We start from the raw sequence: 141,141 nt of genomic DNA, 5'->3' as shown, positions 1-141,141 counted from the left end.
AAGGACGCGCATTTTGACATTTGGGAGCATGGATGTGGGCTTGCTGTGGCTGCAGATGCTCTTACCATGCATGTGAGATGGAGCCATGTAATAAAGAGAATGGAGCAATAACAATAATAATAAAAATGTCTGCTTTTCAAGGCCCGTGTGACCTGTCTTATTGCACACGTAAATTAAATATTTGACCTACTGATCTGGGTGCACTGTAAGCAATAGTAATAGTACGTACTTATATACCGCTTTATAGTGCTTTTTCAGCCCTCCCTAAGCGGTGTATAGAGTCAGCCTCTTGCCCCCAACAATCTGGGTCCTCCTTAACCCCACCTCGGAAGGACAGAAGGCTGAGTCAACCTTGAGCCGGTCAGGATCGAACACCTGCCTATGGGGCAGAGTCGGCCTACAATGGCAATAGCACTTAGCATTATACACCGCTTCACATAGCTTCACAGCCCTCTCTAAGCGGTTTACAGAGTCAGCCTCTTGCCCCCAATAATCTGGGTCCTTATTGTACCCACCTCGGAAGGACGGAAGGCTGAGTCAACCTTGAGCCAGTCAGGATCAAACTCCTGGCAGTGAGCAGAGTTAGCCTGCAATACTGCAATCTAACCACTAGGTAGGTAGGTAGGTAGGAAGGAAGGAAGGAAGGAAGGAAGGAAGGGGAACGAAGGAAGGAAGGAAGGAATAGCAGTTAGACATATACTACTTTGAAGCTCTTTCTAAGCAGTTTACAGAGCCAGCCTCTTGCCCCCAACAATCTGGGTCCTCATTTTACCCATCTCAGAAGGACGGAAGGCTGAGTCAACCTTGAGCCTGGTGAGATTCGAACTGCCCAAATTTCAATCAGCTGGCAGTCGGCAGAAGTAACCACCAAGATCCCAGAAATTGTGGTTGCTCCGTCACTTGAAGGTTTTCAAGAAAAGTTGGACCGGGATGTTATAATAAAGGAGAAGGCGGTTGGACTAGAAGACCTCTAAAGTCCCTTCTGGCCTTACGAGATAATATCTCTCTACTTGGCACCGTTATTTGGTGATTCTCGGGATGGCAATCCTCTGATTGGGAAGCTGTCGCCGTGCGCAAGAGATTAAGAAACGTCAAGAACACGAGATGCATCTGTGGGATGCGTGCTGATTTGTGGCAATGATCCTTGTTCCTGATTATGGTTGTGTCAAAGTGCTCGGTCAGCAGGCGAGCCAAAGTCTCAAGAACACGTGTTTGCATGCTGAACTTTGGCTGGCCTCGTCCGGTTTCCAAGGATCTCCGAGTAAATAACATCGTTAAATGTCTCCTCTTGGAAGGAAGCAATCGATTTCCCCATCTCTGCTTTTATCTTCCTTGCTGTGGGAGTAATCTGCATTTTTATTTCTAAATGGTCTTTATAAACCTCCACTATTTATAGTAACAAAATTCCCAGCATCCTTTCAGATTCTTTCACCTTAGAGGGAAAAATAATTTTCACCCATTTTAAAAGACAAAGCTTTTCTTTAAAAACATTTCTAAAATCAAAACTTTCCAATACATCTTTAAAAAAAACACGAACTTCCTCTTAACGTGTATATAGGGAGTCCTTTACGTACAGCCACAATGGAGAACAAAATTTAATAGAATAGAACAGATCAGAATAGAATAGAATAGAATAGAATACTTTATTGGCCAAGTGATTGGACACACAAGGAATTTCTCTTCGGTGCAAATGCTCTCATTGTACATAAGGAGAATAAAATACATTCATCAAGAATCCTAAGGTACAACACTTAATGATAGTCACAGGGTACAAATAAGCAATCAGGAAACGATATCAACATAAATAGAATAGAATATGCAAAAAGAATAGAATAAGGAATTAAATGAATAGAATAGAATATAGAAAATGAATAGAATAGAATAAAATAGAATAAGGAATTAAATGAATAAAATAGAATATAGAAAATAAATAAATAGAATAGAATAAGGAATTAAATGAATAGAATAGAATATAGAGAATGAATAGAATAGAATAAGGAAATGAATAGAATAGAATATAGAAAATAAATAGAATAGAATAGAATAAGGAATTAAATGAATAGAATAGACTAGAAAATGAATAGAATAAAATAGAATAGAATAAGGAATTAAATGAATAGAATAGACTATAGAAAATGAATAGAATAAAATAGAATAGAATAAGGAATTAAATGAATAGAATAGAATATAGAAAATAAACAGAATAGAATAGAATAAGGAATTAAATGAATAGAATAGACTATAGAAAATGAATAGAATAGAATAAGGAATTAAATGAATAGAATAGAATATAGAAAATAAATAGAATAGAGTATAGAAAATGAATACAATAGAATAGAATAAGAAATTAAATGAATAGAATATAGAAAATGAATAGAATAGAATAGAATAAGGAATTAAATGAATAGAATAGAATATAGAAAATAAACAGAATAGAATAGAATAAGGAATTAAATGAATAGAATAGACTATAGAAAATGAATAGAATAGAATAAGGAATTAAATGAATAGAATAGAATATAGAAAATGAATAGAATAGAATAAAATAGAATAAGGAATTAAATGAATAAAATAGAATATAGAAAATAAATAAATAGAATAGAATAAGGAATTAAATGAATAGAATAGAATATAGAGAATGAATAGAATAGAATAAGGAAATGAATAGAATAGAATATAGAAAATAAATAGAATAGAATAGAATAAGGAATTAAATGAATAGAATAGACTAGAAAATGAATAGAATAAAATAGAATAGAATAAGGAATTAAATGAATAGAATAGACTATAGAAAATGAATAGAATAAAATAGAATAGAATAAGGAATTAAATGAATAGAATAGAATATAGAAAATAAACAGAATAGAATAGAATAAGGAATTAAATGAATAGAATAGACTATAGAAAATGAATAGAATAGAATAAGGAATTAAATGAATAGAATAGAATATAGAAAATAAATAGAATAGAGTATAGAAAATGAATACAATAGAATAGAATAAGAAATTAAATGAATAGAATATAGAAAATGAATAGAATAGAATAGAATAAGGAATTAAATGAATAGAATAGAATATAGAAAATAAACAGAATAGAATAGAATAAGGAATTAAATGAATAGAATAGACTATAGAAAATGAATAGAATAGAATAAGGAATTAAATGAATAGAATAGAATATAGAAAATAAATAGAATAGAGTATAGAAAATGAATACAATAGAATAGAATAAGAAATTAAATGAATAGAATATAGAAAATGAATAGAATAGAATAGAATAAGGAATTAAATGAATAGAATAGAATATAGAAAATAAACAGAATAGAATAGAATAAGGAATTAAATGAATAGAATAGACTATAGAAAATGAATAGAATAGATTAAGGAATTAAATGAATAGAATAGAATATAGAAAATAAATAGAATAGAGTATAGAAAATGAATACAATAGAATAGAATAAGAAATTAAATGAATAGAATATAGAAAATGAATAGAATAGAATAGAATAAGGAATTAAATGAACAGAATAGAATAGAATATAGAAAATGAATAGAATAGAATAGATATAGAAAATGAATAGAATAGAATAAGGAATTAAATGAATAGAATAGAACATAGAAAATGAATAGGCTAGGACAGTGATGGCGAACCTATGACACGCGTGTCAGTGCTGACACGCGTAGCCATTTGGGGTGACACGCACAGGATTTCATGCGATTCATCCTCGGCTCCTGCACGGCCACCGAGGATGAAAGAATCTGTGCTGGAGGAACGGGGGGGGGGACGTGTGATCTCCCCCGCCCACACTCACTTACTGTATCGCCGCCGCCCCTTTCTGAGCGCAGGGGCTGCTGGTAAGGCGTGCGTGCCGTGCGCACACACGTCATCAGCGCGGCGAGGGAGGACCCGCAGGAGAGGAGCGCGGGAACAGTGCGCGCCTCTCTCCAGTCAGGCCGGCACAGAGAGTCTACTCCTGGGACTGTCGGTTACGACCGCACCACACTTATCTCAGTTCACGGCAGGGCTGTGGAGTCTGCTGCTTCCAGCTCCACGTCCTCATCAACATGCCGCTCCGGCCCGCCCCCGCTATGAATATTCATATTCTTTGCCCTCGCGTCACTAGGAATATTCATAGCTGGAGCGGCATGTTGATGAGGACGTGGAGCTGGAAGCAGCCGACTCCACAGCCCTGGTTCACGGCACCCCAAACAAGTTCAATAATATCAAGGGCAACATACGAAATCGACTGATGAACAAAGAAGTTACTAAGCAGGTATGTTAAATAATTTGTTTTTGGTTTATTAAATACAATTATATATTGCAATTATACATTTTTGTAGTTTAAACTATAAATTGTGCAAAATTATGTTTTTGTCGAAGTGACACACAACGCGAGTTATGCTCGATTTTTTGCCGATTTTTGACACACCACGCCAAAAAGGTTGCCCATCACTGGGCTAGGATAGAGAATAGAATTAGAGTAGAGTAGAATAGAATAGAACAGAATAGAATTCTTTATTGGCCAAGTGTGATTGGACACACAAGGAATTTGTCTTTGGTGCAGATGCTCTCAGTGTACATAAAAAGAAAAGATACATTCCTCAAGAATCATAAGGCACAACACTTAGTAATAGTCAAGGTTACTAATAAGCTATCAGATTTTACTAGAAAACAAATAAAACAATATAAATTAGTCATAGGTGCGGAGAGATAGGTACTAGGAAGGATGAGGAGAAGAATAGTAATACAGTGTTGGTAAATTACTTGACAGTGTTGTGGGAATTAGTTGTTTAGCAGAGTGATGGCCTAATGTTGCTAAGTGAGATATTTGTTAAGTGAGTTTGGCCCCGTTTGATGGCTTTCCTTGCCCCCTGGTTCAGTGAATCACTGCAGTTGTTGAATTACAACATGGTTGTTAAGAAAATCTAGTTTCTCTATTGATTTTGCTTGTCATTTGACCAGGAGGATGGTGTACGGTCTCCTGCCTTGAGCAGAGGGTTGAACTGGATGACCTCTAAGGTCCCTTCCGCTATTCTATGTTCTTTGGAGGCAAGGAGGATGAGGTGAGATGAGGTGCCGTTAACCTTAAGTGGGGAAATTGCATTTGTATTTATTAGTTTGTCAAACATGTGCAAGATAGCAGGTATAAATATAAACATGAACGAAGGAAATGAATACAAATAAATGGGGACAGTAGGACAGGGACGGTGGGCGCGCAGGTGCGCTTATGCACTCCCCCCCTTTACGGACCTCTTAGGAATGGGGTGAAGTCCACGGTAGACAATTTAAGGTTGAAGCTGTGAGGGTTTGAGGATGTAACAACGGAGTCAGGTAGAGCATTCCAGGCATTGACCACTCTGTTGCTGAAGTCGTATTTTCTCTGAGGCAACTGGCAGTTGGAACAGAGTTCTTTTCAGTCGGGGAGGGGGAGTAGAACTCCTTAGGATCAGAGCATGTTAATTACTGTATATTGTAGCAGACAGTTTCGCATACCACGCTTCGGTCCGACCTGTAGGCGACACAGTTCCAGGTTGCCCAAATTTCAAGCCCGGTGGCATAAGGGATTCTGTTGTGAGCGGACGAGTGGCGGACTCTTCTCGTGAAATACCTGTAGACTCGCTCAATTGTATTAATGTCCAATATTACAGTGCGGATTCCAGGCAGACGAGCTGTATTCGAGGATTGGTCTGGCAAAAGTTTCGTAGGCTCTAGTTTGCAGTACAATGCAATAATAAAATAATAAAAATTAAAACAAAAATAAAAGTAACAATATTAGATCACCTTCCCTGGACTGGAAATGTTCAGACATGCTGGACGCCCAAACCTGGCATGCTTGAATCCTGATTCCTGCACATACCGGGGGTTTGACTAGAGGACCTCAATGCTTCTCTCCAGGTCTCTTGATTCTACGAATAGGGCCCATTTCTGGATTCTTTATTTATTTCTAGATCTTAAGCAAGGAAAAGTGCTCTTCTGGGTAAGAAATAGGGGAAGTGTTTATCAGCTACTGACTTTTGACTTCTGGATCCTGGCCAGATTGGAGGAAGCAAGAAAAAAAAAAAAGAGAGCAGAACTTTGAAATCCTCCCTGCTATCTAATCCAGAAATCATGCGAAAGAACAAAGATGACAAGGAGTTTTATGGCCACCCATCAATCTGCAACCTTTTAAGCTTGATTGTGTGTCGCAGACCTCGGCAGTTCGATCACCCCATTTTTCTTAGAAGTTAAAAAAAAATGTTTTCAATTCCCTTCCCGCACCCCCCACATGGATTTCCTTCTTGGCTTATTTCAAATACCTCCAAGTGCAAACCTTTCCAAATATTCTACGCTTGCAGAACTTAATAATTATATATATATATATATATACATATATATATATATATATATATATATATATATATATATATATATATATATATATATATATATATATATATATATATATATATATAAGCCAAGTACCACTCACTCATCACGAAATCTCCAGAATCATATGTGGGAAACTACCCCATAATTGGCTGGGTGAAATTAGCTGGGATCAATAGGATAGGATAGAATATTCTATCTGGATCAATTCTATCCGGAACAAAGGATCTCAGTGAACATTTGCCAAAGAGCCATATGGAAAAAACAGTCCTGGGAAAGCTTTTAGATAAGGAAGCCGAATTCATTTCGAGTGTCTATGTGAATAGCAATACACAGATACACACAGAGATGAGAGGCCTCTATTATCTGAGATATAAACACACAGAATTAGCCTTGCATCCTTTTGCCGCCTCGTGTAACAAATCAGTCATTCCCATATGCCTAGGCTGAAATGTAACACCCTATGTGATTTACAATTCCATACTTCCTAACTTCCCCTTATCAAAGAGTACCCTTTGTCCCTCCTCCCTGCCTTTCTGCCAGAATGTGTAATCAAGAAGTGATTTGTAACATACTGTGAGATCCTTTGTTTTGTATTAAACTGCTGACTAGCTTTCTTTGAACTTTCCTAATAAAAAGTGTTCTGGTTTAGCCAGAAGACGCCATTTTCACCCAGTCTGCAGTGTGCGTGTGTGTCTCATTGCCAAAGCAGCCTAGGAATTAGAGATTCGTGAAGTGGACCATCGGATTGTGAGAATGCTTGTATTCCCAATGCAAGCTCACTCTCACATCATAAAGCCTACAAACTTGAAATTTGGCACATATGTTTCATTTGGCTTCTAGGTGCTCGCTAAGAAAGGACTTGTTGAAATGACCATGAGATCATTAGTGTTTCTTATACAGTAATTAACATGCTCTGATGCTAAGGAGTTCTACTCCCCCTCCCCACCTGAAAAGAGCTCTGTTCCAACCACCAGTTGCCTCGCAGAAAATACGACTTCAGCAACAGAGTGGTCAGTGCCTGGAATGCTCTACCTGACTCCACTGTTACGTACTCAAACCCTCACAGCTTCAACCTTAATGCCTACCGTGGACTTCACCCCATTCCTAAGAGGTCCATAAAGGGGGGGCGTGCATAAGCGCACCAGCGTGCCCACCGCCCCTGTCCTACTGTCTCCATTTATTTGGATTCATTTCCTTCATTCACGTCCATGCTTATATTTATACCTGTTATCTTGTACACGTTTGACAAACCAATAAATACAAAGGCGGATGTGAGGGTACGTGCGAAAGACCTTGGAGAGGGAGAAGGGATGCTGCCTAGGGAACAGTCAGATAAGAGAGAGCAGAGCCCATCGCTTCATTAGGGGAGAGAAAAAGAGACTCAGAAGGTTTACATTTTCAGACTCGCAAGATTCTGTTAAGATAGTCTTGCGATACAATTGGTCCTGGACTTGCAAAACCACAAATAAGGCCAAACTTTCTATCACCAAGACCTTTGCTAAGTGTGTTTTTCTCCCATCTTATGTCCCAAAAGTGCTGTTTGCAAGAGGCACCTGGGCCTTCTGCTCTTTTTTTTGAAGACATTTCGCTACTCACCCAAGAAGTTCCTTCCGAGGTGAGGAAACATCGTAGACCAGACTAGGAAAGCCTTAACTGCTGGTTTCCCAAGTCTGGTATGATTCTTGTAGTATAGGCGAGCAACAATAAAGTAGCCTCTTTTGGCCTATTCGCGGAAATTGTTCTAGCTCCTTACGCCTGACGTGTTTCAACTCCTGCCCTCAAAACGACGCTATAGAGCACTGCACACCAAGATAACTAGACACAAGGACAGTTTTTCCCCGAACGCCATCACTCTGCTAAAGAAATAATTCCCTCACCACTGTCAAACTATTCACTGCGTTACTATTACTATTAGTCTTCTCATCGTTCCTATCCCCCATCTCCTCCCACTGAGGACTGCAGGACTGTAACTTTGTGGCTTGTATCCTTACGATTTATATTGATATTGGTTGTTTCCTCATTGCTTATTTGTACCCTATGACCAGGGGTGGGTTGCTAATCCCGTTCCAACCGGTTCGGTTGGAACGGGGCCAGCGGCGTCCTCGTGCACGCGCGCAGTTCACGCATGCATCTTAGCGCCTGCGCGATGCTCCAGCTGCTCGCGGAGACTCGGTATGTGCCATGCGCCTGCGTGGAAGCGCAGAAGCCTTCAAAGACCGGTAAGGAGCGCAGGCGGGCGGGTGGGCCCTTCGCCGTTCCTGGAAGTTACTTACTTCTGGGTTCGCCAACCAACCGGTTCGCGGGGACCGCCGTGAACCGGTTGAAACTCACCCCTGCCTATGACTATCATTAAATGCTGTACCTTATGATTCTTGACGAATGTATTGTGTTTTTATTTTCATAGTTGTAATGTACACTGAAGAGGGCATTTAATTTCATTGTCCCATATGCAATGGCAATAAAGTAAACTAATAAACTCAACTAAATAAAGTTCTGCAAAAAAAAACAGAATATCTGATCCAATTCTCGGGAGTTAAACTGGCACATTTGCAAGCAGACAGCATCTTCCTGGAAGATGAATGGGGCTGATAGACAAATCAAGCCATCCCATCTCCCACCAGCAAGAATTGTGAAAATGTTCCCGGAGTGTTCACCAACTGTTGGGAATGCGACCAACAACAAGGAACATGCTACCACATGTGGTGGATGTGCGCATCTGTGAAAAAATATTGGGGGGAAAAAAAGATTGGCTGGAGGAGATTACTACGCAGCAAATTGAACTAAAACCAGAATTGTTTTTGTTAAGAATGATGAAAGAAAATTATGGAAAAAAAATTAGATACTTAATTCTACACATAATCACGGCGGCAAGAATTACAGTCGCACAAAACTGGAAAAAATAATTACACACCAACAGAAGAAAGTGTAATTAAAAAAAAACAGGAGGATTAGAAAAAATTGTTATTAAATATTATGGATGTTTAGCTAGATTAGGACATAAGGATTCAGTGTTATTGGAGGATTTTAGAAATATTAAATGAAATGCCAGTATGTGGTTATGTATTAAATCTTGGTATATTTTATGATGAAGGGCGTTTAAATAATTATAGTCAAATATAAATGGAGGTATAAGGGTAACATGTATAAATATCTGAGTTAAAATACTTGAGTTAATATGAATTATGCTTGAGGACTGTGGAAGAGATGCACGAAAACCTTTTGTAACCAACTGATACACTTTCTACAGTATGTAAAGAAGGAAGATTTTATGTGTTGTGTTTGTTTTGAAAATAAAAATAAATTCTATTTTTTAAAAAAAAACATTGGAATGTGCAGAGATGGATAGGCTGACAAAAGAATTAAAAGAGAAAGAAGAATCTGAATATCACTCCGTATGGGATTTATGCTATAATTGGCTAGAGGAAAGGGGAGGGGGGAAACCGGAAAGCAAAAAAGAAAGGAAGAAAGATCGACAAATTAAAAAAAACAACAACTGCAAAACTGGAAAATGATTAAAAGATAGAAATACAAAATAGACTGTAGCAAATAAATAATAGGAAATGGATGCAAAATGATTCAATAAAGCAAACTAATAAAGTTAAAATTAATTTCTGTCCCTGCAAAAAAACAACAGAATATCTGATCCAGTTCTTGGGAGTTAAACTGGCACATTTGCAAGCAAAGGTTGTTACACATAGAATATATAGAATGTTATATATAGAATGAAGATGCATGAAATAATAAAAATGCAAATGTAGAGAAAGTTATAGCTATACAAGACTTGCATGTACAGATAAAAGAATCGCAACAGATATGCAAAAGAAGTGTCATGTGTTGCAAAGATGTGACGTTTGCATAAATAAAATAAAAAGTTTTTTTAAAAAAAATATAAATCAGGCCATCCTTGATCTTATCTCCCACGGGGCCAAGGTTACAGCCAGGCTATAAAAGATTGAACTCACTGGGTATCGAGATTCATTCTTACTGCAGCTTGACCGCAGACAAAATGAATCTTGCTCATCTTTTGGTCCCGGCAGCACGTAAGTAGAGATCCTTCCAGAGCCAGTAGATCCAAAGAATCCACTCAGGGATAAGGCAGGAGGCACCTTTCACTGAGTGGTTTCCAGAGGTTTGAGTTGCGTGGAACACCTGCGTGGGTTTTTCTTTTCTGTTGGAGGAGTTCGTAGGATGGGGGTGAGCAGGAGTGCTAAAGAGCAAGCTGGTACATCACAGGTTCAACTTAGATCTGTGTGTGAGAGAGAGACAGAGAGACAGAGAGAGAGAAAGGGGGGCAGAGAAAGAGAGAGAGAGAGAGAGAGAGAAAGGGAGAGAGGAAAGAAAGTGATGAGACAGAGAGACAGAGAGACAGAGAGGAGAAAAAGAAAGAGAGAAAGAGTGATAAGAGAAAGAGAGGGAGAGAGAGACAGAGAGACAGAGAGGAAAGAAAGAGTGATGAGAGAGAGACAGAGAGACATAGAGAGAGGAGAGAAAGAAAGAGAGAGAGGAGAGAAAATGAGAGAGAGAGGGGGGGAGAGAGAGAGACAGAGAGAAAGAGAGAGAAAGAGTCAGTGAGGGAAAAAATGATGAGAGAAAGAGAGGGAGAGACAGAGAGAGAGAGGGACAGAGAGAAAAGAAAGAGTGATGAGAGAGAGACAGAGAGAGAGGAGAGAAAGAAAGAGAGAAAGAGGAGAGAAAGAGTGATAAGAGAAAGAGAGGGAGAGAGAGAGACAGAGAGGAAAGAAAGAGTGATGAGAGAGAGACAGAGAGAAAGGAGAGAAAGAAAGAGAGAGAAGAGAGAAAGAGTGATGAGAGAAAGAGAGGGGGGAGAGAGAGAGACAGAGAAAGAGAGGAGAGAAAGAAAGAGAGAAAGAGGAGAGAAAGAGATAAGAGAGAGAGAGGGAGAGAGAGAGACAGAAAGGAAAGAAAGAGTGATGAGAGAGAGACAGAGAGAAAGGAGAGAAAGAAAGAGAGAGAGGAGAGAAAGAGTGATGAGAGAAAGAGAGGGGGGAGAGAGAGACAGAGAGAAAGAGAGAGAGAGAGTCAGTGAGGGAAAAAAGTGATGAGAGAAAGAGAGGGAAAGACAGAGAGAGAGAGGGACAGAGAGAAAAGAAAGAGTGATGAGAGAGAGACAGAGAAAGAGAGGAGAGAAAGAAAGAGAGAAAGAGGAGAGAAAGAGTGATAAGAGAGAGAGAGGGAGAGACAGAGACAGAGAGGAAAGAAAGTGATGAGAGAGAGACAGAGAAAGAGAGGAGAGAAAGAAAGAGAGAAAGAGGAGAAAGAGTGATAAGAGAGAGAGACAGAGAGAGAGAGAGAGGAGAGAAAGAAAGAGGGAAAGGGGAGAGAAAGAGTGATAAGAGAAAGAAAGAGGGAGAGAGAGAGACAGAGAGGAAAGAAAGTGATGAGAGAGAGGAGAGAGACAGAGAGAGGAGAGAAAGAAAGAGAGGAGAGAAAGAGTGATGAGAGAAAGAGAGGGAGAAAGAGAGAGGAGATAAAGAGGTGCTTAGAGGTGGAGCTCTTGCCTCACAATCAGGAGGTGGGCCACAATCACAATCACAATCCTAGGTAGAAGCAGCTATTTCTCACAGTGAGAATAGATCTGCTGAACAAAACTCCTCACTGGCAACAGGAAAGGAATACGGCCAGTAAAACACCCAGCTCCATTCGGTTGCCCAGACTCTCTACCCTGCAAGGGATTATGGGGGAGGGGGGTGTCATTAAAAGCAGATGATGATTCACCCAATCGTCACTTAACAGGGAACTGGATTTGGCTGCTGGATATTTGGGAGATGCTAACGCCTTTTTTGGGGGGGGGAAGTTTGTGTCTCCCTCGTAGCCGCTTCTGCTCTTCCTCCCCTGCCTCGCAACCTCTTACAATTTAGCAACATGATCAAGTGCGCCGTCCCCGGAAGCAGACCTCTGTTGGATTACGCGGATTACGGTTGCTACTGTGGCCTCGGAGGCAGTGGGACGCCGGTAGACCAGTTGGACAGGTAAGGCCTCCCCTGGGGATCTTCAGATCACATTTAGATCTCAGAGCCTGGGATCCCAGGGCTGGAAGGGACCTTGGAGGTCTTCGAGTCCAGAGGTCTCCAACCTGGGCCACTTTAAAAGACTTGGGGACTTCAACTCCCAGAATTCCTCAGCCAGCTGGAATTCTGGGAGTTGAAGTCCCCAAGCCTTTTAAAGTGGCCAAGGATTGGAGACCCCTGTTCTAGTCCAACAGAGCAGGAGACCCTGTGCCATTCCAGACTTCCTTTGGGCTTGAAGGGAATCACAGCAAGAATTGCAGAATTAACGGAACAGAATAAGAGCTGGAAGGCACCTTGGAGGTCTTCTAGTCCAGCCCCCTAAATCTAAAGGTAGATTTACAACGAAGCTCAGAGAGCTTCCCCACATACCCTCCCTCCTAGCGCTGATGAGGTTGCCTCATTGGGTGATGAAACATCTGCAAAAAATCAGCCAAGACCCCAGAATCCTCCTCCTCCTCCTCCTCGCTGCAAACCCCATTCCCTTACTAGCACTGATGATGGTACCTAGTTGGGTCGTGAAATGTCTGCAAGAAAACAATCAAACTCAGAGAGCACCAAGGACCCCACAGTCATTTTCCTCCTCCTCTTCTCTTTCCTCTCCTTCCTGTCCTCCTTCTCTTTCTCCTCTTTCTCTCCTTCTTCTTCTCCTCCTCTCTTCCCCTCCTCCTTCTCCCTCTCTTCTAGTATAGTACTGATCATGTTACCTGGTTAGGTAATGAATTGTCTGCAAGAAAACAGCCAAGCTTAGAAAGTACTAAGGCTTTTACAATTCCTCCTCCTCTTCCTCCTCCTCTTCCTCTCTGCAAAATCCCCTCTCTTCTAGTACTGATGATGTTACCTAGTTGGGTGATGAAATGAAGACTATCAAGCTCACGGAGCACCAAGGATTCCTCAGTTCCCCTCCTCTTCTTCTTCCTCCTCCTTCACCAATACCCCTCAAACTTCACCCCCCCCCCGCCTTCAGCACTGATGATGTTACCTAGTTGGGTGATGAAACGCCTGCAAGAAAAGCTCCAAGACCCCCCAAGGACCCCACCCCCACCCCAAAAGCGAGGACTCCTCACATCTGGAGACCCAGCTCTAACCCTTCCTCCTTTTGCCCAGATGCTGCCAGACTCACGACGGCTGCTATTCCCAAGCCAAGAAACACCCTGCCTGTAAATCTCTCCTGGACAGCCCTTACACCAAGGTTTATTCATACACCTGTTCTGGGGGCAACATCACCTGCAAAGGTAAATATCGCACAACCCCCCCCCCCGGCTTTCCAAGGCAGGTAGCCCTCCACTTCCTTTCTTTTTTTTTTTAATATAAAGGTGGCGCAGCGGTTAGGGTGCAGTACTGCAGGCCACTTCAGTTGACTGTTATCTGCAGTTCAGCGGTTCTAATCTCACCGGCTCAAGGTTGACTCAGCCTTCCATCCTTCCGAGGTGGGTGAAATGAGGACCCAGACTGTGGGGGCGATGTGCTGACTCTGTAAACCGCTTAGAGAGGGCCGAAAGCCCCATGAAGCGGCGTATAAGTCTAACTGCTATTGCTATTGCTATTGCTATTATTTTTATTAAACGGACAACACACACACACAATTAAAAAAAAAAAAAAAAGCATCACATACAGCATGTCGTTTGGTTACAAGTGTTTTTACATCCATATTCTCGAATAATATTTACCATCACTGATTTTTCATCTAGTATAACTCACTTTCATCGTACAGTATATGTTCAATTACAATTAGTATTATTTTTTCCCCAATAAATCCTAATTCCCTTACATTCTTGATTGTCTGTTTGATAACAGTATACCTTTATATAATCCCAATGTGAAAGAAAAAAAATTTTTTACCAACCATTTAGCAATAGCAATAGCAATAGCAATAGCAGTTAGACTTATATACCGCTTCATAGGGCTTTCAGCCCTCTCTAAGCGGTTTACAGAGTCAGCATATTACCCCCAACAACAATCCGGGTCCTCATTTTACCCACCTCGGAAGGATGGAAGGCTGAGTCAACCCTGAGCCGGTGAGATTAGAACAGCCGAACTGCAGAACTGCAGTCAGCTGAAGTAGCCTGCAGTGCTGCACTCTAACCACTGCACCAAATTTATATTTGTATACCACTAGTTTCAATTATGCGTAATTCCACCAATCAACTATCAGGTATGCTTAAGTTCATTATTATCCTTGTACATCATACATTCAAACAGAAATCTTATTCCTTCATTTTTCAACAAAATATTCTAAATAGTCGCTACACACACACACACACACACACACACACACACACACACATATACACACCAATATGCCACTTTCAATTCTTTGTTGGGTGACTGTGTCTCGCCGAGGTGGCGCAGTGGTTAGGGTGCAGTACTGCAGGCCACTTCAGCTGACTGCTATCTGCAGTTCAGCGGTTCAAATCTCAGTGGCTCAAGGTTGACTCAGCCTTCCATCCTTCCGAGGTGGGTGAAATGAGGACCCGGATTGTTGTTGGGGGCGATATGCTGCCTCTGTAAACCACTTAGAGAGGGCTGAAAGCCCTATGAAGCGGTATATAAGTCGAACTGCTATTGCTATTGCTAACAGTGCGGTGTTTATTTTGGCCATGTGTCCCCCATCCCTCCCCAAGGCTCACAATTTCCTTCTCCCCCTCCAGATAAGAACGACGAATGTGGCGCTTTTATTTGTAACTGCGACCGTTCGGCAGCCATCTGCTTCGCCGGAGCCCCTTACAACGAGGAGTACAAGAAACTGGACACCAGCAAACATTGCAAGTGACGTTTTTGGAGACCTCAGCACAAGGACTTTGGCCCTACTCAATGGGCGGCTGGCACATTCTCTGGACGGGCCTTGCCCGTCGGCGCCATTGTTTTGTACGAATATGCAGCGTGTTTTTATTTTTGAAAGCAAAAGGAACCGTTTCCAGAACAATAAAGCGAGGCACCGATTCTGCTCTGTGTCCTTGTAGTTATGGGAAGAAAAACCCTGCATTGGGGGGAAGGGGAGTTCATGACTTAATGCTCAGAAGCCTTTGCAATGTTGCTGCAATTTTTTTGGCTGTGAGATTCAGATTTGTAGTGTGTGTGTGTGTGTGTGTGTGTGAGAGAGAGAGAGAGAGAGAGAGAGAGAGAGAGAGAGAGAGAGAGAGAGAGAGAAGGAGGGGGAGAGAAGGAGGGGGAGAGAAGGAGGGGGAGAGAGAGAAGGAGGGGGAGAGAGAGAAGGAGGGGGAGAGAGAGGAGGGAGAAGAGAGAGAGAGAGAAGGAGGGGAGGGGAGGGAGAAGAGGGAGAGAGGGAGGGAGAGAGGGAGAGAAAGAGGGGGAGAGAGAGGAGGGAGAGGGAGGGAGGGAGAGATGGAGGGAGAGAGAGGAGGGGAGAGAGGAGGGAGAGAGAGAGGAGGGACAAGAGGGAGAGGGAGAGAGAGAGGAGGTGGGAGAGATGGAGGGAGAGAGAAGGAGGGGAGAGAGAGGAGGGAGAGAGAAGGAGGGGAGAGAGAGGAGGGAGAAATGGGAGGGAGAGAGAGGAGGGGAGAGAGGAGGGGGAGAGAGAGGAGGGACAAGAGGGAGAGAGGGAGAGAGAGAGAAGGAGGTGGGAGAGATGGAGGAAGGGAGAAGGAGGGGAGAGAGAGGAGGGAGAAGAGGGAGAGAGAGAAGGAGGGGGAGAGAGGGGAGGAAGAAGAGGGAGAGAGAGGAGAGTGGGAGAGAGGAGGGAGAGAGAGAAGGAAGGGAGAGAGGAGGGACAAGAGGAAGGGAGAGAGAGAGAGAGAAGGAGGGTGGGAGAGATGGAGGGAGAGAGAAGGAGGGGGAGAGAGGGGAGGGAGAAGAGGGAGGGAGAGAGAGAGGAGGGGGAGAGAGAGGGACAAGAGGGAGAGAGAGAGAGAGAGAAGGAGGGGGAGAGAAGGAGGGAGAGAGAAGGAGGGGGAGAGAGGGGAGGGAGAAGAGGGAGGAGAGAGAGAAGGAGGGCGGGAGAGAGGAGGGAGAGGGAGGGAGGGAGAGATGGAGGGAGAGAGAGGAGGGGAGAGAGGAGGGAGAGAGAGAGGAGGGACAAGAGGGAGAGGGAGAGAGAGAGGAGGTGGGAGAGATGGAGGGAGAGAGAAGGAGGGGAGAGAGAGGAGGGAGAAATGGGAGGGAGAGAGAGGAGGGGGAGAGAGAGGAGGGACAAGAGGGAGAGAGGGAGAGAGAGAGAAGGAGGTGGGAGAGATGGAGGAAGGGAGAAGGAGGGGAGAGAGAGGAGGGAGAAGAGGGAGAGAGAGAAGGAGGGGGAGAGAGGGGAGGAAGAAGAGGGAGAGAGAGGAGAGTGGGAGAGAGGAGGGAGAGAGAGAAGGAAGGGAGAGAGGAGGGACAAGAGGAAGGGAGAGAGAGAGAGAGAAGGAGGGTGGGAGAGATGGAGGGAGAGAGAAGGAGGGGGAGAGAGGGGAGGGAGAAGAGGGAGGGAGAGAGAGAGGAGGGGGAGAGAGAGGGACAAGAGGGAGAGAGAGAGAGAGAGAGAAGGAGGGGGAGAGAAGGAGGGAGAGAGAAGGAGGGGGAGAGAGGGGAGGGAGAAGAGGGAGGAGAGAGAGAAGGAGGGCGGGAGAGAGGAGGGAGAGGGAGGGAGGGAGAGATGGAGGGAGAGAGAGGAGGGGAGAGAGGAGGGAGAGAGAGAGGAGGGACAAGAGGGAGAGGGAGAGAGAGAGGAGGTGGGAGAGATGGAGGGAGAGAGAAGGAGGGGAGAGAGAGGAGGGAGAAATGGGAGGGAGAGAGAGGAGGGGGAGAGAGAGGAGGGACAAGAGGGAGAGAGGGAGAGAGAGAGAAGGAGGTGGGAGAGATGGAGGAAGGGAGAAGGAGGGGAGAGAGAGGAGGGAGAAGAGGGAGAGAGAGAAGGAGGGGGAGAGAGGGGAGGAAGAAGAGGGAGAGAGAGGAGAGTGGGAGAGAGGAGGGAGAGAGAGAAGGAAGGGAGAGAGGAGGGACAAGAGGGAGAGAGGGAGAGAGAGAGAGGAGGTGGGAGAGATGGAGGGAGAGAGAAGGAGGGGGAGAGAGGGGAGGGAGAAGAGGGAGGGAGAGAGAGAGGAGGGGGAGAGAGAGGGACAAGAGGGAGAGAGAGAGAGAGAGAGAAGGAGGGGGAGAGAAGGAGGGAGAGAGAAGGAGGGGGAGAGAGGGGAGGGAGAAGAGGGAGGAGAGAGAGAAGGAGGGCGGGAGAGAGGAGGGAGAGGGAGGGAGGGAGAGATGGAGGGAGAAAGAGAAGGAGGGGAGAGAGAGGAGGGAGAAGAGGGAGGGAGAGAGAGAAAGGAGGGGGAGAGATAGGAGGGAGGGAGGGAGGGAGAGAAGGAGGGGGAGAGAGGAAAGAGAAGAGGGAGAGAGGGCGGGAGAGAAGGAGGGGGAGAGAGAGGAGGGAGAAGAGGGAGGGAGAGAGAGAGAGGAGGAGGGGGAGAGATAGGAGGGAGGGAGGGAGGGAGAGAAGGAGGGGGAGAGAGGAAAGAGAAGAGGGAGAGAGGGCGGGAGAGAAGGAGGGGGAGAGAGGGGAGGGAGAAGAGGGAGGGAGAGAGAGAAAGGAGGGGGAGAGAGAGGAGGGAGAGATGGAGGGAAAGAGGGGGGAGAGAAAGAAAGAGAGAGAAGGAGGAAGGGAGGGAGGGGGAGGAAGGGAGAGAACAGGGAAAAATGATGCTCCTTCACTCAACCAACTTCTCTCTTTAAAAGCTGAAAAATTTAGCTCCCATGCATGTTCCAGGCACTAAGAACTACGTGTAGTCCTCAACGTACAACAGTTCACTTAGTGACCATTCAGAATTACAACCGCACCAGAAGAAAGGGACTTCCAATCATTTTTCAGATGTATGTCCGTTGCAGTATGTCAAACATGTACGAGATAACAGGCATAAGTATAAACATGGACATGAACACAGGAAATGGGTACGAATAAAGGGGGACGGTAGGACAGGGACGGAAGGCACTCTGGCGCACTTATGCAGGCCCCCTTTTACGGACTTCTTAGGAATGGGGTGAGATCCGACAGTAGAAAGTCTAAGGTTAAAGTTTTGGGGGTTTGAGGATGTAACAAGGGAGTCGGGTAGAGCATTCCAGGCATTGACCTCTCTGTGGCTGAAGTCGTATTTTCTGCAATCGAGTTTCGAACGGTTGACCTTGAGTTTGTATCAATTGTTTGCCCGAGTGTTATTGAGGTTGAAGCTGAAGAAGTCGTTGACAGGTAGGACCTTGTAGCAGACAATTTTGTGTACTGGGCTTCGGTCAGATCCTAAGTGGCGTAGTTTCAGGTTGTCCAAGCCCAAAATTTCGAGCCTGGTGGCGTCAGGGATTCTGTTGCGAGCAGAGGAGTGGAGGACTCTTCTCGTGAAATACCTCTGGACTCGCTCGATCGTATTCATGTCCGACATGCAGTGTGGATTCCAGGCAGACGAGCTGTATCCGAGGATTGGTCTGGCAAAGGTTTTGTATTCCCTAGTTAGCAATACAATTTGGCATGAAGGCCACTCTTGGGAACAACGCAATTGGTTCTTCATTTCTTGATGTCACAATTCCTCTCCGGAGCATCTGTAGGGCCAAGAGGATGGAAGGTTTCTCTTACACAGCTCCTCCTGCCCAGAGTTCAAACTGCCTCTACTTTCCTGAAAAAGACCCGCTTTTGGGCTCCTCCGAAGCCCACCAGATTTGGGAGAAGAAGCCAACCAAATCACCACCGTAATTACATGCTTTCAAAACAGATTCGAGGCCACCAGAATAAAACCGAGGTGGGAATTCTCCAAGCGAGTTCTCTGAGACAGAATATCCAGATCTGGTTCTTTGGCTCAGGACACCCCCAAACCCATTTTTTTCCCCAGACCACCCAAAATGCCAGTCTGTCTGTAACCTGGTGCCCTTCAGACCTACTGGATCCATTTGCAGGATCCGTTTGGGAAGCATAAGATGAGATCCTCGCAGGGTGAGATCACAGACCCAAACTGATTCACGCAACAGCCTGGGGTAAACCTGTAGGTTTGCTAACTTGGAGGAGTGTGTTGGTGTGTGTTGGTGTACCCACTGTTGTTCTTAGTTGATATTTGTGTGTTTTGGGGGGAAGCCAGGTAAGCAGAAAAATTCTGTAATTGCTTTCTTAGTCATTATTATTATGAACAATGATAATGAAACACGGTGAGTTTTAATGGAACGATTATAATGAAACACGGTGACTTTTAATGGAAATGTTTGCAGATAAGCCCCCTATATTTATTATGTATGATCATAAAACAAAACTAGGTGTGTGTGTGTGTGTGTGTGTGCGTTTCCTTTTCCTTCATTTGTTTAATAAATGAAAAGCAATTGATGCAAATGAATTGGATTGAGAACACAGGTTAGACAATTTTGTTATTAGTTGATATTCGGTCCAGGGTAGAAGTGGGTGTTAGTTCATAAAATTTGGATGGGTGTGTATGTGATGGACACACACTTGTGTTTCAGCTTTTAAGTCATCCAGATTCTGGTTGTCCTAAAGATGTTTTTTTTCCAAGAGGTAGCTGGTTTTTCTTTGAACACGTTTCACTTCTCATCCAAGAAGCTTCTTCAGCTCTGGACAGGATGGTGGGGAAATGGAAGGATTTATACTCCTTGCAGACAGCTGGTCATTTGCGTCCTTTTAGAGGGTCGTTGAGGCCACTTGGAGGTTTTATACTCCTTGCAGACAGCTGGTCATTTGCATCCTTTGAGAGGGTCATTGAGGCCACTTGGAGGTTTTATACTCCTTGCAGACAGCTGGTCATTTGCATCCTTTTAGAGGGTCATTGAGGCCACTTGGAGGTTTTATACTCCTTGCAGACAGCTGGTCATTTGCATCCTTTCAGAGGGTCGTTGAGGCCACTTGGAGGTTTTATACTCCTTGCAGACAGCTGGTCATTTGCATCCTTGTAGAGGGTCGTTGAGGCCACTTGGAGGTTTTATACTCCTTGCAGACAGCTGGTCATTTGCGTCCTTTGAGAGGGTCGTTGAGGCCACTTGGAGGTTTTATACTCCTTGCAGACAGCTGGTCATTTGCATCCTTTGAGAGGGTCATTGAGGCCACTTGGAGGTTTTATACTCCTTGCAGACAGCTGGTCATTTGCGTCCTTTTAGAGGGTCGTTGAGGCCACTTGGAGGTTTTATACTCCTTGGAGACAGCTGGTCATTTGCATCCTTTTGAGAGGGTAATTGAGGCCACTTGGAGGTTTTATACTCCTTGCAGACAGCTGGTCATTTGCATCCTTTTAGAGGGTCATTGAGGCCACTTGGAGGATTTATACTCCTTGCAGGCAGCTGGTCATTTGCGTCCTTTGAGAGGGTCGTTGAGGCCACTTGGAGGTTTTATACTCCTTGCAGACAACTGGTCATTTGCATCCTTTCAGAGGGTCTTTGAGGCCACTTGGAGGTTTTATACTCCTTGCAGACAGGTGGTCATTTGCGTCCTTTGAGAGGGTCGTTGAGGCCACTTGGAGGTTTTATACTCCTTGCAGACAGCTGGTCATTTGCGTCCTTTTAGAGGGTCATTGAAGCCACTTGGAGGATTTATACTCCTTGCAGGCAGCTGGTCATTTGCATCCTTTTAGAGGGTCATTGAGGCCACTTGGAGGTTTTATATTCCTTTCAGACAGCTGGTCATTTGCGTCCTTTTAGAGGGTCATTGAGGCCACTTGGAGGTTTTATACTCCTTGCAGACAGCTGGTCATTTGCATCCTTTCAGAGGGTCTTTGAGGCCACTTGGAGGTTTTATACTCCTTGCAGGCAGCTGGTCATTTGCGTCCTTTCAGAGGGTCGTTGAGGCCACTTGGAGGTTTAGCTGTGATCCTCAGTTGTCCCAAAGGTGCTTTTTCAAGAGGAAACTGCACTTTCTGGGTTTTTCTTTGAAGACATTTTCGCTTCTCATCCAAGAAGCTTCTTCAGCTCTGGACAGGATGGTGGGGGAATGGAAGGATTGATACTCCTTGCAGACAGCTGGTCATTTGCATCCTTTGAGAGCAGTGTTTCTCAACCTTAGCTTGTTTTTGTTTTGTGGACTTCAATTCCCAGAATTCCTCAGTCAGCATGGTGGCTGGGGAATTCTGGGAGTTGAAGTCCACAAAACATAAACATGCTAAAGTTGAGAAACACTGTTTTAGTGGGTCGTTGAGGCCGCTTGGAGATTTATCTGTGTCCTCAGGGGTCACCTGAGTGGTGCAAATGGGTGTGGAGCCTTCTTGGAACAGCTGAAAGGACTGTGTTGTAAACTGGAGATAGATGAGGTCGTATTCCTCCCCCCTCTGTTGAGGGAGGGCTGTTCAATTTGGACATCTCTTTGACCCTGAAGACACAGGCAAACATCCAAGTGGCCTCAACGACTCTCTAAAAAGGATGCAAATGACCAGCTGTAGAAGAAGCACCTTTGGGACTACTGGAAGGAGTGTCTTGCAGACAGGAGATAGATGATGTCGTGTCCCTCCCTCCTCTGTTGAGAGACGACGGCTCGATTTGGACATCAGTGGGAGTGGTGGGTTGCTAGCCAAATTTACTACCGGTTTGCTCATGCTTGCGTGCGTGCAATTCTTCTGCGCATGTGCAGAAGCATCCAGGCAGGTGGGCGGACCCTCCCGCCACCGCCACTACCTGTTCGGCTGAACTGGGCCGACGTGGGAGCAACCCCCCCCCCCAATCGGTGGCCTCTCTAATTCTTGGCTTCCTTCTTCTGAGCAGGGCGAAGATGGAGATATTGAATGAATTTGACAATGAATCCCCGCTCTACGTCTCCTTCTGCAGGAGGATCTCTCCAGAGGACTTTGAGAGAGAGTCCTTGACTTACACCCAGAAAGCTTTGCGGGAGCTTTACGTCCACATGGAACAAAATCCAGGCCTCTGCGCACCCATTGTGCAGAAGAGAAAGCAGCTGGACAGCAAGGAGGCCGGTTTGGTGTCCTATGTTAAGGTACGGTTTTAGGTTTTCTCGGAAAAGCGACAGAGAGAGAGAGAGAGAGAGAGAGAGAGAGAGAGAGAGAGAGATACAGACCGTTGTGGACTTAACAACCATTCATTTAGGGTCTGTTCTAAGTTACAACAGGCCTCTTTGTTTCAACAAAATGTGTGAGTGTGTGTGTGTTACGTGGAACGGGTTAGATGGAGGAACGAAACCTCTACGATTCCGCTGAAGACGGGGAGAGCCCGAAAGCTTTTCAAGGACATCGTAACAGGTGCGGAGTGGAAGCAGATGGTTCCCCTAACAAAGTGAACTGGTTGACATGGAGGAGGTTGGGTGTTTGGCTGGGGAAAGTAGTGTTTAATTCTATGCACAGGCGCCTGGGAACCTCAGAGTAAGTTTTGCTTCGGCTTCACCACGCAGTTGTATTCAATAAACGGTAAGATTTTCAGAAATGGCACGAAACCGGAGGTTCTATTTGGATTCTCGAGCTGGATGTTGACAACGGCACTGGAAAAGATATTTGACGGTTCTCTGAATTACTCAAAATTTCTGCTCCCGGTTCTCCAGAACCGGTCAGAACCTGCTGAATTTCACCCCTGCGTCAACTTAGAGCCGAGGTGGCGCAGTGGTTAGAGTGCAGTACTGCAGGCCACTTCAGCTGACTGCTAACTGCAGTTCGGCGGTTCAAATCTCACCGGCTCAAGGTTGACTCAGCCTTCCATCCTTCCGAGGTGGGTGAAATGAGGACCCAGACTGTGGGGGCGATATGCTGACTCTGTAAACCGCTTAGAGAGGGCTGAAAGCCCTATGAAGCGGTATATAAGTCGAACTGCTATTGCTATTGCTATCTTGGGAGCCCAGATGGCCAAAGCCCATCGGCGACGAAGGGATGACAGACAAAGCTCTTTTTATTTGGCAGGCCAAGTTTTCTTCCTTGTTCCGCCACGAAGACGCCCTGAAAATGGACGACATCCAGAAGGCGGTGAAGCAGCTGAAACGGGAGATGCAGAAGGTGAATAGCTACGCTTTGGGTAAGTCCGAGAGCCTTTTTTGTCTTCTGCGGGTTTCGGCTGCCCAAAACGGCCCTGCTGAGTGGTCTCCTTTCCTTCCGCAGCTGCCAAAAAAGCCTCGTATTTGACGCTGGAAGGACGGACGAGGAAGAATATTGCTTTGCGAACATTCCACCCCAGCCAAGCCAGGCGGGGTGAGGCTGTGGTCCCAACCATGCCCAGAATCTTTGGACCGTTCCCAAGCCAGGTCCGTAGCCTTCATTCGGAGGTCTCCTTTTGGTTGTGGAATGATCAGGCTATGCGTGCACATGTAGTCCTTGCCACACCGTAGATTCTTAGCGAGTGAGGTTACAACAGCACTGAAAATGCGACCGAGGAATTTTCACACTTTTCACGCTGATGACTATTGCAGCTTCCCCATGATCACACACTCAATTCAGAATAGAGCTGGAAGGGACCTCGGAGGTCTTCTAATCCAGCCCCCTGCTCAAGCAGGAGACCCTTAAGTCAATCAGAATAGAGGTGGAAGGGACCTCAGAGGTCTTCTAGTTCAGCCCCCTGCTCAAGCAGGAGACCTTACAGAGTAACAAGAGTTAAAGGGACCTTAGAGGTCTTCTAGTCCAGCCCCCTGCTCAAGCAGGAGACCTTACAGAATAACAAGAGTTAAAGGGACCTTAGAGGTCTTCTAGTCCAGCCCCCTGCTCAAGCAGGAGACCTTACAGAATAACAAGAGTTGAAAGGGACCTTAGAGGTCTTCTAGTCCAGCCCCCTGCTCAAGCAGGAGACCCCCAAGTCAATCAGAATAGAGCTCGAAGGGAGCTTGGAGGTCTTCTAGTCCAGCCCCCTGCTCAAGCAGGAGACCCTCAAGTCAATCAGAATAGAGCTGGAAGGGACCTCGGAGGTCTTCTAGTCCAGCCCCCTGCTCAAGCAGGAGACCCTTAAGTCAATCAGAATAGAGGTGGAAGGGACCTCGGAGGTCTTCTAGTCCAGCCCCCTGCTCAAGCAGGAGACTTTCAAGTCAATCAGAATAGAGGTGGAAGGGACCTCGGAGGTCTTCTAGTCCAGCCCCCTGCTCAAGCAGGAGACCTTACAGAGTAACAAGAGTTAAAGGGACCTTAGAGGTCTTCTAGTCCAGCCCCCTGCTCAAGCAGGAGACCTTACAGAATAACAAGAGTTAAAGGGACCTTAGAGGTCTTCTAGTCCAGCCCCCTGCTCAAGCAGGAGACCTTACAGAATAACAAGAGTTGAAAGGGACCTCAGAGGCCTTCTAGTCCAGCCCCCTGCTCAAGCAGGAGACCTTACAGAATAACAAGAGTTGAAAGGGACCTCAGAGGCCTTCTAGTCCAGCCCCCTGCTCAAGCAGGAGACCTTACAGAATAACAAGAGTTAAAGGGACCTTAGAGGTCTTCTAGTCCAGCCCCCTGCTCAAGCAGGAGACCTTACAGAATAACAAGAGTTAAAGGGACCTTAGAGGTCTTCTAGTCCAGCCCCCTGCTCAAGCAGGAGACCCCCAGGTCAATCAGAATAGAGCTCGAAGGGAGCTTGGAGGTCTTCTAGTCCAGCCCCCTGCTCAAGCAGGAGACCCTCAAGTCAATCAGAATAGAGCTGGAAGGGACCTCGGAGGTCTTCTAGTCCAGCCCCCTGCTCAAGCAGGAGACCCTTAAGTCAATCAGAATAGAGGTGGAAGGGACCTCGGAGGTCTTCTAGTCCAGCCCCCTGCTCAAGCAGGAGACTTTCAAGTCAATCAGAATAGAGGTGGAAGGGACCTCGGAGGTCTTCTAGTCCAGCCCCCTGCTCAAGCAGGAGACCTTACAGAGTAACAAGAGTTAAAGGGACCTTAGAGGTCTTCTAGTCCAGCCCCCTGCTCAAGCAGGAGACCTTACAGAATAACAAGAGTTAAAGGGACCTTAGAGGTCTTCTAGTCCAGCCCCCTGCTCAAGCAGGAGACCTTACAGAATAACAAGAGTTGAAAGGGACCTCAGAGGCCTTCTAGTCCAGCCCCCTGCTCAAGCAGGAGACCTTACAGAATAACAAGAGTTGAAAGGGACCTCAGAGGCCTTCTAGTCCAGCCCCCTGCTCAAGCAGGAGACCTTACAGAATAACAAGAGTTAAAGGGACCTTAGAGGTCTTCTAGTCCAGCCCCCTGCTCAAGCAGGAGACCTTACAGAATAACAAGAGTTAAAGGGACCTTAGAGGTCTTCTAGTCCAGCCCCCTGCTCAAGCAGGAGACCCTCAAGTCAATCAGAATAGAGCTCGAAGGGAGCTTGGAGATCTTCTAGTCCAGCCCCCTGCTCAAGCAGGAGACCCTCAAGTCAATCAGAATAGAGCTTGGAGGTCTTCTAGTCCAGCCCCCTGCTCAAGCAGGAGACCCTCAAGTCAATCAGAATAGAGGTGGAAGGGACCTCGGAGGTCTTCTAGTCCAGCCCCCTGCTCAAGCAGGAGACCCTTAAGTCAATCAGAATAGAGATGGAAGGGACCTCGGAGGTCTTCTAGTCTAGCCCCCTGCTCAAGCAGGAGACCCTTAAGTCAATCAGAATAGAGGTGGAAGGGACCTCGGAGGTCTTCTAGTCCAGCCCCCTGCTCAAGCAGGAGACCCTTAAGTCAATCAGAATAGAGGTGGAAGGGACCTCGGAGGTCTTCTAGTCCAGCCCCCTGCTCAAGCAGGAGACTTTCAAGTCAATCAGAATAGAGGTGGAAGGGACCTCGGAGGTCTTCTAGTCCAGCCCCCTGCTCAAGCAGGAGACCTTACAGAGTAACAAGAGTTAAAGGGACCTTAGAGGTCTTCTAGTCCAGCCCCCTGCTCAAGCAGGAGACCTTACAGAATAACAAGAGTTAAAGGGACCTTAGAGGTCTTCTAGTCCAGCCCCCTGCTCAAGCAGGAGACCTTACAGAATAACAAGAGTTAAAGGGACCTTAGAGGTCTTCTAGTCCAGCCGCCTGCTCAAACAGGAGACCCTTAAGTCAATCAGAATAGAGCTCGAAGAGAGCTTGGAGGTCTTCTAGTCCAGCCCCCTGCTCAAGCAGGAGACCCTCAAGTCAATCAGAATAGAGGTGGAAGGGACCTCGGAGGTCTTCTAGTCCAGCCCCCTGCTCAAGCAGGAGACCCTTAAGTCAATCAGAATAGAGCTGGAAGGGACCTTGGAGGTCTTCTAGTCCAGCCCCCTGCTCAAGCCAGAGACCCCAAGTCAATCAGAATAGAGGTGAAAGGGACCTGGGAGGTCTTCTAGTCCAGCCCCCTGCTCAAGCAGGAGACCCTCAAGTCAATTAGAATTAGAGACAAACAGGCAAGGCCTCGTTAGGAAGTTTCTCCTTAATTCCGGATTTAAAATGAAAATCAACTTATTTTATCATTTTCTATTTTAAAAAAAATAGAATTGAACTTTTCAAATGTAAAATTCCAAATTTGATTGGATTTGATCCTTCAATGAAACAATCCAAAACTAATTTGGATGATCTGAAGATTGAGCCCACGCTGCCCCAAGACATTTCCGCGGTCCCGTGGCTAGGTTGGCCTCGGGGCCAACGCTGTTCCCTTCCCACCGAAGTGGTACCTATTGATCTACTTACATTGGCGTGCTTTCAAAACCGCTAGGCTGGCAGGAGCTGAGCTGAGGATGGGAGCTCAGGCTGCGCTCAGGTCTCAGGCTGCCAGCTTTCCGGCTGGCAAGCCCAGAGTTATCTTAACCCCTGAGTGCCACCAAGATCATTGCCCTGTGTAATCCATGCCCTTCATCCTACTGCCAGGCCGAAAGATTGACAGGTATGGTCAACGGGGAGCTGAAACAGTCCTCATCTGGAATGGCACCAGTCAGTCCAAAGAGGTGAGTAATTCTAATGTTGGAAGCCATTGCCATGGCAACTCCACTGTGCTGCACAGTAGAAGCCATTTTACGGCAGAACGGTGGAAGTCATTTTAAGGCACAACAGGCTGTATCTTAACAAAGCACACACCCCAAGGGGTGTTAGGGGTGTCTTCCCCAGTTCCACCACAAATCCGCGGTAGACTAAAGCGCGCTCGACGAAAGCGCGTATGTGACGTCATCACAGCGCGACGAAAACGGCACGCTGTGAGCGGTAAATTTAAAATTAACGCGAAAACCTTACCCTAACCCCCCCAAACCTAACCCTAAACCTAACCCTAACCCTAAGCCTAACCCTTAACCTAACCCTAAACCTAACCCTTAACCTAACCCTAAACCTAACCCTAACGCTTAACGTAACCCTAAACCTAACCCTAACCCTAACCCTAAACCTAACCCTTACCTTTATGTGAATCGGCTTGCTTTAATTTAATTTTAATTTTAATTTAATTTATTTTTAATTTTATTTGTCGCGCTGATGATGACGTCACGTACGCGCTTTGATCGGGCGCGCTTTAGTCGACCTCGGTTTTGACGGGTCACGGTCTCCCCCCCCCCCCCAACACACACACATACAGTATTTGTTTCCAGAAAGTAAATCATCTGTGTACCAAGTTTTGGTTGAAATTGCTTGAGGCGTTCCAGAGTTATGCTGGAATACACACGCACACGCGCGCGCACACACACACACACACGCATGGACAGACATTTTGATTGATTGATAGATAGATAGAGAGATTGAGATATAATAGATATGTAATTATAGAGATAGATAGATATAGAATAGATATAATAGGTATATAGATAGATGATAGATAGATAGGTAGGTAGGTAGGTAGGTAGGTAGGTAGGTAGGTAGGTAGGTAGGTAGATAGATAGATAGATAGATAGATAGATAGATAGATAGATAGATAGATAGATAGATAGATGATAGATAGATAGATAGTTATAGAGATAGATATAGATATAATAGAGATAGAGATAGATGATAGATAGATAGATAGATAGATAGATAGATAGATAGATAGATAGATAGATAGATAGATGATAGATAGACAGAGATTGAGATATAATAGATATGTAGTTATAGAGATAGATAGATATAGAATAGATATAATAGATATATAGATAGATGATAGATAGATAGGTAGGTAGGTAGGTAGGTAGGTAGGTAGGTAGATAGATAGATAGATAGATAGATAGATAGATAGATAGATAGATAGATAGATAGATAGATGATAGATAGATAGTTATAGAGATAGATATAGATATAATAGAGATAGAGATAGATGATAGATAGATAGATAGATAGATAGATAGATGATAGATAGACAGACAGAGATTGAGATATAATAGATATGTAGTTATAGAGATAGATAGATATAGAATAGATATAATAGATATATAGATAGATGATAGATAGATAGGTAGGTAGGTAGGTAGGTAGGTAGATAGATAGATAGATAGATAGATAGATAGATAGATAGATAGATAGATAGATAGATAGATAGATGATAGATAGTTATAGAGATAGATATAGATATAATAGAGATAGAGATAGGTAGAGATAGAGAGATTGAGATATAATAGATATGTAGTTATAGAGATAGAGATATATAGATATAATAGATATAAAGATAGATTATAGATAGATAATTAGAGATTGAAAGATTGAGATGTAATAGATATATAATTATAGTGATAGATATAGATATAATAGATATAGAGATAGATAAATGATAGATAGATATAGAGAGATTGAGATATAATAGATATGTAGTTATAGACAGAGAGATAGATATAGATATAATAGAGATAGAGATAGATGAGAGAGAGAGAAAATATATATATATACATATATACATACATAATAGATATATAGACATAATAGAGATATATAGAAATAGATATAGACGTAGATATAAATGAGATAGAGATAGAGATAAAAGAGGAACTCCCTACTGCAGTTTCCAAGATTCTGTGTCTTCCCCTAATTCTGTGTCAAAATCTTGACTGGTATCTATCTGATCCTTGTCTGATCACGCCCGCCCTTCAAAGAGGGCTCGCCTCTCGCCAACTCTGGTTGATGCTCTTCCCCTCTTTCATTTCCCACCCCTCCCCTTCGATCATTTTAAATAGGGAATATCTCGGCTGTCTCTGGAACCCTCAGGAGGGCCCAAACGGATCGTTGCCAAACCCCGACCAGGCTTCCAGTTCTCCAGCTCTCAACCCTGCAGTGTGGGCCAAGCCACGGAGCCACAAGGAAGATTGTAAAGAAAACGACAATCCGGACATTGGTTCTCGCTCATCAGGATCCTGAGCTTCTCTTGTGGGGGACGGGGAAGATGCTAAACAAATGAAACAAATGTGTGCACCCTTGGTAGCCGTGTGTTGACTGTACAATAGCCGAGTTGGAAGGGACCTTGGAGGTCTTCTAGTCCAACCCCCTGCCTAGGCAGGAAACCCTGCACCATTTCAGACAAAGGGAAACCCTATACCGTTTCAGACAAATGGCTATCCAACATCTTCTTAAAGACTTCCAGTGTTGGGGCATTCACAACTTCTGGAGGCAATTTCTGTTCCACTGATTAATTGTTCTGACTGTCAGGAAATTTCTCCCCAGTTCTAAGTTGCTTCTCTCCTTGATTAGTTTCCACCCATTGCTTCTTGTTCTACCCTCAAGTGCCTTGGAGAATAGTTTGACTCCCTCTTCTTTGTGAAAACCCCTGAGATATTGGAACTCTGCTATCATGTCTCCCCTAGTCCTTCTTTTCATTAAACTAGATATATCTGCAATTGTTCTTCATATGTTTTATCCTCCAGTCCCCTGATCATCTTGGTTGCTCTTCTCTGCACTCTTTCTACAATCTCAGCATCTTTTCTACATCATGGCAACCAAAACCGAATGCCGTATTCCAAGTGTGGCCTTACCAATGCATTATAAATTGGAAATTAACTCTTCACGTGACCTTGATTCTATCCCTCTGTTGATGCAGCCTAGAACTGTGTTGGCTTTTTTGGCAGCTACTGCACACAGCTGGCTCCGATTTAAATGGTTGTCCACTAAGACTCCAAGATCCCTCTCACAGTTACTACTATTGAGCAAGGTACCACCTATACTGTACCTGTGCGTTTCGTTTTCCTTGCCTAAATGTAGAACCTTACTCCTTTCACCATTGCATTTTTATTTATTTTTATTTACTTCGTCAAGCATGTATAAGATAACAGATATAAGTATAAACAGGAGTCTGAATACAGGAAATGGATACTACCCATGTTTTTCCCGAAAATAAGCCCTCCCCAATAATAAGCCCAATCGGGGATTTTGAGCGCATGCGCTGAAATAAGCCCTCCCCGAAAATATTGCAACACAGCAGCAGCCATGAGGTGGCCACGCTCGCTTCCTCCTGCACCTCAAAAATAAGACCTCCCCAAAAATAAGGCCACACACTTATTTTGGGGGTCAAAAGAAAATAAGACCCTGTCTTATTTTTGGGGAAACATGGTAATAAGTGGGAACAGTAGGACGGGGACGGTAGGCACATTGGTGTGCCAATGCGCACGCAAACATCCTGATTAGAGATAACATAGGTTTTTTTTATTGAAAATTTTTGAAAAAAAAACTTTTACAAATGTTTACCTTCCTCCCCCTCCCCTCCCCACCCAACCCCCACACCCCAACCTCCTCCCACCCCGCGACTTCCCAGAACCCAGGGTATAAATCTTTAACAAAGATATTCTAAAATAAATTTTAAAAAAGTTAGTATCATCTTTCTTTTGAGCTTTAACTCCTCTTTGCTAGGCTAACTCTAAACAGATTATATCATTCCTTGTTTCTTCAGTCATAAACTATCTGGAATTTCTTAGTCCCATATTTATTTTGAGTATAGTCAATCCATCTTCTCCACTCCAGTTTATATCTCTCATTTGAGTGGTCCTTGAGATATGCAGATATTTTAGCCGTCTCTGCTAGGTTTGTGACTTTTAATGTCCATTCTTGAATAGTAGGCAAATCTTCCTTCTTCCAGTATTGCGCTAGATAACATAGTTTTGATTTCTTTCTGCTAGAATCAGAGGCAATTGATAGATAAAAGAATAAAAAAATATATATCAGAATTTAAAAGAGGAAATTACGAGAAAAACAACAATAACCTGAAGAGTTAAAGTAAGATAAATAACACCAGGCAAACACAAGAAAACATGGGGGAAAAAACTCTACAAGGGAGAAAACAATATTTCTGCCCACACTGGAAAGGCAACTTACTATATACATAAACAGGGAGCAAACGCCGTACTCAACTTTCACTGATGATGTTATCTAGTTGGGTCATTAAACATGACCCAACTAGTCATGTCCCAACTAGTCAATCAAACGGCCAAGGAGAGACCCCCAAGAACTCCACCATAGCGAGACTCTGCAATTCTTGTGGTTGGAAATAGTACTGTTTGCGCAACTGGAATATTGGATAATTACGCACATGTAATTATCATGTGTGTAATTATCTCTTCTCCATTGCGCTGGTCAGAGAATGCAAGGGGAAGCCCCAAAAGGCAGCTCTGCATGCTTTGAATGCAAATCACACCCCCAGCCTTGACCAGAACAGAATAACAGGGCGATGGAAGGGACCTCAGAGGTCTTCTAGTCCACCCCTCTGCTCAAGCAGGGAGACCCCATGCCATTCCAGAGAAAGGAATCACTTCTTGCCTGCTTATCCTTGGGACACAGGGGCGGCTAGGGAATTCTGGGAGTTGAAGTCCACCCAATCAATCAGAATAGAGCTGATGGGACCTTGGAGGTCTTCTAGTCCAGCCCCCCCCTCCCTCAGGTCAAGCAGGAGACTTTCCAGGACTTCTGAATCTTCCCTTTAATTCCACCTCCAGGGTGCTCTGCCTCATTTATCTAGCCATCGTCTTTTTTTGCTACCAGTTGCTGCACTCAGGGCAAGGAAGATACAGAATGCAGAATAACAGCGTTGGAAGGGACCTTGGAGGTCTTCCAGTCCATCCCCACTGCTTAGGCAAGAAACCCTACACCACTTCAGACAAAGGGTTGTTCAGTCTCTTCTTGAAAGCATCATGCGTATAACATCAGGGAACTCTAGATATAATGCAATTGTGACAGCCTAAATTGTTAATTCAGTCTGTTCAGATCCTTGGTGCACAGGGTGGATATTGCTGGCTGGGGAATTCTGGGAGTTGAAGTCCACTTAATCAATCAATCAATCAATCAATCAGAATAGAGCTGGAAGGGACCTCGAAGATCTTCTAGTCCAACCTCCTGCTCAAGCAAGAGACTCTATAGCATTTCAGGCTGTCCAATCTCTTCTTCTTCAAAACTTCCCGTGATGGAGCCATCCACAACTTCTGGTGGCAAGCTGTTCCACTGCTTAATTGTCCCCACTTGTTAGAAAGTTTCTCCTTCATTCCAAGTTGCTTCTCTCCTTGATTAGTTTCCATCCATTGTTTCTTGTCCTGCCTTCCGGTGCTTTGGAAAGTAAATTGACTTCCTCTTCTTTGCGGCAAATACTGGAAGTCCGCTATCCTATCCCTCCTAATCCTACATTTCTCTAGGCTGGCCGTACCCAAATCCTGTAACCGTTCTTCATATGTTTGAGTCTCCAGGCCTTTAATCACTTTCGTTGCTCTTCTCTGCACTTTTTCCAAGCCCGTCTTCAACATTGGGTTTAGTAATTTAGTAATTTAATAAATTTATATCCCGTAGGCATGAAGGTTGAAAGTCACTGGGCCACACAGGTTCATTTAACAGAATAACAGAGTTGGAAGGGACTTTATAGGTCATTTAATCCAACCTCCCACCCAAGCGGGAGACCGTTTCTGACAGATGGCAGTCCAGTCTCGTCTTGAAAGCCTTCAGGGATGAAGCTCCCACAACTTCCGAAGGCAACTTTTCTTCCATGGGTTGATTGTTCTCACTGTCAGAAAATTCCTCCTTATTTCCAGGTTGAATCTCCCCTTGGTCCGTTTCCATCCATTGTTCCTTTTCTGGCCTTTGGGGGCTTTGGAGAATAGCTTGACCCCCTAACTCCTCTCTGTGGCAGCCCCTCAAATATTGGAAGACTGCTCTCCTGTCTCCCTTGGTCCTTCTCTTCACTAGACCAGCCATGCCCAGTTCCTGCAACCGTTCTTCCTATGTTTTAGCCTCCAGGCCTTTGATCATCATAGATAGATTCGGATTAACAGAATTGGAAGGGATGTTGGAGGTCATCTAGTCCAACCCCCCCCTACCCAAGCATGGAGACCCTACACCATTTCTGAGAGATGGCAGTCCAGTCTCTTCTTGAAAGCCTCCAGGGATGAAGCTCCCACAACTTCCAAAATCAACTTCTATTCCATGGGTTGATTGTTCTCACCATCAGAAAATTTCTCCTTATTTCCAGATTGAATCTCTCCTTGGTCAGTTTCCATCCATTCTTCCTTGTTTGACCCCCTCCTCTCTGTGGCAGCCCCTCAAATATTGGAAGATGCTCTCCTGTCTCCTCTGGTCCTCCTCTTCACTCCTCTTCCAGCCATGTCCAGTTCCTGTAACCGATCATCGCATGTTTGAGCCTCCAGGCCTTTGATCATCTTAGATAGATTCAGATTAACAGAGTTGGAAGGGATGTTGGAGGTCATCTAGTCCAACCCCCCACCCAAACAGGAGACCTTACACCATTTCTGAGAGATGGCAGTCCAGTCTCTTCTTGAAAGCCTCCAGGGATGAAGCTCCCACAACTTCTGTTCCATGGGTTGATTGTTCTCACTGTCAGAAAATTCCTCCTTATTTCCAGGTTGAATCTCTCCTTGGTCACTTTCCATCCATTCTTCCTTGTCTGGCCTTCAAAGATGCTTTGGAGAATAGCTGTACCCCCTTCCTCTCTGTGGCAGCCCCTCAAATATTGGAAGACCGCTATCATGTCTCCCCTGGTCCTTCTCTTCACTAGACTAGCCATGCCCAGTTCCTGCAACCGTTCTTCATATGTTTGAGCTTCCAGGCCTTTAATCATCTTAGATAGATTCAGATTAACAGAGTTGGAAGGGACGTTGGAGGTCATCTAGTCTAACCCCCCCAACCAAGCAGGAGACCCTTCACCATTTCTGACAGAGGGCAGTCCAGTCTCTTCTTGAAAGCCTCCAGGGATGAAGCTCCCACAACTTCTGTTCCATGGGTTGATAGTTCTCATTGTCAGAAAGTTCTTCCTTATTTCCAGGTTGAATCTCTCCTTGTTCAGCTTCCATCCGTGATTCCTGGCTGAAAATTTCAGAATTTATTTAACGCATGTTTAAAACTCCGGGCTCGCTTGAAACAAAATAACCACATAAAACAGATATAACAGCAGATCATCCATTCCTTCAAAGAGGCACCAACAGAAGCAACCACCAAACCGCCTGTCCCGTTCTCTACCACCAGGGGCGGAAGAGAGCCGAGGCGACGCTCTCGCCGCTCGCGGGGAATCCCACTGCTTCAGGTTTCCACCGCTAGGAGCGGAAGACAGTTGACGCGGCACTCTAGCCGTTGGTCGGAAATCCCACTGGTCCTGTTTTCTACCACTAGGAGCGGAAGATAGTGGACGAGACGCTCTCTAGTCGTTGGTCGGAAATCCCACTGGTCCTGTTTTCTACCACTTAGGAGCGGAAGAGAGTCGACGCGGCGCTCTAGGCGTTGGTCGGAAATCCCACTGGTCCTGTTTTCTTTCAATAGGAGCGGAAGAGAGCCGACGCGACGCTCTAGCCGCTCGCCGGGAATCTCCACTGGGGATCTACTTCCGGGTGGGCCTTTCTGGTCGCAGTTACGAGCGGTGGCAGAAGAGCCTCGGCGGAGGTGAGACCGCTTTCTCGGGCTGGAGAGGCCGCTGGAGGCCGGTAGAGTGGCCTCGAGATGCGCTGGGCTCGGCTGGCCCTCTGACCGGGGGGGGGGGGTCCTCTGACCATGTGCAGAGGGCGTTTCCCAGCGGGAAGCGCTAAAGGGAGAATCGCTGCGGTGAACTCGGCCAAGTTATCAGTTTCGTAGACAACCAATTTGGTGTAATAGTGAAGACTGGGAGTTCTAGTCCCGCCTTAGGCGTATAAAGCCAATTGGGTGGCTTTGGGCCAATCACCAGGAGACTGGGAGTTCTAGTCCCGCCTTAGGCATATAAAGCCAATCGGGTGACTGGGCCAATCACCGGGAGACTGGGAGTTCTAGTAGCACCTTAGGCGTATAAAGCCAATTGGGTGGCTTTGGGCCAATCACCAGGAGACTGGGAGTTCTAGTCCCGCCTTAGGCATATAAAGCCAATTGGGTGACTGGGCCAATCACCGGGAGACTGGGAGTTCTAGTACCACCTTAGGCGTATAAAGCCAATTAGGTGGCTTTGGGCCAATCACCAGGCGACTGGGAGTTCTAGTCCCGCCTTAGGCGTATAAAGCCAATTGGGTGACTGGGCCAATCACCTGGAGACTGGGAGTTCTAGTCCCGCCTTAGGCATATAAAGCCAACTGGGTGACTTTGGGCCAATCACCAGGAGACTGGGAGTTCTAGTCCCACCTTAGGCGTATAAAGCCTATTGGGTGGCTTTGGGCCAATCACCAGGAGACTGGGAGTTCTAGTCCCACCTTAGGCATATAAAGCCTATTGGGTGGCTTTGGGCCAATCACCAGGAGACTGGGAGTCCTAGTCCCGCCTTGGGCGTATAGAGCCAGTTGGGTGGCTTTGGGTCACCAGGAGACGATGAGTTCTAGCTCCATTTTAGGCATGAAAGCCGACTGGGTGACTTTGGGCAGATCTCATCCTCTTTATTTCTTGTTTTCTTTACAATTTTTTACTTCTATAAAAAGTCTGACACCCAAAAGGCGGCTTAAAAGAAAAAAATCTAAACGTCAGAACAACTTGGCTCGATTGCTCCTCCGCCCACCGGTTCCCGCCTTCTCCTCCTCCTCCCCCCCCCCGAGGGAAGCCCGAGGTCATGTCCTCCGAATCCAGCAAGAAGCGGAAGCCCAAGGTCATTCGCATGGATGGCGGGCCGCAGGAAGGCAAGCGGAGCAGATCGGACGTGGATCAGGTAAAGCGTGCAGGAGGCGTCCTTGCAAAAAAAAAACCTGGCGGGTTTTTTCGGGGTGGAGGAATCTGTTGCTGAACCTTTTTGGGGGGGGGGTGTTCAAAAGAAAATAAGACCCTGTTTTATTTTGGGGGGAAACACGGTAGAACAGTGACGGTTAATCTTTTTCTTAATGGCGTGCCACAATTGGGTGCGTGGGCCCACACCAAGTCAATCCTGCGCATGCGCTACGACCCCTCCCCAGGCTCCAGAGGCTTTCCTGATGCCTGCGGAGTGCAAAAAACGGCCGCCAACGAGCCAACCAGAAGTCCCCTCCCAGCCGTCCGGAAGGACGAAAATTGGTTGGCCAGTGCACGCATGTGCGGTGGAGAGCTGATAGCTGGTGTGCCCCCTGCAGCTCGCGATCACGGCGGTAGAACGATGCTGTAAGACCGGACCGAGGCATTTTCCTCTGCGGCTGTTGCGTCGAAGTGACAACCGCCTGCCGAGGTCAGCGCCCCTCACCCCTTCCTCCTCCGTTCCTCTCCGTAGGATGCCAGGTACTACAGCGAGGAGGCCGAGGTGGAACTGCGAGACCCCAGCCGAGATTACGAATTGTACAAGCAGACGTGCCAAGATCTCCAGAGGCTGATGGCAGAGATCCAGGAACTGAAGAGCAAAGGACACAAGGACAGCGTAAGTCACTCTGGGTGTCATCAAACAGCCACCCACCCACCCACCCCCCCCGGGAAATACGGGGTAGTCCTCGGCGTACGGTCACAACTGAGCCCAAGGTTTATGTTGCTAAGCGAGTTCAGTCTTCGCGTGGCCCTCGCTACGAATCTTTCTGGCTGCAGCAAGTTAAGTGGATCAACGCAATCGATAAGTTGGGAACGGGGGTGAAAAGTGTTTCCATCTGGCTCCCCCCCCCCCCTACTTTGCTCATCCGAATGGTTGGGAAAAGGGGAATTGAGCAAACTTGGGAACGCAGCAACGGTCATAAATATGAACCAGGCACCGGGATTTTGATCACACAGTCCCGGGGAAGCTACAAAAGGTCGCAACGGTGAAAAATGGTCATAAGTCTCTTTTTTCCAGTGCCATCGTAGCTTTGAACAGTCGTTCAACGGACTGTTATAAATCAAGGACCACCTATGAGAATTTTTGGCAAAATTCAAAGTTCTCTGCCTCCCTCTCTCTCCTCCCTCCTTACCTCCCTCTCTCTCTCTTCTCCGTCTCTCTTTCCACCCTCGCTCTTCTCTCCCCTCTTTCCTTCCTTCCTCTTTCCCTCCCTCTCACTCCTCCCTCTCTCTTTCCTCCCTCCCTCTTCTCCCTCTCTCTTCCCTCCCTCCCTCCTTATCTATCTCTTTCATTCTCCCTCTTTCTTTCCTCCCTCCCTTTCTCCTCTCTCTCTCTCTCTTTCCTCCCTTGCTCTTCTCTCTCCTCCCTTTCTCTCATCCCTCTCTTTCCTCCCTCCTTACCCCCTCTCCTTCTCCCTCTCTCCTTCCTTTCTTTCTTTCCCCCCTCCCTCTCTCTCACACACAAACACACCCAGTTGACACTTAAGGGGTCTCAGTATTTTGCATTCTGGATGGGGAACCATATTCCCATTGGAGCAATCCAGTTTCGAACCCACTCCAACCACCCAAACAATCCCTGTCGCCTTTCTCTCTCCCTCTTTCTCTCTCTCTCTCCCTCCCTCCCTCTCCCCCTCTCCCTCCCCATCCCCGTCTCTCTCCCATACTCTCTCTTTCTCTCTCTCTCTCTGTCTCTCTCTCTCCGTTCGTCCATAGGGTGCCCTGAGCTTCCGAAATCCACGCAACAGGACCTGGTGAATAAACCCACGCCCCGTTCTGTTTTCCAGGCCGCGGAGATCGAAGAGCGACGGATCCAGAGCTGCGTCCACTTCATGACGCTGAAGAAGCTCAACCGCCTGGCTCACATTCGGCTGAAGAAAGGGAGGGACCAGACTCACGAGGTGCGGCCAAGTCTAGGAGAAGACGCAGGGAAGGGTGGAATAAATCAACCACCCTGGGACTGCGGGAGGGGTGGCAACCTGGGCCTTGTGCCAGTAGCTGGATGGTGCCTGCGCATGTGGGCACATGCCCAGCCCTCTCGTGCAGGCATCATCACACTGGTGCAGCCTCCTTCATCTGAGCATGCGCCTACTCCTCCCACCAAACCATCCCTTCTATAAAGGTCGGAATAATGGGTGAAAAAAAACTGGGGAAAGTTACCAAAACAATAGAATTAAAAGAGAGAAGAAAGATTGGGAAGAAAAAAATGTAGAAATGATAAAGACAAAGAAAAAATTAGGTGAATGAATGGAAAGAAGAGACTATAAAAGAAGGGAAATTTCTGAGAGAAAAAGAGAAAATGGTTAGGAAAGGAGGAAGAGGATTTACTAGTAGAATAAGATGAAATATATTAACATTGTCAATGGTACATAGTTAATACGATGTCAGGGAAATAGATTAATGCTATTAATTGTGGATAATTTAACTAAGGGGAAATGTTTCATTGTGCAAAATTAAACGTGAGGCTTTGCGTTATCTATAGTAAAACAGAAAAATAGACTGAAATGAAAAGGTTAACATTTGGTTAACCCGGAGGGGCAAATGGGGGTATTTATGTTTATCGATTGGAGAAGAAACTAAATTTAAATTGGAAAATAGGGAAGGGAAATAAGATGGCTGGAATTGGAAATGGAAATACGATGTCGAATGAATTATGCATAAGAGAAGACGTCAAAGATTAGATTTTAAAGTAACATGATTGCATTTGTATACTGTTGCTCTTTAATTTTAGTGTAAAAATAGGACAAGCTGAATATATTGATAGATAGTAGAAATACACCGAAGGGAGGAGTAGAGGGAAAGAAGAAAGAGGGGGAGAGAGGGTGGGAGAGAGGATTGGAGGGAGGAGGAGAAGGAAGGGAGGGAGTGTATTGGGAGAGAGGAGTGATAGAGGGGGAAGGGAAGTAGGGTAGAGGGGAATGCTGGAAGGAAGAACGAAAGTTGGAGGGGGGCGAAAGAAAGGGTGTATGGTGGGTCGAAGTGGTATATTGGGTTTGTATTTTGGGGGGTATTGTTGACAAGAGGGAGTGCTGTGTTTATTGTTCAATGTTATATGCCCCATTTATGCACAGTATATATGTGACTGTACGAAATGAAATGGAAATAAAACATATTTACACCAAGGGGAAAAAAAAAAGAGAAGACGTCAAAGAGACGAAGGGCCCGTCGTTTAAAATATGCAATAAAAATAAAAACCTTTCTAAAAAACAAACAAACCATCCCTTCTGCCCCCCTCCCTCCCTCCCTCCCACCTCTCTGGGCCAGCACCTAAGAGGTCAGAGAAAGCCTCTTCTTGACTATCCCTAATGTGGCGACTTCGGCCTCTCTTTCTGTTGTGGATGCAGGCGAAACAGAAAGTCGATGCTTATCATCTCCAGCTCCAAAACTTGCTCTACGAAGTGATGCATTTGCAGAAGGAGATCACCAAGTGTTTGGAGTTCAAGTAAGTCCGCCAGGGGGTGGAAGGCGACAGGGTGGACGGTTTTAAGGTTGAAGATAAAAAGAGCCGCCAGTGATTAGAATGCGGTATTGCAGGCGGCTTCTTTTGCCGGCTGCCAGCACTTTGGCAGTTTCGATCCTGACCGGCTCAAGGTTGACTCAGCCTTCCGTCCTTCCGAGGTGGGTCAAATGAGAACCCAGATTGTTGGGGGCAAGAGGCTGACTCTGTAAACCGCTTAGAGAGGGCTGTAAAAGCACTATAAAGCAGTATATGTCTAAGTGCTATTGTTACTGTTATTGTCCTTCCTTCCTTCCTTTCTTCCTTCCTTTCTTCCTATACAATGGTTAGAATGCAGTATTGAAAACTAACTCTGCTCAAAGGTTGACTCAGCCTTCCCTCTTTCCGAGGTGGGTCAAATGAGGACCCAGATTGTTAGGGGAAAGAGGCTGACTTAGAGAGGACTCCCTTCCTTCCTTCCTTCCTTCCTTCCTTCCTTCCTTCCTTCCTTCCTTCCTTCCTTCTGGTTGACTCAGCCTTCCCTCCATCTGAGGTGGGTAAAAGGATGACTCAGATTGTTGGGGGAAAGAGGCTGACTCTGTAAACCGCTTAGAGAGGGCTGGAAAGCATTGTGAAGAGGTATATAAATCTGCTATTGCTATTTCTCTTTTTCCTTCCTTCCTTCCCATCTTCCCTTTCTTCCTTCCTTCCTTCCTTCCTTCCTGTGTAGTAGTTAGAAAGCAGTATCGCAGGCTAACTCTGCCCTCTGCCAGGAGTTCGATCCTGACTGGCTCAAGGTTGACTCAGCCTTCCCTCCTTCCGAGGTGGGTCAAATGAGGACCCAGATCGTTGAGGGAAAGAGGCTGACTCTGTAAAGCGCTTAGAGAGGGCAGGAAAGGACTGTGAAGAGGTATATAAGTCTAAGTGCTGTTATTATTCCTTTGCTCTTCCTTTTCCCCTCCCTCCCTCCCTTCCTTCCTTCCTTCCATCCATCCATCTTCTATCTACCTATCTATCCATCTCAAGGTTGACTCAGCCTTCCATTCTTCCAAGGTGGGTCAAATGAGGACCCAGATTGTTTGGGGGTAAAAGGCTGACTCTGTAAACCGCTTAGAGAGGGCTGTAAAACACTATGAAGCGGTATATAAGTCTAAATGTTATTCCTTTCGTAATGGATGGACAGACGTACAGGTGGGTGGGTGGGTGGACGAATACATGGATATCCACCCACCCACCCACAGTTGTCGGTAAGCACTGTTTTCACCCTTTCCTGTATCTCTTGAGGAGGGAAACACGGTTTTTTTTTTAAGCCAGCCATCTCCTTTCTGCCCCTTGGCGCAGATCTAAGCACGAGGAGATCGAACTGGTGAGCGTGGACGAGTTTTATAAGGAAGCCCCTCCAGATATCAGCAAATCGGACATTACCCTCAGCGACCCGCACGAGCAGACCCTCTCCCGCCTCGACTGGGAACTGGAGCAGCGCAAACGGTGAGTAGGGCAGCCCCCCCCCCCCGGCGAGAAGGAAGCAGGGCCTTTTCTGTGGCGGCTCCCGCCCTCCGGAACCCCCTAATGGGCGTGTGTCGTACTGGGGAGGGCTGGTGGATGAAGAGACGATCCCACTTCCACTCTGCTGCAGGTTGCTCCTTCCTCAGCTGCCTTTTAATGTCCTTTTCATGGTGATAACTTTACTCTGTTTCAATGTTTTATATTGTGTTCTTCATTTTCTGTAATAAGCCACCTAGGGACACTTGATACAAAACAATACAATAGCAGGGTTGGAAGGGACCTTTGAGGTCTTCTAGTCCAACCTCCTGCTTAGACAGGAAACCCTACACCACTGCATACAAATGGTTATCCAACATCTTCTTAAAAACTTCCAGTGTTGGAGCACAACTTCTGGAGGCAAGTCCTTCCACTGATTAATTGTTCTCACTGTCAGGAAATTTCTCCCTAATTCTAAGTTGCTTATCCCCTTGATTACAATACAATACAATACAATAGCAGAGTTGGAAGGGACCTTGGAGGTCTTCTAGTCCAACCCCCTGCCCAGGCAGGAAACCATATACCATTTCAGACAAATGGTTATCCAACATCTTCTTAAAAACCTCCAGCATTGGAGCATTCACAACTTCTGGAGGCAACTTCTGTTCCACTGATTAATTGTTCTAACTGTCAGGAAATTTCTCCTCAGTTCTAAGTTGCTTATCCCCTTGATTACAATACAATACAATACAATACAATACAATACAATAGCAGAGTTGGAAGGGACCTTGGAGGTCTTCTAGTCCAACCCCCTGCGCAGGCAGGAAACCATATACCATTTCAGACAAATGGCTATCCAACATCTTCTTAAAGACTTCCAGTGTTGGAGCATTCACAACTTCTGGAGGCAACTTCTGTTCCACTGATTAATTTTTCTCACTGTCAGGAAATTTCTCCTCAGTTCTAAGTTGCTTCTCTCCTTGATTAGTTTCCCCCCATTGCTTCTTGTTCTACCCTCAGGTGCCTTGGAGAATAGCTGGACTCCCTCTTCTTTGTGGCAACCCCTGAGATATTGGAAGACTGCTATCATGTCTCCCCTAGTTCTTCTTTTCATTAAACTAGACATACCCAGTTCCTGCAACCGTTCTTCATATGTTTTAGCCTCCAGTCCCCTCATCCTCTTTGTTGCTCTTCTCTCCACCCTTTCTAGAGTCTCCACATCTTTTCTACATGGTGACGAACAAAACTGAACGCAGGACCCTTGATGTTAATTCTGTTTATAACCGTCATAAACTGTGTGTCTCTTTTTTTTTACACAGGCTGGCAGAGAAGTACGAAGAAAGTTTAGCCAACAAAGAGAAGATCCTGAAAGAGATAGAAGTGAAGAAGGAATACCTGAGCAATCTCCAGCCTCGGCTGAACAGCATCATGCAGGTATGGTCCTTTATCCAACAAGCCTTTATATCATCCTGTTGATTCTGAATCGGTTATTTAAAATCAAATCAAATCAAATCTGCATCCCTATCGCATAACTTGGCTTGGTTTGTGCCCTGACCCAGCTGCCCAAACACAACAGATCCTCTGAAGTTAAATCAGTGATTCCTTTATTAGGAACCTCTGCAAAAAAGTATCTGTCTCACTGCAGGCTAACAAGTCCGGCCGGCAGGGAGATGAATAGTTGTCTGCCACACCTATTCCGCCCCCTGCCTTTTATCCCCAGAGCTAGGGTGGGGCTTTGCTAGCAACAGTGGCTCTTCCATCCCAAGGACCAACCCATAGATTTCCACTGCTCTCCTCTCCTCTGCCACATCTATTTATCTCCACTTTTATCCCTAGAGCTAGGGTGGGGCTTTGCTAGCAACAGTGGCTCTTCCATCTCAAGGACCGGCCCATAGATTTCCACTGCTTTCCTCTCCTCTGCCACATCTATTTATCTCCACTTCCTGCCTTTTATCCCCAGAGCTAGCGTGGGGCTTAGCTAGCAGCAGTGGCTCTTCCATCCCAAGGACCAGCCCATAGATTTCCACTGCTCTCCTTTCCTCTCTGCCTCATCTATTTAGCTTCACTTTTATCCTCAGAGCTAGGGTGGGGCTTCGCTAGCAGCGGTGGCTCTTCCGTCCCAAGGACCGGCCCATAGATTTCCACTGCTCTCCTCTCCTCTGCCACATCTATTTATCTCTACTTCCTGCCTTTTATCTCCAGAGCTAGGGTGGGGCTTCGTTTGTAGCAGTGATTCTTTTGTCCCAAGGACCGGCCCATAGATTTCCACTGCTCTCCTCTCCTCTGCCACATCTATTTAGCTCCACTTTTATCTCCAGAGCTAGGGTGGGGCTTTGCTAGCAACGGTAGCTCTTCCATCCCAAGAACCGGCCCATAGATTTCCACTGCTTTCCTCTCCTCTGCCACATCTATTCATCTCCGCTCCCTGCCTTTTATCCCCAGAGCTAGGGTGGGGCTCCATTAGCAGCAGTGATTCTTCTGTCCCATGGACCGGCCCATAGATTTCCACTGCTCTCCTCTCCTCTGCCTTCTACGCATCTGCACATCAGGCACTGGACCCAGCTGTTCCTCCTCTTCCTCATCAGCCACCTCCACACCTGGGGTCTGTTGACTCTCCACCTGAGGGCAGAAGGACAACCGAGGCTCCGCCCCCCCTCTCTCCCCCTCTCCCTCCCTGTCTCTCCCTCCCTCCCTCTCTCTCTCTCTCTCTCCCTGCCAGTTCCATCCTACCTCAGAGCTCATAGGTTGCCTTGATGCTGACTCTGACACCTTTCCTCCTCCTCTGATTCGGCTGCTGGAGGGGCCAGTGGGCCACAACAAGTTTGTTTTGAGCTTATGGCAGGTGGGAAACTGGACCGTTCTAGTTTAGTAGAGGGTGGGCAACTTGGAAACTTTCCCATGAATTCCCCATGCCGCCTGCGACTCAACTTGTATAAAATAGTTGATTTGCCCTCCCTTTTCACTTTTTATTTTTTATTTTCCAACCACTCCCTACTGATAACCCCTGCAAGCTGACCTTTTTTTTCTTTTCTTTTTTCCCTTCCTGTTTTTTCCTCCCAGGCCTCTCTTCCAGTCCAGGAATACTTTGCCATGCCTTTCGACCAAGTTCACAAGCAATACGAAACAGCCAGGCATCTCCCACCCCCGCTCTACGTCCTCTTTGTCCAAGCCAGTGCCTACGGCCAGGCCTGTGGTGAGTAGTCCAGAGTTGGCCAGCTTTGAAGGTTCCCTACTCCCCCCCCCTACCCCCCATCCCTCACTGAAGGAAACGTAGGCTCCGATCGCTCTTTGCAGCTCTGGCTGAAGGCCAAAGCTTAAATGGAGGTGCAGCCACCGCATGGGGGGCCACCTGGTTGACTTCCGTTTCTTCTCCAGGATTCCTAGGCTGGGTGTGTAAACAGATTTCTAGGTTAGGGCTCAGATGGGGGGGGGTTTACAAAGCACATGGGGTCACTAAATGAATTGTTATACGTCGAGGACTCTCCCTCTGTCTCTCTCTCTCCCTCTCTCTCTCTCTGTGTGATGGGAGAAAGATGGTAGTTAATATGAGAGAGATGATTGATAGAAGATATATAATGGATTAATAGATAAATAGATTAGATACATAAGATAGATGATTAGGTAGGTTAGGTAGGTAGGTTAGGTAGGTAGGTTAGGTAGGTAGGTAGGTAGGAAGGAGACAGGATGGATGGATAGACAGACAGACGTAGCTAGATAATGTAGATGGATGGATGAGAGAGAGATGATAGGTAGATGACTGAATGGACAGATTGATGGATTAGATATAAAGCTAGATAGATGATATAAAAATGGATGGAGGGATGGATAGATAGATAGACAGACAGACAGACAGATAGACAGTAGATAGATAGATGATAGATAGATAGATAGATAGATAGATAGATAGATAGATAGATAGATAGATAGATTAAATAGATAGGATGGACGGACAGACAGATGTTTGTAGATAACGTGGATGAATGAGAGAGGTGATAGGTAGATAGGTAGATGACGGACTGGATGGATGGATGGATGGATGGATGGATGGATGGATGGATGGACGGACAGAGAGATGGATTAGGTATAAAGCTAGATAGATGGATATAAAAATGGATGGATAGATAGATTAGATGGATAGATAGATTGATAGATATAGATGGATGAATGGGTAGATTATATGGATAGTTGATAGATGGAGATGATAGATAGATAGATAGGATGGACGGACAGACAGACCTAGGTAGATAACGTGGATGAATAAGAGAGGTGATAGGTAGATAGGTAGATGACAGACTGGATGGATGGATGGATGGATGGATGGATGGATGGATGGATGGACGGACAGAGAGATGGATTAGGTATAAAGCTAGATAGATGAATATAAAAATGGATGGATAGATAGATTAGATGGAAAGATGGATAGATATAGATGGATGGGTAGATTATATGGATAGTTGATAGATGGATAGAGATAGATAAGATAGTTGGATAGATGATAGATAGATGATAGATAGATAGATAGATAGATAGATAGATAGATAGATAGATAGATAACATGTCTGTATGTATGTTATGTATACGTACACTTTTGAGAGCAGGCAACAATGTGTGTCCACAGTAAAAAAAAAAAAAAAACCACGACCATGAAGGTTCTCTGAATAATGCAGATTTACCAATCGATTCTCCCGAGTTGCATCTTCAGCTGCCGATGGAAAGGGAGCATTAGGGGCAGGTATAGGAGAGGCCCAGGGAGAGCCATTGAACAGCCTGGGCTGCACAGACCAACTCGTGGCCCAACGGTTTCCCCCTTTCAGAAGGTGGGCAGGTTAAACCTTCCCAGGGTCTTTGCAAGAAAGAGGATCACAGGCGTTTTTCTCTTCCCCCAGATAAGAAGCTGGCGGTGGCGATCGAAGGAAACGTGGACGAAGCCAAAGCCCTTTGCAAACCTCCGGAAGACTCCCAGGGTAAGTGCCGGCGTTGCTGGTTCTGAGGGTACCGGCTAGAGGGTTGGTTATTCCAGCTAGTCCCCAACTTAAAACCATTCGTTTAGTAACAGTTGAAAGTCACACCGGCCGTTTTTCACTCTTACCGTCCGTTCCATCATCCCCGTGGTCCAAATTCAGATGCTCGGCAACTGGCTCATATTTATGACAGTCGCTGTCCCAGCCCTGTGACTGGCTTAACGACGGCAGTGGTTCGCTGAACGACTGTGGCAAGAAAGGTCGTAAAGTGGGCCAAATGGACAGATGTTTCACTTAGCAGAGTCATAGGGCTCTATGATCGTAAGCTGAGGGCCATCTGTATCCTTGCAGATAAGCGCCTTGGCAGATCAGCCAAATCCAATTTTGGGGTGGGTATTTTCACCCCTAAAATTCTCTGCTTACAAGCAATTACAGTAATTCAAAATAGCTATTATCCAAGCCCAGCAGAAATAGAAATAGAATAGAAATAGCAATAGAAATAGCAATAGAAATAGCAATAGAAATAGCAATAGCAATAGCAATAGAATAGAAATAGAAATAATAGAAATAGAAATAATAGAAATAGAAATAGAATAGAAATAGAATAGAAATAGAATAGAAATAGAATAGAAATAGAATAGAAATAGAATAGAAATAGAAATAGAAATAATGAAATAGAAATAATGAAATAGAATAGAATAACAGAGTTGGAAGGGACCTTGGAGGTCTTCTAGTCCAACCCCCTGCCTAGGCAGGAAACCCTATACCGTTTCAGACAAATGGCTATCCAACATCTTCTTAAAAACTTCCGGTGTTGGAGCATTCACAACTTCTGGAGGCAAATTGTTCCATTGATTAATTGTTCTAACTGTCAGGAAATTTCTCCTTAGTTTTAAGTTGCTTCTCTCCTTGATTAGTTTCCACCCATTGCTTCTTGTTCTGCCCTCAAGTGCTTTGGAGAATAGCTTGACTCCCTCTTCTTTGGGGCAGCCCCTCAAATACTAGAACACTGCTACCATGTCACCCCCAGTTCTTCTTTTCACCAAACTAGACATCCCCAGTTCCAGCAACTGTTCTTCATGTGTTTTATCCTCCAGTCCCTAATCTTCTTTCTTGCTCTTCTCTGCACTCTTTCTAGAGTCTCCACATCTTTTTTACATCGTGACTGGCAAACCACACAGGCTTTTGAGATGTTCAATCTGCCAAGTTTTTCTCTTCTAATGTTTTGTTTTGTATTCCCAGATGACGAGAGCGATTCCGACGTCGAGGAGGAGCAGACTACGGTGAGGATTGGTGATGGCAGGGGGCCAAAGCTGAGAACAGGAGGGTTGCCAACAACTCCTGCCTGAACCTCTTAACATATTCCTGTTTGGGGGTGTCCCTTTTAATTAACCCATGGAAGCCAAAAAATCAGATTGGTAGCGCTGGAAGGAATCTTAGAGGACATCTAGTCCAACCCTAAACTCTGTGCAGGATGTGCTACAGTATCTCTGCTTATGCAATTAAACACGTTTTGGTTTTCTTTCTCCCCCACTGCAGAAACGCCGGCGGCCAACTTTGGGGGTGCAGCTGGATGACAAGCGGAAAGAGATGTTGAAGAAGCACCCTCTGTCCGTCACCATCAACCTGAAGTGCAAAGGTAGGAGAAAACCAAAGGGGTTATTGATTTTTATTGCCACTTTGTGATCCCAATCTGGGAGTTGAGTTGATTTGGGTTAGGTTGGGTTGAGTTGAGTTGAGTAGGGTGGAATTGAACTGAAAAGTCAGGTTGAGTTAAATTGAGTTGGGCTGAGTTGAGTTGAGAAGTTGAGTTAGGTTGGGTTGGGTTAAGTTGGGTTGGGTTGAGACGTTGAATTGAGTTTAGTTGGACTGGGCTAGGTTAGGTTGTGTTAAGTTGGGTTGGGTTCAGTTGGGTTGGGTTGAGAAGTTGAGTTAGGTTGGGTTGAGTTAAGCTGGGTTGGGTTGGGTTGAGTAAAGCTGGGTTGAGTTGTTGCGTTGAGTTATTGGATTACAAGGCAGTTCGTTTCTAGTTTCACTCCAGTAATAAAAGCAGCATTCATCATCAAGGCCCAACAGAGTATGGCTAACAAAGTCAAGTTGGCAGCTGCAATGGATTTTGGGAATTTAGATTGTACCATCATGGCTACCATCTTCATGTCTTTGACCATACTACAGGGCCCTTAATATTAGAAAGCATGGACTCACTTCCTCTCCCTTTGTTTGATCATTTCCTTGGCTTTCATACTCTAATCCCAAACAATATAATGATGACCATGTGGGCTGCAATAGTGTAGATCAGGGTGGTCTCCAAATTTGGCCACTGTAAGACTTGTGGACTTCAACTCCCAGAATTCCTCAAAGGACTGACATTTTCCTTCCTGGAGTCTCTTCCTTTAGCAATGAGGATGTGTGCTGGGACTCCACTCTGGAGAACTGAAACACGCAAACAGACAAACACGCCCCCACACCCACACCCTTTCTGTGCTTGGGAGAGTGACCCCGGCTGTGTGTCCTTGCAGATGGCAGTTTGCTGTTCCTGACCTTTTACTACTTGATGAACCTCAACGTCCTGACCGTCAAGGCCAAGATGACCGCAGCGACGGAGATGACCGTGCCCATCAGCGCTGGGTGAGCTGTCACGGGGGAATCTGCTGAGAAACTCGAGGTGGCTAGAAGACAACATGGGAGGAGAGAACAGGATAGCTGTTGAATCGTTGTGGCTACCAGCTTTTCATGTCAAAAGACGCCACCTCTCACGTGGTGTCCTTCAGTGATGACATTGCAGCTCCTGGTAGGCTGGGCACACTGCGAATGCCCTGCGCAGGCTCCGCCACCGATCCGGCCTTGGGAGGCTCCTAGCAATAGCAGGGAAACGTATCAGGGCCGCCGCACAGCTCGGTAAGTTCTCCGTGGCCTCCAGAGTTCCTACGCTGTGCAGCGTGCAGGTGTGGCTTCCGGCACAAACCGTGGCCGCACCACCCAGCTGGTGGTTCCTGGTGCGGCGGGCAGGCGGTGACACGCGGGCCAGCTGGTAGGTCCTGGTGCAGCATGGTCCCCGTCCAAATGGCAGCCCCTGCGACCTAAGGGATTGTCCCAAATGAAACCAGAGTCCAAGGCAAAGGATTGCTCAAAGTTCCAGTTTATTAAGAAAGCCATGTTGGCACATCTGGGAAAACCCGAATCTGAAAGCTTCCCGGTTTTCCCTACCCAGTTGAAAGTTCAAGATCTTGCCCCTCCACACCCACAAGCCCATCACATGGTCCAATCTTCCACTGCCATGCTGGCAGCTTCCACCCATCCAGTTCCGGTCAGGTGCAGAGACAAAGATGACCTTAGCTTTCTAAGAAGAATGTTGTTATGGCTACATATCACCCAACTCCATATAATTTCCCCCTCCCACTTTCCCACAGTAGAAAGTGTGGCAGGCCTGAAACCTGAAAGGTGGCTAGCAGGTGTGACAGGCTGACATGTGTCCCTTCTGCCTGGATTTGGGGTGTGAAACTGCTGATGACTCAGGTGTCAACTGGCAAAGGATTTCTAGTCTGCTCTCGAATTGCTATGAGCCGCAAGGGGGGAAGCACATTCCACGCATACATTCTTCCAGGGTTGGATCTCAGATTGCCAAAGTTGGCTTGTGAGGCATGGATTTCTATAGCCCACCTTGTTGGAGAATGTGATTTATGACACAGACTGAGAGGAGGGGGAGGGGGCAAGAGGGTCAAAGTTGAGCTGTTGAATGACAGAGGGAAGAAAGGAGGTAGGGAGGAGGAGAAAGGGAGAAGAGGCAAGAATAAATATGGTGTATAGAGAGAAGAGCCAATGATAGTCTTTGGGGGTTGATGGCAAGATGAATTGACATAATATTGAATAATGCAAAATAGTATTGGTTATGTAATGGTACACGTGGTTATTTGTATGAAAATAAAAAACTTTAATTTTTAAAGTTGAGCCATAAATTATGTGCGGCAGAGTTGACTTCCCTCGAGTAGATGCCGACATGCTGCTCTTAATAAATACCGTATTTTTCAGAGTATAAGACGCACCTTTTCCCCTCAAATAAGAGGGTGAAAATCTGGGTGCATCTTATACACTGAATACAGCATTTTTGGCCTCCAGAAACCCCTCTCCCTTCGCAAAAATGGCCGTGCATTGCCTTTAGGAGGCTTCCAGAGTGCTCCTGGGGGCTGGGGAGAGCTGAAATGAGCGAAAAATGGGCCGTTTTGGGGGGGCAGCCCCCAGGAGCACTCTACAAGCCTCCTAAAGGCTATGCATGCCCCCCCTTTTTTTTTACAAAGAAGGTCTGCAGAGTGCAAAACCTTTTTTTTAAAAAATTGGTGCGTCTTATACTCTGAAAAATACGGTAACTGGTTTTCTCTTGAAACTTGGCTTGAAACCCATGAGTTAATTAGGGCATCTATCGGAACCTAGACAGCAGGAAGGCTTCCCTGCTCCCTCAATTCAGGCAGAATTTGAACTGACGGGCAGCCGCAGAGTCACCCCGAGATTGACTGACTCCTTTTCTTCCCCCTCCTGGATTTTTTTTCCCTAGGGACCTGCTGTGCCCCGATTCTCTTCTGAGCTGCCTCTATCCTGGGGACCACGGAAAGAGGACCCCAAACCCCGCCAACCAGTTCCAGTTCGACAAAGTGGGGTAAGCCCAGGAGGGAGGGATGGGGCTGCCGGTATTACCCCAATGGGGCAGGTAGTCCTGGATATTTTATATCCATTTGTCTAGGGACAATCGCACGCTTAAAAATGAGCTGTGTCCGTTTTCACACTTACGACCGCGGCCCTATCCCCACGGCCATGCGGGTTCAAAATTCAGTCGCGGGGCAACTGGCTGCTGTTTATGACGGTTGCAGTGTACCATGGGTCCTGTGATTCCCCCTTTGCAACTTTCTGGCAAGTCAAGTCACCGGGGAAGCCTGATTCACTTAACAACCGTGGCAGGAAAGGTCGTAAAACGGCACAAAACTCAACAACTATCTGGCTTAGCACAGAATGTTGGGCTCAGTGGTGATCGTAAATCAAGGACTTCCTGTATGGGCAAACTCGCCAAGATGGCTACCACAGTGCGATGGAAACTACCGTATTTTTCGGACTATAAGACGCACGGGTGTATAAGATGCACCAAGATTTCAAAGAGGTAAGTAAGAAAAAAATGTTTTTGTCCTCCCCGGCTCCGAGAAGCACTCTGCAGACTTCAGCAGGGCTGGGGGAAGACAAAAACGCCCCCATTTTTGCAGGAAAATGAGTATAAGCTGCGTCTTATGCTACGAAAAATACGGTATCTCTTTTTTAAATGTATGACATATCTTAACTTTCTTTTAAAAATATGCATTGCAGTCTTCTGATTGTTGATTGTCCTCATCCCTTCTTCTCTTCCCCTTTCCAGCATCCTGACCCTGAACGACTACGTGCCTGAACTGGGCCATCCATACGTATGGGTGCAAAAACTGGGGGGCTTGCACTTCCCCAAGGACCAACCCCAGGTAGGTGTAGACGGATGCCTCCCGAAAGCTCTTTTCCGAAATTCAGTGGTTCCTTTTTAATCCCCCCACAAGACCAAGATCAATTGATGCTGTTCCAACCGAGGCTCCCCGAGAGCCTGAAGCCAACTCCTGGTCCCCACAAAAACCCCTTTGATCAATTGACTGTGAATTCTGCTCATTCACATCCGGCAAAGTCTTTCAAGGGAGAATTTATGGTCACAGACCTTATGTGGCTTGGAGAGCTGCCAGGCCGATCTCTGCAGAACTTGGCAAGGAGTCTCGGAGAGTCACGAACCAATGAAGCGAACTAATTGTCTCCTGCAAACTCCACTCCCCTGTCGCTCCTCTTTTATTCCCTCTGGGAGGGGCCATTCACCGTCCACCTGTGGCCTTACTCCCAAGTCAACCCCTGTTCTTTAGCTTTCCCTTCGTCTGGCAACTCTGTGCATGCGCACACTGGGAACAGGCTCCAGCTGTTCTTCTGCCTCACTGATGTCCGACTTTGAAGGCAGCTGATAACTGTCAGACGGCTCTGGCACCCCTCTCTGCCTCCGACACAGACCCCTCATCCGAGCCTTCCCGAGACTCCAGGACTGGCCCAGGTTCCTCCCCAACCCTCCTCACTGTCTGAATCTGGTGGGCCACAACAGATGCCATCAACAAAAGGGCAGATGTGTGTGTTGTGTTTTGTGCATACATTTGTACCCAAGTGATTGATGTGAAATCTGTGCAGAGGAGCCACTGAAATCTTCCAGGTCAAGTTGGACTCACAATGGCCTCTCATTCAAATATTAACCAGGTCTGATCCTGATCAACCAAGGGATGTCCTGTACAGATGTCCCTGATTTAACAATAGTTAGTTTAGTGACTGTTCAAAGCTACCACAGCACTGAAAAAGGTGTTTTATGACCGTTTTCCACACTTACGACCATTGCACCATCCCCGTGATTCAAATCCAGACCCTTGGCAACCGGGTCAGATTTACGACCTTTGCGGTTTCCCAGCATCACATGATAAAACTTTGGAGACCTGACGAGCAAGATTCAGTTAACAACCGGGCTATTCACTTAACGAACCGCAATGATTCACTTAACGCGGGCAGGAGAAGTCGTAAAAAGAGGGCAAAACTAGGCTTCTGATCTTAACTTCAGCTTCCCTTAGCTTTGCTGGACCGCGGTAAACAAGGCTGTCGCTGAATGAGGACCTCCTGTAAGGGTGTTTTATCTTGTCATACAGAATCCTGTGGTCGCCGATAACTCACTGAGTGCTAGCCACATGGAGAGGACCATGAAACTGCTCAAAACGAGGTTGGAGTCGCGCCTGGCCCTTCACAAGCAGTTTGCTTCCCTCGGTGAGTCCTTGGCACCGTCCCGTTCTCTTAGCAAAGGGGGGGGGAGTTGTATGCTCCCCATATAGGACATTTGCTGGGGAATTCTGGGAGTTGAAATCCACAGGTCTATGCTCCCCGTATAGGTCATTTGTCCAGGGTGCAATAAAAGTCTCAGGCCTAGAAGGTTGGATTAGAAGACCTCTAAGGTCCCTTCCCGCCCAGTAAAGGAATCAATAAAATAACGCAGGGGTCTCCAAACTTGGTAACTTTGAAACTTGTGGACTTCAACTCCCAGAATTCCTGGGAGGCTGGCTGAGGAATTCTGGGAGTTGAAGTTCAGAAGTCTTAAAAGTTGCCGAGTTTGGAGACCTATATAAAAATGAAGTCCTTTCTCTTTTTTTATAGTTCTCTGTCCATTAACCGGGTCCACCTCCGTTCAATGCCCCAATTATCTTCGCTGGCACTTCTTTTTATTCTCCTCCCCCCCCCCCCCCAAGTTGCTGAAAAATGTGAGAAATGGCCTACTCTGGCTGTCAGGTTTCCGAAAAGATGCCCTAAATAACTCATGAGTCTAGAGTCAAGTTTCAAAAGGAAACCAGTAATTTGTAATTGTAATTTAATAAATTTATATGCCGCCCAATCCCGTAGGACTCTGGGTGGCTTACAAAGTACAAGACTAAAAAGATAAAAAGTTAAAAATAGGGAAAAAGAAAACAGATTTAAAAGCAACACACCATACACTCAATCTAGGTGGGGCTGGACCTCATTCATGAGGTCAACAGCCCCATGCCTGCCGGAATAGCCAGGTTTTAGTGGCTTTTCGGAAGGCCGAGAGAGTGGGAAGGGTCAGGATCTCTGCGGGTAGATCGTTCCACAGGGCCAGAGTAGCTACAGAGAAGGCCCTCCCCCGAGGGGTTGTCAGCCGGCATTGTCCGTTCAACGGCACCCGGAGAAGGACCAACCTGTGAGATCTTATCGGCCGTTGGGAGGTATGTGGCAGGAGGCGGTCTTGCAGATATCCGGGTCCTAGGCCATGTAGTCATTTATTAGAAACACCATTTCGGCAAATACCCCATTGCAGTCAGATCTGACCTCCCTTAAGTTACGGCTGAACTTTGCCCCTATTTCTCTCCTCCACTCAGTCTGTGTCATAAATCACATTCACCAATGAAGTGTATACCTCCCAAGCCTGCTGTAGTAATCTGAGATCCGACTCAAAGCAGGATGGCTGGCCGAGGAATTCTGGGAGTTGAAGTCCACAGCACTTAGAGTCACCAAGGTTGGGAAACGCCTGTCCTACCCAATGCAGGAAGGCTGGCTGAGGAATTCTTGGAGTTGAAGTCCCCAAGTCTTTACATTACTCTTGGTGTAGAAAAGCAGGATGGTCCTCGGGGACTAAAGAAGGAAGCTTCTATTTGGTCCTTTTGCAAGAATTGTCTTCTAGGAGGGGCCCCTTATCTCCTTATCTTGTTGCCTCCAGAACATGGCATTCTGCCTGTCTCCCCTGAGTCTCAGCATCTCTTCCCCGCCAAGATTGTGTCGCATTTGGTGAAGTGGATGTCCCTCACGTACGAAGATTACATGGTAAGTAGCTTCCTTTAGAAGTAGCCTTTTCTTCCGCGGGAAAAATAGACAAGCACAAATCGCCCTCGACTTGATGACCACAACGGAACCCCGAAATTTATGCTAAGCGAGACATTGGCGAAGGGAGCCCCTCCTCAGAGCCTTCCCCAGCCTCCAGGACTGGCCCAGGTTCCTCCCCAACCCTCCTCACTGCCTGAATCTGCTGCCAGCTCCGCAGGCCGCCAGCAAACCAGAACATTCTGCTTTTTCCTCCCTCTAGGAGCTGCCTTACACTAAAGACGTGGTTGAGTCTGGTTTGGCTGAAGATACTCACCTCTATTACTTGGCACTGATCGAGAGAGGCACGGGTGAGTTTGCGTCTTTTCTCCTGTGGGTTCCTCTCCCCCCCAACTGAGAGGTTGAGGAGATGCCTAGTGGTTGTTACTTCAGGGAAGAGAAAAACAGAACATTTCTTCCCCGGTGCAGCAAAGGATGATATGCCACAAAACATGTCTGCTAAAGGGGGAGTGGGGTGCAGTGGTTGGGTCCTCTGGAGACCCCGATCTTCAGCAATCAAACGGGGTCCCCAGTTCGATCCTTATGAAACCGAAACTGGATTCTGTAATGGGCTGTGAGAAGCAACTTGGGAGGAAGAAGGGAAAGACGCAGGAGAGACAACCGAGGAGCAAAAAACGAAGCCGGCCGCAGAGTCAAACAGTGAGGAGGTTGGGGAGGAACCTGGGCCAGTCCTGGAGTCTGGGGAAGGGAAGGCTCGGACGAGGGCTCTGCATCGGAGGCAGAGAGGGGGCCAGGGCCGTCTGGGAGTTATGTGCTGCCTCTGGAGTCTGACATCAGCAAGGCAGAGGAACAGGGGGAGCCTGTTCCCAGTGTGTTCATGCACAGAGCTGCCAGAAGGCAAGAACTGTTAAGACAAAAGGAGCGACTCGGGAGTAAGGCTTGGAGATGACTGGCCCCTCCCATAAGGCATAAAAGAGGAGCAAATGGATGTGAGCCTTTGCAGGAAGCAACTTGGTTCTTTGTGGTCAGTTTAAACTCTGAAACTCCGTTTTGACTCTGTGCTCCACGTGGCCTTGCAAAACCAATTGGCAATTCGGTCTCTGGCAGTGTTTCAAGGGAGATAAAGGCGAGTGCTTATCAGTCTTATCCCAAAAGACTTTGGCAGACTTCTGTCGGACTCTTTACAAAATATTTGTGACTCATTACGGGCTGTGAATGAACACAACTCACAGCCGCTGAAATAAAAATAGGGTTTGGGGGTCTAAGTGTGTGGTTTTTACTGTCTCAGGAAGCCTGGGTTAGAATACCACCTGTACTTCATTTAGACACCCCACAGCCCATTTTCCAGCTGTCTTAAGACTTGGGGCTCCCCCCCCCCCCCCGCATCGAAAAGTGCCGGAAATTCACCAGCGCCTTCTGCTAAAATACAATCATCACTCCCTTCTACATCTGCAGGGGACCCCCTGACAAGGGAAATTCTGTAGAAGGAATTAATCGATGCGTTAAAAAATCATGCTGTTACGATAGAAGCAAAACTTAAGGAAGAGATTTAGGACATCTTTTCGGAAACCTGACAGACAGATTAGGCCATTGCTCACAAACAGATGTCTGAAAAACTTATGACATGTAACCAAATGATTAGAAGGGACTTGGTGACGGCTCTGAATTCAATAGTTGGTTATGCACAGGCCCTTGAAGAAAAGTTAGAAAAACTTAGTGACGCTAATACAAACTTGACAACGAAAATGGAGGCGGTCCAGCAAAAGGTTAGCAATGCAGACAATGAAATCATAATGCTACAGTATAGGCAAATGGAATTTGCTTTAAGGATAAGGGGCCTCCCTGAAAATACACAAGAGAACCTGAAACAGACTCTCTCTGAAGCCTTCGACCTGATGGCGGGAAGGTCAGGAGGGAATCTTGACTGGCAAATCGAAAAGGTTTATCGCGTTAATTCCTTGCTGGCAAAACAAAAACAATTACCAAGAGATATAGTGACCTATTTTGCCGCTAGAGATGTGAGAAATATGATATTACAGGAATCCTACAAAAATAAGCTTCAAATCCGGGGTCGGGAGGTGACTGTCTTGAAGGAGATACCACCTAAAATGCTGAGATCTAGGAAAGACTATGCCTTTCTAGTGGAAGAGCTCAAAAATCGCCAGATACAGTTTAGATGGGACACACCAACCGGCATCGCATTTAGCTATCTTGGAAAAAGACATCACCTCAATACAGTATGGAAAGCTCAAGATTTCTACACCAACGTACTGAAGGGTGGACAACCCTCTTCCTCTAGATCTAGACAAAGAGAACAAGAAGGATATGATGGAAAGCAAGCCACTCAAGTTTTAACAAGGGGGGATCAACTTGTTCTTTCAGAGGTACAAGAAGCTAAAGAACAAAGACAAGACCGCGTGGTTACCAGACGAATGGAACAGGAATTAAGAAAACAACGTACACAAGCCACCATTCAGGAGCATACAGGTGTTACATCAGAAACAGTGGGAGGAGCTAGGCCAAAGGTTAAATTTCAAGAGGTTCAGATGGCTATTAAAAAGTTTCAGGGGGCTAATGATGGTAACTAAATCTCTAATATGGAATGTTAAGCGATTGGATTAATTTAGCAGGAAATGGAGTGCTCAGTATTGAAGGGTTTGGTTTGGTATATGGCTGCTTGTTTGCTGTATAATAAAGAGGTGGATGAGAACTTTAAAGGTCATGCTTTGGGGAATGCCTTGCTACGGGTTGGGAAAAAAACATTAATATTAATTACATGGTAGATTTATAAAATGGTTAAGGTATTCTGGACAAAAATATGATGGATTATGTAAAATGCTCTCTCTCAAAAAAAAACCCCACCTATTCTCTGTTATGTATAATCACTGACTGTACAGTAGTAGAGATTAACTTGACTTTGCATTTGATAACTGCAGCTAGATTGTTGGTGGCGCAATACTGGAAGAAGGAAGATTTGTTTACTATCTAGGAATGGATATTGAATATCACAAACTTAGCAGAGATGGCTAAAATAGTTGCATATCTCAAGGATAATTCAAACGAGAGATATAAACGAGACTGGGAAAAATGGATTGACTATATTCAAAATAAATATGGGTCTAGGAAATTTCAGATAGTTTATGACTAAGATCAGAAACGATACAAATTGTTTATAGTTAGCCTAGCAAGGAGGAGCTAAGATCAATTCAAAGATGTTATTAACTTTCTACGTTTTCTCTTAAGTATATCTTAAACTGTTTTTGTTAAAGATTTATACCTTGTATTGGTTCTGGGAAGTCAGAGTGAGGGAAGGTTGGGGTGAGGGTGGGAGGGAGTGGAGTTTACTAAGTTGGAGGAAGGATGTTGGATGATTGTACATGTATACTGCTATTTTTTCTTTTTTATGTATATTGAAATGGAATTATAAATACCATCAACACAAAAGGGATTTTGCTCAGATGCTGAAACACGCCAAGTGAATTAGAGGAAGAGTGGGAAGTAGAGGAGAGAAGAAAGATGGGAAGAGAGGGATAGGAAGAGAGGGTGAAGGGGGAAGATGAGGTGTATAAGGAGGAGTGGTAAGGGGAGAGAGTAGAAGGAGAAAGGAAGGGGAAGTAGAGTAGTATGGAAGCGGAAATACACCAATGAGAAGAAGAGTGGGAAGCAGAAGGGAGAAGAAAGGTGGGAAGAGAGGGATAGGAGAGAGGGTAAGGGGGGAAGATGAGGAGGATGAGGATAAGGAGGAGTGGAATGTAGAGAGAGGAGAAGGAGAAAGGAAGGGGAAGTAGAGTAGGAAAGGAAGATGGAGGGAAGATAGGAAGTAAGAGAGAGGTAGAAGAAAAAGGTGTATGGAGAGTAGAAGAGCTAATAATGGGTGTTAATCTTTTTGGGGCGTTGAGGACAAGAGGAACTGATGTAATCATTATTTAATACTATATGATACTGGCTATGTATAGTATACATGTGATTGTTATGAAAATGGAAATAAAAATATGTTTTTTTTTAAAAAAAGACTGGGGGCTGAGCTGAGATTCCTGAGTGTACAGATTCCTGGGAGGTTGTGGGAGCACACCCTCTCTTAAAAATTTCAACCCCCTCCAACAAATCTGCAGCCCCCCCCAAATTTCATTCTCGCCAACTTCAGCGAGAACACCAGCAGGGTCTCCTCCGAGCTTTGGGATAGCAAATACTTGTTGGTTTGTTTCTGCTGGAAAGTGTAGTTACGTGTCAAAGAGGCATCCTTGCTAAACAGAGTTCTTGCTTCCATCTCGGCTGCAGCCAAGCTCCAGGCCTCCGTAGTGTTGAACCCCGGATATTCCTCCATCCCGCCCGTCTTCAGCCTTTGCTTGAACTGGAAAGGGGAGAAAACCAGCATGAATGATGACAACATTCGGGTAGGTCCGAGACAGGGGAACGGGGCTGGGGGATTCTGGGAGTTGGAAGTCCACCCGGAAGTGGCCTAGGTTAAATGTATTTAATTATTCATGCAGTAACAGCAAGCTAGAATTGTATTTGCACAACATTGGGAAAGGGAAGAGATCCCTGCCGATGAAAAGGTGATTAGGAAAATATTAGAACGTGCAGAAACGAACAGATAAATGCTGGCGATTAAGGAAAAAGAACAAACGGAATATTATTTGATAATGAGAATTATTTTATCAATGGTTAGAGAATAAAAATGGAGGTTGAAAAAGAGTGTCAGACCTCCAAGCTATCTTTTCCGTGACCCGACAAATGCACGCACGACAAAAGCACGCTGACAAAACCGCGACGCTAAAACCGCGACGTCATCAACACGCCGACAACAGCGCGCCGACAGAAGCGCAAATTAAGTTAGGGTTAGCGTTAGGTTTAGGGTTAGGTTTAGGTTTACAGCCCGCTTCTGTCGGCGCGTTGTTGTCGGCGTGATTCAGCGCTCATTCGTCGACGCGGTTTAGAACTCGCGGTTTTGTCACCGCAGTTTAGTCGGGCGCGCTTTTGTCAGTGAACCATCTTTTCTTCTTAGGTTTCAGGCCTGCCACACTTTCTACTGTGGGAAAATGGGAGGGGCGGATTATGTGGAGTTAGGTGATGGGTAGCCATAACAACATTCTTCTTAGAAAGTCAAGGTCTCCACACCTGACTGGAACTGGATGGGTGGAAGCTGCCAGCATGGCAGTAGGAGATTGGACGATGGGATGGACTTGTGGGTGTGGGGGGCAGGATCTTGAACTTTCAACTGGGTGGGGAAAACCGGGAAGCTTTCAGATTCGGGTTTTCCCAAATGTGCCAACATGGCTCTCTTAATAAATTGAGGAATCCTTTCCCTCGGACTCTGATTTACTTTCGGATGCTATTAGGAACCCAAATCTGACCAAGAGTAGAAAATATGTTAAGATAGAGATGTAAACAATATGATCATTGTTAGTATTATGATGATGAGGATTATTATGCTTAATATTGTTATTATAAAAGAGCCGAGGTGGCGCAGTGGTTAGGGTGCAGTACTGCAGGCCACTTCAGCTGACTGTTATCTGCAGTTCAGCGGTTCTAATCTCACCGGCTCAAGGTTGACTCAGCCTTCCATCCTTCCGAGGTGGGTGAAATGAGGACCCAGACTGTGGGGGCGATATGCTGACTCTGTAAACCGCTTAGAGAGGGCTGAAAGCCCTATGAAGTGGTATATAAGTCTAATTGCTATTGCTATATTCGCATTAGGAGATACATTAGGAGGAAAAAATGAACAGGCTTACTATGCTCAAGAAAAGATGGGATGTTCGTATTTTTTAAAAAAAAATTATATATATATGCACGGTTTTTTAGGCCATGGAGAGTGAGGTCAACGTCTGTTACAAAGAACTGTGCGGGCCAAAACCGGGCTACCAACTCCTCACCAACCAGTTGCAACGCCTTTGCGTCGTCCTGGATTTGTACCTGGAGACTGAGACACACGACAATAGCGTGGAAGGTCCCAAGGAATTTCCACAGGAGAAAATGTGCCTCCGTTTGGCCAGGTGAGCGAATAGGGGGGGGGGGGGGGCAGGGAGATCTGGCAGAAGGGCAATGGGGCAACTCGCCCTGGCTAATTCACCGCCAGATGATTCGACATGGGATAACTCAAGTGGAATGGCAGCTCAAAGAATTCTAACTTGGTTAAAAAAAAAAGGAATAAAAGGAATCCCTGCGGATTTGACTCCCACTAGTCCCAGTCCTTCCCACCCAGAACGGGCAGAAAACGGAGCGCCCAGAGGCCGAAAACTGGGCATGCGGAGGCGGCAATAGGCCACGGCAATCCCTGCAGCCTGAAACAGCTGATCGTTGGGAAGCTGGTCCAACCGACAATCAGTTGTGCTTGTGCCAATCAGGCTGTGCTGAAATTGAAACGGAAACGGGCGGATTTGACTCCCACTAGTCCCAGTCCTTCCCACCCAGAACGGGCAGAAAACGGAGCGCGCAGAGGCCGAAAACTGGGCACGCGGAGGCGGCAATAGGCCACGGCAATCCCTGCAGCCTGAAACAGCTGATCGTTGGGAAGCTGGTCCAACTGGCAATCAGCTGTGCTTGTGCTAATCAGGCTGTGCTGAAATTGAAACGGAAACGGGCTGTTTGGTGCAAGGAGGCAACTTGCTGGGAGGCAGAGGCAGATTTTTTTCCCCTTGTTTTCCACTCCAAAAGCTAGGTGCGTCTTATACTTCGAAAAATACGGTACTTTCAAAGATGACATTAGTCATTTTACAAACGTAACTTCTTATATATCTGTGGGACGGTCGGTGCACGAGGGCCGTATGGAGTGTTTATTCTTAAGTGTCCCGTGACTCTTCCCTTTTGAAATCTCCCTTCATCCATAGGGGACCCAGCCGGTTGAAACCCTTCAAATACAACTACTCCCAAGGCTTCTTCAGCCATCGATGAGCCCAGCCGCAGCCGCTGGGAGTCCTACTTAGGCCACCCTTCCCAAGCAAAGGGAATTGCTTTGGGTCTGGAGCTGATGCGTTTCTGATGGATTCCAGAATGTTTGTCCTGCTGAAGCCGCGCCAGAAAAGACAGCCAAGCGGTCATCATTCCTCCATCTCTTGTGGAAATTGTTCCGAAGGAATTAAAATTGAGTAAAGGGCGTCTCTGAAGTCCTTACCTATGAAATACTAGCCGATAACCCGGCGTTGCCCAGGTATTTATTTATTTGGGGGGGGATATCCAGGCCAAACATAATTTCTAATGTTGAATTTGCCACCTTACCGGAGGGATTTTGGGGTATCTTACCCCCCACACACACACACACACAGTATTTGTTTCCAGGGAGTAAGTCATCTGTGTACGTTTGATTGAAATTGCTCCAGGCGTTCCAGAGTAATGCTGGAACACACACACACTCACACACACAAACGTGTTTGGATGGATGGATGGATGGATGGATGGATGGATGGATGGATGGATGGATGGATGGATAGATAGATAGATAGTAGAGAGAGAGGTAGGTAGATAGATGGATAGATAGATAATAGAGAGAGAGGTAGACAGACAGACAGACAGATAATAGAGAGAGGTAGAGATAGATAGATGATAGATAGATAGATGATAGATAGATAGATAGATAGATAGATAGATAGATAGATAGATAGATGATAGATGATAGAGAGGTAGGTAGATAGAGATAGATAGATAATAGAGGGGTAGATAGGTAGATAGAGAGATAATATAGAGAGAGGTAGGTAGAGAGAGAGAGAGATAATAGAGGTAGGTAGATAGAGAGAGATAGAGAGATAATAGAGAGGTAGGTAGGTAGATGATAGATAGATAGATAGATAGATAGATGATAGATAGATAGATAGATAGATAGATGATAGATAGATAGATAGATAGATAGATAGATAGATAGATAGATAGATAGATAGATAGATATTGAACCAATAAAGGAGGATATGTAGATCAGGGTTGAATGGGGGTGTGTGTCCTTGGCGCTCTCTGAGCGTGGTGATTTTCTTGCAGGCGTTTCATCACCCCACTAGGTAACATCATCAGTACAGGTCGCTCTCAACCTTATAACGGGTCATTTAGTAACCCGTTCAAAGTTACCACGGCACGGAAAAAAAGTGACTTAGGACAGTTTTTCACACTTAAACAACCATCGAAGCATCCTCATGATTGTGTGTTCCAAAATTCAGGTGCTTGGCCGCTGGTTCATACTTAACGACCGTTGCCGTGTCCCAAGGTCACGTGATTTCCCCTTTTGCGACCTTCTGACAAAGTCAGTGAGGAAGGCAGATTCCCGTAACAAACCGGGCTATTAACTCATCAACTGCAGTGAATCTTTCGGACCTCAGGGACCACTAATATGATCTGCCTAATGACCGGCTGGGTGGGTGTGTCTCGGTGGTCATGTGACTGGGTGGGTGTGGCCAATTCGATGTCACTCACGTCAAGGGGTGCCTCGTCGGCCTCTACTGACCCCTCCCCTCCCAGCCCCTCCTCGCCTGCCTGCCTGGGCTCCTTAGGGCCCCAACAGGGAGCAGTTGCTGGAGCGAAGCAGCCCCCAGGAGAAAGGAGTTGGCAAAAGAGCTCCGTTCAAATTGGATCTGACCGAGAAGGAGGCTCAGCAGAACTACCTCATTGAGGACTAGGAGCATGGTTTTTCCAAGCGGAGGGAAGACCTGCGGGAGTACAAGGCCAGGTGTCGGTGCCTTGGAGGCTCAGCGGCCTGAGATGGTCAGCCAGTTCCAGGCTGTGATGCAGTCCCACTGGAACGAGGCCCTCTGGCTCTTCCCCACCAGCGGTGCTTCCCTCCAGCCTTCGCCCAAAGCCCCCCACCAGGAGGCCGAAGCAGACCCCAAGTCGGAATTTCTGCCCTCCTCCAGCCCTCACAAAAAGACCCCCAAGGGGGAGACTCTCTGCAGCAACACAAGCGTTCATTGCACGTATCCGTCCCAGGGGCCGCAGTTTGAGGACCCCTGATTTAGTGCAATATAAAAAAACGCAAATAATTTTTTTGCGGAGCCCCACAATTTTCTCGCCCAACTGTTGGTGACCGCCGGACTAAACATTCGTGTCTACTCCCGCCACACACAAAAAACAGAGTCCATTTATTGTAAGCATATTGTTTTTCTTTTAATTGGCGGCTTATTGCACAGAAAGCAACAGGAGGTGAACAGTTTGACAGGGTGTAATGCACTTTTTGGGCGTGAGGGTGTGTGCGCGTGGATGGGTGTCTGTGAACATGCACCCCGCACGCCGGGTCGCTCGGTTTCGAGAACTACAAAACTACAACAACTGTTGTTTCCCCTCCACCGCCCCTCCTAATGAGGATTTGTGGGGGCGGGGGAGGGGGGAGATTGCTGCCCTGCCACCCCAAAAAACCCCAGAGAATTTGGGCCAGGGGGTTCAAACAACCCTTTGCCTCAAATTCTCTGAACTCGGGGGCAAAGCTAACGTGGGAAAGGCCCCCTTTGAGACGGCAATGGGGCTGAGTGGAGGGGACACCCCCCCTTCCTCCTGAGACAACGTAAGAGCTGGATTAAGGCCTGCTTTCCATTTTCATGCCCCCCCCCCCCAAGCAATGCACATCGAGCAAAAAAAGGCATCTTTAACACATCATTTTTTTGGAGATTATTATTTTTTCCTTGCCTGGGGCATCCCTGCGGAGCAGAATTCCAGCTCTTACTGCATTCCGACATTCTGAGATTTATTGCATGTATTATTATTATTATTATTATTATTATTATTATTATTATTATTATCATCATTCCTTTGCCCATCTTTGGGGAAAATAAATGCACTTATATGAGAAGGGCAGTCCAAATATTGGCCCGGGGGTGGTGGTTTTTCCCTCCCTCCCTCCCTCCCCCTTAAATAAACCAAGTGCTTAAATGGAAATTCTGCATATATCACATTCGGCTACGGAAGCTGTCAGTCACATATTGGAACCAGCTTGCGGTGGGTTTGGTTAGTTGGTTTGGTTTCTTGTACTGAGTTATCTCAGATCGATTGTGGCTTCGCTGGGCCGTGTTTCTTCCTCTTCGGATCGCCGTGTTGCAAACATGCATTCCCAGACTCCTCGGTGGGGACGGGCGTGGGGGGTAGCCCTCACCCCAAACCTAGCCTTGAGGAGAGAGCGTCCTGAGATCGGTGGTCTTCCAAAGTCCTCAGGTGCCCCCTGAAGCACCTCCCAACGTCTTCTGGTCATTTCTTGGCCTTCTCTTCAGCCGGTTTGCTGTCTTTGGGGTCCATCCCGGAGGACTTCTCGGCTTTCTCCGTCTTGGTTGGCTTTGGGGTGTCTTTGAGACCCGCGGGGGGCTCTTTGGGGCTCAAGGTCTTCTTGGCGTCGTCTTTGGGCTTCTCCTCTTCCTTCTCAGCTTTCTCCTTCTTGGGTTCTTCCTTCTTCTCTTCGGCCTTGACCTTCTCGGCTTCCTTCTTCGCCGTTGGGCTTGGGCTCTTGGCTTTGGCTTCCTCGCCGGGAGATTTGGGCCCGGGATCCTTGGTTCCTTTCTCCACCTCTTTCCCCGTTTCTGGTTTGGATGGTGGCTTGGTGGCCTCCTCCACCCCCTTGCTGTCTTCAGCCTTGGGAGCAGCAGGTGTCTTTTTCCCATCAAGGGTAGGTGACTTGGCCTTGGGGCTTTGCTTCTTGTCCCCTTGGTCTTCGGTCTTCTCCTTGGCTTCCTTGGTTGGGGTCTCTGGCTTGGCCGCCTCCTCCTCTTTCTTGCTCGCTTTCTTCTCCGCCAACGGCTGGGCGGGTACTTCTGCTTCTTTCTCGGGCGCCTTCTCCTTTGTTGCCGGCTTAGCTGGTCCCTTTTGGGGCGCCGTGTCCTTTTCTGGAGATTTCGGCTTCTCTTTGATGGGCGTCTTGGCCTTCTCCGGAGATTTCACCTTCTCCTTGACGGGCGTCTTGGCCTTGTCCGGAGATTTAGCTTCCTCTTTTGGGGGAAGCTTGAGCTTTTCTGGAGGTTTCAGGTCTTCTTTCGTTGGGGAAGCGACCTTCTCTGGGGCCTTCACCGCTGGAGGTTTCTTGGCCTCCTTCGCTGGAGGCTTGAGGTCTTCGTTCGTCGGGGAAGCAACCTTCTCTGGGACCTTCTCCGCTGGAGGTTTCTCGGCCTCCTTCGCTGGAGGTTTGAGGTCTTCTTTCGTCGGGGAAGCGACCTTCTCAGGGACCTTCACCGCTGGAGGTTTCTCGGCCTCCTTTGCTGGAGATTTTGGTTTTTCTGGTGCCTTGAGGTCCTCTTTGGTTGGGGAAGCCACCTTCTCCGGGACCTTCACCGCAGGAGGTTTCTCTGCCTCCTTCGCTGGAGATTTGAGGTCTTCCTTGGTTGGGGAAGCCACCTTCTCCGGGGCCTTCACCGCTGGAGGTCTTTCTGCCTCCTTCATTGGAGATTTCAGCTTTTCTGGACTCTGGCTTTCATCCTTGGCAGGAGAGGCAGGTTTTGCTGGAGATTTGCTCTCTTCTTTGATGGGGGAAGTTGTCTCCTCCACTGGCTTCACTCCCGGGATCTTCAAAAATTCTTTGGTTGGGGACACCACCTTGGCCGGAGGTTGACTTTCTTCCTTGGTTGGAGACCTGACTTTGGCTGGCGACTTGGCTTCATCTTTTGCGGGAGATTTAACCTCCTCAGGAGATTTGGCTTCCTCTTCCTTCAAGGTGGGCTCCTTTTCCGATGACGGGGTCTTCTCTGTAGGTGGAGATCCTTTCCCTGTTCCAGCTTCTTCTCTTTCTTCTCCTTCACCGTCTTCCTTTCCCTCCTGGCTTTCCTCTTCTCCTTCTTTTTCCTCTTCTGCTTCTTCTTCTTCCTCCTCTTCTTCCTCCTCTTCTTTTTCCTCTTTTGCTTCCTCCTCCTCTTCCTCCTCTTCTGCTTCCTCTTCCTTCTCCACCACTTCTTCCACAATGACCGTCTCCTTTTCCGATCTCTCCACCACTTTAATTTTCTCCTCGCTCTTGACTTTGAGGTGAACGGGGATGCTCGGGCCCTTGGGGGCGATTTCGGGGAAGGAGAAAATCCCCATCCCGCCGCCGAAGTGGCATTCCTCTCCTTCCAGCAGCTTCCTGTTTCCAAAAAAAGAGAGAGAGAGAGGAATCAAAACTATTGCTCCAGGCATTGAATCAAAATTATGTGAAGTATTAATAAAGGTAAAGCTTCCTGTTGCACATATGTGCTAGTTGTTCCCAATCTAGGGGGCGGTGCTCATCTCCGTTTCAAAGCCGAAGAGCCAGCGCCGTCCAAGGACGTCTCCATGGTCATGTGGCCGGCATGACTCAACGCCAAAGGCTCACGGAATGCTGTTACTTTCCCACCAAAGGTGGTACCTATTTTTCTACTTGCATTTTTTACCTGCTTCCGAACTGCAGAAGCTGGGACAAATAACGGGAGCTCACTGTTCCACGGCGCTAGGGATTTGAACCGCTGAACTGCCGACCTTTCTGATCAACAAGCTCAGCCTCTTAGCCACTGCGCCACCGCGCCCCTGAAGTATTAGTACTGCTTTATAAAACCCTTAGTAAGTCCCCATCTGGAATACTGCATCCAGTTTTGGTCGCTACTTTACAGAAAAAGGAGATGGTGACTTTGGAAAAAGTGCAGAGAAGAGCAACTAAGATGATTAAAGGCCTGCAGACCGAAACATATGAAAAACAGTTGCAGGATTCGGATTTGCCCACTCTAGAGAAAACAAGGACTGGGGGCGACAGGATAGCAGTGCTCCAATATTTGAGGGGCTGCCACTAAGAGGAGGGGGTCAAGTTATTTTCCAAAGCACCAGAAAGCAGGATAAGACGCAATGGATGGGAATTAAACAAAGAGAGAATCAACCTGGAATTAAGGGGAGAAACTTCCTAACAGGGAGGACAATTAACCAGTGGAACAGCTTGCCACCAGAGGCTGTGGGTGCTCCATCCCTGGAGGTTTTTAAGAAAAGTCTGGACAGCCACTTATCCGATACAGTACAGGATCTCCTGCTGATAGTATCACAGGGCTGGGAGCTTGGGGGTCATCTAGTCCAGCCCCCTCCTCAAACAGGAGACCTTTACAGAACCATACAATGACTGAGTTGGAAGGGGACCTTGGCGGTCATCTAGTCCAACCCCCTGCTCAAGCAAGAGACCCGATACCATTCCAGACAAATGTTTATATTTTAAAACTGTTGTCAGAACAATTAATGAAAAGAAGGACTAGGGGAGACATGATAGCAGTCTTCCAATATCTCAGGGGCTGCCCCAAAGAAGAGGGAGTCAAGCTATTCTCCAAAGCACCTGAGGGCAGAACAAGAAGCAATGGATGGAAACTAATCAAGGAGAGAAGCAACTTAGAACTAAGGAGAAACTTCCTGATAGTTAGAACAATTAATCAGTGGAACAACTTGCCTCCAGAAGTTGTGAATGCTCCAACACTGGGCGTTTTTAAGAAGATGTTGGATAACCCTTTGTCTGAAGTGGTGTAGGGTTTCCTGCCTAAGCGGGGGGTTGGACTAGAAGACCTCCAAGGTCCCTTCCAAATCTGCTATTCTAAAAATACAAGACTTTCAAAAGCAGGGTGAGAAGAAATATGAGAAGGAGGACACAAAGGGGGGGCTTTTTAATGTTCTCCTAATTTGAATCTTTCTGGGCTCAAGGCCCCAAGTACCTGTAGGCAGCTATCTCGATATCCAGAGCCATTTTGACGTTCAGGAGGTCTTGGTATTCCCTCAGCTGGGCTGCCATCTCCCACTTCGTATTCCTGAGCTCGTTGTCCAGTTGTCCAATTGTATCCTAGGGAAAAGACACAAACCTTCCCTGAACAACTTGTGCACTAAAATGGAAGAAGGCGAGGCCAGAGAACCCGCAGGCGGGCCTCAAACTTCACCAAAGTTTGCGTAGGGACAATTCCCGTCGCAAACGGCATTTTTTTTTTAATAAAGTGTTTTGGAAACGAATAGAAAAAGAGACCAAATGAATAAGGCAGAAAGGGACCAAGGTTAAATCTGTAGCAACGGAAACGGAGCAAGTTAATAGGTAGGGATGGACCGGAATGAAGATGTAGACTTGCTCTTTCTACTCCTTGTTGTTTAAAAAGAAAAAAGCTGAGTTTTGAATTGGCATTGTGGGGGGAAAAAGTGAATTGTCCAGAAAGATGCTTCCCATCCAAGAAGCTTCTTCAGCTCTGACCGGATGGTGGAGAATGGAAGGATTTATACTCCTTGCAGACAAGCTGGTCATTTGCATCCTTTGAGAGGGTCGTTGAGGCCACTTGGAGGTTTTATCTGTGTCCTCAGGGACACCAGAGTGGTGCAAATGTGTGTGGAGCATTTTTGGAGCTGCTGAAATGACTGTTGTAGACTGGAGATAGATGAGGTCCTATCCCTCCACCTCTGTTGAAAGAGGGCTATTCAATTTGCACATCTCTTTGTCTTTACCCTGAAGACACAGGTAAACCTGTGGCCTCAATGACTCTAAAAAGGATGCAAATGACCAGCTGCATGCAAGGAATATAAATCCTCCAAGTGGCCTCAATGACCCTCTACAAGGATGCAAATGACCAGCTGTCTGCAAGGAGTATAAATCCTCCAAGTGGCCTCAACGACCCTCTAAAAAGGATGCAAATGACCAACTGTCTGCAAGGAATATAAATCCTCCAAGTGGCCTCAACGACCCTCTAAAAAGGATGCAAATGACCAACTGTCTGCAAGGAATATAAATCCTCCAAGTGGCCTCAACGACCCTCTAAAAAGGATGCAAATGACCAGCTGCCTGCAAGGAATATAAATCCTCCAAGTGGCCTCAACGACCCTCTAAAAAGGATACAAATGACCAGCTGCCTGCAAGGAATATAAATCTTCCATTCCAACCATCATCTGGTCAGAGCTGAAGAAGCTTCTTGGAGTAGAAACAAAACCTCTTCAAAGAAAAACCGAAAAAGTCCCATTGCTCCTGGGGGAAAAAAAGCACCTTTGGTCCACCCATCTTGGCCGTGTCTTACCTGATAAGATTGGACATCCAAATGGTGGCGATCCTCAATGTCCAGCCTCTGCCTCTCCAATGATTCCTTCATCCCGCGGAGAGTTTCCAGCTCTGTCGTTTTGGACTGGAGCTGCCTGCGATATTCCGACAGCTCATCCTGGGCATTGCGGATGGCATCTGTGTTCACCCTGGCGACTTCAGAGAGCTTGTCCAGCCTCACTGCAGAATGGAGTCAGGGAAAGAGGGAAGAGCCATTCAGGTTCTGGGGCATGTGAGTTGGCACCAGTTACAGATATAGATTAAGAGAGTTGGAAGGGACCTTGTAGGTCATCTAGTCCAACCCCCCAGGCCCCCCCCGCCCAAGCAGACCCTACACCATTTCTGACAGATGGCAGTCCAGCCTCTTCTTGAAAGCCTCCAGTGATGAAGCTCCCACAACTTCTGTTCCATGGGTTGATTGTTCGCACTGTCAGAAAATTCCTCCTTATTTCCAGGTTGAATCTCTCCTTGGTCAGTTTCAATCCATTATTCCTTGTCTGGCCTTTGGGTGCCTTGGAAAACAGCTTGACCCCCTCCTCCTCTCTGTGGCAGCCCCTCAAATATTGGAAGATGCTCTCCTGTCTCCCCTGGTCCTTCTCTTCACTAGACCAGCCATGCCCATTTCCTGCAACCGTTCCTTCCTTCTCCTTGATCTGAAGAAATATGCAGCATCTTGATTGCTCTTCTCTGCACTCTTTCTAGAGTCTCAACATCTTTTTTTATAATGTGGGTATTGAAGCTTAGTTTGGGTATTGAAGTTCTACTTTACAAGATACAATGGTTGGGCAACATAAGGATAACTGGATGACAGAGTTGGAAGGGTCTAGAACAGAATAGAATAGAATAAGGAAAGAGAATAGAAAGAAGTAAGGAGAATAGAATAGAATAGAAGAATAAGGAAAGAAGGAAGGAGAATAGAATAAGGAAAGAAGGAAAGAATAGAATAGAATAAGGAAAGAAGGAAAGAGAATAGAAAGAAGGAAGAAGAATAGAATAGAATAAGGAAAGAATAGAAAGAAGAAAGGAGAATAGAATAGAAGAATAAGGAAAAAGGAAGGAAGATAGAATAGACTAGAATAAGGAAAGAAGGAAAGAGAATAGAATAAGGAAAGAATAGAAAGAAGGTAGAATAGAATAAGGAAAGAAGGAAGGAGAATAGAATAGATTAAGGAAAGAAGGAAAGAGAATAGAAAGAAGGAAGGAGAATAGAATAAGGAAAGAAGGAAGGAGAATAGAATAGATTAAGGAAAGAAGGAAAGAGAATAGAAAGAAGGAAAGAGAATAGAATAGATTAAGGAAAGAAGGAAAGAATAGAAAGAAGGAAGGAGAATAGAATAGAATAAGGAAAGAAGGAAGGAGAATAGAATAAGGAAAGAAGGAAGGAGAATAGAATAGAAGAATAAGGAAAAAAGGAAGAATAGAATAAGGAAAGAAGGAAGGAGAACATAATAGAATAACAGTTGGAATGGACCTTGGAGGTCTTCTAGTCCAACCCCCTTCTCAAGCAGGAAACTCAACACCATTTTAGACCGAGGGTTGCCCAATCTCGTCTTAAAAACCTCCCATGTTGGCGCTCCCTCAACTTCTGAAGGCCAAGGAATCGCTCATTAACATGGGAAAACCTGGGTTTATTAAGAATGGCGTCTCATGATGTTAACAGAATAACACACGATCAAAACTCACAGACGCTCGGCCACTGTTTCATGTTTACGACCACTGCTGTGTCTCAAGGTCACGTGAGATCCCCCTTTGTCCCCCGGGGAAGCCAGATTCACTTCATCGTGTGACTTAACTTCACCAGTGCAGTGATTCAGTTAACGACCGTGGCAAGAAAGGTCGTAAAATGGGGCAGAACGTTTCCTTTAGCCACCGAGATTTTGGGCTCAACTCTGGTCGTAAGTCGAGGAGTATCTAACTAATTCACTTTTTTTTTTTGCCAATTAGCCTTGAAGAATTTCTCTCTGCTTAAATGAGCAGACAAGAGGGGTGGGGAAATGGATAATAAAGTGGATAATAAAACGACAGCAGTAGCAAAGGATTTGCCTTTATTGCTTCATTTCCAAAGGAGAGAAAAATCCTTAGATTTTTCTTGGCAGCCTTAAAACTGGTGGACTGCAATTCCGAGGATGTGATGGCTAGGGGATTCTGGGAATTGAAGTCCACCAGTCCACCTATTGCAGGAACTGGATACTTCTAATTTAATGAAAAGAAGGACTAGGGGAGACATGATAGCAGTTTTCCAGTATCTCAGGAGCTGCCCCAAAGAAGAGGGAATCAAGCTATTTTCCAAAGCTCCTTCAGGCAGGACAAGAAGCAATGGGTGGGAACTAATCAAGGAGAGAAGCAACTTAGAACTAAGGAGAAACTTCCTGATAGTTAGAACAATTAATTGCGGCCCTACCTGAACCGGGAGGCCCTCACAACAGTCACTCGAGCCCTTGTGATCTCTAGGCTGGAATACTGCAATGTGCTCTACATGGGGCTGCCCTTGAAGAGCATCCGGCGACTTCAGCTAGTCCAAAGTGCAGCCGCGCGAGTGATTGTGGGCGCACCACGGTTCGTCCACATAACACCGATCCTCCATGAGCTGCGTTGGCTACCTGTTGGTCTCCGGGTGCACTTCAAGGTCCTTCTTACCATCTACAAAGCGCTCCATGGTAGTGGATCTGGCTATTTGAGAGACCGCCTTCTGCCGATTACCTCCCTTCGTCCCATCAGATCGCATAGAGTAGGCCTCCTCCGAATCCCATCCGCCAGTCAGTGCCAACTGGCGACTACGCGGAGGAGAGCCTTCTCAGTTGCAGCTCCAACGCTATGGAACAATCTCCCCGTGGAGATCCGCACCCTCACCACTGTCCAGGCCTTCCGCACAGCCCTCAAGATCTGGCTATCCCGACAGGCCTGGGGATAAGACTCTATTCTCGCCCCTCCCGAATGTTGAATGAATGTTGGGTTTTTATTGCTAATTATTTTTATTCACATTTTCTTTTTGTGTTTTGTCCTGCACTCCCCTCCCCTATTATTGTAAGCTGCCCTGAGTCCCCTCAGGGAAAAGGGCGGCCTATAAATGCTTAATAAAATGAAAAATGAAAAAAATTAATCAGTGGAACAACTTGCTTCCAGGAGTTGTGAATGCTCCAACATCTTTAAGAAGATGTCGGATAACCATTTGCCTGAAGTGGTGTAGGGTTTCCTGCCTGAGCAGCGGGTTGGACTAGAAGACCTCCAAGGCCCCTTCCAACTCGTCTAGTCTGGTCTGAAAAGTTGCCAAGGCTGGACACCCCTGCCTTTAGAGTTCAATAGAGTAGATTCAGTATTAATTACGTTGTCTAGCAACAGAGCAATTTTCCGGAGTACAGCAGCGTCTGCTTAGCAATGTAAAATATATTCTTATGATGACACGGTGTGGGGGGGGGGGCTTCATGGGAATGAATATATATATATATATATATATTTCCAGGAAGCTGGAGGCGGATTCTCTCTAGCTGGATTCTGCCAGCGGGAACTCACTTTGCAGTCTGACTCAGCAAACGCAGAAATTTTACGAGGAAGAGTTTTAATCCAGAAAGGAACCCGTGACGTAGCAAGATTCTGCTTAGCGTGCTAGACCAGGCTGGTTGTTTCTGGAGTTTGACGGGCATCTTTATACACCGTTGTGGTGCAAAGCCGGCTTCACACTGAGCCACGCAAGAGTGTTACGCAAGCACAATCCCACTGCAGTTTCGGTTAACTGAAAAGAGACTGCAGGAAAACTCGTCTTCCGAGAACTAAATTCATTTCCTATTTCTACCTGGCTGACAGATGCTCTCCAAACACCAGGATGGCAGAAGATGCTTCACTGCAAACTGCAACAAGAACGTTGCTTTTTTTAAAAAAAAATCCAGCCCTGTCTTCTGCTCATCATCTTCCTGTCTGTTTAAGTGAGTTTGCAAAAAACCCAGTGGATAGGCGGCGCTAAAAAAAAAAAACCCGCTTGCATCAAGAATTTGCAGATCATTCCAGATGCTGGCGTTGTATTTTTAGCAGCCGATGGAGACATGGCTGGTTGTTTGAAACAGAATTATGATGGAAGATTACAAGAAAAAAAAAACCCGGAGGAAAAAATAGGGTAAATGACTACTATATTGGCAGCAGGAAAATAAAATGGGAATATTTTTATATGGGTATAACCCTCCACTTAACAGTTTGTTTAATAACCAAAGCTGAAACAGCACTGAAAACAAAGACTTATTGAGGGCCTACGGTATAGTTATAGGTCATACTATAATTTGTTTGATTTGGGTTTAGGGGGTTCTCTGTGAATTCAGCCAGGATAAACGCAAACCTATATTTTTACAGCTTGCCCCATGCGTGAACTCAACTCATGTTGCCGTAGGCAATCAAATGAGGTTAAAAGGGTCGCAGTTTCATGTTGTGTGATGAGGTTTAATGCCATGAATGAATCCAGTCCCATCCAATATTGAATAGAAGATGGCGTGTGTAGCTCAGGGTTGATTTATGGAGTCCTTGGGGTCCTCTGAGTTTGGGGGGGGGGGTTCTTGTAGATCTTTCACTGTCAAACTAGGTAACATCATCAGTGTTAGAAGGGAGTGGGGTTTGTGGAAGGGAAGGAGGAGGAAGGGGAAAGGACTGGAGGAGTCCTTGATGTTCTCTGAACTTGGTGGTTTTCTTGCAGACATTTCATTACCCTACTAGGTAACATTATCAGTGCTAGAAGGGAGTGGGGTGTATGGAGGAGGAGGGGGGAAGGACTGGAGGAATCCTTGATGTTCTCTAAACTTGGTGGTTTTCTTGCAGACATTTCATTACCCTATTAGGTAACATCATCAATATTAGAAGGCAGTGAGCAGGAGGAGGAGGAGGAGGAAGGGAAAAGGACTGGAGGAGTCCTTGATGTTCTCTAAACTTGGTGGTTTTCTTGCAAGCGTTTCATTACCCTACTAGGTAACATTATCAGTGCTAGAAGGGAGTGGGGTTTATGGAGGAGGAGGAGGAGGAGGAGGAGGAGGAGGAGGAGGAGGAGGGGAAAAGGACTGGAGGAGTCCTTGATGTTCTCTAAACTTGGTGGTTTTCTTGCAAGCGTTTCATTACCCTACTAGGTAACATTATCAGTGCTAGAAGGGAGTGGGGTTTATGGAGGAGGAGGAGGGGGGGGGGAAGGACTGGAGGAGTCCTTGATGTTCTCTAAACTTGATGGTTTTCTTGCAGACGTTTCATTACCCTACTAGGTAACATCAACAACATTAGAAGGGAGTGAGCTGGAGGAGGAGGAGGAGGAGACGAACTGTGGGCTCCTCGATGCCCTCTCTGAGCTTGGGTTTTTATGTTTGCAGACATCTTACAGATGTTACCTAGTAATGAAACATCTGCAAGCAAGCCCCCGAGAACTCTGTCACCCAATCAGAATTTAGGTCTCGGATCCCTGTCTGCGGCTGATGGATCGTAGAGTTTCTCGGGATGGAAGCCCCGGCCGTTAGGTGCCATGGAGTCAGTACCTCGGACAGCGCCCTCGCCTTGAGCGCATCGGGGGTTTCTCTCTCTCCCAGGCGCGCCTCCCCCGCGCAAGTTTGCTCCCCCCCGGGGGGGGGGAGTCAAGAGAAGATATTAAATGCGGATTAGCAGCCCTAAGGCTCGAGGGCGTGGAGGGGGTGTGTGATGGGGGGGGGGGCGTGGGAGCTAACAGGGCAATAAGTTATGGAAGTTGGGTAGGATATTAAGCTGACCGGTTCCAGATTTCGTTCTTCGGGGGGGTCGCCCCAGTTTTTTTTTTAAAAAAGGGGAGGGAGGATATTGCAATGCGGGTCGAAAGACAGCCCGGGAGTTGGGAGGGGGGGTCCCAAGTCTGGCCGCACCTCCCCCCTTCTTCAAAAAGGGCTGCCACGCTCCCATTCGTCCTCCAGCGATTTGAGGTGGGGGGAGAGATGATTCCCAACAAATTTGGGGGAAGTTGGCAAGCAACCTCGCTGATGGGGGGGGCGGGAAAGAGCCGCCTTTTCTGCCGGTAGCCGCATCAACCTCCCCAGCCCCCCCTCCCCACATCATTCTTCCTCTCCCCCACCCCACCCCACCTTTCCGCTTTAAATCACCCCTTCCCACGTCTCCATCCTAGCTGGCGCCTGGCCGAATATAGAAAGGGGACGAGGAGATGGGGGTGGGGTGGAGTGTCTGCAAAGATGGGGAGGGAGGGGTGGCAAAGGAGGCAAGTCACGCTGCGCCAGTCTGGCCCCTCCTTGCACCCACCCAACACGCCCCCCCCAACGAAAAAACTGCAGGAGGGAGTTTGCCCTCCAGTTGCCGGCCGCTGCCAGCCTAAAACTGCGGCATCACCGGTTGGCGCACCCCCCCCCCCCCGTGCCTGAGCAAAATCCAAAGGGACCCCCCCCCCACATACACACACTTGCCTATGTGTCCCCCCCTCCACCCCTGAACCAGGGCGGGGGGGGGGACTGGGACCAGCAAGGGCGCAACCAACCTTTTCCTTCCCCTCCCAGCCCCAAAACACAGCAGAACCCTCTCCCCCCCCCCCCCGCCCACCTCAGCGCAGATCCTATGGGTTGATGCTTGCGATTTTTCTTTACTTTCATTTTTCTCTGGTCCCCGCCTCCTCGCTGCTTTTTCCCCCCTGCTCTTCCCAACCAACCCCCGCAGTCCGGGGGAAGGGGTGAGGGGGCGACGCTCCCTCTTCCGCAGTGGGGAGACAGGACACCCCATTAAGAGAGGCTGGCTTTTGTCTCTCGGAGAGAAAGCCCCCTGCCAACTTGGGGTCAGTCAAGGGTGCGGGACCCCTGGCGGTCACCCCTCACTCATCCGCCTTTGCCTTTTCTCGCCCCCCCCCCCCCGAGTCCTAGATGATGAGCCGTCTCTCTTCTCCCAAGTTTGAGGGGAGTTTAACGCCTCCATCCCTCGCTAAAATGTACAAGGCTGGGGGGGGGGGTGTTATACACACACACACACCCAAGTAAGAAATGCATAAAAACGTGGAGGAGAGTGAATGAAACTGACTGGGGGAAGCGTGTTTCCTTTGAGCCTCTTCATTACAAAGCTTTCATTCGGAGGTCGTCTGAACTGTCTCTCTCGGAACAATTTGACCCCGTTTTCAGAGCGCAACTCCCCCACCCCCTCCGCGTCCAACACTTTCCCGCAAGGTCACTCAGTAGGAGTGGTGGGGGAGAGTTCAGCTTTGCACAGCAATTTTTGGCCCGTGTCTTGAAGGCCCGTTGGATCGATTCAGTTGAGTCATCGAAATCATTTCCCGACGTTCAGATGTTAGGTAGGTTCTCCCTTCCGCTTGCGTCCGTTTTAAGAGTTGCGACTTGGAGCGTCCTACAACAACTCGAATCCGTTTTATAGTCTTCTCTCTCCCCCCCCCCCTCTCTCTCTTAAAAGTTACGGGGAAGGCAAGGGAAAGGATGGGGGGGTCTTGAATGACGCACCCCTCATTTCCCTCCTCTATAAGCACCCATTCAACCTCACGGGGGGGGGGAGATTAAGGGGGTTGATATTTAACCCAGACCCTGGCACTTGCCCTGTGCCCTGGTCTTTCCGAGCAATTGTTCTGCCCCCCTCTCCCAAATCTGGATTGCGGAGCCCCCCCCCCCCCCCCTTCCCTCCCCTTAAACACGAGCGGGGGCAGAATTAACAGAGTGGGGAGGGATCTTGGAGGTCTTCTAGTCCAGTGTTTTTCAACCTTTTTTGTGCAAAGGCACACTTTTTTCATGAAAAAAATCACGAGGCACACCACCATTAGAAAATGTTAAAAAAAATTAACTCTGTGCCTATATTGACTATATATAAAGTAATTCTCCCACGGCACACCTTACACTATGTCACGGCACACTAGTGTGCCGCGGCACAGTGGTTGAAAAACACTGTTAATCTAGTCCAACCCCCTGCTCAAGCAGGCAACCCTATACTTAATTCTGCCGACTGCCGGCAGTTCGATCCTGACCGGCTCAAGGTTGACTCAGCCTTCCGTCCTTCCGAGGTGGGTCAAATGAGGACCCAGATTGTTGAGGGCAAGAGGCCGACTCTGTAAACCGCTTAAAGCACTGTAAAGCGGCATATAAGTCTAAGGGTTATTGCTGTATCACTTCAGGCAAACGATTGTCCTCTCTCTTCTTAAAAACCATTCCTGCCTTCCGGCGCTTCAGGGAGCATTTGACTCATCCCTAGTAGGGAGCCTGGCGCCCCTCCCCACCCCAGGTTGTCCCCACCCACCCCTCCCCTTTCTTCCAGTGCGCCCCCCCCCCCGACTCACCTCGGAAAAACTCCTCGGACTGCAGCGAGCTCTTGAAGGCGTGTCCCTCCAGCTGAGCGCGGATCTCCTTGAGCGCCGAGGTGACGTCGGACTGGACGGCGGGCAACTCGCGCAGCTCGAAGACGGCGGCCGGCCCGCCGCCTTGGATCTGGCGCAGCAGCTCGGCCACCTCGTCGCCGTGGCTGCGGCGTAGGAAGACGCTCTCCTCGCGCAGGGATGCCAGCTTCTTCTCCAGGTCGCCTTTGGTCAGTTGGGCTTGCTCGGTGAATTTAGCCAGGGCGCGGGCGGCCGCCTCGTTCTCCTCGCGCAGCCGGGCCTCGTCCTCCAGCCGCTGGCGCAGCGCCCCCACTTCCTCCTCCAGCCGCTCTTGCTCCAGCCGAAGCTGCCCCTTCTCGTTGCTGGCCCGCACCAGCACGCCGCGCATCTCCCGGATCTCGCGCTCGTACAGCTCGCCCAGCGCCGAGCGGCCGGCTTGCTGCTGGCGCAGCGCAGCCGCCTCGCCCTCCAGCTGCCGGTTTTGCTCCTCCAAGGCGCGCACCTTGTCGATGTAGCCGGCGAAGCGGTCGTTGAGCGACTGCAGCACCTCCTTCTCGTTGCGCCCCCCGCGCAACTCGCCGTTCAGCGACTCCAGGCTCTCGGTGGACGAGCCCAGCTGGCGCCGGGAAGCTGAGCCCCAGGAGCGGGACCAGCCCTGAGAGTGGAAGCCGCTGGAGGACAAGGAGCCGACCCCGGAGCGCGAGAGCCCCGCCGGGCCGGCTGAGCGCAAGCCGCCCCCGGCATCCTTGCGATAAACCATAGGGCCGCCGCCGCCGCCGCCGAATAGCACCTCCGCGCCGTAGCTTAGCATCGCGCCGTCGGAGAGGGCACTGCGGCAGGCGGCCAGTGGGGCCCGCTTATATGCAGCCCGGAGCCGCCCCTCCGAGGAGAGAGGAGGAGGAGGAAGAAGAAGAGGAGGAGGAGGCGGCACCGAGCGCCGCCTTGCCTCGCCTTTCCTCCCCAGGCAGCGTCTCTGTGCAACCCTCCCTCCTCTCTCCTCGGGAGCCCCAGGGCTCAGGGGGGGTTTCCCTCCACCCAGACAGACCCTCCCAAACTACAGGCGCAGTGCAGAGGTAGACCAAGCCTCCCACCCTCCAAAAAAAGACTTTGCAGGAATACTATCCCAAGGCAACATAAAGTGAGATTTGAAAGAGACAAGAACAGAAAAAGAAAGGGGGAGAGGAGGGGAGAAGGAGAGGAAGAGGAGGGAAGGAAGGAAAAGGTAAGCCGAGGAGGGTGGAAGGGAGAGAAAGAGAAGGAGAGAGGGTAGAAGGGGAAGAGGAAGAGTAGGAGTAAGGGAGAGGCAAGGGAAGAAGGAAGGGGAAGGAGAGGAGGAAGGAAGGAAGTAGAGAAGGGAGGGAAAAAGGAAAGGGAAAGGAGAGGAGGGTGGAAGGGAGAGAAAGAGAAGGAGAGAGGGTAGAAGGGGAAGAGGAAGAGTAGGAGTAAGGGAGATGGAAGGGAAGAAGGGAAGGAGAGGAGGAAGGAGAGGAGGAAGGAAGGAAGTAGAGAAGGGAGGGAAAAAGGAAAGGGAAAGGAGAGGAGGGTGGAAGGGAGAGAAAGAGAAGGAGAGAGGGTAGAAGGGGAAGAGGAAGAGTAGGAGTAAGGGAGAGGCAAGGGAAGAAGGAAGGGGAAGGAGAGGAGGAAGGAAGGAAGTAGAGAAGGGAGGAAAAAAGGAATGGGAAAGGAGAGGAGGGTGGAAGGGAGAGAAAGAGAAGGAGAGAGGGTAGAAGGGGAAGAGGAAGAGTAGGAGTAAAGGAGATGGAAGGGAAGAAGGAAGGGGAAGGAGAGGAGGAAGAAGAGGAGGAAGGAAGGAAGTAGAGAAGGGAGGAAAGGAAAGGGAAAGGAGAGGAGGGTGGAAGGGAGAGAAAGAGAAGGAGAGAGGGTAGAAGGGGAAGAGGAAGAGTAGGAGTAAGGGAGAGGCAAGGGAAGAAGGAAGGGGAAGGAGAGGAGGAAGGAAGGAAGTAGAGAAGGGAGGAAAAAAGGAATGGGAAAGGAGAGGAGGGTGGAAGGGAGAGAAAGAGAAGGAGAGAGGGTAGAAGGGGAAGAGGAAGAGTAGGAGTAAAGGAGATGGAAGGGAAGAAGGAAGGGGAAGGAGAGGAGGAAGAAGAGGAGGAAGGAAGGAAGTAGAGAAGGGAGGAAAGGGAAGGGAAAGGAGAGGAGGGTGGAAGGGAGAGAAAGAGAAGGAGAGAGGGTAGAAGGGGAAGAGGAAGAGTAGGAGTAAGGGAGATGGAAGGGAAGAAGGAAGGGGAAGGAGAGGAGGAAGGAAGGAAGTAGAGAAGGGAGGGAAAAAGGAAAGAGAAAGGAGAGGAGGGTGGCAGGGAGAGAAAGAGAAGGCAAGAGGGTGGGAAGAGGAAGAGTAGGGGTAAGAGAGATGGAAGGGAAGAAGGAAGGGGAAGGAGAGGAGGAAGAAAGGAAGGAAGTAAAGGAGGGAGGGAGAAAAGAAAGGGAAAATTAGGTGGTGTTACAACAGGCGGAAGGGATGGTAAATAAAGCAACCCAAATTGTATATTATAACCTATTAAACGGAATAACAAATGTATAAGAATGACAAATGTAAAGAAGAACAGCAATTATGTGGAGGTATACTTAACAATGGTATGTAAGAGAATAAAAAATAAATAAAACTTTTTTTTAAACAAAACCATGTTGAGCATGTTAGAAAATCCAGCAGCAAATCCTCCTAGGGTTAGGTTCCAATCTAATCCGGCCTGAGATAGACCCCCTTAGCAGTTCAGGGGGCGAAGTAGAGTAGGGGGACCCCCGGGATGAGATCCATGTCTGCTGTGGAACCTGGATAGCTTTGGGGCCAATCCCACCCACCTGCACACCCCACCCAAAAACTACCTCGCAGGGTTATTGTTGGGGAAAACAAATGAGGAATGGGTGTGCGGTGGAGGGGGACACCCACCCCCATGTAAAAATGAGTTTTCCCAAACTTTTATGAAATCAGGTGCAGTTGTCCTATTATAGAGGGATCTGGACTTCCTGCAACCAAACAGAATTTATCTCTACTCATACTAGCGGTCATTCAACAAAATAAAATATCCCTCCCTCTCCCTCCAAAGAACTCCAAAGTTCTTAACCCTCCCTCCTGGAAAATTGGCTGTTGGGATGATCTGCTCCCTTCGTTCCCTCTTTTGTAGGGGGTTAATGGCAGCCTTAACTTGCACCGGTCCAAGCTAAACATCTGAAAGAGAGGGAAAAAAGCCATTTGCACATGCTCAGAGGCAGCCTATGAGAATACCAACAAAGATGATTAGGGGACAAAAAAAACAAGGAAGAACGGTGGCTGGAACTGGGGATGCCTAGTTTAATGAAAAGAAGGACCAGGGGAGACACGATAGCAGTCTTCCAATATCTCAGGGGCTGCCCCAAAGAAGAGGGAGTCAAGCTATTCTCCAAAGCACCGGAGGGCAGAACAAGAAGCAATGGGTGGAAACTAATCAAGGAGAGAAGCACCTTAGAACTGAGGAGAAATTTCCTGACAGTTGTAACAATTAATCAGTGTAACTCCTTGCCTCCAGAAGTTGTAAATGCTCCAACACTGGAGGTTTTTAAGAAGATGTTGGATAGGCATTTGTCTGAAGTGGTGTAGGGTTTCCTGTCTAGGCAGGGGGCTGGACTAGAAGACCTCCAAGGTCCCTTCCAACTCTGTTATTCTACTCCATTCCATTCTATTCATTTTCTATATTCCTATTCTATTCTATTCCATACCATACCATATTTTCTATTCTATTCTATTCCATTCCATATTCCATTCCATTCCATATTTTCTATTCTATTCTATTTTATTCCATATTCCATTCCATTCCATTCCATATTTTCTATTCTATTCTATTCCATACCATACCATACCATATTTTCTATTCTATTCTATTCCATTCCATTCCATTCCATATTTTCTATTCTATTCTATTCCATACCATACTATACCATACCATACCATATTTTCTATTCTATTCTATTCCATTCCATTCCATATTTTCTATTCTATTCCATTCCATTCCATATTCCATTCCATTCCATATTTTCTATTCTATTCCATTCCATTCCATACCATACCATTCCATATTTCTATTCTATTCTATTCTATTCTATTCTATTTTATTCTATTCTATTTCATACCATTCCATACCATACCATACCATACCATATACCATTCCATATTTTCTATTCTATTCTATTCTATTCCATTCCATTCCATATTCCATTCCATTCCATATTTTCTATTCTATTCCATTCCATTCCATATTCCATACCATACCATATTTTCTATTCTATTCTATTCCATACCATACCATACCATATCGTACCATACCATATTTTCTATTCTATTCTATTCCATTCCATATTCCATTCCATTCCATATTTTCTATTCTATTCTATTCTATTCCATTCCATATTCCATTCCATTCCATATTTTCTATTCTATTCTATTCCATTCCATATTCCATTCCATTCCATATTTTCTATTCTATTCTATTCCATACCATACCATATTTTCTATTCTATTCTATTCTATTCCATTCCATATTCCATTCCATTCCATATTTTCTATTCTATTCTATTCCATACCATACTATACCATACTATACCATATTTTCTATTCTATTCTATTCTATTCCATTCCATATTTTCTATTCTATTCTATTCCATTCCATATTCCATTCCATTCCATATTTTCTATTCTATTCCATTCCATTCCATACCATACCATACCATTCCATATTTTCTATTCTATTCTATTCTATTCTATTTTATTCTATTCTATTTCATACCATTCCATACCATACCATACCATATTTTCTATTCTATTCTATTCTATTCCATTCCATATTCCATTCCATTCCATATTTTCTATTCTATTCTATTCCATACCATACTATACCATACTATACCATATTTTCTATTCTATTCTATTCTATTCCATTCCATATTTTCTATTCTATTCTATTCCATTCCATATTCCATTCCATTCCATATTTTCTATTCTATTCCATTCCATTCCATACCATACCATACCATTCCATATTTTCTATTCTATTCTATTCTATTCTATTTTATTCTATTCTATTTCATACCATTCCATACCATACCATACCATACCATATACCATTCCATATTTTCTATTCTATTCTATTCCATTCCATTCCATTCCATATTCCATTCCATTCCATATTTTCTATTCTATTCCATTCCATTCCATATTCCATTCCATTCCATATTTTCTATTCTATTCTATTCTATTCTATTCTATATAAAAGCAGGCCAGCTTTTTCATTGGTCCTCAAAATGGAGTAACAGCAAACAATCCCTTGTTGCCAGAATGAATTGTTGATGTTACGTGGTCTGGTAATTAAACTTCAGGGAGAAACCACCAAGCTGAGAGAGCACCAAGGATCCCACAGCTGCTCTCCTCTTCCTCCTCCTCCCTCCCTCCTCCAGAACTGGTCAGAACCTGCCGAATACCACCTCTGCGATAGAGCCATGGTGCTTTCGTTTTTTCTGTTGGCCTTTTGGAGAAAATGGGTCCTTGTTTCTTAAGAGTCACATTTGAGAAGCACCTTTCCATTGTCCTCCTATTCCTCCTGCAAGTTTGTCTTCCTCTCCTGTACCTTCATCATGTATAGAGACGTCTGTCTCAACTGTGGCAACTCTATGGTGAGTGGACTTCAACTCCCAGAATTCCCTACAGCATATCCACCCCCGGTTATATGTTCAATTGGGGTTGGTCGGTTTTTTGTTTTTTTTTTACTTTTTTCTATTAGCCGGGCGTAATAAAATTAATTTTCCAAAGCCCCCGTGCATTGGAAGAACGTCAAAAACGAAATGGAAAAAAAAATGCTTAGAAATGCAAGTCATTTTGGAATTGGCAAAGGGAAGGAGTTTCTTTTAGCAATGTAGCTTTCATTATTCGGATCCCATGCTAGGGGGAATTTTTTTTTTCCTTTGGAAGGCCAACCTCAGGAAAACAAACCCATAAATATTGAAAACCTCCCTCTCTCTTTTTCTGTCTCTCTCCCACACCCACGCACCTGCACAGGCGTGCCCACAAATAGACACATGGCCTGCTTTATGTCAGCTGCACAATGCAGTGATGTGCACAATGACTTGCAATTGGCTTCATCTCCTTTCTTCATTATTCCAATATTGGAGGGGTGGCCACAAAGAAGAATGAGGTCAGCTATTCTCCAAAGCCCCTGAAGGCAGAGCAAGGAGCAATGGATGGAAACTTACCAATGAGAGAAGCAACCTAGAACGATAGAATAGAATTAGAATTATTAGAATTAGAATTAGAAATAGAATTATTAGAATTAGAATTAAAATTGAATTAGAATTGAATGAGAAGGAAAGAGAAGAATAGAATTTGAATAGAATAGAATTGGAATTTGAATAGAATAGAATTGGAATTAGAATAGAATAGAATTGGAATTAGAATTAGAATTAGAATAGAATAGAACAGAACAGAACTAGAATTAGAAGAGAATAGGAATTGGAATTGGAATTATTAGAATTAGAATAAGATGAGAAGAGAAGAATAGAGTAGAATAGAACAGATTAGAATTAGAATTGAATTAGAATTGAATGAGAAGGAAAGAGAAGAGTAGAATAGAATTTGAATAGAATAGAATTGGAATAGAATAGAACAGTAGAATTAGAATAGAATAGGAATTGGAATTGGAATGAGAAGGAAAGAGAAGAGTAGAATAGAATTTGAATAGAATAGAATAGAATTGGAATTGGAATAGAATAGAATAGAACAGAACTAGAATTAGAATAGAATAGGAATTGGAATTGGAATTATTAGAATTAGAATAAGATGAGAAGAGAAGAATAGAATAGAATAGGAATTTGAATAGAATAGAACTAGAAATAGAATAGAATAGGAATTGGAATTATTATAATTAGAATAAGATGAGAAGAATAGAATAGAATTGGAATTTGAATAGAATAGAACAGAACTAATATTAGAACAGAATAGGAATTGGAATTATTAGAATAAGATAAGAAGAGAAGAATAGAATAGAATTGGAATTTGAATAGAATAGAACTAGAATTAGAATAGAATAGGAATTGGAATTATTAGAATTAGAATAAGATGAGAAGAGAAGAATAGAATAGAATAGAACAGATTAGAAACAGAATTAGAATTGGACAAGAGAAGCACAAGGACAGGTTGTCAGTCATGTTCCTTCAACTGCCCTTTTAATTTCAGACGGTTGCTAAGTGAAGCGGTTGAAAACCCCTTGGATTGCTGGAGGTCCAGCAAGTACTCTGCAGATCTGCTTGGTTAATTCTATAAAGCCCCCCCCCCCTGGTTAATATGAATGGAGATGAACTCTACAAAGAAGGGAATAAGGACAATGCAAGGGATTCCAACAAAAACTGGCAAGGAGTATTGATCTCAATCAGCAAGAAGAAGACATCCTCCACCCCTCGAGGGTTGGGGAGGAGAGGTTGGGGGGGGTGTTTCTGCTGATGGCTCAGTTCTCAGCTTTCTTGGCTGGGGAAAAACATGGCAGAGTTTGCACAACCTTCAATTGGAAGACTCAGCCCTCGCCTTTAACTAATGCTTTCTTCAGGACAAGAAGCCACTGGAAACCAACCAAGGGGAAAACCAGAACAAGCTAGAACAGAGGAGAAATTTCCTGACAGTGAGAACAATTAACCAGTGGAAGGGCTTGCCTTTTGAGGAGAGGAGAAGAGAAGAGAAGAAATTGACAATAGAATGGAAGGGAAGGGAAAAGAGGAGAGGAGAAGAGAAGAGAAGAAATAGACAATAGAATGGAAGGGAAGAGACAAGAGGAAAGAAGAGAAGAGAAGAAATTGACAATAGAATGGAAGGGAAGAGACAAGAGGAGAGAAGAGAAGAAATTGACAATAGAATGGAAGGGAAGGGAAGAGACAGGAGAGATGAGAGGCGAAGCAATTGACAATAGAAGGGAAGGGAAGAGACAAGAGAAGAGGAGAAGAAATTGACAATAGAATGGAAGGGAAGAGACAAGAGAAGAGGAGACGAAATTGACAATAGAATGGAAGGGAAGAGACAAGAGGAGAGAAGAGAAGAAATTGACAATAGAATGGAAGGGAAGGGAAGAGACAGGAGAGATGAGAGGCGAAGCAATTGACAATAGAAGGGAAGGGAAGAGACAAGAGAAGAGGAGAAGAAATTGACAATAGAATGGAAGGGAAGAGACAAGAGAAGAGGAGACGAAATTGACAATAGAATGGAAGGGAAGAGACAAGAGAAGAGGAGAGGAAATTGACAATAGAATGGAAGGGAAGAGACAAGAGGAGAGAAGAGAAGAAATTGACAATAGAATGGAAGGGAAGGGAAGAGACAAGAGGAGAGAAGAGAAAAAAATTGACAATAGAATGGAAGGGAAGGGAAGAGACAAGAGGAGAGAAGAGAAGAAATTGACAATAGAATGGAAGGGAAGGGAAGAGACAAGAGGAGAGAAGAGAAGAAATTGACAATAGAATGGAAGGGAAGGGAAGAGACAGGAGAGATGAGAGGAGAAGAAATTGACAATAGAAGGGAAGGGAAGAGACAAGAGGAGAGAAGAGAAGAAATTGACAATAGAATGGAAGGGAAGGGAAAAGAGGAGAAGAGAAGAAATTGACAATAGAATGGAAGGGAAGAGACAAGAGGAGAGAAGAGAAGAGATGAAATTGACAATAGAATGGAAGGGAAGAGACAAGAGGAGAGAAGAGAAGAGAAGAAATTGACAATAGAATGGAAGGGAAGGGAAGAGACAGGAGAGATGAGAGGAGAAGAAATTGACAATAGAAGGGAAGGGAAGAGACAAGAGGAGAGAAGAGAAGAAATTGACAATAGAATGGAAGGGAAGGGAAGAGACAAGAGGAGAGAAGAGAAGAGAAAAAATTGACAATAGAATGGAAGGGAAGGGAAGAGACAAGAGGAGAGAAGAGAAGAAATTGACAATAGAATGGAAGGGAAGGGAAGAGACAAGAGGAGAGAAGAGAAGAAATTGACAATAGAATGGAAGGGAAGGGAAGAGACAAGAGGAGAGAAGAGAAGAAATTGACAATAGAATGGAAGGGAAGGGAAGAGACAAGAGGAGAGAAGAGAAGAAATTGACAATAGAATGGAAGGGAAGGGAAGAGACAGGAGAGATGAGAGGAGAAGAAATTGACAATAGAAGGGAAGGGAGGAGACAAGAGGAGAGAAGAGAAGAAATTGACAATAGAATGGAAGGGAAGAGACAAGAGAAGAGGAGAAGAAATTAACAATAGAATGGAAGGGAAGGGAAGGGAAAAGACAAGAGGAGAGAAGAGAAGAAATTGACAATAGAATGGAAGGGAAGAGACAAGAGAAGAGAAGGAAAGAGAAGTATGGGGATGATCTCTTTCTCTGAAGCCTACAACTCCCAGCTTTCTTTGGTCCATGAAGCGTCCATCGCTCGGCAGCGGTCACATGTCAAGGACTGTTGGGAAATCCCAAACGGGTTCGTGGCAACACCTGGCCAAGGTTTTCTTTTCTTGACGTGAAAACGTAAAGTAGGATTTGATGGGAGCGACGGATTCGGGGACGACGTGGAGTTGAGGCAAAGATGCATTCTAGAAGCCATCTTTTACCCTGGGACTTCAGGCCCGCCACCTTTTCTACTGCAGGAAAATGGGAAGGGAGGATTATACAGAGTATGGGTGATATGTAGCCATAACAACATTCTTTCTCAGAAAGCCAAGGTCATCTGTCCCTGCAGCTGCGATGGTGTGACTGGGAGGCATCTCCAGTGTTGAACGGTGCCTGATTGGACCATGTGACGGACATGTGGGTGCTGAGGCAGGGATTTGAATTTTCCTTTGGGTGGGGAACACCTGGAAGCTTTCAGTTTCGGGTTTCCCCAGATGTGCCGATATGACATCTCTCATAAAGTGGAACTTTGAGGAACCTCAACGCTCGGAGTCTTCTTTCGTTGTGGGGGGGGGATGTTCATTTATTTCATTTCCTTTATTTGTATGCCGCCCTTTTCCCTGGGGGGACTCAGGGCGGCTCACAATTCAAAAAGGGAGGGGGAGAAAGACAAACAGTATTTCAATATGGAAACAATACAACATATTAAAAGAGAGCACAACAGTCACACAATTCGGGTAGGGTTGGAATCTTAACCCCAGGCCAGCCGGGACAGCCAGATCTTCAAAGCGGCGCGGAAGGATTGGAGGGTGGTGAGGGTCCGAATCTCCACGGGGAGTTCGTTCCAGAGGGTCGGAGCAGCCACCGAGAAGGCTCTCCTCCGGGTAGTTGTCAGTCTGCACTGGCTGGAAGATGGAATTCGGAGGAGGCCTAATCGATGCGATCGTATCGGTCTAGTGGAGGTAATTGGCAGTAGGCGGTCTCTCAAATACCCAGGCCCACTACCATGAAGGGCTTTATAGGTGATAAGTAGCACCTTGAAGCGCACCCGGAGATCGACAGGCAGCCAGTGCAGCTCACGGAGGATAGGTGTAACGTGGGTGAAGCGAGGTGCACCCACAATCGCTCGCGCAGCCGCATTCTGGACTAGCTGAAGTAGCCGAATGCTCTTCAAGGGCAGCCCCATGTAGAGCACATTGCAGTATTCCAGCCAAGCCTGTTACTTGGAACCCTGACACTTTTGACCTCAGGAGAGGGGGGGGGTCAAAAAAGTCAAGATGGAGGCTGCAACCACGTAATGCAGTGCCCCTAACACACTTCGAATGGCAGTCATCTTGATTTGTTTTGAGCCTTTTCTGATTCATTTCTGTTTCAGACTCAGGAGGGGCGGTGGGAAGCCAGCAAGATTCAGGATTGTGTGGAGGAATGCACCAGTGCAGCATTTCTCCTGCTTCTCGCCTCCCCGCCCCCCCCACACACAGATTCTGCAACCTCTTCCCCTTCAGTGGCGTCTGTAGTGTGCCGAGATCGTCTCTCCCAAAGGATCAGCCACTGAAGGTCACCTTCAGTGGCGCCCACGAGGCGTGATCTCTGCATTGCTCGCCACCTACTTGTCTCGGCTACTGCTGAATCAGCAAAACTGGAAGGTTAAAAATATCTCCGGATAGAGAAGATCCAGGAACTGCTTATTGCTGGTGTGAAGCATGAGTTACAAATCCAGGACGGAAACCTTCTCCTAATATTCTAGGCTGCATAAACAGAGGGATAGAATCAAGATCACGTAAAGTGTTAATGCCACTTTATGATGCCTTGGTAAGGCCACACCTGGAAATCACATCCAGTTTTGGTCGCCACGAGGTAAGAAAGATGTGGAGACTCTAGAAAGAGTGCAGAGAAGAGCAACAAAGAGGATGAGGGGACAGGAGACTAAAACATATGAAGAACAGTTGCAGGAACTGGATATGTCTAGTTTAATGAAAAGAAGGACTAGGGGAGACATGATAGCAGTGCTCCAATATCTCAGGGGCTGCCACAAAGAAGAGGGAGTCAAACTATTCTCCAAAGCACCCAAGGGGAGAACAATGATGAAGGATGTTTAAATAATTATAGTCAAATAAAAATGGAGGTACAAGGGTAACATGTATAAATATTTGAGTTAAAATACTTGAGTTAATATGAATTATGTTGGATGATTGTGGAAGAGATGCACAAAACCCTTTTGTAACCAGCTGATACACTTTCTACAGTATGTAAGGAAGGAAGATTTTATGTGTTGTGTTTGTTTTGAAAAAAAAATTAAAATAAATATTTAAAAAGAAGCAATGGGTGGAAACTAATCAAGGAGAGAAGCAACTTAGAACCATGGAGAAATTTCATGACAGTTAGAACAATTAACCAGTGGAACAGAAGTTGCCTCCAGAAGTTGTGAATGCCCCAACACTGGAAGTTTTTAAGAAGATGTTGGACAAACCCTTTATCTTGGATGGTACAGGGTCTCCTACTTGAGCAGGGGGTTGGACTAGAAGACCTCCAAGGTCCCTTCCAACTCTGCTATTGTATTGTATTGTATCTCCTAACCAGCGTGGCTGAAGTCCAGCACTGCCAAAACATGTCAGTTTGGGGGGGGGGAGGGGGAATAATAATCTGGGTCACTGTTGCTTTAAACGGATGTCGAAACGCAACAGAGTAATGGCCTTGGAAGGGACCTTGGGGGGTCTTCTAGTCTAACCCCCTGCCAAGACAGGAAACCCTGCACCACTTCAGACCAAGGGTTTTCTACTTGTTTCTATGTCATTCTAGACACGTTGGCTGTGCAACAATTTCTTTAAAATCCTATGCCCATGTTGGCGAAACAATGGCACAGGTGCCAGAGGTGGCAAGCACAGCCCTTTCTATGGGCACGCGCACCGTTGCCAGCTGCTCTTCTGGTTTCCGGCCAGCTGGTCTTTGCAGGTGCCCTAATGCTGGAAAATGGCCCCCAAAACAGGCTGATTTTTGGAGGGGTTTTCAGACCGTTTTTCGCACCAGAAACGGTCTGAAAATGGCTAAAAAAACCAGCCAAGAAACAGGCTGTTTTCAGGCTGTTTTTGTGACCATTTGGGGGGGGGGCAATTTTCAGGCTGTTTGGGGCCATTTTCAGCTGGGTTTTGGGGGGGTTTGTTTTCAGGTCATTTTTCAGCTGTTTTTGGCCCCCAAAATGGCCTGAAAATGCCCCTCAAAACAGCCTGTTTTGTGGCAATTTTCAGGATGTTTTCCGACGCTGAAGACCAGCTGGCTTGGGCTCTTGGTGCCGAAAAGGTTCGCCATCCCTGCCCTCTACCATTTCAGAAAAATGGCTTTCCACTCTCTTCTCAAAAGCCTCCTGCGATGGAGCAGCCACAGCGTCCAGTGGCAAGCCGTTCCACTGGCTATGTCGGAAAATTCCTGTTGGTATCTAGTTCTCTTCTTGATTAGCTCACATGTTGTGCAAATCTCAGCATTGTATGATATATGTTAGGTAAGCTCCGCGTTGGGAGAGCGAGTGCGTTCAGCGAAGCGTTGTGAGAGTTGTGTTGGAGAACACACAAACCAGCATACAGAGACACTGCAGTTTAAATAGGCTTTTACTTTCGTGGAAATAGAGGCATCAGAGTCCATCAAACAGTCCAAGTCATACACGGATAAGACAGTCAGTCATCAACGTCTTTCAGTTAAGGGATAATCCAAATAACATAGTCCAGTATCATATAATCAGTCCAGTACTCAAAGTTTGCTAGCAGTTGCAAAACTTACAATAGCTCACAGCACTTTCTAACAGCCAGCTTCCAAAAACACTCAGATCAGATCAGCCCAGCATCTAACAAACAGAGAGCTAACAGTCGTTCTGGCTCCCTCTTATGGCCAATTGAGGAAACAGCAACCAATCACATTTGACAGTATGATTTAAAGAAACAGGTACCGCATTGTTGCATGATTTATATATTGCCAACCCAACCGTTAGAATTATATTCCTAACAATATATAACATAATATTATAATTATTATGATAGTATTGTATTACAATGTAATGTATAATATAATAATTACATTGCATGATGTTATGTTATGTTACAATAATGCTTTAACGGATTTCCACACATCGGCCAGATTCAGATTGTATGCAAAATATATGTTTCCTTTCCTATGGCGTTGGGGGGGGGGAGCCATCCAATTCTTTATTCAGCCAATCCTGGCTAGACAAACCAGGGTTTAGCATGTTGTGTGAACTTAGCTGCTAGCCTTGCTATCCAAAGTAACCTTTGTTACAGACGATAGCAATAACCCTTAGACTTATATACCGCTTCACAGGGCTTTCCAGCGCTCTCTTAGCGGTTTACAGAGTCAGCGTCTTGCGCCCAGCAATCTGGGTCCTCATTTTATCGACCTCGGAAGGAGGGAAGGCTGAGTCAACCTTGAGCCAGTCAGGATTGAACTCCTGGCAATCGGCAGAAGTAGCCTGCAGTACTGTACTCTAACCACTGCACCACCATGGCCCTTCCTTCCTTCCTTCCTTCCTTCCTTCCTTCCTTCCTTCCTTCCTTCCTTCCTTCCTGTCTTCTTTCCTTCTTTCCTTCCTTCCTTCCTTCCTGTCTTCTTTCCTTCCTTCCTTCCTTCCTTCCTTCCTTCCTTCCTTCCTTCCTTCCTTCCTTCCTCTTCCTTCCTTCCCACTTAGCACTTAGATTTATAAACCGCTTCACAGTGCTTTTACAGCCCTCTCTAAGGGTTTTACAGAGTCAGCCTCTTGCCCCCCAACAATCTGGGCCCTCATTTGACCCACCTCGGAAGGATGGAAGGCTGAGCCCACCTTGAGCCGATCAGGATCGAACACCTGACAGTCGGCAGAGTTAGCCTGCGATACTGCATTCTAAACCCTGGGCCACCACAGGGAATAAAGCTTGGGGGGGGGGGGATGACAATTTTTGCTGATTCTCCATTAGCACCAGGGGGAAAAAGAGATTCTAATTGCATTTTTTTGGTATCCCATTCTGAACAATTATGCACGCATGCGCGCACACACACACACACACACATGTGGCAAGTTTTCAGAACTATTTCCCATAGCATTATTAAGGGCAGGCGGCCTTAGAGCGCCATCTCCTGGTACATTGAGGCAATAACATCCATTACATTCTAGCTTCCCTTGGAAGATACTGTCTCAAAAGTGTTTTTTCAAACTTCTGTCTAGACCGGTGGTCCCAAAACTTGGTAACTTTAAGACTTGTACTGCAATGTGCAGTAAGTACTGCAATGTGCTCTACATGGGGCTGCCCTTGAAGAGTATTCGGCGACTTCAGCTTGTCCAGAATGCAGCCGCGCGAGCGATCGTGGATGCGCCTCGATTCACCCACGTAACACCTATCCTCCGCGAGCTGCACTGGCTGCCTATTGGTCTCCGGATACGCTTCAAGGCGCTAGTCGTCACTTATAAAGCCCTTCATGGTATTGGACCTGGGTACTTGAGAGACCGCCTACTGCCAATTACCTCCACTAGACTGATAAGATCCCACAGACTAGGCCTCCTCCGAATTCCATCAGCCGCCCAATGTCGACTGGCGACTACCCGGAGGAGAGCCTTCTCTGTGGCTGCTCCGACCCTTTGGAACGAACTCCCCGTGGAGATTCGAACCCTCACCACCCTCCAGGCCTTCCGCATAGCCCTTAAGACCTGGCTGTTCCGTCAGGCCTGGGGCTAAAGACTTGCAGCCCCACTCCGAATGGTATGATTGTTGTGTTTTTTAACTGTGTATGTCTTTATATTTTGTAATTTTGTTGTTTTTCCCCTCCCTTGAATTGTGAGCCGCCCTGAGTCCCTTTCAGGGAAAAGGGCGGCATACAAATAAAGTAAATTCAAATTCAAATTCAAATTTATGGACTTCAACTCCTGGTAGTTGAAGTCCACAAGTCTTAAAAGTTGCCAAGTATGAAGACCTCTGGTTTAGACTCTTCTTAAAAACACCCAGTGATGGTGCGCCCACGATTTCTGGTGGCAAGCTGTTCCACTGGCTAATTGTCCTTGCTGTTAGGAAGTCTCTCCTTAATTCCAAGTTGCTTCTCTCTTTGATCAGTTTCCAACCATGATTTCTCCTCCTGCCCTCCGGTGCTTTGGAGAATAATTTGACCTCTTCTTCTTTGGGGCAGCCCCTCAAATACTGGAAGACTGTTACCTTGTCCCCCCTAGTCCTTCTTTTCTTTAGACTAACCAAACCCAAATACAATACAATACAATACAATAGCAGAGTTGGAAGGGACCTTGGAGGTCTTCTAGTCCAACCCCCTGCGTAGGCAGGAAACCCTATACCGTTTCAGACAAATGGATATCCAACATCATCTTAAAGTCTTCCAGTGTTGGGGCATTCACAACTTCTGGAGGCAACTTCTGTCCCACTGATTAATTGTTCTCACTGTCAAGAAATTTCTCCTCAGTTCTAAGTTGCTTCTCTCCTTGATTAGTTTCCACCCATTGCCTTTTGTTCTGCCCTCAGGTGCCTTGGAGAATAGTTTGACTCCCTCTTCTTTGGGGCAGCCCCTGAGATATCGGAAGACTGCTATCATATCTTCTCTGTAGCTGCTCCGGCCCTATATAGAATGATCTGTAGCTGCTCCGGCCCTATATAGAATGATCTCCCCGTTGTTGAGATCCGGACCCTTACTACCCTTCCGGCCTTCCGCAAAGCAAATAAGACCTGGCTGTTCCAGCAGGCCTGGGGCTGTTGAATTATCCAGCCCCATCCTATGTTATGACTGTTGCTGAATTTTTAATTGTTGTTTTATTTTTGTACCCCCCCTCTTCCCTTCTTACTGTTAGCCGCCCTGAGTCTTCCGGGAATAGGGCGGCATACAAGCTAAATAATAGCAATAGCAATAGCAGACTTATATACCGCTTCATAGGGCTTTCAGCCCTCTCTAAGCGGTTTACAGAGAGTCAGCATATCGCCCCCAACAACAATCCGGGTCCTCATTTCACCCACCTCGGAAGGATGGAAGGCTGAGTCAACCTTGAGCCGGTGAGATTTGAACCGCCGAACTGCAAATAGCAGTCAGCTGAAGTGGCCTGCAGTACTGCACCCTAACCACTGCGCCACCTCGGCTCTAAATAAAACTCTAAACTCTAATGTCTCCTCTAGTCCTTCTTTTCATTAAACTAGACATACCCAGTTCTTGCAACCGTCCTTCATATGTTTTAGCCTCCGGGCCCTTGATCCTCGTGGTTGCTCTTCTCTGCATTTTTTCCCTCCCAAAATGTGACTTAGGATCTTTTTTCACACATACGACAGAAATGGTCGCACGTCAAGGACAACTTGTCATTAGATTGTTTGAAAATGCTTATTTCATTATTCGGTCATCTGCTCTCCAAAAAGTAGTCCTTCACAGCATGACAATTCCAAATTTTGCATCCTGCTACAGAAAGCTTATTGGAAATAAGGGATCCTTTTTTGGATTCGGACAAGTTTGGACATTTATTGCTAACCAGCATTCTAGTTCTCACTCCCCACCCCTCCACCCCGGCCCAGCAAGCCTGCATTATGGTTTTTGAGATCTGCTGAGTTAAAATAAAACTGCAGTAACCTTCTAATCTTTGCCAGTTATCTGCAATTTTCTGTCTCGGCTAGCAAGGAAAAATTGTCCTGCGCTGCATTTTGGCCTCAAATGCATGCAATAAATTCCAAATTCTCCAGGGGGGGGGCAGCTAAGAGGAGGCAGCCTAAACCCATGATGGCTCACCTGAAATGAGCCGAGGTGGCACAGTGGTTAGAGTGCAGCACTGCAGGCTACTTCAGCTGACTGCAGTTCAGCAGTTCGGCTGTTCAAATCTCACCGGCTCAAGGTTGACTCAGCCTTCCATCCTTCTGAGGTGGGTAAAATGAGGACCTGGATTGTTGTTGGGGGCAATACGCTGACTCTGTAAACTGCTTAGAGAGGGCTGAAAGCCCTATGAAGCGGTATATGTCTTATTGCTATTGCTATTGCACCCATAATGCAATGCACGCCTGACATCCCCCCAGCGCACCCCCCATGTGTATGCGACACCCCCGCGCTCCCCCGCACAGGCACACGTGACTCCCTGCGCTTCCCCTGTCCCCACCCGCATGTACATGCAAACCTCCCCCACGCCTCTAGTCGCCTCCTGGGACAAAAAATGGGTCGGGGGGAGCCCCCTGCATCCCCCCCTCCTGCACATGCACCCCCCCTGTGCATGCACATCACACATGCCCCCTCACCCATGCGCAGAGATCCCAAAATCAGCTGGCCAGTGGGAAGCGTGCCTGCATGCACAGGGAAGCAAGAGCCGAGGTGGCGCAGTGGTTAGGGTGCAGTACTGCAGGCCACTTCAGCTGACTGCTATTTGCAGTTCGGCGGTTCAAATCTCAGCGGCTCAAGGTTGACTCAGCCTTCCATCCTTCCGAGGTGGGTGAAATGAGGACCCAGATTGTTGGGGGCGATATGCTGACTCTGTAAACCGCTTAGAGAGGGCTGAAAGCCCTATGAAGAGGTATGTAAGTCTAACTGCTATTGCTAAGCTAAGCTTGGGTGATACGGCTCACATGCCCGCAGAGAGTTGGCATCCGTGCCCTAGATTCACCCTCACAGGCCTAAGCGCTTAGGCTAAGGAAGCACAATATTGAGATGTTGAGGATCTGGAGCTCAAAGGGCTGGTGTTTCCTGGCATGTAGGTTTTTCTTTCAATTTTGATGTTTTCAGTTTTTCTACCAACATATCATTGCGTGAACAAGTGTAGAAGCCGAGTTACATTTCAGCCCAAATAAAACTCTGCTCTTCATATTTAGCACAAGCAACAATCTTATATCCTTTTGGCAGTAATACACATACTTTGTTGAATTATCATCTTTCCTTAATTATTCCACATTTCGGTATACTATTTTCATGCCAATCTCCACATTCTCGATATTTTTTTCCTCTTTTTTTCCTCTTTTTTTCCTCTTTTTCCTCTTTTTTTTCTTTTTTTTCTCTTTTTTTCTGTTTTTTCTCTTTTTTTCTCTCTTTTTGCTCTTTTTTGTGTTTTTTTCTCTTTTTTCTCTCTTTTTTTCTATTTTTACTCTTTTTTTCCTCTTTTTTTCATCTTTTTTTTATCTTTTTTTCGTGACCCGTCAAAACCGCGGACGACAAAATCGCGCTCGACGAAAGCGCGCATTTGACGTCATCACAGCGCGACGAAAAAAATTAAAAATTGAAATAAAAATAAAATTAAAGCAAGCCGATTCACATAAAGGTAAGGGTTAGGTTTAGGGTTAGGGTTAGATTAAGGGTTAGGGTTAGGTTTAGAGCGTTAGGGTTAGGTTTAGCGTTAGGTTAAGGGTTAGGTTTAGGGTTAGGGTTAGGGTTAGGTTAAGGGTTAGGTTTAGGGTTAGGTTAAGGGTTAGGTTTAGGGTTAGCTTTAGGGTTAGGTTTAGGGTTAGGTTAAGGGTTAGGTTTAGCGTTAGGTTAAGGGTTAGGTTTAGGGTTAGATTTAGGGTTAGGTTAAGGGTTAGGTTTAGGGTTAGATTTAGGGTTAGGTTTAGCGTTAGGTTAAGGGTTAGGTTTAGGGTTAGATTTAGGGTTAGGTTTAGCGTTAGGTTTAGGGTTAGGTTTAGGGTTAGGTTAAGGGTTAGGTTAAGGGTTAGGTTTAGGGTTAGCTTTAGGGTTAGCTTTAGGGTTAGGTTTAGGGTTAGGTTTAGGGTTAGGTTTAGGGTTAGGTTAAGGGTTAGATTTAGGGTTAGGTTAAGGGTTAGGTTTAGGGTTAGATTTAGGGTTAGGTTTAGGGTTAGGTTAAGGGTTAGATTTAGGGTTAGGTTTAGGGTTAGGTTTAGGGTTAGGTTTAGGGTTAGGTTTAGGGTTAGGTTTAGGGTTAGGTTTAGGGTTAGGTTTGGGGGGGTTCGGGTAAGGTTTTCGCTTTATTTTTACATTTATCGATCACAGCGCAATGTTTTCGTCGCGCCGTGATGACGTCAAATGTGCGCTTTCGTCGAGCGCGATTTTGTCCTCCGCGGTTTTGTGGTGGAACCCTTTTTTTCCTCTTTTTTTCTCTTTTTTTCTCTTCTTTTTTCCCCTCTTTTTTCCCCCTCTTTTTTGCCTCTTTTTTGTAAGCCGCCCGGAGTCCTTCGGGATTGGGCGGCATATAAATTTTATAACTAAAATGAATTATAAATAAATAATAAATTGCTCCTTTTACTACAGATAAAAACACCAATAATCGTACCTGTTAGGTTTAACAGACTTGTATCATTCTAACAGTAATTTTAAGTGGCTAAAGACACTGAGCTTGTCGATCAGAAAGGTCGGCAGTTTGGCGGTTCGAATCCCTAGCGCTGCCTGACGGAGTGAGCTCCCGTTATTTCTCCCAGCTTCTGCAGTTCGAAAGCACATTAAAAAAAACGCAAGTAGAAAAATAGGAGCCACCTTTGGTGGGAAGGGAACAGCGTTCCGTGCTCCTTCGGGAGTTGAGTCATGCCGGCCATACGACCACGGAGACGTCTTCGGACAGCGCTGGCTCTTCGGCTTTGAAACGGAGATGAGCAGCGCCCCCTAGAGTCGGGAACGACTAGCACATAGGTGCGAGGGGAACCTTTACCTTTAATAGTACTTCACAGATTTAGATTGAATTACAATCTTCCCCTGTTCCCTTTTCTAATTTTTAGTTATGCCACGCTTATATTTTTAAAAATATCCCCTTTCTAATCGGATTTTTAAAAAGAATAAAGCAATGATCATCTTCTGGTTTCTGTCTTCTGCAGTGATTCCTGGGCTATGCCAAAAGGGGATGAAGACATCAATGCTGCAAAATTGGAATGGATTTATCGAATGGTTGCAATTCATTCCCCAGCAAAGTGAGGTGGAAGAAAACGTATTTGAAGGACATCCAAATCATGGCTTTGCCAAGGGAGAATCTGGCTGTTTTCAGCTTTCCCCTTAAGCGGCACGCCCGTATCCTGAAAGCAAGGCTAAACTGCAATCTGATTTGGCTCGATTTAAATGAAGTTCAAATTACACTGGGAAGAACGGTTAGCACAAACTTCCCTGAGAATGTAAAGGAGCTGAATGGTTCCCATATATCCCAGTGGTGGGATTCAGATTTTTTTTACGACCGCTTTTGTGGATGTGGCTTGGTGGGTGTGGCAGGGGAAGGATGCTGCAAAATCTCCATTCCCTCCCCACTCCAGGGGGAAGGTTACTGCAAAATCTCCATTCCCTCCCCACTCCAGGGGAAGGATACTGCAAAATCCCCATTTCCTCCCCTCTCCAGGGGAAGGATACTGCAAAATCCCCATTCCCTTCCCACTCCAGGGGAAGGATACTGCAAAATCTCCATTCCCTCCCTATTGCAGGGGGAGAAGGTTACTGCAAAATCTCCATTCCCTCCCCACTCCAGGGGGAAGGATACTGCAAAATCCCCATTCCCTCCCCACTCCAGGGGGAAGGATACTGCAAAATCTCCATTCCCTCCCCACTCCAGGGGGAAGGATACTGCAAAATCCCCATTTCCTCCCCTCTCCAGGGTAAGGATACTGCAAAATCTCCATTCCCTCCCTATTGCAGGGGGAGAAGGTTACTGCAAAATCTCCATTCCCTCCCCACTCCAGGGGGAAGGATACTGCAAAATCCCCATTCCCTCCCCACTCCAGGGGGAAGGATACTGCAAAATCTCCATTCCCTCCCCACTCCAGGGGAAGGATACTGCAAAATCCCCATTTCCTCCCCTCTCCAGGGGAAGGATACTGCAAAATCCCCATTTCCTCCCCTCTCCAGGGGAAGGATACTGCAAAATCCCCATTCCCTTCCCACTCCAGGGGAAGGATACTGCAAAATCTCCATTCCCTCCCTATTGCAGGGGGAGAAGGTTACTGCAAAATCTCCATTCCCTCCCCACTCCAGGGGGAAGGATACTGCAAAATCCCCATTCCCTCCCCACTCCAGGGGGAAGGATACTGCAAAATCTCCATTCCCTCCCCACTCCAGGGGGAAGGATACTGCAAAATCCCCATTTCCTCCCCTCTCCAGGGTAAGGATACTGCAAAATCTCCATTCCCTCCCTATTGCAGGGGGAGAAGGTTACTGCAAAATCTCCATTCCCTCCCCACTCCAGGGGGAAGGATACTGCAAAATCCCCATTCCCTCCCCACTCCAGGGGGAAGGATACTGCAAAATCTCCATTCCCTCCCCACTCCAGGGGGAAGGATACTGCAAAATCCCCATTCCCTCCGCACTCCAGGGGGAAGGATACTGCAAAATCTCCATTCCCTCCGCACTCCAGGGGGAAGGATACTGCAAAATCTCCATTCCCTCCCAACTCCAGGGGGAAGGATACTGCAAAATCTCCATTCCCTCCCCACTCCAGGGGGAAGGATACTGCAAAATCCCCATTTCCTCCCCTCTCCAGGGTAAGGATACTGCAAAATCTCCATTCCCTCCCTATTGCAGGGGGAGAAGGTTACTGCAAAATCTCCATTCCCTCCCCACTCCAGGGGGAAGGATACTGCAAAATCCCCATTCCCTCCCCACTCCAGGGGGAAGGATACTGCAAAATCTCCATTCCCTCCCCACTCCAGGGGGAAGGATACTGCAAAATCCCCATTCCCTCCGCACTCCAGGGGGAAGGATACTGCAAAATCTCCATTCCCTCCGCACTCCAGGGGGAAGGATACTGCAAAATCTCCATTCCCTCCCAACTCCAGGGGTAAGGATACTGCAAAATCTCCATTCCCTCCGCACTCCAGGGGGAAGGATACTGCAAAATCTCCATTCCCTCCCCACTCCAGGGGAAGGATACTGCCAAATCTCCATTCCCTCCCCACTCCAGGGGAAGGATACTGCCAAATCTACATTCCCTCCCCACTCCAGGGGGAAGGATACTGCAAAATCCCCATTCCCTCCGCACTCCAGGGGGAAGGATACTGCAAAATCTCCATTCCCTTCGCACTCCAGGGGGAAGGATACTGCAAAATCTCCATTCCCTCCCAACTCCAGGGGGAAGGATACTGCAAAATCTCCATTCCCTCCGCACTCCAGGGGGAAGGATACTGCAAAATCTCCATTCCCTCCCCACTCCAGGGGAAGGATACTGCCAAATCTCCATTCCCTCCCCACTCCAGGGGAAGGATACTGCCAAATCTACATTCCCTCCTCACTCCAGGGGAAGGATACAGCAAAATCTCCATTCCCTCCGCACTCCAGGGGGAAGGATACTGCCAAATCTCCATTCCCTCCCCACTCCAGGGGAAGGATACTGCCAAATCTACATTCCCTCCTCACTCCAGGGGAAGGATACTGCAAAATCCCCATTCCCTCCCCACTCCAGGAGGAAGGATACTGCAAAATCTCCATTTCCTCCAGATCAGCTGGGACGCTGGAGGCAAAGAATAGATGGGGGCAGGGCCAGCCAGAGGTGGTATTTGCTGGTTCTTCGAACTACTCAAAATTTCTGCTACCAGTTCTCCAGAACTGGTCGGAACCTGCTGAATACACCCCTGCGTCTTACTGGCTAGTATTCCATAAAAGCGCGAAAAAGTTAAAACGTGCCGGATTCAATACAAGTGGACGTTGTAAAATAAAATGGGTAAAAATAAAATAAAACGGAATAAAAACAAAACAGCGGTAGTGGCTAGAAGCATGGACTTCAACTCCCAGAATTCCCTAGCTAGCAGGCCTTAAGAGGCATGGACTTCAACTCCCAGAATTCCTGAGTCAACACGCTGGCAAGGGAATTCTGGGAGTTGAAGTCCACCCATCTTAAAGTGCCCAAGGTTGAGAATCAAAAATGGAGACCTTGCTAAATATCTATTATCCATTTAGACACGCACAAACCCTGTGGTTTTCTTTCGCACATGTTGGAGAAACGTCTTTACAAATTCAAAAACGGAAGCGACGTATTCCTACATCTTCTTTTCCTAGAATGAAATTTAGAAATTAATTACTCAGCAAAAAGCAGACAAGATTTGTATTCATTTCCTTCTCTGCTTAAGGCCGTTTGGTGATTCCTGGAAAGGCAGATTCTGTGAATTGCCCAATATGTTGGGCAATTATGTGATTGGGCAACGCAGAGGAAATCCGGTTCTTTCCGGTTCAATCTGTTGGCTCAGTGATGGTGGGTGATTGAAACACACGAGGGAATATCCTCCCGCAGCCTTGAGTCCGGAAGCACTTCCATAGGCGGAAGGCGTAGACATTTTTGTGAGATACCGACGTTTAGTACTGTAAGGAGCCCTGGACCGCCCCTGAGTGAAGGAGTGAAACGTCTGCCAGTTTGAACTGAGGTAACGGAATGTGAGGCAACTGGCAGTTGGAACAGAGTTCTTTTCAGGCGGGGAGGGGGAGTAGAACTCCTTAGCATCAGAGCATGTTAATATAAGGCAACTGGCAGTTGGAACAGAGTTCTTTTCAGGTGGAGAGGGGGAGAAGAATGTCTAACTCCTTAGCATCAAAGCGTGTTAATATAAGACAACTGGCAGTTGGAACAGAGTTCTTTTCAGGTGGGGAGGGGGAGTAGAACTCCCTAGTATCGGAGCATGTTAATTACTGTATAAGAAATACTAATGATCTGATGGTCATTTCGACAAATCCTTTCTTAGCGAGCACCTAAAAGCGAAGCGGAACATAAGTGACAAATTTCAAGTTTGTAGGCTTTGCGATTCTGGAGATTTTGTGATGATGCACAAGTTTCCTTCTGGGGGGGGAGGCGTTTCCCCCCCCTCCCCAAAGACACACAACCTTGGCAGCCATCCTGAAATCGTCGATACACACAGGAGAGGAGGGGGCTGGGCTGGTTTAAGTGCCCAAAGTCACCCTGAAAAGCTGCACCAGCAAATTTGGATGGCCGGGGGGGGGGGGGGGGGCTTCTGAGGAAGGGGAGTTCAAAAGGAAGCAGCTGCAGAAAACGATTCTGGTTTGGCTGACTTCTCTTTTCTTTGGAGGGCATACAACTCCCGTCAGCATTGCTGGGTTACAGAGAAGAGGAAAAAGCACACACCCGGGTTGTGTTTCCTGCTGAAAAGTGCAGTTGCAGGGAGCAGGGGGGGGGGGGCAGGAAGCGATGCTGGATTTGGGGGTCCTCTAAGCGAGAGGCTGTTTTCTCCGGAGGGTTGAACGCCTAGATTGGGGAACCTGTAGAACGGTTTTGCCTCCAGATGTTGTAGGTGCTCCCTCACTGGAGTCCCAAAGGTGCTTTTTCACGAGGCGACAGGGCTTTTAACAGAACAGAATAAACAAGAGTTGGGACCCTACACCACAAATGGATTTGGGCGAGTAACCATTTGCCTGAAGTGGTACAGGGTTTCCTGCCTACGCAAGGGGTTGGACTAGAAGACCTCCAAGGTCCCTTCCAACTCTGTTATTTTGTTCTGTTCTGTTCTGTCCCTATTCCATTTCCAATTCTATTCTTTCTATTTCTATTCTAATTTTTATTCTGTTCTTATTCTATTCCATTTCAATTCCATTCTTTCTATTTCTATTCTATTTTTATTCTGTTCTTATTCTATTCCATTTCAATTCCATTCTTTCTATTTCTATTCTGTTCTAATTCTGTTCCATTCCATATCCAATTCTATTCTTTCTATTTCTATTCTATTTTTATTCTGTTCTATTCTATTCCATTCCCATTCCTATTCCATATCCAATTCTATTCTTTCTATTTCTATTCTATTCTATTTTTATTCTGTTCTTATTCTATTCCATTTCCATTCCATTCTTTCTATTTCCATTCTATTTTTATTCTGTTCTAATTCTGTTCCATTCTATTCTATTCCATTCCCATTCCTATTCCATATCCAATTCTATTCTTTCTGTTTCTATTCTATTTTTATTCTGTTCTTATTCTATTCCATTTCAATTCTATTCTTTCTATTTCCATTCTATTTTTATTCTGTTCTATTCTATTCCATTCCCATTCCTATTCCATATCCATTTCTATACTTTCTATTTCTAATCTATTCTATTTTTATTCTGATTTTATTCTATTCCATTTCCATTCTCTTCTCTTCTATTTCTATTCTATTTTATTCTATTCTATATTAATATTATATTACATTACATTATTCTATTCTATTCTATTCTATTCTAAGGTTGCAGACCCCCGCCTCCTTGAGTTTGGGGCTGGGGGGTGTATTGCTTTGAACTCCTACATTTGACAGCAAAGGGAACCAGCCTCATTTTGCAAGGGGCGCCAGGTTGGGGATGGCGGGCCGCTGGCAAAGCATGCTGGGAGTTGTAGTCCCCGCCTTGAAAACAGTGGGGACGGGGTCGCAGCCCCTGCTAGCCAGAGGGGATTTGGAAGCCAAAGCGGGGCTCGGGGCGGAGACTCCCACCCCCCCCCCCACCGCCAAAGCCGGCTGGCTGATTTGCAGCGGGCGCCCGCGGCTCCCAGGGCTGCAATTCCACCCTTGCGCGCCCTCGCGGAACTGCCTTGCGCGCCCCCGCGGCCTTCCGGTCTCCTCCTCCTCCTCCACCACCTCGGGGCCGCGCTTGCGTGGCGTCCGCGATCCCGAGACTTCCGTCGGGCCGAAGCCAAACGCAGCGCCGCGGAGGTAAACGGGGGGCGCCAGGTTGGGGAAGCTGGTCTGCTTTTGGCTGGAGCCTGGGAAAATCCCACCGCCTCTTTTCCCACCCGTCTATTTTTTTTAGGGGGGGGGGAAGAAGTGGGAGGGGGCTGCACAGCAAGTCCTGCGGCTGCTTATTTGGGGAGGGGGTCTCCTGCTTTGGCTTTGGAGGACCCCCCCCAACTGTCCTTGGGTCTGTTTTGGGGCAGGGGGCGGTCAGGGAAAACGTCCCCCCTCTGTATTTTTGGGGTGGGGGGAGAGGGGGGGATTTGCACCTGCCTGGCTAGAGGAGGGGGTTTCTTCCGGGAGGGGAGGGGGAACCAGAGCCAGCCCTGCACCCCTTAAGTCTGGCTTGCTAATTGGGGAGCCATGGGGGGGGCAGTAAAAGGACCCCCCTCCTTGGGCTTATTTCTATTGCTGTCCTATGCCTGTTTTGGGGGGAGGGGGTCTCCTGCTTTGGCTTTGGAGGACCCCCCCTAACAGTCCTTGGGTCTGTTTTGGGGCAGGGGGCAGTCAAGGAAAATGACCCCCCTCTCCTTTTGGGGGGGGGAAGAGGGGGGATTTGCACCTGCCTGGGTAGAAGGAGGGGGTTTCTTCTGAAAGGGGGGGAACCAGATTTAGCCCCCCCCATCTTTGGTCTGCCTTGCTAAGTGGGGAGCCATGGGGGGGGCAGTAAAAGGACCCCCTTCCTTGGGCTTATTTCTATTGCTGTCCTATGCCTGTTTATTTTGGGGGGAGGGGGTCTCCTGCTTTGGCTTTGGAGGACCCCCCCTAACAGTCCTTGGGTCTGTTTTGGGGCAGGGGGCAGTCAAGGAAAATGACCCCCCTCTCCTTTTTTGGGGGTGGGTGGGTGGGTGGGGGAGAGTGGGGATTTGCACCTGCCTGGGTAGAAGGAGGGGGTTTCTTCCGGGAGGGGGGGAACCAGATTTAGTCTGTCTTGCTAAGTGGCGAGCTATGGGGGGGGGGTAGTAAAAGGACCCCCCTCCTTGAGCTTATTTCTATTGCTGTCTATTTTGGGGGAGGAGGGGGTAGAAGTGGCAGGGGGGGGGGGCTCGGCCTGCAGAGCAAGTCACTCCGGCTGCTTATTTGGGGAGGGGGGGGCTCCTGCCTGGCTTTGGAGGAAGCACCCCCCCCACTGTCCTTGAGTCTGTTTTGAGTCAGGGGACAATCACAGAAAATGACCCCCCTCTTTTTTGGGGGGGGGAGTGGGGATTTGCACCTGTGTGGATAGAAGGAGGGTTTTTTTTCCAGGAACGGGGGGGAGAACCAGATCCAGCCCCCCCCTCCCATCTGCTAAGGGGGGAGGCCTTGGGGACCCCATGTGTATGACTCAGGGGGGGCGTTGCAATAACTGTACCCCCTCATTGGGTTTATTTATTGCTGTCCCATGCCTGTTTATTTTGGGGGGTGGGGGGTAAAAGCAGAAGACACCTGCCCCCCCCCAAAAAAAACACACACACAGACACCACTATCTGCATTTCCAAGGGGAGAGAAGCCCCCTACCCCCATTGCCACCTGCCCTCTTCTTTTGGGGGGGAGGGACCGGTGGATGGAACATCTGTCTATTGGGGAGGGGTCTGGAAGGCCTCCTGGGGAGGTTTAAGAGCCCCCTCCACTTCCCTGCTTAAACACCCCCCCTCCCCAATTTCATTCCACTGTAAAACATCCCCAGGAAGGCCTGAGAATTAAGGGGAGGGGGCTGCAGGAACAGCAGGAAGCTGTTATCCTGAGGCCGCCCAACCACTGGAAAACATCTGTAGCCTTACGTAATCCAACCCGTTTTGTGTGCTTGTGTAGCTCTGGAAAGAATGAAATGGGCTGTGTGTGTGTGTTGTGTACTGTATTTATGGCTTTACAGCCAGTCCTCAACTTATGACAGTTCGCTTATTGACTGTTCGAAGTTACGAAGGCACTGAAAAAAGGGACCTTTTTTCCAAATCGGCAACTGACTCGTATTGATGACGGTCACGGGTGTGTGTGTGTGTGTGTGTGTGTCACGTGATGATTGATTTCCCTTTTGCGACCTTCAAGAAGGTGGGGGAAACCCGATTCGCTTAACGACCGGGATGATTCATTCAAACAGCTGCCTTGGATTCGCTTCACGGTGGTTAAACGATGAAGGGTGGGGGGAAAAAAACCCGAGGCGAGTCTCTCTCAACCAGCGTCTCGCTTTAACGTTAGGCCGACATTGTCGGGCTCCGTTGCGGTCGTAAACCGAGGACTCCCTGCGTTGATTTGGGCCCGCTGCACGCCGTGCGAACTCGTTCCCTCGGCTGGGTTTAGGAGGTCACGTTGAAAAGATTAATCCAGCTTAAATCGCCCAGGTTGGATTGTGGATTAAAAACTCCCCTGAAACGGAGACCGAAGCTTCGAAACATGGCGCCTGAGCACGCACAGAGTGCATTTCTTTCCCTTCTTGGGTAGCGTTGCGTTCCTGTGAAATTTGAGCTGATTCTTTTCCCTTCTTTTTTTGAGAAATTATTGGTTTCGTAGCTGCAAATAGAGAGACGATTTGGGGGAGGAAAATGGGGTGCGTGTGTGTGTCTGGATTTGTTGGGGTGTGCGCAAATTGTTGTGTGAACGGCATAAAATGTCCAGAAATGAGCAGATTGCCGCTGGTTGTCAAAAGAGGGGAAAAAAACCCAGATTATTATTATACCGTTTGGGAATCTTTTTACCGGTGGTTAGAGAATGGACATAAGAATTAATAGCAAAAGAAGTTATGTAAAGCATGGAAAATGTAATTTACAGTCAATATAACTAATAAGTTAAACTGTGATAAGTTAAACAACTTATCACAGTGGCGTTGTTATAACATTAGATAAGGTATTGGAAATTAAGCTAAAATGAGATTAAATAATGAATAAGAGCGTGTATTTTTTTTTATTTCTTTTTAATTTTATCAATTTCATATATACATTCACAATTATATGATCCCATAACTGTTATTAATAATATGTATTTATAACAATTTTTCCCTACTGTTGACAATATAGTTGAAGATTGCTTTTTTAACATCCCATAGATCCATCTTATCTTACAACGGTCCTACTTCTTCTTCCCTCCCTCTTTCCTTCCCTCGTTTCTTCTCTCCTACTCCCCTTCCTTCCCTCCCTCCTTCCCCTTCCCTCCTTCTCTCCTTCCCTAAATAATGAATAAGAGCGTGTATTTTAAGGTTCGGCATGAAATATTTGTACCCGGACAACATACTGGTTCATGGAAAATTGATTGTTTATATACAAATAAAATAAAAATAAAATATATGTTTTTAAAAAGTGTGCAAGGAAGAGGGATGATAGCTAAAGCCACTGAATGTGTCCCCAACGGAGCATTAGTTGAGGCAGTCCTCAACTCCCGACAGTTCATTTAATGACGGAAGTTAACCCGCACTGAAAAAAGTGAATTTAGGGCCCCTTTTCACACTTATGAACGTTTGAGCATTCCTGTGCTCACGGGATCAAAATTCACCTGCTTGGCCACTGACTCACACTTACGACGGTTGCAGAGTCCCGGGAGGGGAGGGGCCTCCACTTTTGCGGCCTTCTGAAGGAGCCAAGTCCATGGGAGAAGCCCGATTCGCTTAACAACCAGATTGCTAACTTGTCAACGGCAGGGATTTCGCTTAACAACCGGGAGGCGAGAAAACGGGGGCAGAAACTCAGTTAACAACCGTCGCGCTTAGGAAGGGGAATCTTGGCCTCGATTGGGAACAGGCCGCGTCCCGAAATCTTGGGAGTAGCAAAAGGACATTCGGGGACTCCATGCCGGAGAAATATTTGGTATTTCTCCGGGGGACCGAAGAGAAATACTTTCCGCGCGCTGTTTTGTGGGTCCATCTTGCGCCAGAGGAAAACGACAACTGCAGCCACAACCGCAACCGTAGAACTGGGTGTTGTTTTATCCAGTTTAACCTCCTGGGAGATTTAATTCCACGCCCTCCGTAAGAGCAGCTGCTAACGAGATTAGCCGTAGTAGGCCTGCCGGGGATTTTACCGGAGGGAAGTGAAGCAGAAAGTGTGTTTGAAAGTCCCAGATAAGGCCTCACTTCCTCTCTTTCTCCTTCCTCTCACCCTTTCCTTCTTCTTTCCCTTCCCTTCCTCCCATTCATCTTATTTCCTCCCTTCCTTCATTCCTGCCTCCTTCCCTCCCTCCCATACACCCTTTTTTCCTCCCTCCCTCCGTCCCATTCATATTTTCTCCTTCCTTCATCCCTCCCTCCCATTCATCCTATTTTCTCCTTCCTTCCTTCCCTCCCTCTTATTCATCCCATTTTCTTTCCTCCCTCCTTCCCGTCTTATTTTCTCCTTCCTTCCTTCCCTCCTATTCATTCTATTTTTCTTTCCTTTCTTCCTTCCTTCCTCCCCCCATTCATCCTATTTTCTCCTTCCTTCCCTCCCTCCCTCTTATTCATCCCATTTTCTTTCCTTCCTCCCTCCTGTCTTATTTTCTCCTTCCTTCCCTTCTATTCATTCTATTTTTCTTTCCTTTCTTCCTTCCTTCCTCCCCCCATTCATCCTATTTTCTCCTTCCTTCCCTCCCTCCCTCCCTCTTATTCATCCCATTTTCTTTCCTCCCTCCCTCCTGTCTTATTTTCTCCTTCCTTCCTTCCCTCCTATTCATTCTATTTTTCTTTCCTTTTTTCCTTCCTTCCTCCCCCCATTCCTATTTTCTCCTTCCTTCCCTCCCTTCCATTCATCCTATTTTTTCTTTTCTCCCTCCCTCCCTTCCACTCATCCTATTTTTTCTTTCCTTCCTCCCTCCCCATCCTATTTTCTCCTTCCTTCCCTCCCTCCCTCTTATTCATCCCATTTTCTTTCCTCCCTCCCTCCCGTCTTATTTTCTCCTTCCTTCCTTCCCTTCTATTCATTCTATTTTTCTTTTCTTTCTTCCTTCCTGCCTCCCATTCATCCTATTTTCTCCTTCCTTCCCTCCCTCCCTCTTATTCCATTTTCTTTCCTCCCTCCCTCCTGTCTATTGCTATTGCTATTATTTTCTCCTTCCTTCCTTCCTTCCCTCCTATTCATTCTATTTTTCTTTCCTTTCTTCCTCCCTCCCATTCATCCTATTTTTTCTTTCCTCCCTCCCTCCCATCCTATTTTCTCCTTCCTTCCCTCCTATTCATTCTATTTTTCTTTCCTTTCTTCCTTCCTTCCTCCCCCCATTCATCCTATTTTCTCCTTCCTTCCCTCCCTTCTATTCATCCTATTCTTTCTTTCCTTCCTTCCTCCCCATCCTATTTTCTCCTTCCCTCCCTCCCTCCCTCTTATTCATCCCATTTTCTTTCCTCCCTCCCTCCCATCCTATTTTCTCCTTCCTTCCTTCCCTCCTATTCATTCTATTTTTCTTTCCTTTCTTCCTCCCTCCCATTCATCCTATTTTTTCTTTCCTCCCTCCCTCCCATCCTATTTTCTCCTTCCTTCCCTCCTATTCATTCTATTTTTCTTTCCTTTGTTCCTTCCTTCCTCCCCCCATTCATCCTATTTTCTCCTTCCTTCCCTCCCTTCTATTCATCCTATTCTTTCTTTCCTTCCTTCCTCCCCATCCTATTTTCTCCTTCCCTCCCTCCCTCCCTCCCTCTTATTCATCCCATTTTCTTTCCTCCCTCCCTCCCATCCTATTTTCTCCTTCCTTCCTTCCCTTCTATTCATCCTATTTTTTCTTTTCTCCCTTGCTCCCTTCCACTCATCCTATTTTTCCTTCCCTCCTATTCATCCTACTTTTTCCCTTTATTCCCCCCTTCATCTATTTTCTCCTCTCTCCCTCCCTTCCATTCATCCTATTTTCTCCTCTTTCCCCCCTTCCTACTCATCCTATTTTTTTCCTTTCCTCCCTCCCTCCCATCCTATTTTCTCCTCCTTCCTCCCTCCCTTCCTCCCTCCCTCCCTCCCTCCCCGAAGAAGTAAATTAGCCCTTTTCTTGACCTTCCTTCTCCTGCTGCTAATCCTTCAGCGGGGCCCGTTGTCTTAAACCCGTGGCCTCCTTTTCCATCTAAATCTCTCTTCCTGTCTCTTTTTCTCTTCCAGAGGTGACCAAACCAACCAGCCGTCAAGATGAGCGACTCCAAGTATTTCACCACCACCAAAAAAGGTAAGGGGGGGGGGGCTGCTGGCTGTGGTTCACCAAGGGAGACCTGTTGTGGCCCAGCAGGAACCGTTGGAGCTGCCACCAGACTCCAACAGCGTGGGGCCCCCAGAGTCAGCTCTGGAAGATGTGGAGGACCCTGGACAGGATTCCGACTCCGAGCAGGGCGCAGAGAGGCTGGTTGGCCACCAGGAGGCGCCGGAGGCATGGAGCAGCGGTGAAAGCCAAAGGGAGTTGGTCCCTGACGGTCAGGCCCGGGAGCAGTGGGGAGGAGCTAAGGGAGTTGGTCCCGGACACCAGGCAAAGGCGGGCAGATAAGCGCCGACAGCAACTACGCAGATACAGAAGTTAATTGGACCCAGGTGGTTGTAATTAGGCCCTTCCCAAGAGAGTATATAAGGAGAGACTTTGGGAGGAGTCTGTTTGCAGGATTCAACTAATATACTAACGCTGGAGAAGCTCTCGTATGTATTTCTTATCTTGGAAGTCTGGGTTGCTGCCAAAATCTTGTCGGTGTGTTAATTTACTGTGAATAAATTGTCTAGCAGTAATCTTGTGCCTCGTTGTACGAAGGGGAGGTGGTCAAAACAGAGACCCAGGGTCAAATTCACAGAACACCCAAGTCTAGGATGAAATGGCGCCAGAGTTGCCTCCACAGGTGGAGTTATTTCATTTTATGTATTAAATTCATTCGCCGATCGTCTCATTTGGAAGCCGAAGAGATCAAAATGGAACCGTGGCCTGTGAAACCCCAACAGTGGCTTGATTCAACTTAACGGCCGGCGAGAAAGATCGCAAACTTGGCCGAAAACGTACTTTTAAAAAATGGTCTTGGAAACGAATCACGACGGCTGGGATCCACCGACGACGATTCTGTTTTGATTCTTTGGGCTTCGACGCAAGACGGCCGGCCAATTAAATTTGGGGGGGGGCTCTACCGTGGTCGTTAAGCCGAGGACCCAATCCTTTTTCCAGGGGAAATATTTGAACTGAAGGCCGAGCTGAACAGCGACAAGAAAGAGAAGAAGAAGGAAGCTGTGAAGAAGGTGATTGCATCCATGACAGTTGGGAAGGACGTAAGGTATGCTGCCCCTTGGACGGTAGGAGTACCCAGCTGGATTCTGTCCGTCCGTCTGTCAGTTCATTTTGTTTGTTTATATCCCGCCGTTGTTATTTTTATAACTAACTCAATGCCTCAGGCGGGACTAGAACTCCCAGTCTCCTGGCGATTGGCCCAAAGTCACCCAGCTGGGTTTTATGCCTCAAGCGGGACTAGAACTCCCAGTCTCCTGGCGATTGGCCCAAAGTCACCCAGTTGGGTTTTATGCCTCAGGCGGGACTAGAACTCCCAATCTCTTGCTGATTGGCCCAAAATCACGCAGCTGGGTTTTATGCCTCAGGCGGGACTAGAACTCCCAGTCCCCTGGTGATTGGCTTAAAGTCACCAGCTGGTTTTTATGCCTCAGGCGGGACTAGAACTCCCAGTCTCCTGGTGATTGGCCCAAAGTCACCCAGCTGGGTTTTATGCCTCAGGCGGGACTAGAACTCCCAGTCTCCTGGTGATTGGCCCAAAGTCACCCAGCTGGGTTTTATGCCTCAGATAGGATTAGAACTCCCAGTCTCCTGGAGATTGACTCCAAGTCACCAGCTGGGTTTTATGCCTCAGGCGGGACTAGAACTCACCGTCTCCTGGCGATTTATTTACATCCCGCCATTGTTATTTGATGTTATTTGAGACTCCCAGTCTCCTGGTGATTGGCCCAAAGTCACCCAGCTGGGTTTTATGCCTCAGGCGGTACTAGAACTCACCATCTCCTGGCGATTGGCCCAAAGTCACCCAGCTGGGTTTTATGCCTCAGGCAGGACTAGAACTCCCAATCTCCTGGCGATTGGCCCAAAGTCACCCAGCTGGGTTTTATGCCTCAGGTGGTACTAGAACTCACCATCTCCTGGCGATTGGCCCAAAGTCACCCAGCTGGGTTTTATGCCTCAGGCAGGACTAGAACTCCCAATCTCCTGGCGATTGGCCCAAAGTCACCCAGCTGGGTTTTATGCCTCAGGCGGGACTAGAACTCCAAGTCTCCTGGCGATTGGCTCAAAGTCACCCAGCAGGGTTTTATGCCTCAGGCGGGACTAGAACTCCCAATCTCCTGGCGATTGGCCCAAAGTCACCCAGCTGGGTTTTATGCCTCAGGTGGTACTAGAACTCACCATCTCCTGGCGATTGGCCCAAAGTCACCCAGCTGGGTTTTATGCCTCAGGCAGGACTAGAACTCCCAATCTCCTGGCAATTGGCCCAAAGTCACCCAGCTGGGTTTTATGCCTCAGGCGGGACTAGAACTCCAAGTCTCCTGGCGATTGGCTCAAAGTCACCCAGCAGGGTTTTATGCCTCAGGCGGGACTAGAACTCCCAGTCTCCTGGCAATTGGCCCAAAGTTACCTAGGCGGGTTTTATGCCTCAGGCAGGACTAGAACTCTCCGTCTCCTGGTGATTGGCCCAAAGTCACCCAGCCCCTTTCATGCTTAAAACCAAACTAGAACTCACCGTCTCCTGGCTTTTATCCTGCGGTCTTAATCGCCAGACCAAACTGGCTCTTTATATATTTAATTTCAGCACACCAGAATATCATTTGAGCTGGATTTAATTTTTCTGAAATGGTGGCGTGGCTGGGCGGGGGGGAGAGCGAACCGTTACCTATCATGGATACTCAAGGTTCCATATTGGCAGAGAAACCTGGTCTCGCTTAGCAGCGGGAAACGGGCTCTGTCGTGGTCGTAAGTCGAGGAGTCCCCGTGTTGTTCTCAAGATGCGGGAATGATCCTTCAACCCACCTTCCGTTTCTCCTCCCAGCGCCCTTTTCCCCGACGTGGTCAACTGTATGCAGACCGATAACCTGGAGCTGAAGAAGCTTGTTTACCTGTATCTGATGAACTACGCCAAGAGTCAGCCCGACATGGCCATCATGGCGGTCAACACCTTTGTTAAGGTGAGTGCGGCGGTGCCTTTTTGGCTGAGCGGTGCTGGAGAAAATCCAGGTGAGTGTTCTGACCTCGGCTTCCCCAGCAGCACGAAGCCGAGTCCTCATCCCGATAAACCCCTTTTATTGAATTGACAGCGAATTCCTCTCCAGTGAAGTCCTTCCTCTCCTACCGTCTTTCGAGAGAGTTCACAATTACCGACCTTGATCAGGCTTGGAGAGTAGCCAGGCCAAGATCTTTCAGGCGCCGCAATACTTGGAATGAACTAAGTGCCTCCTGCAAACTCCACTCCCCTTTCGCTCCTCTTTTATTCCCTCTGGGAGGGGCCATTCACCGTCCACCTCTGGTTTTACTCCCAAGTCGACCCCTGTTCTTTAGCTGTTCCCTTCTCCTGGCAGCTCTGCGGATGCGCACACTGGGAACAGGCTCCAGCTGTTCCTCTGCCTCGCTGCTGTCAAGCTGCGAAGGCAGCTGAGAACTGCCAGACGGCCTTGGCCCCCTCGGAGTCCTCGTCCGAGCCTTCTCCAGCCTCCAGGACTGGCCCAGGTTCCTCCCCAACCTCCTCACTGTCCGACTCTGCTGCCAGCTCCTCTGGCCCCTGGCGGGCCACAAAAGCAGGTTCCAATCTGGGCCCATCACCACGACCAGCGGTTTTGTCCGCAAGGCTTAGCAAACAGCCTTTCCGAGGAATGTTTATCCACACGAACCTTATCTCGCTTGGAGAACTGTCAAATAACTAGTGTCCAAACGCAGAGCAAGACAAAACTTGGCACAGAGTCTCTTATAGTCACAAACAGAACTTTCCACTCTTGAACCGACCGTAGGAATGAATTGTTTCCTGCAAAAGCCCCCTCCCCATTCGCTCCTCTTTTGTTTCCTCTGGGAGGGGCCATTCACCGTCCACCTCTGGTTTTACTCCCAAGTCTGACCCCTGTTCTTTAGCTGTTCCCTTCTCCTGGCAGCTCTGCGGATGCGCACACTGGGAACAGGCTCCAGCTGTTCTTCTGCTTCACTGCTGTCTAGCTCCCTCTCTGCTTCCGACGCAGAGCCCTCGTCTGAGCGTTCCTCAGCCCCCAGGACTGGCCCATGTTCCTCCCCAACCTCCTCACTGTCCGACTCTGCTTCCAGCTCCGCTGGCTGCCGGGGGGGCCACAACAACCCCTCCTCTAATATATTAGGGCAGAAATGCTTTGATTTCCTGCCTAGCAGCTTCCCTGGGATTGTACTTAGGAGAGCTCTTGTCGCTCCAAATGAAAAACCTCGCCACTGGCAGAGACAGCCTTCCTGAAACCGGCGGGTCACCCGTACAGTTTCCCTCCTTTCCATCAGGACTGCGAAGATCCAAACCCCCTCATCCGAGCTCTGGCCGTCCGTACGATGGGCTGCATCCGAGTTGACAAGATCACGGAGTACCTTTGCGAGCCATTGCGGAAATGCCTGAAGGACGAGGACCCGTACGTGCGCAAGACAGCCGCCGTCTGCGTGGCGAAGCTGCACGACATCAATGCCCAGCTGGTGGAGGACCAAGGATTCCTGGACACTCTGAAAGATCTCATTTCAGACTCCAACCCGATGGTGATTGCCTATTTTATTTTTTTTGCGGGCGAGTTGGGATCATCTTTTTCATTAAGGTGCTAAAACCTTTGGCTGGGCGGGCTCCTGTACTGCAATAGGGAGTAAGAATGTCCTTGAGAGAAGAAAGGGGGAGGAGGAGATGAAGAGAGGGGGAGGAGGGGAGAGGACAAGCAAGGCGGAGGGGAGGGGATGAAGAACTGAGAGGGAGGAAAGGATGAGAGGGAATGTAGAGGGGAGAGGAGAGGCAGCGGGGAGGGGATGAAGAAATGAGAGGGAGGAGAGGGGAGAGGAGAGGAGATGAAGAGAGGGGGAGGGGAGAGGACAAGTGAGGGAGAGGAGGGGAGGAGAGGCGGAGGGAAGGGGAGGGGATGAAGAAATGGGGAGGGGAGGGAGAGGAAGAGATGAAAAGAGGGAGAAGAGTGAGCAGAGGGGAGAGGACAAGCGAGAGAGAGAAGAGGGAAGGGAATGAAGAAATGAGAGGGAGGAGAGAGTGAATGGAGAGGGACAGGAGGAGATGAAAAGAGGGGGAGGACAAGGGAAAGGAGGGGAGTAGAGAGGAGGAGAGGCAGCGGGGAGGGGATGAAGAAAGGAGAGGGAGGAGAGGGGAGAGGAGAGGAGAGGAGAAGAGAGGGAGAGGGGAGGACAAGTGAGGGAGAGGAGTAGAGGGGAGGCAGAGGGAAGGGGAGGGGATGAAGAAATGAGAGGGAGGAGAGGGACAGGAGGAGATGAAAAGGGGGAGGACAAGGGAGAGGAGGGGAGGAGAGGCAGCGGGGAGGGGATGAAGAAATGAGAGGGAGGAGAGGAGAGTGGGAAGAGGGAGGAGGAGAGGGAGAGGATTTGAGGAGAACCACGCGAGGGAGTGTCGTTTGCGAGAATGGGGTTCCGTACTCAAGGTGGTTCTCCTTTAATTTAGGTGGTGGCGAATGCGGTCGCGGCCCTCTCGGAGATCGCCGAGTCCCACCCCAGCAGCAACCTCCTCGACTTGAACCCGCAGTCCATCAACAAGCTGCTGACCGCTCTGAACGAATGCACCGAATGGGGCCAGATCTTCATCTTGGACTGCCTGGCTAACTACATGCCCAAAGATGACCGTGAAGCTCAGAGGTAACGAGATGCAGCTTGGCTCACTTGCTCTCGAGGGCACGACGTAGAAAGAAAACGGTTCTGATCCAGGCTTCCTGATAAAGCATAAATCGCACGCTCATTCCCAAAACCCCTCTTTTTATTTAAGCGGCTGTGAATTATGGTCATTCACAGCCCGTAATGATTCACAAAAAGTTTGTAAAGAGTCCAGAAAAAGTCTGCCAAAGTCTTTCAGGGTGAAGCTGATAAGCACCCAACTTTATCTCCCTTGAAATGCTGCCAGACACCAAATTGCCGATTAGTTTTGCAAGGCCGCACGGAGCAAAGAGTCAAAACGGAGCTTCAGAGTTTAAACCGACCAGAATGAACAAAATTAGCAATAGCAATAGCAGTTAGACTTATATACCGCTTCATGGGGCTTTCAGCCCCCTCTAAGCGGTTTACAGAGTCAGCATATTGCCCCCAACAACAATCCGGGTCCTCATTTTACCCACCTCGGAAGGATGGAAGGCTGAGTCAACCCTGAGCCGGTGAGATTTGAACAGCCAAACTGCAGAACTGCAGTCAGCTGAAGTAGCCTGCAGTGCTGCATTTAACCACTGCGCCACCTCGGCTTCCTGCAAAGGCTCACGTCCGTTTGCTCCTCTTTTATGTCTTATGGGAGGGGCCAATCATCTCCCGAGTCCACCCTGTTTTCTTAATTGGTCTGGTTTTCTGGCAGCTCTGCGCATGCGCACACTGGGAACAGGCTCCCACTGTTCCTCTGCCTCGCTGAGGTCAGACTCCGGAGGCTCCAGAGGCAGCACATAACTACTAGCTGGCCCTGGGCCCCTCTCTGCCTCCGACGCAGAGCCCTCATCCGAGCCATCCCCAGACTCCAGGACTGGCCCATGTTCCTCCCCAACCCTCCTCACTGTCCGAATCTACTGCCAGCTCCGCAGGCTGCTGGCGGACCACAACACTAACAACCTGACAGGGAAAGCTGCTTCACACCGGCCTCTTTTGGACCTCCTCTTTCCCACTTTGCAATGGCTAAACCCACCTCGCAGGGTTGTTGTTGGGGCGGGGAACTCAGGAGGCGGGAGAGTTAGATGTCAGCCCTGTCTTGACTTGAACCTCTCAGTAAGAACGATCCTGGACTCCCATTTGTCGAGAAAGGTATCGTTTACTGAAGGTCAAGTGGATGACAGTGAAGCAAAGCCGGAACTGAAATTTGCGCGCCGAATTTTTGGCGACAGCTGTTGACCTGGTTGACTGAGAATCTCCATAGACACCTTGAGTTTATATGTCATGAAGATTGAAAATTAATAATAACAAGGAAGGAGCAAGATGGGGGCTTGGAAAGGATGCTAGCCTGGACCCAGGGGTCGGTCGCTATGAGTTTGCCCGGGTTAGCGAGAACCTGTAGCTAACGTTATAGCCAGTTCGGAGAACCTCCAAATCCCACCTCTGGCTGGCCCCATCCACCACGCCCCGCCCCTGCCACCCCACCACGCCCCTCCCGGCAGTCTCCATGCAGCCTGTTTTGGATGTGTGGTAAATACAGGGCTCGCCCAGAAGCTCCGGGAGGGGGGAAAACGGGCCTCCCAGAAGGCCTCTGGAGCCTATGGGGAGGCAGTTTTCGCCCTCCCAGAGGCTCGAGGAAAGCCTCTGCACCTGGGGAAGACGAAAACTGCCCTCCATCCGCTGTAGTGATGGAGGCCCACTAGGCCACGCCCACCCAGCAACCCGGCAGAGAACCCATTGCTGAAATTTTTGAAGCCCACCCCTGCCTGGACCCGCTGCTCTTTAGACCTCGTGAGTCAGAAAAGACCCCCCCCTCCCTGACCGACCCTTCCTTTTTCAGCATCTGCGAGCGGGTGACCCCCCGGCTGTCCCACGCCAACTCTGCCGTGGTCCTTTCCGCCGTGAAGGTCTTGATGAAATTCACCGAGATGCTCTCGAAAGATCTCGATTATTACGGGACTTTGCTGAAGAAGCTGGCGCCCCCTCTGGTCACCTTGCTCTCCGCCGAACCGGAACTGCAGTACGTGGCCCTCCGGAACATCAACTTGATTGTGCAAAAAAGGTGAGTTCCTCTTGCACGCCTGGCGAGGGCTGGAAAAGGGACACCAGCATTCCTAGCACTGGACTAGCTGGATTCACACCCTGAGAACGGTGGTCCAACTGACCACATTTTAAGAACAGTTTTGCTGAAAATCAAAATTGTAAGTTGTGGGCAAAGCCGTCGCCCTAGCCCACCACGGGTTCGCTTAGTGACTCCAGATTCGTTTAACGCCTCCAGATTCGCTTAACCACTCCAGATTCGCTTAAGGTTTAGGTTTATTGACATTTGTATGCCGCCCACTCCTTAGAGACTCTGGGCGGCTCACAGACAAGACAAGGGACATATATAAAAATTAAAATAAGAATACAATCATTAAAATTACACAACATGCATACTGCTTAGAGTGTGGCTGGATACTAATCAACAGCCCCAGGCCTGCCGGAACAGCCAGGTCTTAGTAGCTTTACAGAAGGCCGGAAGAGTAGTAAGGGTCCGGATCTCAACAGGGAGATCATTCCATAGGGCCGGAGCAGCTACAGAGAAGGCCCTCCCCTGGGGAGCCGCCAACCGACATTGACCGGCCGATGGTACCCGGAGGAGGCCTAGTCTGTGTGATCTTATTGGTCTCTGGGAGGTAAATGGCAGGAGGCGGTCTCTCAGGTAGCCAGGTCCTAAACCATGTAGGGCTTTAAAAGTAACGACTAGCACCTTGAAGCGTGTCCGGAGACCAATGGGAAGCCAGTGCAGCTTGCGGAGGATAGGTGTAATATGGGTGTACCTAGGTACGCCCACAATCGCTCGCGCGGCTGCATTCTGGACCAACTGCAGTCTTCGAACACTCTTCAGGGGCAGCCCCATGTAGAGTTTAACCACTCCAGATTCGCTTAACGGCTCCAGATTCACTTATCAACCGTGGACGATTTGCTTAATGGCTACTTCAAAACTGGGTGGTGAAATTGGTGTCCGTCGCTGCTAAAATAATAGAATTAAAAGAGAAAAGGTTTGGGAAGAAAAAAATATAGAAATGATAAAGACAAAGAAAAAGCTAGGAGAATGGATGGGAAGAAGAGACTATAAAAGAAGGGAAATTTCTGAGAGAGAAAGAGAAAACGGTTAGGAGAGGAGGAAGAGGATTTACTGGTAGAATAAAATGAAATATAATTAACATTGTCAATGGTATATAGTTAATATGATGTCAGGGAAATAGATTTAATACTATTAATTGTGGATAATTTAACTAAGGGGAAATGTTTATTATACACAATTAAATTTGTGGATATATGTTATCTATAGCAAGCTAGAATAACTAGATGGAATGGATTAAATTGGAGGGGCAAATAATGATATTGTTTATCTGTCGAGTGGGAATTAAACTTAAGAGGGAAAATATGGAAAGAAAACATGGTTGGAATTGGAAATGAAAATGAAAATACGATGTAAAATGAACTGCGCAGATGAGAAGACTTTGTTTATAAAAGAAATTAAAAGGTGTAACGAAAAATTTAAAAAAACTTCATTTCAGAATTTGTGTCTGGCGCACGACTCTTTTACAGCGGTCACGAGTCACGTCCAGGATGGGCTTGCCTCCATTTTGGTCGTAATACAAGGACTATCTCTCCTGGAGGGTTTTGCACAAGAAACAGGCCACACCCAAATCAGGTTTAGCCAGTTGTACGAATGCAGTTAGTAAGACTCCGATTTATCCAGCCCCCTGCATGAATCCCACCACGGTGACGTTTAGCAACCTGCAGCCGGTTTTTTTAGGGCCTGGTGAAGCCATGGAGGTTTTTCTGCTGGATGTTTGAATGCAGATAGTCCTCAACTTACGACCAGAAACCGAGCCCCACATTTCTCTCGCTCAGTGAGACTGTTGTGATGTGAGCTTTGCCCCGTTTCGCGACTTTTCTCATCAAAGCCGTTCAACGGCAGTTGATAAGTTAGTAACCCGGTCGTTAAGTGAATCTGGCTTCCCCGTGGACTTTGCTGGCCCAAAGGTCGCAAAAGGGGATGAAATGACCCTACTCATAAGTCCATGCCGGTTGCCAATTTTGCTCACGTCACCATGGCGACGGTCGTCAGCGCGGAAAACGGTCCAAGGTGCCTTTTTTCCCCCTCCAAAGCCGCTGTAGCTTTGAACGGTCACTAAATGAATTGTTGTAAGCCGAGGACTACTGGGATAGGGGGGGAAAAAAATCCCGGCTGTCACCTTTCCTTATTTCTCTTCTCCAGGCCTGAAATTCTCAAGCACGAGATGAAAGTGTTCTTTGTGAAGTACAACGACCCGATTTACGTCAAGCTGGAGAAGCTGGATATTATGATCCGCCTGGCCTCTCAGGCCAACATCGCACAGGTAAAAGTTCTTTTGAGGGGAACTTCTGGCTGCCTCGCGCAGCTCTTCGGATCCATCAAGGATCGAGCAGCCAGATGTTTGTGAGCGTCCGGCGTTTCGAGAAAGAAACCCCGAATTTTGTAGGCCTTCCGTGAAACAGCCCACTCATGTCAGGTTTCCAAAAGAGGCCCGAGTTAATTCATGAGCCTCGAGCCAAATTTCAAAAGAAATCCAGTCATTTGTTAAGAGCGACATTTCGGCCACACCCAAGCGGAGTCAGATCTGACCTCACGTAATTACGGTTGAACTTCCCTCAGTCTGTGTCATAAATCACATTATGATTTATGGTCGTAATGTCCCCAGGGCCACGATCCCCTTTTGCGACCCTCTGACACGCAAAGTCCATAGGGAAGCCGGATTCACTTAGCAGCCATCCGGCTAGCTTCACAAACGCAACGCTTCACTTAACAACGGTGGCAAGAAAGGTCGTCAAAAGTGGGGGTGTCAAAACTCGTCTCGCTTAGCAGCAGAAATTTTGCGCTCCGTTGCCCAATAGCAAATCAAGGACGTATTTACTTTTTATTCTATCCCCGGCTCCCTCCGTCAGAAAAAAAAATATTCCTTCTTAATTTAAGGTGGACGAAATCATATTTGCAACAAAAAACATGCTGAGTTTTGTTGGCTCGTAGCAGAAGAGAGCCCAGCATTTCTCTGAATCTTCGTTTTATGGGTTTTATTTCGCGAATCTTATTTTGCGAAACACGTGCTTGTTACCTCCTCCTGTTTCCAAGAAGGATTTGGGGAGGGGGGGCTGTTTGCTTCCTTCCCCTGAAATTCCCACATTCCCTCTTGAAGAGAAGGTGGGCTGTGTTTGCCTTAACGTGTCCAGTCTGAATCCCCGTTTTGTCCCTTCGCAGGTGTTGGCTGAGTTAAAGGAATACGCAACCGAAGTGGATGTGGATTTTGTGAGAAAAGCTGTGCGGGCCATCGGCCGATGCGCCATTAAGGTTGAGGTGAGGTCTTGGTGAGGAAGGACATAACCCCTGACAGGCGTTTCATGACCCAACTAGGTAATGCCATCAGTGCTAGAAGGGAGAGGAGGAGGAAAGTGGAGGAGGAGAAGAAAGAAGAGGAAGGAAGAGGATTGTTGGTTGTTTGATGCCCTCTGAGCTTGCTTTTTTTCTTGCAGGCATTTCATGACCAAAATAGGTAACGCCATCAGTGCTAGAAGAGAAGGAATTATAAAGGAGTTATAGGAGTTTTAAAGAGGAGGATGCTACTCCTTCTTTAAAAAATCTTTGGATTCCTGGATCCATTTTCTTCCCTTTCCCCTGCTCTTCCCCTTCTCCTCCTCCTCCTCCTTGTACTTCTCCTCCTCTCGCTCCTTCCCCTTTTCCTCCTTCTCCATCTCCTTCCCCTTCCCCTGCTCTTCTCCTCCTCTTTTTTCTCCTTCTCCATCTCTCTTCTTTCTCTCCTTCCCCCTTCCCTGCTCTTCTCCCCCTCTCTCTCTTTCCTTCCTTCCTTTGCCCAGATCAACATCTCCTTCCTTCTCCTTCTCCTCCCCTCTTTCTTTCCTCTTCTCTGCCTCCCACCCCATCTCTTTCTCTCTCCCCATCCTCCCCCACTTTCCTGCCATTCTTCCCTTCCTCCTTTTCCTTCCCAACTTCCCTCCCTTCCAATTATAGAGCCACCTACCTCATAGCAGTGACTCTGGGAAGTGTACAGCGATTAACCCCGTCACAACAGTATTATTGTATTTTTTTGGAGTATAAGACGCACCCCCCCCCAAAAAAAAAGAGGGTGGAAACGTTGGTGCGTCTTATACACCGAATATAGCCATTTTGGGCCTCCGGAAACAGTGCCACGCACATCCTATTTCCCCCCAAAACAGGCTTATTTTTTTGCCAAAATAGGGCGCACAGAGGGTTTGGGAGGCCTGCAGAATGCTCCCAGGGGCTGGGGAGGGCAAAACCTTTTTTTCTTGTTTACCTCTTTGAAATCTTGGTGCATCTTATAGTCTGAAAAATACGGTAACTCCAGAGACACAGAGAGAGAAACAGAGAGAGAGAGAGACAAAGAGGAGAGAAGGAGTGATGAGAGACAGAGAGGAGAGAGAGAAAGAGAGAGGGAGGGAGGGAAAGACAGAGGAGATAAAGTGATGAGAGACAGAGAGGAGAGAAAGAAAGAAAGAGAAAGGGAGGGAGGGAGAGAAAGACAGGAGAAAAAGTGATGAGAGACAGGAGAGAAAGAAAGAGAAAGAAAAAGAGAGAGGGAAGGAGGGAGAGAAAGACAGAGGAGAGAAAGAGAGGAGAGAGTGACGAGAGACAGAGTGGAGAGAAAGAAAGAAAGGGAGGGAGGGAGAGAAAGACAGAGGAGAGAAAATGATGAGAGAAAGAGATTGACACATGCTGGTTTTGTTTTTCCTTTTCTCTCCCCCCCCCTCACCCCCCATTTTCAGCAATCCGCCGAGCGCTGTGTGAGCACGTTGCTGGATCTCATCCAGACCAAGGTCAACTACGTGGTGCAGGAAGCAATTGTGGTCATCAAGGACATTTTCCGCAAATACCCGAACAAGTAGGAACATATTTTTTTTCCCCTTGGCTGTCAGATTGTGAATTTGCTAAAGAGGTCGGGGATGCATTTAAGAATCAATAAACAGCCTGGCAAGATGGAGCCGCAAGATGGAGCCAGGCCAGAACAGGGTGAAAGGAATTCCAAGTGTTCAGAGTTCCGCAGGCTTCGAGAAACTCGCAAATAGGAACAGATGGTTTCTAGGAAAATTCACTGCAATTTATGTGGGGGTGTGGGGGATGAGTGGTTTAGAGTGCAGTACAGCAGGCTACTTCTGCCGGCTGCCTGCAATTTGGCAGTTCGAATCTCCCCAGGCTCAAGGTTGACTCAGCCTCCCGTCCTTCCGAGGTGGGTCAAATGAGGACCCAGATTGTTGGGGGGGCAAGAGGCTGATTCTGTCAACCGCTTAGAGAGGGCTGTAAAAGCACCATGAAGCGGTATATAAGTCTAAATGCTATTATTATTCCTTTGCTCTTCCTTTTCCCCTTCCTTCCTTCCTTCCTTCCTTCCTTCCTTCCATCCATCCATCCATCCATCCATTCATCCATCCATCCATGTTCTATCTATCTATCATCCATTCATCTATACATCTCAAGGTTGACTCAGCCTTCCATCCTTCCGAGGTGGGTCAAATGAGGACCCAGATGGTTGGGGTTAAGAGGCTGACTCTGTAAACCGCAGGTTGTAAAACACTGTGAAGTGGCATATAAGTCTTAAGTGCTATTGCTAAGTGGGGAGGGAGGGAGGGAGGAAGGAAGGAAGGAAGGAAGGGCAATAGCAATAGCAGTTAGACTTATATACCGCTTCATAGGGCTTTCAGCCCTCTCTAAGCGGTTTACAGAGTCAGCATATCGCCCCCACAGTCTGGGTCCTCATTTCACCCACCTCGGAAGGATGGAAGGCTGAGTCAACCTTGAGCCGGTGAGATTAGAACCGCTGAACTGCAGATAACAGCCAGCTGAAGTGGCCTGCGGTACTGCACCCTAAGCACTGCGACACCTCGGCTCTTCGAGGTGAACCAATGGTGGCGCAGTGCTTACCATGCAGTATTGCAGGCAACTCTGCTCACAGCCAGGATGTCAGATCCCTAAAAGTGATACTGCCGTTCAATTGGGAGGAGCGGGGCCTTGGAGTCGATTTATTAGCGGTGCCTGTGACAACTGATATTTTACAACTGGTTTCCTGGCGGCGGAAGCTCCTTGAGATCCCCTCACCTTTTGGGGGAATGTTTATGATGGCCATGCGAGATGTTTTACTTTAATGTCTAACGGAAGATAGCCATGGGAATGTACGTTTATCTGGTTCTCAGGGAAAGTTGGTAAATCAAACATCTTCACACTTGTGTATTTGGCTAAAATCTACATTCTAACTAATGGGAGGGGTCTCTACTGCTTTCATTCCACTCGCACTGCCTAAGGGTTATTCAGACGTTGCTTTGAACTTAATGGTTTTCCATTCTACTTAATAAAATGTTCCTTTTGAAACACTCCTTCAAGAGTCTTCACTTTCTTAAGCTAGGAGAGGAACCCTTACACAGGAATTCAGTCCTGAACTGCTCAAGGTTGTTATTATGTAGCCATAATAACATCCTTCTTAGAAAGACAAGGTCATCTTTGTCTCTGCACCTGGCCGGAACTGTATGGGAGGTTTGTGGAAGGGGAAAATTGGACCATGGGATGGGCTTGTGGGTGAGGGGGCAAGATCTTGAATTTTCAACTGGATGGGAAAATCTGGGAACATTCAGATTCGGGTTGTCCCAGATGTGCCAACGTGGCTCTCTTCATCAATTGGAACTTTGAGGAATCCTTTGGACTCTGATTTTACTCTGGATGCTATTTGTGATCCTTACACCGTGACCACTCTGGTCTTCGCAGCTCCCAGGATCTCCGTTGGGGCCTGAGAGAATTCCTACGGTCTTCCCCTCTTTGCAGATACGAAAGTGTGATCGCGACCTTGTGCGAGAACCTGGACTCCCTCGACGAACCGGAAGCCAGGGCCGCCATGATCTGGATCGTGGGAGAATACGCGGAGCGCATCGACAACGCGGATGAGCTGCTGGAGAGCTTCCTGGAGGGCTTCCACGATGAAAGCACCCAGGTGCCGGGCCTCAGCGGGTTAGGTTCTGGGGACTGGGATTGGGGTGGGGGAGGAATGGGGAGAGCCTCATGCAAGCTGGAGTACGGGTGGCGTTTGACGTACCATTTTGTGTAGAAATAGACAAATAGATTGAGGTTCACCGACAAAAGGGCGAACGACAAAACCGTGCCCGACTAAACCGCAGTGACAAAACCACGTGTTCTAAAGCGCTCCGACGAATGAGCGCTGAATCGCGCCGACAACAGCACGGCGACAGAAGCGTGCTGTAAAACTAAAACTAAACCTAACCCTAAACGTAACGCTAACCCTAAACGTAATGCTAACCCTAACCTTAAACCTAACCCTAAACCTAACCCTTACCTTAAGTTAAATCGGGTTTCTGTCGACGCGCTGTTCTAAAGGGCCCTTCTGTCTCCGCGCTGTTGTTGCCGCGCTGTTGTTGGCACGTTGATGACATCGCGGTTTTAGCGATGTGGTTTAGTCGGGCGCGGATTTGTCGTTCGCCCTTTTGTCGGGTCACGATAGATTGATAGGTAGACAGACGGCCAGAAAAAGGTGAGTGGATGGATGGATGGATGGATGGATGGATGGATGGATGGATGGATGGATGGATGGATGGATGGGATAGATAAATGATAGATAGACGGATGGATGGATGGATGGATGGATGGATGGATGGATGGATGGCATAGATAAATAATAGATAGACTAATGGATGGATGGATGGATGGATGGATGGATGGCATAGATAAATAATAGATAGACTAATGGATGGATGGATGGATGGATGGATGGATGGATGGATGGATGGATGGACGGATGGCATCGATAAATGATAGATAGACTGATGGATGGATGGATGGATGGATGGATGGATGGATGATAGACAAATGATAGATGGATGAATGGCATAGATAGATAGACAGACTAATAGATGGATGAATGGATGGATGGATGATAGACAAATGATAGATGGATGAATGGCATAGCTAAATGATGGATGGATGGCATAGATAAATGATAGACAGACTAATGGATGGATGGATGATAGATAAAAGATGGATGGATGGCATAGATAAATTATAGATAGACTAATAGATGGATGAATGGATGGATGGCATAGATAAATGATAGATGGATGGATGGCATAGATAAATGATAGATGGATGGATGGCATAGATAAATGATAGATAGACTATAGATGGATGAATGGATGGATGGATGATAGATAAATGATGGATGGATGGCATAGATAAATTATAGATAGACTAATAGATGGATGAATGGCATAGATAAATGATAGACAGGCAGAGACAGACATATTGATAGATAGATAGTAGATAGGTAATAGACTGATGATAGACTGATGATAGACTGATGATAGATCATATAGATAGGTAATAGAGTGGAAACCTTGGGGACCACTGATTGAAGAATTTCGGCAGTGAAAAGATCAGTTCTACACTGATGGGACAAGGTCTTCCCTCTTTGTCTCCTGCTTGGGGGGTGGGGGGGGTCAAGCCCTCCCTCCGAGGACGACCTCCTGGGGTTTTCTCTGAGCCTTTAGCAAGAAACACAACCAGCTGTCTTCCTTTAACCTCGGAATCTGCTTCTTGCCCTGTTCAGGTCCAGCTTCAGTTGCTGACGGCCATTGTGAAGCTCTTCCTGAAGAAGCCCACCGAGACGCAAGAGCTGGTGCAGCAGGTGTTGAGTCTGGCCACACAGGTAAAGCTCTTTGCCGCTGCCCCACCGCCAGGGTCTGCTTCCGGCCACCGAAAAAACCTGTGGAGAGCCCCATTTCAGGACAGTTATAACTGTTCCGGCCGAGGCTTCCCGAGAACCTGAAGCCAACTCCTTGTCCCAACAAAAACCCCTTTGATTAATTGACTGTGAATTCCGCTCATTCGCCTGCAGCAAAACCTTTCGAGGGAGGATTTACAGTCACAGACCTTCTCTGGCTTGGAGAGCTGCCAGGCCGATCTCTGCAGAACTTGGCAAGGAGTCTCGGAGAGTCGCAAACCAATGAAGCGAACTAATGGTCTCCTGCAAACTCCACTCCCCTTTCGCTCCTCTTTTATGTCCTCTGGGAGGGGCCATTCACCGTCCACCTGTGGCTTTCCTCCCAAGTCAACCCTTGTTCTTTAGCTGTTCCTTTCGTCTGGCAACTCTGCGCATGCGCTCACTGGGAACAGGCTCCAGCTGTTCTTCTGCCCCACTGATGTCTGAAGGCAGCTGATAACTGACACATGGCCCTGTCCCCCTCTCTGCCTCCGACCCAGAGCCCTCATCCAAGCCTTTCCAGACTCCAGGACTGGCCCAGGTTCCTCCCCAACCCTCCTCACTGTCCGAACCTGCTGCCAGCTCCACTCACCGCTGGCGGGCCACAACAATAACTTCGAACAGTCACTATAGAACTGTTATAAATCAAGGCATACCTGTAAATAATCCCCCCCTCTTTTTTCCCCCCCAACCTGGTAGGATTCGGATAACCCTGACTTGAGGGACCGGGGTTACATCTACTGGCGCCTCCTCTCCACGGATCCCGTGGCAGCCAAGGAGGTGGTCCTGGCCGAAAAACCACTCATTTCGGAGGAGACGGACCTGATTGAGCCCACGCTGTTGGACGAGTTGATCTGCTACATCGGCACGCTGGCCTCGGTCTACCACAAGCCCCCCACTGCGTTCGTGGAGGGGAGCAGAGGAGTCATCCATAAAAGCCTCCCGCCCCGGACAGGCTCGTAAGTCGGACTTTAGGATTTAGGCTAGGGTATTGTTTCTTAACTTTGTGGCGGGTGGACCTCAACTCCCAGAATTCCCCAGGCAGCTTGGGTGAACGTCCACCCATCTTAAAAGTCGCCAAAATTGAGAAATACGGGCCTAAGGTGCCAACTCGAGCAGGGAATTCTGGGAGTTGAAGTCCCCCCACCTTAAAAGTCGCCAAAGTTGAGAAGAATGGGCCTAGGGTGTCAGTTCAAGCAGGGAATTCTGGGAGTTGAAATCCACCCACCTTTAAAGTTACCAAAGTTGAGAAATACGGGCCTAGGGTGTCAGTTCGAGCAGAGAATTCTGGGAGTTGAAGTCCACCCACCTTAAGTCGCCATGTTGAGAAATACGGGCCTAAGGTGTCAATTCGAGCAGGGAATTGTGGGAGTTGAAGTCCACCCACCTTAAAAGTTACCAAAGTTGAGAAATACGGGCCTAAGTTGTCAGTTCCACCAGAGGGATTGGTTCAGAGGGATCCTACAAGTTTTGTGACAGAGGCAGCATTTGAATTGCGACGTTGTCCCTCATGCCGCCTGCGCTGTCGTTTTGCACATTGTGTGTATGTGTGTTACCACAACGAAACACCCCCCCACTCCTAAGGCTGTTCACGCTTGAAAGCACACCGTCTCCCGTTAAAACAGGAGCGAAAGTGCGGAGAGTCCCGAGGCGGTGTCGGCTGGAGTGCCGCCTTCGGAGCAACCGGCCGTCATCCCCACCCAGGGGGATCTCTTGGGGGATCTGTTGAACCTTGACCTTGGACCCCCGGCTAGCAGCCCTCCGATTGCTATCTCGTCGGTGCAGATGGGAGCCGTGGATCTCCTTGGCGGTGGCTTGGATAGTCTGGTAAGTTCTCTTATCACCCCCCACCCCCCCCGGTGGGTGGCCTCCAAATCAGGAGAAGCTTTATATGTATGTATTTATATAAATACATATTTATATGTATTTATATATAAAGATCCAGGGGTTGCATATTTTTGAAGTCCCTGCAAGTAAAAATGTCATCGCAGTAAAACGATAATGCAGTTTGAGTATTATTTTTTTCTTGCATGGAGACCCCCGAAAGGCTAACAGGCTTTTGAAAAGAAAAGAAAAATTCTACAAATTTATTTGAAGGCTCATGAGATTCTATTCTGTTCCATAAATTCCATTCCATTCTTAATCCTTATTCTATTCTGTTGTTGTTCTGTTCTATTCTATCCTATGCTATCCTATCCTATGCTATCCTATCCTATCCTTAGTCTTTATCCTATTCCTATCCTATCCTTAGTCTTAGTCTATTCTATTCCTATTCTATCCTATCCTATCCTTAGACAGTCTTAGTCTATTCTATTCCTATCCTATCCTGTCTTTAGTCTTAGTCTATTCTATTCCTATTCTATCCTATCCTATCCTATCCTTAGTCTTTATCCTATTCCTATCCTATCCTTAGTCTTAGTCTATTCTATTCCTATCCTATCCTTAGTCTTAAGTCTATTCTATTCCTATCCTATCCTATCCTATCCTATCCTATCCTTAAACAGTCTTAGTCTATTCTATTCCTATCCTGTCTTTAGTCTTAGTCTATTCCTATTCCTATCCTATCCTATCCTATCCTTAGTCTTTATCCTATTCCTATCCTATCCTTAGTCTTAGTCTATTCTATTCCTATCCTATCCTTAAACAGTCTTAGTCTGTTCTATTCCTATCCTGTCTTTAGTCTTAGTCTATCCTATTCCTATTCTATCCTATCCTATCCTTAGTCTTTATCCTATTCCTATCCTATCCTTAGTCTTAGTCTATTCCTATCCTATCCTATCCTTAAACAGTCTTAGTCTATTCTATTCCTATCCTATCCTATCTTTAGTCTTAGTCTATTCTATTCCTATTCCTATTCTATCCTATCCTATCCTTAGACCTATCCCTATTCTATTCTATTCTTTCTATCCCTATCCCTATTCTATCCTACCCCTATTCTTATTCTATTCGCATTCGCATTCTGCATTCTGTGTACTGTTCCGTTCCGTTCTACACACCCATGAACTCGCATGCACACCCCCACCCCCACCAGGGAGGCTCTTCTGTGGCACATGGGCTAGCTTTTCCGTGTTGTGTTGCTGAGCAAACTGACTTTTCACCCTTCCCTCCTTGTCTCCCTTCACCCCTTCTTGGCCTCCCTCCTTCTCTCTCTCTCTCTCTCCCTTTTCCTTTCGCTCTCTCTCTCCTCCTGTTGCTGTTGCTGCTGCTGCTGTTCTTCTCTACGCCTCCTGCTTCTCTTCCAAGATGGGGGAAGAACAGGAAGGGGTACGTTTCAGCTCTCCTTTCTCGTTTTCAAGAATGGGCTTTGCGTGTCCATGAGCCTCTCTCCTCTCTCCCCTTTTGGCAAAGTAGGGGGGCGCGGGGGGGGGCGGCCATATGATTGAGGTGCCCCAACAACCAGGGTTGAATGGATGACATAGATAAATGATAGATAGACTAATGGATGGATGGATGGATGGATGGATGGATGGATGATAGACAAATGATAGATGGATGGATGGCATAGATAAATAGACTAATAGATGGATGGATGGATGGATGGATGATAGACAAATGATAGATGGATGGATGGCATAGATAAATGATAGATAGACTAATAAATGGATGAATGGATGATAGATAAAAGATGGATGGATGGCATAGGTAAATGATAGACTAATAGATGGATGGATGGATGATAGATAAAAGATGGATGGATGGCATAGATAAATGATAGACTAATAGATGGATGGATGGATGATAGATAAAAGATGGATGGATGGCATAGATAAATGATAGACTAATGAATGGATGGATGGATGATTGGATAGATATGATAGATGGATGGATGGCATAGATAAATGATAGACTAATAGATGGATGAATTGCATAGATAAATGATAGATAGACTAATAAATGAATGGATGGATGGATGATAGACAAATGATAGATGGATGGATGGCATAGATAAATGATAGACAGACAGACGGATGGATGGATGGATGGATGATAGACAAATGATAGATGGATGGATGGCATAGATAAATGATAGATAGACTAATAAATGGATGAATGGATGGATGGATGATAGATAAAAGATGGATGGATGGCATAGATAAATGATAGACGGATGGATGGATGGATGATAGACAATAGACAAATGATGGATGGATGGTTGGCATAGATAAATAGACTAATGGATGGATGGATGGATGATAGACAAATGATAGATGGATGGATGGCATAGATAAATGATAGATAGACTAATAAATGGATGAATGGATGGATGGATGATAGATAAAAGATGGATGGATGGCATAGATAAATGATAGACGGATGGATGGATGGATGGATGGATGATAGACAATAGACAAATGATGGATGGATGGTTGGCATAGATAAATAGACTAATGGATGGATGGATGGATGATAGACAAATGATAGATGGATGGATGGCATAGATAAATGATAGATAGACTAATAGATGAATGGATGGATGATAGACAAATGATAGACGGATGGATGGCATAGATAAAATTGATATGATTGAGGTGCCTCAACAACCAGGGTTCCTTGTTTGATATGGGATGGATCTACTGACCCAAGTTGCTCATTGGACAGTCCCGGACTCCTGGCCAGTTTGAGGGACAAGACGCTTCATTCGTAGAATCCTGTGCAAGGGATTTCCTGGGTCCCCTGATTTGGGGGGGGGGTGGTTTCCTCTTCCCAGGTTTTTGCAGTAGATTCCCCCCCCCCCCTTTTCCGATGAGCATCCCGGACTTCCAAGAACGCCCTGCCTTTCATCCTCCTGCAGATGGGAGGGCCCAGTTTTGCAGCTCCAAGTACAGTCATGCCCTCAAACCTGGGAGGGCCCCTCGGAGGGGGGCTGGGAGACCTCTTCGACCTGGCCGGAGGTGTGAGCAACCTGTCGGGCTCCCACGTCGCTCCCAAAACCGTGAGTAGCTTTCCTCTCGTAGGATTCCCCTGGTGGTTAAAGATGGTGGTAGCCCTGGGAAGCCCCAGCTGGCCAAAAGCTCACAAAGGCAACCGAGTTTCTCTTGGCCGGATATTCACCATGGTCCAAGGTTGCTGGGGCTTCCTTCCCCAGGCACAAAAGAGAGGTTTTCAGCAGCAGGAGGCCAGGCGCCTGACCAAAATCCCATATTAAGTTCTGGCAAGCAGTCTTTGTGGCACGAAACACAATGAGCAAAATCTTCAGAAATACGAACTGTTGTCTTCTACGACCATCACTTCCCTTTTCTTCTATTTATTCCCCAGCCAAGGAGCGTCCACATTCGCTTTGCTTCCCAAGTCGATTCCTGATCCTCCGTTAACTGCCCTACGCATAGGTGCATCAGGAACTGGCCCCAGCTGTTCTTCCTCCCCGCTTATCTCAGCCTCCAAAGGCAGCTGCCTCTCCGATGGGTGGGAAATGTCGGACGGCCCTGTCTCTGTCTCTGCGTCCGAACTGGCCCAAGTTCCTCCCCAACTTCTTCATCATCATCTGAGTCTTGTCTCCAGCTTAACTGGCAGCTGGCGGGCCACACCAGTGTGTTCCCATCTCAAGATCCTGGGCTGGAGACCCAAATTCTTGCTCACGAAAGTCATCGTGGCTCCCGCTTGATGGATTGTGCTCTGCATGTCCACATATGCTTTCCAGGGGTCCCCCACATCCAGTTATTTAGCCGAGCCCGCAGAAACCATCTCTGGAGCATGTGCCTAAAAAGATGGAATCGTGGCAACTGGATGGAATTCTTACTCATCTGAGACATTTCGTTGCTTATCCAAGCGACTTCATCAGTTCAGAGCAAAATTAGTTAGTCAGAGAATCGTCTCAGATGAACAAGGGTTTGGTCCAGTGGCCATGATTCAACCTTTAGACCCCCTGGTTGAGTCTTTGCGGAGACCTCTCTGGATGACCTTGGTGGCCAAACCTTGCGTGGTCCTCTCTGCTTTTAGGTGTGGCTCCCTGCGGTAAAAGCCAAAGGCTTGGAGATCTCTGGAACCTTCAGTCGCCGGGCCGGCTCCCTTTCCATGGACCTCACCTTGTCCAACAAGGCGTTGCAGGTCATGTCGGATTTCGCCATCCAGTTCAACCGGAACAGGTAAGGAGCATCCATCGGCCCACCTGTGTCTGTGGCAGCCTCTGATGATGATGGCCATTACACTGAGCGGCTGGCTCAATGATGCCAAAACCTCTAAGAAGTTGGCTGAAGAGGCTTACCTGGCAGGGTGGCCAACTCCAAACCCCAGAATCCCCAGCCAGCCAGGATGGAGAAGGTTCCAGAAACTGCCCATCCAACTGAATGTAGCTTTCAGTTTGGTGTGGTGTGGTTTTATTATTTGATTTCATTTTTATTATTTTTATTTTATTATTTTTATTTTATTGTTTTATTTCATTCTTTTATGTTTTGTTTTATTATTTCATTTTTTATGTTTTGTTTTGTTATTTGATTTCATTTTTATTTTTATTTTATTTTGTTTTATTTTTTATGTTTTGTTTTATTTATTTTATTTACTTTTTATGTTTTATGCTTTTTTATTTTATGTGTTTTATTTATATTTTATTTTATTTTATTTTTTATGATTGTTTTATTTTATTTATTTTATTTTATGTTTTATGTTATGTGTTTTATTTTATTTTATGTTTTATGTTATGTGTTTTATATATATATTTTATTTATATTTTATTTATTTTATTTTATTATATTACTTTTATTTTATTTTTTAGGATTGTTTTATTTTATTATTTTTATTATTTCTCCTGAACCGGTAGTTAAAGAATGCTAAAAAAAAAGGTTCCCACAATCAGCTGTCCCACATAATCGTTGGAATTATTAAAAAGTTAAAAAAAAACTTTTTAAAGCATTTTTACTACCGGTTCAGGCAAACCGACCCAAACCAGTAGCATTTCGACCCCTAGATCATCTGTTTGGGGTGCAATTGACAGCAATTCCAGGGGCATCTGGGAAAAAATTTCAGGAAGTGCCACGTTGCAGGAGATCAGTGCCAGGCAATTTGACCCCATAAAAGAAGGGCATAATGCGTTGTAGAGCTGTTTTCTGTTCCGTCCACCAATGTGTGACTTGCCATTCTCTCTCTGGCCGTTTCTCTCTAGCTTCGGCTTGGCCCCTGCTGCCCCTCTGCAAGTCCACACCCCTCTCGCCCCCAACCAGAATGTGGAGATCTCTCTCCCCCTCAACACCGTTGGTTCAGTCATGAAGATGGACCCCCTGAATAATCTGCAGGTGAGCCGAAAGGGGCATCCGAGGGGAAGGAAGGAATGGAGGGTCTTTTAAGAGGCAGCAGTGATGTGGGGAAGGGCTGTAGCTCAGCCAGGCTCAGGGAGAGGGGGGGGGCAAGATCTTTGGGAATGACACCTTTGGGGAGAAGAGGTGGGCGTACCTCACAGGAAGCAGGCTCTCTCGAAACACCTGGAGCCAGTTTGCTGTAGTGGTTAAAGGACTGGCCTAGAAACTGGGAGACTGTGAGTTCTAGTCCCACCTTGGCCAGGAAAGCTGATTGGGTGACTTTAGGCCAATCACCGGGAGACAGTGAATTCTAGTCCCACCTTAGGCATGAAAGCTGGCTGGGTGACTTTAGGCCAATCACCGGGAGACGGTGAGTTCTAGTTCCACCTTAGGCATGAAAGCTGACTGGGTGACTTTAGGCCAATCACCGGGAGACGGTGAGTTCTAGTTCCACCTTAGGCATGAAAGCTGGCTGGGTGACTTTAGGCCAATCACCGGGAGACGGTGAGTTCTAGTTCCACCTTAGGCATGAAAGCTGGCTGGGTGTCTTTAGGCCAATCACCGGGAGATGGTGAGTTCTAGTTCCACCTTAGGCATGAAAGCCAGAGGGTTACTTTGGGCCAGTCCAACTCTGACATTTTTCAATGGGCTTGAATTGTTCTCTGTCTTTTTGCTTTCAGGTAGCTGTGAAAAATAACATTGATGTCTTCTACTTCAGCACCCTGTACCCTCTCTACATTCTCTTCGTGGAAGATGGGAAAATGGGTAAGTCAAAAGGCTCAGCAATTGGAAAATTCTCTAAATTACAGATAGTCCTCGACTTACGACCACAATTGAGCCCAAAACTGATGCCGCGAAGTGAGAAATTTGTTAAGTGAGTTTCGTCCCATTTTGTGACCTTTCTTGCCACATTTGTTAAGTGAATCTCTGCAGTTGTTCAGTTAGCCACATGGTCATTAAGTGAATCCAACTTCCCCCCTCGACTTTGCTTGTCAGAAGGTCACAAAAGGAAGCCCGGGGTGCTGCAAACCGTCATAAATATAAGCCAGTTTGCCAAGCGTCCGAATTTTGATCATGTGACCAGGAGGATGCTGCAACGGTCAATTGTGGTCGTAAGTGTGAAAAATGGTCTTGAGTTACTTTTTTCAGTGCTGTTGTAACTTCGAACAGTCACTAAACGAATGGTTGTAAGTTGACTCTCAAGCGCCATGAAAATATGGAGATCCCGACAGATTAAACGGGAATAAAGATTTATTGTAAGCTTAAGATCTGTACAAGAATCTGAACTACTGAGGAGATGGGGCTGACGTCACGACGATATGATGCACGATCTTGGAACTCCAGGATTGTTGTCGATATCTCTGCCGCTGGTTCAGGTCCTTTTGGACCTAAACCGTCCCGTAGAGACGGTGATAGAGAAGGGCACATCCTGCTGATCCCAGGGACATTGCAAAGTCCCCGGTAGAGCCAGGAGAAGCCTTTTTTTTCCAGCCACAGAGAAGCAGCCATTGAGCTGCTGAAAGTTGAAACAGCTCAAGAACGGAAGCAAAGCGGGAGAGAAAGTGTGTCAAATTGGTGAGATAAATTTTATTATTAGAGAAGAGAACATCCAAAAAGATAAAAAGAAAAGTTAAAATTGAAGACAAAAGAGATTAAGCGGTGAGTTTAAGCTGTAATATTCTAAATTTAGAATATTTCACATAAAAGGAAGTAATAAGTTATAGTCAAATAAATGTTTAATAATGATAATAATTTTATACGTATATATTAGATTGATGATATGAGATTCTATATAAATTGTAAGTGAAGACTACGATGAGGAATATTGGACTAAAATCCACACCTGGTTGGGAAAAAAAATGAGAAAATACCAATGCAGGAGAAAGTTATTCATAAAATAATGGAATGTGCTGAAATGAGTAAATTGATGTTTGAAATTAGAGAACAAGAAGATAAACAACTTTACAAGATGTAGGATTTATTTTATCAATGGTTAGATTTAAAAAACATGGAAATGAAAGATACTAGAGAATGTTATTAATACAAGAATAATAGAATGATACTGAATATAACATAAAGATATATTATTATTGGAGCGATTGAAGATGATGTAATGAATTGTTATCATATAAATATAAATGAACCCAATATTTAGTATATCTCGTTTAAAATGAAGGAATAATAGTGATAGTCAAACAAATGAGGTATAATGATAATGTATACAAGCATTCTATTTGATATTATGTGATTCATATAAATTGCAAGTGATGACTATGGAAAGAATGCACAAAAAACTTGTAACCAATCGACACACTGTATGTAAGGGAAGATGGTTTTATGTTTTGTTTTATGTTTTGTTTGTCTATGATTGTCTAAAAATACAAACTTTTTATATAAAAAAAGAGTCTGAACTACTAACAGCCAAGGGAAATTAGCGGAAGGCAAGAGTCGAAAGTAGGCAAGAAACTTAGATCTCTTGTGGGCATGCAAGGACTCATGGCTGATATAATGCTTGACCCTTCCCTCACTTGGCCTCAGCCTGGTCATCTCCTACAGGGACACCACAATGCTCCTAACTGCGAGCACCAGCCATAACTCACTGTTTTTCCGGTGCCCTCGCCACTTTGAACCCTAGATAAACAAATTGGTCATAAATCAAGAACTATCTTAATTCTTCCTTTTCGTCTGAGAGCAGCCGAGCGCGATTTGCAAGTTTCTAAATCCTTGTTGTCAACTTTCTTCCTTTTTTTCGGCTAGAACGGCAGACATTCCTGGCCACGTGGAAAGACATTCCCAACGAGAACGAAGCCCAGTTCCAGATTAAAGACTGTCCACTTAGCGCAGGTGAGACGAGAATAAGGCGCATTATTCATTATTACTATTATTATCAGAACATTTGTTATTTATCTGTGAGTGGTGCCATGGCCTAGCGGTAGAGCTCTCGCCTCACAGTCAGGAGGCTGTGAGTTTGATCCAAGGTAGCGGCAGAGACTTCTCTCTCTGGGCACACTGAGAATATATCTGCCGAATAGAACTATGTACTGGCGACAGGAAGGGCAGTAAACACTCAGCTCCATTCAGTTGCCCAGACTCCATCCCCACAAGGGATTATGGCAGTGGGTCTCAACCTTCCTAATGCCGCGACCCTTTAATACAATTCCTCATGTTGTGGTGACCCCCAACCGTAAAATTATTTGTATGTTTTCCGTATTTTTTTCAAAAATATGTCTTTTCCGATGGTTCTAGGCGACCCCTGTGAAAGGGTTGTTCGACCCCCAAAGAGGTTCCGACCCACAGGTTGAGAACCACTGGATTATGGGGTCATTAAAAGGAGATGATGATGATGATTTGTTACTTCTCTGTAAAACGAAGGGAGATCCAAACAATACGCTGTTTTCAAAGTATCTATGCATAATTTATATATCTATATCTATATCTATCTATATCTATCTATATCTTATCTATATCTAATCTATATCTAATCTATATCTATCTATATCATCTATCTATCTATATCTATCTATCTATATCTATCTATCTATATCTCTATATCTCTATATATCTAATCTATATCTATATATCTATATATATCTATATCTATCTATATCTATATCTATATACCTAATCTCTATATTTTTATCTATCTATCTATCTATCTATCTATCTATCTATCTATCTATCTATCTATATAATCTATAATCTATATCTATATATCTATATCTATATATCTATCTGTATCTATCTCTATATCTCTATATCTATCTATCTATATCTATATATCTAATCTATATCATTTATATCTATAGATCTAATCTATATCATCTATGTCTATATATATCTTTATCTGAATCTGTCTCTATATCTATCTATCTATCTATCTATCTGTCTGTCTATCTATACATACATACATAACTAACATACGTGCGTGCGTGCGTACATACATACATACATACATACATACATATATATATATTGCTTTGCTTCCTTTCTGGCTGGACAGATGCCGCAAGCAGCAAGCTTCAAGGTAACAACATCTTCACCATCGCCAAGCGGAATGTGGAAGGACAGGACATGTTATACCAATCCCTCAAGCTCACCAACGGGATTTGTATCCTGGCTGAACTGAGAATTCAACCCGGGAGTCTTAACTTCACGGTATGGCTTCCATTTGTGCTCCCGTCGGGTGGGAGCCCAGCAATTCTGGGCATCCTTTCCACCTTTTTTTGCTCTGGATGCGTTTCCTCCCTCCGTTCCATCGATCGATACCTTCCAAAATTGTATTAATGGATCAAGATATAAAATACGGGCAGTCCTGGACTTACGACGGTCTGTTTAGTGAACGTTTGAAGTTACGGCGGCACTGAAGAAAGTGATTCGCGGCTGTTTTTCACCCTTAGCGACCGTGATGGCATCCCTTGGTCAGGTCATTTACATTTGGATGCTGGACGACTTGGCTTATATTTATGACGGTCACAGTGTGGGTCATCCATCCCCCCCCTCCGGTCAAGTGATTTCCTTTTGCAGAAGTCAAAGGGGAAGCCAGATTCACTTAACAACCATGTGACTTTGCTGATGTGGCCGGTTAACTCATTGGTAAAACTGTCAAGGCAATCCTCGACTTGCGACGTCAGTTGAGCGGGAAATTTCTGCCGTTGGTTGAGGGAATTTTGAGCCATTTTACGGCCTTTCTCGCTGCAGTTGTTAAGCGAATCCCTTCGGTTGCTTCGTTCGTCACGTGGCTGTCGAGCGAATATGCCTTTCCGGAATCTGACTTGTTAGGGGGGTGGTCGCAAAAGGGGAATGCGTCACACACACAAACGAGACACTGTAACCGTCATAAGTACAATTCTGTTTGCCAAGCATCTGAATTTGGATCAACGGTCGTAAGTGTGAAAAACGGCCACAAGTCCCTCTTTCCAGCACCACTGGAACTTGGAACGGTCACTAAGTCGAGTTGTTGTAAGTCGAGAACTGCCTGCACTTTCCTCCCTGACTTTCCTTTCCCTTGGGATAGCAATGTAATTCTCTTTTTTTTTCCCTTTTCTTTTTGTATTGTTTCCTTCTGTTCCGTTGCTGCCTGGCCATCGGCCCCTCCCTCGGGCCTGCCCCCCCCTCTACTTACAGGATCTAGAGGTTAGCGTCTCTCTTTTCCCCCCTGATTTTAACAGGACAGCTGCTTTTTTTTCCTCGTACTGTTCCAAGCCTGGCTTTTAACCACCTTTTAACACCAAAAATGCATTTCCTCTGCTCAACGCAAGTTAGGGAAACAGCTGGGGGTTTGGGGGGGGGGGATTTTTTTTGTCACCGGGAGGCGGGAAAAGGCGGCCGATCGCAGACGGCAGAAATTTAGAGAGTACTGTCAGTCTTGTCCCACCTCGGATCTCCTTGGAAAGTGAAACCCTCGACTCCCATTTGATCGAATTGAAAAGGCACTTTTGCTACGAGTTGCCGGTTGCAATGGAGCTGGGCAGAATCTGACACTTCCACGCATCCATACAGATGGCCCTCGACTTACAACAGTCCATTTAGTGACCGTCCGAAGTGCCGTCAAGCGGTATATAAGTCTCAGTGCTGTCGCGATCGGTAAACAATAGTCGGTTTGTTCACAGCAGCTGCTAGCTTTTGGCTCTCCGCTCTGAGCGACTTGGCCGAAACTTTTAATTTTTGAGCTTTTTCTGGGCCTCCCTGCCCCCCCCTGCTTCTGATTTACTAACCCCGTCGCCTCCTCCGAGGACTCCTCATCGGCTGCTCCTCATCCCCTCCTTCTTCTTTCCTTGCAGCTCTCCCTGAAGTGCCGCGCTCCCGAAGTCACCCAGCATGTTTTCCAAGCCTACGAAACCATCCTGAAAAACTAAAGCCGCCCGGCGGGGATCAAGTTTTGAGAAACAAAAACAACGAATTCCAAAAACAACAACAACAACAACCAACCACCCTCTATATTTTTTCTTCCTCCCCTTCCTCCCCCTGTTCGGAAGACCGATATTTTTGGGATCGGACGGCTGGTATCCGGGCAGGCTTTTGCGAGCGGCTGGAATGGAGACACACCCACCCCACCCCTGCGGAAGTCGGAGAACGGAGCAGCGAGGGGGGGTGGGGCGAAGGAGACCCGGCTCACTATTTTTGTGTGCGCACGTATGTCTGTGTGTGCGTGCGTGTGTGTGTGTGTGTGTGTCAAAGCCTGCCGTGTCCTTGAGGCGCTTTTGTGTGTCGAAACCACGGGCTGCGCGAGTTGCCACGTTGCAGCTGTAAGCTGGGAATGTCCGCGGCGTCCTTCAGCATATCCTTGTGGTCTTGCTCTTCTCCCACCTCAATAAAGAAATCAATAATGACCACTTAACGGAGCTGGAAAACTGTTTCTCTTTTTACTACTACTCCTGAACGTGAGAAAGCCTCTTGGGTGTAGATCAGGGGTGTCAAACTCGTGGCCCGCGGGCCGGATCCGGCCCGCGGGGTGCTTAGATCTGGTCTGTGGGGCCACCCTGGAAACAGCGAAGGACTGGTCCGTGGGGCCAATCGCGGCTCCGTTTTCACTTGCAGATGGCTGCAGGAGGCCGTCGCAGCCAAAAACGGTGCTCGGGAGCGCTCGGGCTACCACAGGCACCCCGGACAGTCATGTCATGCTCCTCCCTGCCCCGAGGTCAAAAGCAACTCTGATTTGAGCCTCAATGAAATTTTAAGTTTCATAGTCCTGGTGTAGAAGAGGCTGTAGGTGAGGCCCGGTGGAGGACTGCATTCCCCGGGATGTGGCCCACTACCAGGCCGCGTCCCGTTCGAAACTGGGAGGGTTAGGGTTGGCAATTAGGGGCTGGCGAGGTGCCCCCTCACTGTGAGTGCTATCGAGTTGGCCCCGCCCAGCCAGTCACATGACCACCTAGCCATTCGGCAGATCATATTAGTGTTCCGCGGGATTTAAAATTATGGAATTTAGTGAAGTCCGAAAGCTTCCAACTCTATCATTCTGTTAATCTATTAAGCATCCCTTCTCCATCTCCCAAGATCATTTCCACTTACCTTTACAATTGTCACTTAGCTATTTATATCACGTGACTTAAAACAACTAGGACGCTAAAGCTTTCCCCAAATTTCAGATGGCCTTGGGAGACCACGTCTGTCTTCAGGGTGGTCTCGGTGTCCTTGAGGAAGTTGGCTGTCCCTGGAGAACGATCTTCTCCCACGTGAACTTGAGCTCACCGCATCTCCTGCCAACTTTTAAACCAAATTATTTTTAAATGGAACTGCCAGAAGGTTTTGTCAAAACTGGGCAAGTCTGCTCTCCCACGGCCCCCTCCCCGACTGTTTAATCATTTTGCCGGCTGACCAAAATAGTTTGCCTGTCTCTGTTTATATCGCCATCCCATAGCAAGCTGTTGAAGACAAAATAGATTCTGATTCTATCTATATCTATGTTACATTTTTGCTGATAAATAAATAAATGGAGACTAATATAGATCTATTTCAAGCTACTTAGCTTTCATCAGCTAACCATAGCCTTGCTGGGATTTGAACTTGGGCTGTTTTTACATATTAGGTAGTTGTATTAACCTCTAAGCCATAAGCTCTCCTCCCTTATCAGCTGAACCTGGGGAATGATTAAGTGACTGCCTGGAAGGCTCCTGGAGTGGAGCTGAAAGGCGAAAGGGAAGCAGTATGTTCCCTCCCATATTTGGGCATATCGGGTGCTTTGACAAAAGAAAAAACATTTTATATATTGCCA

The 141,141-nt window shown here is 46.8% G+C and overlaps 5 protein-coding genes across 7 annotated transcripts in view; 4 read left to right on the top strand and 1 right to left on the bottom strand.

Moving 5' to 3' along the window:
- Positions 1–140, top strand: part of LOC116516656 (protein NipSnap homolog 1-like) — a 12,854-nt gene extending 12,714 nt beyond the window's left edge. The window contains 1 exon segment of the mRNA XM_032229290.1: positions 1–140. This exon segment is cut by the window's left edge and continues 894 nt beyond it. The gene's annotated coding sequence lies outside the window, so the exon portion shown is untranslated.
- Positions 141–10,277: 10,137 nt separating this feature from the next.
- On the top strand, positions 10,278–15,181 carry PLA2G1B (phospholipase A2 group IB). Its single transcript, XM_032229396.1, has 4 exons — positions 10,278–10,409; positions 12,185–12,359; positions 13,503–13,630; positions 15,047–15,181. The coding sequence occupies exons 1-4, from the start codon at positions 10,376–10,378 to the stop codon at positions 15,166–15,168; spliced, it is 459 nt and encodes a 152-aa protein (XP_032085287.1). The 5' UTR covers positions 10,278–10,375; the 3' UTR covers positions 15,169–15,181.
- A 19,680-nt stretch (positions 15,182–34,861) lies between these two features.
- THOC5 (THO complex 5) lies at positions 34,862–61,618 on the top strand. 2 transcript variants are annotated; one of them, XM_032229711.1, is made up of 20 exons: positions 34,862–34,961; positions 35,957–36,180; positions 36,709–36,852; positions 38,021–38,134; positions 39,578–39,675; positions 41,011–41,157; positions 42,471–42,585; positions 44,212–44,344; positions 46,038–46,115; positions 47,355–47,395; positions 47,652–47,751; positions 48,632–48,740; positions 50,662–50,763; positions 51,508–51,604; positions 52,841–52,955; positions 54,415–54,518; positions 54,778–54,865; positions 58,794–58,909; positions 60,318–60,508; positions 61,343–61,618. In XM_032229711.1, the coding sequence occupies exons 2-20, from the start codon at positions 36,085–36,087 to the stop codon at positions 61,404–61,406; spliced, it is 2,052 nt and encodes a 683-aa protein (XP_032085602.1). In that variant the 5' UTR covers positions 34,862–34,961; positions 35,957–36,084; the 3' UTR covers positions 61,407–61,618. The 2 variants fall into 2 exon arrangements, with proteins under 2 accessions (XP_032085602.1, XP_032085604.1); XM_032229713.1 differs by having other exon boundaries at positions 34,872–34,961; positions 36,071–36,180.
- Positions 61,619–64,501: 2,883 nt separating this feature from the next.
- Positions 64,502–78,548, bottom strand: NEFH (neurofilament heavy). The gene is made up of 4 exons (XM_032229358.1): positions 77,702–78,548; positions 69,425–69,624; positions 68,093–68,217; positions 64,502–66,519 (listed from the first exon to the last, which is right to left on the bottom strand). Exons 1-4 carry the CDS (start codon positions 78,546–78,548, stop codon positions 64,668–64,670), a joined length of 3,024 nt encoding a protein of 1,007 aa, XP_032085249.1. The 3' UTR covers positions 64,502–64,667.
- Positions 78,549–103,538: 24,990 nt separating this feature from the next.
- On the top strand, positions 103,539–139,764 carry AP1B1 (adaptor related protein complex 1 subunit beta 1). 2 transcript variants are annotated; one of them, XM_032229270.1, is made up of 22 exons: positions 103,539–103,645; positions 109,681–109,744; positions 110,714–110,819; positions 112,590–112,725; positions 114,047–114,292; positions 115,206–115,396; positions 117,222–117,443; positions 119,652–119,772; positions 120,669–120,764; positions 122,210–122,325; positions 124,254–124,419; positions 126,046–126,144; positions 126,898–127,157; positions 127,824–128,025; positions 130,991–131,131; positions 132,136–132,281; positions 133,295–133,424; positions 134,108–134,192; positions 136,185–136,271; positions 137,428–137,582; positions 138,552–138,560; positions 139,208–139,764. In XM_032229270.1, exons 2-22 carry the CDS (start codon positions 109,708–109,710, stop codon positions 139,280–139,282), a joined length of 2,826 nt encoding a protein of 941 aa, XP_032085161.1. In that variant the 5' UTR covers positions 103,539–103,645; positions 109,681–109,707; the 3' UTR covers positions 139,283–139,764. The 2 variants fall into 2 exon arrangements, with proteins under 2 accessions (XP_032085161.1, XP_032085162.1); XM_032229271.1 differs by lacking the exon at positions 138,552–138,560.
- Positions 139,765–141,141: the final 1,377 nt, after the last annotated feature.

This window comes from Thamnophis elegans, chromosome 13, assembly GCF_009769535.1.
Source record: "Thamnophis elegans isolate rThaEle1 chromosome 13, rThaEle1.pri, whole genome shotgun sequence".
NCBI lineage: Eukaryota > Metazoa > Chordata > Lepidosauria > Squamata > Colubridae > Thamnophis > Thamnophis elegans.
The sequence above is the reverse complement of the archived record's forward strand: the minus strand, read 5'-3'. Positions and strand labels throughout refer to the sequence as shown.

What these genes read in the sequence shown, in the direction of transcription:
- AP1B1 (XM_032229270.1), top strand. Translation starts at nt 109,708, where the DNA reads ATGAGCGACTCCAAGTATTTCACCACCACCAAAAAAG. An exon ending in TGTTGAGTCTGGCCACACAG is followed by an intron (nt 126,145 to 126,897) that starts GTAAAGCTCTTT and finishes CCAACCTGGTAG; the next exon opens with GATTCGGATAACCCTGACTT. An exon ending in CTCCCGCCCCGGACAGGCTC is followed by an intron (nt 127,158 to 127,823) that starts GTAAGTCGGACT and finishes CCGTTAAAACAG; the next exon opens with GAGCGAAAGTGCGGAGAGTC.
- PLA2G1B (XM_032229396.1), top strand. Translation starts at nt 10,376, where the DNA reads ATGAATCTTGCTCATCTTTTGGTCCCGGCAGCAC. An exon ending in CCGGTAGACCAGTTGGACAG is followed by an intron (nt 12,360 to 13,502) that starts GTAAGGCCTCCC and finishes CCTTTTGCCCAG; the next exon opens with ATGCTGCCAGACTCACGACG. An exon ending in GGGCAACATCACCTGCAAAG is followed by an intron (nt 13,631 to 15,046) that starts GTAAATATCGCA and finishes CTCCCCCTCCAG; the next exon opens with ATAAGAACGACGAATGTGGC.
- NEFH (XM_032229358.1), bottom strand. Translation starts at nt 78,548, where the DNA reads ATGCTAAGCTACGGCGCGGAGGTGCTATTCGGCGGCGGCGGCGGCGGC. An exon ending in GTCCGAGGAGTTTTTCCGAG is followed by an intron (nt 69,625 to 77,701) that starts GTGAGTCGGGGG and finishes TCCATTCTGCAG; the next exon opens with TGAGGCTGGACAAGCTCTCT. An exon ending in ATCGAGATAGCTGCCTACAG is followed by an intron (nt 66,520 to 68,092) that starts GTACTTGGGGCC and finishes TTTTGGAAACAG; the next exon opens with GAAGCTGCTGGAAGGAGAGG.
- THOC5 (XM_032229711.1), top strand. Translation starts at nt 36,085, where the DNA reads ATGTCCTCCGAATCCAGCAAGAAGCGGAAGCCCAAGGTCATTCGCATG. An exon ending in GCAGATCGGACGTGGATCAG is followed by an intron (nt 36,181 to 36,708) that starts GTAAAGCGTGCA and finishes TCCTCTCCGTAG; the next exon opens with GATGCCAGGTACTACAGCGA. An exon ending in ACTGATCGAGAGAGGCACGG is followed by an intron (nt 54,866 to 58,793) that starts GTGAGTTTGCGT and finishes TCTCGGCTGCAG; the next exon opens with CCAAGCTCCAGGCCTCCGTA.